The sequence below is a fragment of the Mchenga conophoros genome, linkage group LG8, assembly GCF_057382185.1.
Source record: "Mchenga conophoros isolate Kocher_MC1m ecotype Shallow Benthic linkage group LG8, M_conophoros_male_GT1.1, whole genome shotgun sequence".
In the NCBI taxonomy this organism is placed as follows: Eukaryota; Metazoa; Chordata; class Actinopteri; order Cichliformes; family Cichlidae; genus Mchenga; species Mchenga conophoros.
Genome location: NC_140533.1, coordinates 103,823 through 224,749, shown reverse-complemented (window position 1 = coordinate 224,749; position 120,927 = coordinate 103,823). Strand labels below are relative to the sequence as shown.

The window sequence follows — 120,927 nt, the reverse complement described above, 5'->3', positions numbered from 1 at the left end:
TCCACCCTACCAGCCAACCTCAGATCTCCACGCAGGCACACATGAATGCACATACATTTGCACACATCCAGAGATAAACTCACCCCAAACATCCACATTCCAAGAAATCCAGACGTGGCCTCTGATTGCACACACATGTAATTATGCCGCAGAGGTCCACCCTACCAGCCAACCTCAGATCTCCACGCAGGCACACATGAATGCACATACATTTGCACACATCCAGAGATAAACTCACCCCAAACAATCAACATTCCAAGAAATCCAGACGTGCTCTGATTGCACACACATGTAATTATGCGCAGAGGTCCACCCTACCAGCCAACCTCAGATCTCCACGCAGGCACACATGAATGCACATACATTTGCACACATCCAGAGATAAACTCACCCCAAACAATCAACATTCCAAGAAATCCAGACGTGCCTCTGATTGCACACACATGTGATTATGCGCAGAGGTCCACCCTACCAGCCAACCTCAGATCTCCACGCAGGCACACATGAATGCACATACATTTGCACACATCCAGAGATAAACTCACCCCAAACAATCCACATTCCAAGAAATCCAGACGTGCCTCTGATTGCACACACATGTGAATTATGCGCAGAGGTCCACCCTACCAGCCAACCTCAGATCTCCACGCAGGCACACATGAATGCACATACATTTGCACACATCCAGAGATAAACTCACCCCAAACAATCCACATTCCAAGAAATCCAGACGTGCCTCTGATTGCACACACATGTGATTATGCGCAGAGGTCCACCCTACCAGCCAACCTCAGATCTCCACGCAGGCACACATGAATGCACATACATTTGCACACATCCAGAGATAAACTCACCCCAAACAATCCACATTCCAAGAAATCCAGACGTGGCTCTGATTGCACACACATGTGATTATGCGCAGAGGTCCACCCTACCAGCCAACCTCAGATCTCCACGCAGGCACACATGAATGCACATACATTTGCACACATCCAGAGATAAACTCACCCCAAACAATCCACATTCCAAGAAATCCAGACGTGCTCTGATTGCACACACATGTGATTATGCGCAGAGGTCCACCCTACCAGCCAACCTCAGATCTCCACGCAGGCACACATGAATGCACATACATTTGCACACATCCAGAGATAAACTCACCCCAAACAATCCACATTCCAAGAAATCCAGACGTGCCTCTGATTGCACACACATGTGATTATGCGCAGAGGTCCACCCTACCAGCCAACCTCAGATCTCCACGCAGGCACACATGAATGCACATACATTTGCACACATCCAGAGATAAACTCACCCCAAACAATCCACATTCCAAGAAATCCAGACGTGCCTCTGATTGCACACACATGTGATTATGCGCAGAGGTCCACCCTACCAGCCAACCTCAGATCTCCACGCAGGCACACATGAATGCACATACATTTGCACACATCCAGAGATAAACTCACCCCAAACAATCCACATTCCAAGAAATCCAGACGTGGCCTCTGATTGCACACACATGTGATTATGCGCAGAGGTCCACCCTACCAGCCAACCTCAGATCTCCACGCAGGCACACATGAATGCACATACATTTGCACACATCCAGAGATAAACTCACCCCAAACAATCCACATTCCAAGAAATCCAGACGTGGCCTCTGATTGCACACACATGTGATTATGCGCAGAGGTCCACCCTACCAGCCAACCTCAGATCTCCACGCAGGCACACATGAATGCACATACATTTGCACACATCCAGAGATAAACTCACCCCAAACAATCCACATTCCAAGAAATCCAGACGTGGCTCTGATTGCACACACATGTGATTATGCGCAGAGGTCCACCCTACCAGCCAACCTCAGATCTCCACGCAGGCACACATGAATGCACATACATTTGCACACATCCAGAGATAAACTCACCCCAAACAATCCACATTCCAAGAAATCCAGACGTGCCTCTGATTGCACACACATGTGATTATGCGCAGAGGTCCACCCTACCAGCCAACCTCAGATCTCCACGCAGGCACACATGAATGCACATACATTTGCACACATCCAGAGATAAACTCACCCCAAACAATCCACATTCCAAGAAATCCAGACGTGGCTCTGATTGCACACACATGTGATTATGCGCAGAGGTCCACCCTACCAGCCAACCTCAGATCTCCACGCAGGCACACATGAATGCACATACATTTGCACACATCCAGAGATAAACTCACCCCAAACAATCAACATTCCAAGAAATCCAGACGTGCCTCTGATTGCACACACATGTGATTATGCGCAGAGGTCCACCCTACCAGCCAACCTCAGATCTCCACGCAGGCACACATGAATGCACATACATTTGCACACATCCAGAGATAAACTCACCCCAAACAATCAACATTCCAAGAAATCCAGACGTGCCTCTGATTGCACACACATGTGATTATGCGCAGAGGTCCACCCTACCAGCCAACCTCAGATCTCCACGCAGGCACACATGAATGCACATACATTTGCACACATCCAGAGATAAACTCACCCCAAACAATCAACATTCCAAGAAATCCAGACGTGCCTCTGATTGCACACACATGTGATTATGCGCAGAGGTCCACCCTACCAGCCAACCTCAGATCTCCACGCAGGCACACATGAATGCACATACATTTGCACACATCCAGAGATAAACTCACCCCAAACAATCCACATTCCAAGAAATCCAGACGTGGCTCTGATTGCACACACATGTGATTATGCGCAGAGGTCCACCCTACCAGCCAACCTCAGATCTCCACGCAGGCACACATGAATGCACATACATTTGCACACATCCAGAGATAAACTCACCCCAAACAATCCACATTCCAAGAAATCCAGACGTGGCTCTGATGCACACACATGTGATTATGCGCAGAGGTCCACCCTACCAGCCAACCTCAGATCTCCACGCAGGCACACATGAATGCACATACATTTGCACACATCCAGAGATAAACTCACCCCAAACAATCCACATTCCAAGAAATCCAGACGTGGCTCTGATTGCACACACATGTGATTATGCGCAGAGGTCCACCCTACCAGCCAACCTCAGATCTCCACGCAGGCACACATGAATGCACATACATTTGCACACATCCAGAGATAAACTCACCCCAAACAATCCACATTCCAAGAAATCCAGACGTGGCTCTGATTGCACACACATGTGATTATGCGCAGAGGTCCACCCTACCAGCCAACCTCAGATCTCCACGCAGGCACACATGAATGCACATACATTTGCACACATCCAGAGATAAACTCACCCCAAACAATCAACATTCCAAGAAATCCAGACGTGCCTCTGATTGCACACACATGTGATTATGCGCAGAGGTCCACCCTACCAGCCAACCTCAGATCTCCACGCAGGCACACATGAATGCACATACATTTGCACACATCCAGAGATAAACTCACCCCAAACAATCCACATTCCAAGAAATCCAGACGTGGCTCTGATTGCACACACGTGATTATGCGCAGAGGTCCACCCTACCAGCCAACCTCAGATCTCCACGCAGGCACACATGAATGCACATACATTTGCACACATCCAGAGATAAACTCACCCCAAACAATCCACATTCCAAGAAATCCAGACGTGGCTCTGATTGCACACACATGTGATTATGCGCAGAGGTCCACCCTACCAGCCAACCTCAGATCTCCACGCAGGCACACATGAATGCACATACATTTGCACACATCCAGAGATAAACTCACCCCAAACAATCCACATTCCAAGAAATCCAGACGTGGCTCTGATTGCACACACGTGATTATGCGCAGAGGTCCACCCTACCAGCCAACCTCAGATCTCCACGCAGGCACACATGAATGCACATACATTTGCACACATCCAGAGATAAACTCACCCCAAACAATCCACATTCCAAGAAATCCAGACGTGGCTCTGATTGCACACACATGTGATTATGCGCAGAGGTCCACCCTACCAGCCAACCTCAGATCTCCACGCAGGCACACATGAATGCACATACATTTGCACACATCCAGAGATAAACTCACCCCAAACAATCCACATTCCAAGAAATCCAGACGTGGCTCTGATTGCACACACATGTGATTATGCGCAGAGGTCCACCCTACCAGCCAACCTCAGATCTCCACGCAGGCACACATGAATGCACATACATTTGCACACATCCAGAGATAAACTAACCTCAAACAATCCACATTCCAAGAAATCCAGACGTGCCTCTGATTGCACACACATGTGATTATGCGCAGAGGTCCACCCTACCAGCCAACCTCAGATCTCCACGCAGGCACACATGAATGCACATACATTTGCACACATCCAGAGATAAACTCACCCCAAACAATCCACATTCCAAGAAATCCAGACGTGGCTCTGATTGCACACACATGTGATTATGCGCAGAGGTCCACCCTACCAGCCAACCTGAGATCTCCACGCAGGCACACATGAATGCACATACATTTGCACACATCCAGAGATAAACTCACCCCAAACAATCAACATTCCAAGAAATCCAGACGTGGCTCTGATTGCACACACATGTGATTATGCGCAGAGGTCCACCCTACCAGCCAACCTCAGATCTCCACGCAGGCACACATGAATGCACATACATTTGCACACATCCAGAGATAAACTCACCCCAAACAATCAACATTCCAAGAAATCCAGACGTGCCTCTGATTGCACACACATGTAATTATGCGCAGAGGTCCACCCTACCAGCCAACCTCAGATCTCCACGCAGGCACACATGAATGCACATATATTTGCACACATCCAGAGATAAACTCACCCCAAACAATCAACATTCCAAGAAATCCAGACGTGCCTCTGATTGCACACACATGTGATTATGCGCAGAGGTCCACCCTACCAGCCAACCTCAGATCTCCACGCAGGCACACATGAATGCACATACATTTGCACACATCCAGAGATAAACTCACCCCAAACAATCCACATTCCAAGAAATCCAGACGTGCCTCTGATTGCACACACATGTGATTATGCGCAGAGGTCCACCCTACCAGCCAACCTCAGATCTCCACGCAGGCACACATGAATGCACATACATTTGCACACATCCAGAGATAAACTCACCCCAAACAATCCACATTCCAAGAAATCCAGACGTGCCTCTGATTGCACACACATGTGATTATGCGCAGAGGTCCACCCTACCAGCCAACCTCAGATCTCCACGCAGGCACACATGAATGCACATACATTTGCACACATCCAGAGATAAACTCACCCCAAACAATCCACATTCCAAGAAATCCAGACGTGCCTCTGATTGCACACACATGTGATTATGCGCAGAGGTCCACCCTACCAGCCAACCTCAGATCTCCACGCAGGCACACATGAATGCACATACATTTGCACACATCCAGAGATAAACTCACCCCAAACAATCCACATTCCAAGAAATCCAGACGTGGCTCTGATTGCACACACATGTGATTATGCGCAGAGGTCCACCCTACCAGCCAACCTGAGATCTCCACGCAGGCACACATGAATGCACATACATTTGCACACATCCAGAGATAAACTCACCCCAAACAATCAACATTCCAAGAAATCCAGACGTGGCTCTGATTGCACACACATGTGATTATGCGCAGAGGTCCACCCTACCAGCCAACCTCAGATCTCCACGCAGGCACACATGAATGCACATACATTTGCACACATCCAGAGATAAACTCACCCCAAACAATCAACATTCCAAGAAATCCAGACGTGGCTCTGATTGCACACACATGTGATTATGCGCAGAGGTCCACCCTACCAGCCAACCTCAGATCTCCACGCAGGCACACATGAATGCACATACATTTGCACACATCCAGAGATAAACTCACCCCAAACAATCCACATTCCAAGAAATCCAGACGTGGCTCTGATTGCACACACATGTAATTATGCGAAGAGGTCCACCCTACCAGCCAACCTCAGATCTCCACGCAGGCACACATGAATGCACATACATTTGCACACATCCAGAGATAAACTCACCCCAAACAATCCACATTCCAAGAAATCCAGACGTGCCTCTGATTGCACACACATGTGATTATGCGCAGAGGTCCACCCTACCAGCCAACCTCAGATCTCCACGCAGGCACACATGAATGCACATACATTTGCACACATCCAGAGATAAACTCACCCCAAACAATCCACATTCCAAGAAATCCAGACGTGGCTCTGATTGCACACACATGTGATTATGCGCAGAGGTCCACCCTACCAGCCAACCTCAGATCTCCACGCAGGCACACATGAATGCACATACATTTGCACACATCCAGAGATAAACTAACCTCAAACAATCCACATTCCAAGAAATCCAGACGTGCCTCTGATTGCACACACATGTGATTATGCGCAGAGGTCCACCCTACCAGCCAACCTCAGATCTCCACGCAGGCACACATGAATGCACATACATTTGCACACATCCAGAGATAAACTCACCCCAAACAATCCACATTCCAAGAAATCCAGACGTGGCTCTGATTGCACACACATGTGATTATGCGCAGAGGTCCACCCTACCAGCCAACCTCAGATCTCCACGCAGGCACACATGAATGCACATACATTTGCACACATCCAGAGATAAACTAACCTCAAACAATCCACATTCCAAGAAATCCAGACGTGCCTCTGATTGCACACACATGTGATTATGCGCAGAGGTCCACCCTACCAGCCAACCTCAGATCTTCACGCAGGCACACATGAATGCACATACATTTGCACACATCCAGAGATAAACTCACCCCAAACAATCCACATTCCAAGAAATCCAGACGTGGCTCTGATTGCACACACATGTGATTATGCGCAGAGGTCCACCCTACCAGCCAACCTCAGATCTCCACGCAGGCACACATGAATGCACATACATTTGCACACATCCAGAGATAAACTCACCCCAAACAATCAACATTCCAAGAAATCCAGACGTGCCTCTGATTGCACACACATGTGATTATGCGCAGAGGTCCACCCTACCAGCCAACCTCAGATCTCCACGCAGGCACACATGAATGCACATACATTTGCACACATCCAGAGATAAACTCACCCCAAACAATCAACATTCCAAGAAATCCAGACGTGCCTCTGATTGCACACACATGTGATTATGCGCAGAGGTCCACCCTACCAGCCAACCTCAGATCTCCACGCAGGCACACATGAATGCACATACATTTGCACACATCCAGAGATAAACTCACCCCAAACAATCAACATTCCAAGAAATCCAGACGTGCCTCTGATTGCACACACATGTGATTATGCGCAGAGGTCCACCCTACCAGCCAACCTCAGATCTCCACGCAGGCACACATGAATGCACATACATTTGCACACATCCAGAGATAAACTCACCCCAAACAATCCACATTCCAAGAAATCCAGACGTGGCTCTGATTGCACACACGTGATTATGCGCAGAGGTCCACCCTACCAGCCAACCTCAGATCTCCACGCAGGCACACATGAATGCACATACATTTGCACACATCCAGAGATAAACTCACCCCAAACAATCCACATTCCAAGAAATCCAGACGTGGCTCTGATTGCACACACATGTGATTATGCGCAGAGGTCCACCCTACCAGCCAACCTCAGATCTCCACGCAGGCACACATGAATGCACATACATTTGCACACATCCAGAGATAAACTCACCCCAAACAATCCACATTCCAAGAAATCCAGACGTGGCTCTGATTGCACACACATGTGATTATGCGCAGAGGTCCACCCTACCAGCCAACCTCAGATCTCCACGCAGGCACACATGAATGCACATACATTTGCACACATCCAGAGATAAACTCACCCCAAACAATCCACATTCCAAGAAATCCAGACGTGGCTCTGATTGCACACACATGTGATTATGCGCAGAGGTCCACCCTACCAGCCAACCTCAGATCTCCACGCAGGCACACATGAATGCACATACATTTGCACACATCCAGAGATAAACTCACCCCAAACAATCAACATTCCAAGAAATCCAGACGTGCCTCTGATTGCACACACATGTGATTATGCGCAGAGGTCCACCCTACCAGCCAACCTCAGATCTCCACGCAGGCACACATGAATGCACATACATTTGCACACATCCAGAGATAAACTCACCCCAAACAATCCACATTCCAAGAAATCCAGACGTGGCTCTGATTGCACACACGTGATTATGCGCAGAGGTCCACCCTACCAGCCAACCTCAGATCTCCACGCAGGCACACATGAATGCACATACATTTGCACACATCCAGAGATAAACTCACCCCAAACAATCCACATTCCAAGAAATCCAGACGTGGCTCTGATTGCACACACATGTGATTATGCGCAGAGGTCCACCCTACCAGCCAACCTCAGATCTCCACGCAGGCACACATGAATGCACATACATTTGCACACATCCAGAGATAAACTCACCCCAAACAATCCACATTCCAAGAAATCCAGACGTGGCTCTGATTGCACACACGTGATTATGCGCAGAGGTCCACCCTACCAGCCAACCTCAGATCTCCACGCAGGCACACATGAATGCACATACATTTGCACACATCCAGAGATAAACTCACCCCAAACAATCCACATTCCAAGAAATCCAGACGTGGCTCTGATTGCACACACATGTGATTATGCGCAGAGGTCCACCCTACCAGCCAACCTCAGATCTCCACGCAGGCACACATGAATGCACATACATTTGCACACATCCAGAGATAAACTCACCCCAAACAATCCACATTCCAAGAAATCCAGACGTGGCTCTGATTGCACACACATGTGATTATGCGCAGAGGTCCACCCTACCAGCCAACCTCAGATCTCCACGCAGGCACACATGAATGCACATACATTTGCACACATCCAGAGATAAACTAACCTCAAACAATCCACATTCCAAGAAATCCAGACGTGCCTCTGATTGCACACACATGTGATTATGCGCAGAGGTCCACCCTACCAGCCAACCTCAGATCTCCACGCAGGCACACATGAATGCACATACATTTGCACACATCCAGAGATAAACTCACCCCAAACAATCCACATTCCAAGAAATCCAGACGTGGCTCTGATTGCACACACATGTGATTATGCGCAGAGGTCCACCCTACCAGCCAACCTGAGATCTCCACGCAGGCACACATGAATGCACATACATTTGCACACATCCAGAGATAAACTCACCCCAAACAATCAACATTCCAAGAAATCCAGACGTGGCTCTGATTGCACACACATGTGATTATGCGCAGAGGTCCACCCTACCAGCCAACCTCAGATCTCCACGCAGGCACACATGAATGCACATACATTTGCACACATCCAGAGATAAACTCACCCCAAACAATCAACATTCCAAGAAATCCAGACGTGCCTCTGATTGCACACACATGTGATTATGCGCAGAGGTCCACCCTACCAGCCAACCTCAGATCTCCACGCAGGCACACATGAATGCACATACATTTGCACACATCCAGAGATAAACTCACCCCAAACAATCCACATTCCAAGAAATCCAGACGTGGCTCTGATTGCACACACATGTAATTATGCGCAGAGGTCCACCCTACCAGCCAACCTCAGATCTCCACGCAGGCACACATGAATGCACATACATTTGCACACATCCAGAGATAAACTCACCCCAAACAATCAACATTCCAAGAAATCCAGACGTGGCTCTGATTGCACACACATGTGATTATGCGCAGAGGTCCACCCTACCAGCCAACCTCAGATCTCCACGCAGGCACACATGAATGCACATACATTTGCACACATCCAGAGATAAACTCACCCCAAACAATCAACATTCCAAGAAATCCAGACGTGCCTCTGATTGCACACACATGTGATTATGCGCAGAGGTCCACCCTACCAGCCAACCTCAGATCTCCACGCAGGCACACATGAATGCACATACATTTGCACACATCCAGAGATAAACTCACCCCAAACAATCCACATTCCAAGAAATCCAGACGTGGCTCTGATTGCACACACATGTAATTATGCGCAGAGGTCCACCCTACCAGCCAACCTCAGATCTCCACGCAGGCACACATGAATGCACATACATTTGCACACATCCAGAGATAAACTCACCCCAAACAATCAACATTCCAAGAAATCCAGACGTGCCTCTGATTGCACACACATGTGATTATGCGCAGAGGTCCACCCTACCAGCCAACCTCAGATCTCCACGCAGGCACACATGAATGCACATACATTTGCACACATCCAGAGATAAACTCACCCCAAACAATCAACATTCCAAGAAATCCAGACGTGCCTCTGATTGCACACACATGTGATTATGCGCAGAGGTCCACCCTACCAGCCAACCTCAGATCTCCACACAGGCACACATGAATGCACATACATTTGCACACATCCAGAGATAAACTCACCCCAAACAATCCACATTCCAAGAAATCCAGACGTGGCTCTGATTGCACACACATGTGATTATGCGCAGAGGTCCACCCTACCAGCCAACCTCAGATCTCCACGCAGGCACACATGAATGCACATACATTTGCACACATCCAGAGATAAACTCACCCCAAACAATCCACATTCCAAGAAATCCAGACGTGGCTCTGATTGCACACACATGTGATTATGCGCAGAGGTCCACCCTACCAGCCAACCTCAGATCTCCACGCAGGCACACATGAATGCACATACATTTGCACACATCCAGAGATAAACTCACCCCAAACAATCAACATTCCAAGAAATCCAGACGTGGCTCTGATTGCACACACATGTGATTATGCGCAGAGGTCCACCCTACCAGCCAACCTCAGATCTCCACGCAGGCACACATGAATGCACATACATTTGCACACATCCAGAGATAAACTCCCCAACAGAAACCAAATTCCAAGAAATCCAGATGTGACAATGCTTGCACACACATGTGGTTATGCGCAGAGGTCCACCCTGTTATGGTAAGGACTAATTCAATGGTTCATGCAGCACCCTCTGGTGGTTGTGCCGTGTGTATTTGTTTTTGCAATTTGGCAATAAACGGAGTCGCCACTTTAAGACAGAGCTGTCCCAGCGAAGAAGAACGTCACGAAAACGGAAGCTTTCTCACCGGAGAGAACTCGCCCTCCAAGTTTGCATTAACAGCCACAGTAAGAGCTAAGCTAACAAATTAGAAAACACTAACTAGCATCTCGTGACTAGCAGCATGGCAGCCGCGCCAGCAGCCTTCCAAGTATCACCGCCGCCGAAGTTCGACTTTTCAAAGCCAGAAGAGTGGCCAAAATGGATCCGACGCTTTGAGAGGTTCAGGATAGCATCCGGACTCGAGCTACAATCGGACGAAAACCAGTTTAACACTCTGATATATACAATGGTCGATGAAGCTGAAGACGTGATCACCTCGTTGAACCTGACCGAAGAGGAGGCCAGTGAGTACCACACTCTCAAAGACAAACTCGAGACACACTTTGTAGTCAGAAGAAATGTTATCTTTGAACGTGCAAAGTTCAACCAAAGGCAGCAAGAAGCAGGACAGACTGCAGACTGGTTTATTACATCCCTATATCAGAATCAGAATCAGAATACTTTATTGATCCCTGGGGGAAATTATTTTTTGTTACAGTGCTCCATTTTAAACCAACATTAAGACAAGACAGACAATACGCTAACTAAGAATAGTACAATATATACATATATATACATACATACATACATAAGTCACTTATAAATAAATATTTGGAAAAGAAACATGTGTAGTTGTAGCAGCAAACAGTGTGTTAAGTGGATGCGTTGTACAGGGAGATGGCCACAGGCAGGAATGATTTCCTGTGTCGTTCAGTGGTGCTTTTCGGTAATCTCAGTCTCTCACTGAACGAGCTCCTGTGACTGACCAACATGTCATGGAGTGGGTGGGAGGTGTTATCCAACATTGTCTTTATCTTGGACAGCATCCGCCTCTCCGACACCACCTTGAGGGAGTCCAGCTCCATCCCCACAACATTGCTGGCCTTACGGATCAGTTTATTAAGTCTGTTGGCATCTGCGACCCTCAGCCTGCTCCCCCAGCATGCAACAGCATAGAGGATCGCACTGGCCACCACAGACTCATAGAAAATCCTCAGCATATGCCTTGGCTGAGCATTGCGGCTACGGGGCGCTGCACAGTGAAATGATAAGAGACAGACTCGTTGTCGGAATAAGAGACATTAGGCTCTCGGAGCAACTGCAAATGGACGCAGAGCTCACGTTAGAAAAAGCAGTGATACGGATTCGCCAAAGTGAGCTTGTTAAGAAGCAGCAGGATCTTCTTAAAAACAACTTCAAGCAGGAAAATCTTTGTAACGTGGACATCATTAAAGGAAAAATAAAACACTTTAAACCAAGAAAGACTGTGCCACAAACCACAGAGAGGAATGTGAAAAGCCAATGCAACCGATGTGGAAAGACACCCTTTCACAGCAAGAACCTGTGCCCAGCCAAAGAGGTACTCTGCAATCAGTGTAAAAAGAAAGGTCACTATGCAAGAGTGTGCATATCTGGGGCAGTGGGAGAAATACGTGCAGCAGGTGGTGACAGTGAAGAAAGGGAGGTAGCATTTTTGGGAACAGTAGCTTCAGAGAGAACTGAGGATGCGTGGTTGACTAAAATAAAAGTTAACAATGTAGACTGCTGGCTCAAAATTGACACAGGAGCGGACGTAACCGTCTTGCCTGAAAAAGAGTACAATGCTCTAGCACAAAAACCACAGCTGCAACCCACAGATCTGAAACTGTATGGGGCGGGACTGTCTCCACTAGCAGTTAGAGGGACATTTACTGCTAACCTGAGCACTCTGAGCAAAACTACAGTACAGCCTGTGTATGTAGTAGCAGACCTGACGCAAGGGTTACTTAGCCGCTTAGCAAGTGTAGCACTTGGGCTAGTGGCCAGAGTAGAAGCAGTGTCACTCACTTCGGTAGAGGCAGTAAAGCAGCAGTTTCCAAAACTATTCAGTGGGTTAGGCTGAATGGAGGGGGAATACAAAGTCGAGCTTAAAGCAGACGCTAAACCATTCGCCCTGTCAACCCCAAGAAGGGTCCCGCTTCCCCTGTTGCCCAAAGTCAAAAGAGAGCTCGCTCGTATGGAAGAGTTAGGTGTAATCTCCAGAGTAGAGCAGCCTACTGACTGGTGTGCAGGAATGGTTCCAGTACCTAAACCAAACAGAGATGAAGTGCGTGTGTGCGTGGACTTGACCAAACTAAATACTTCTGTGAAAAGGGAAAGACACATGTTGCCATCAGTTGAGCACACCCTAGGACAGCTAGAGGGCGCAAAGTTGTTCTCAAAACTCGATGCTAACTCAGGGTTTTGGCAAATACCTTTGTCCAAGCAGTCAGCTCTTCTCACAACCTTCATCACACCATTCGGAAGGTACTGTTTCAATAGACTCTGTTTTGGCATATCCTCAGCCCCTGAGCATTTTCAAAAACGAATGTCTCAGCTTTTGGAGGGGCTGGATGGAGTTGTCTGCCAGATGGATGACATTCTGGTTTATGCTGACACACAGACCCAGCACGACAAGAGGCTGGTTGCAGTCCTCGAACGGCTCACAAATAAACTCCCCTAAAGAAACTCCCCTGACACTGGCAACAGTGACGCCAGTATGTTACGTGGCGATGAAAAGTCTAACGGTGCAGATTCACGGAGTAATCACAAAAGTTTAGCATGAATCTGGATATTAGATTCAAGATTTAAGTTTTAAGCTTATCAGATATCACTTGTTAGAAGAGATTTATTTCTAAGGATACCGTTTGAAAAAATCTCTTCTCAATCTGCTGTCCTTTTCTGCTTGCATCTTTTTTTTTTTTCATCTAACACTGACGTTATTCCATGTTAATTATTTTTTCTCCGTGAAAAACACAGCAAATCATCTTATCCCGGTACCAACTCATCTTATCCCGGTATCCACGGTACCCATCCCTAGTTGTCACATGACATTTGTGGACCCCGCTATTTTTTTAGTTGGACAATTTATCAGTAAAGTTTCAATCTCTGTTATTACCCCTAGACTAGACCGGCTGCACCACACAGACACTGCAAACCTCATCTCTGAAGAAAAACCACAAGAACAACATCCAAAAGAAAGAAAACATACCTTAGAAACATGCCGGGTTAGAGGAGACGGCAGCACTGCAGAGGTGAGGACAGGCATCTGTTTGAAATAGACAAAACAGTAAACATAGTCATACAGACTCAGAGACGCTTTCCATCCAATCTAAGTTTGAGCTGTTTTACAGTGAAGAATGGGCAAATAATTCAGTCTCTAGATGTGCAAAGCTGGTAGAGACGTACTCCAAAAGACCTGCAGGTGTAACTGGAGCAAAATGTGGCTCTATGAAGAGCAGGGGGTGAATAGAAAAGAATGACACACTTTTCCAAATTTCATTTGCTTAGAATTTTGACAACCATGTATTATTTTCATGCCACTTCACAATTATGTGCTACTTTGTGTTAATCTACCATTGAAACTGTCAATAAAAACATCTTTTGTTTGTGGTTGTAAGGTGACAAAATGTGCACAAGTTCAAGGACTATGAATGCTATTTCAAGGGACTGTAATGTTAAATCACCCCCCATGCACACATCAGTGCACATGCATGTACACATATGCAGAGTTACATTATCAAAGAAGCTAAAAAAACAAGCTCTGCTTTAACTTTTAACTAAAAAAAAGACTGCAAACTTTAGGAACAATATGGAATGAGTGATAATGTCATCATTCCATGAATTGAAAAAATTTGTTTCACCTTAAATCTTTTTTTCTTTTCTTAATTGCAAAAACTGTAAATTTGGCTCAAGGGGACCTGAAAGCCAGGAGACAATTTATTGACTTTGCCCACAATCTTATGAAGAAAAAGATTTCCATTAAATATTAATAGAGCAAAATCTCTCTCTCTTAAGTATTTGCACCTAACCACGTCCTAACCTAGCAGTCATATACAGCTATTAATTAATCCTGCATTTTTTTTGTCAAAGACATTTCTCACCATGAAATTACCCGATTCAAAACATGAACACTGTTAGCCTTTGCAGTAATTTCCATAGCTTAGTACTGCAAAATCAACAGTAAAAAACTCTAAAGGATGTTAGCAGTTTAGTACTGTAATTTGCATGTAATTGTGGGAAAATTCCATGAGATTACACTATTTTTACGGTAACTCACCGTACTCATGGAAACAGCTGTAAAATACAGCAAATGTAACAATTGGTGATGTTACTGAGATTATACTATTACACCATCCGGATTTCTGTTGTTTTCTACTGTAGATCTAAGAGTAATTACTTAAATCCTCATTCAGTTGTTTTTATTTGTTTGCTTCTTTTTTCTTGCTTTGTTTGTTGGGTTTTTTCCTTCCTGGTCTGAGGGATAGGGGTTCTAAGTGTTGTGGGTAGGGGATAAACTGCTGGAAGCAACTATAAGACATGTGAGTGTGTCATTAATCTGTATTCTGATATTTCAGTTTTAACAGTCACTGTGAAACTTGCTTGTTTGGCGTTTGACAATTCTGCGTGTATTTGCTTTTCTTTGTTGCTTCAACTCAATAAAAATATCTTTGAGAAAAAAAAATCCTCATTCAGAGTGTATTACTATAAAATGTGATTCACTGTGAAAGCAGTATAACATATAAACTACAATATACAGCATAATTTTTAACTTAAGGAGTAAGTTGCAGCCACACTAAAATTTAATTCCTTGAACTGAATGGAACCTCATATATTAATAAATGCATTTGTTTAGTCAAACAATGTGAAACATTAGTAATACTATTAATTAATAGTATACTTGTAAGGTTAGTATTGTGATAGAGTCGAGTATATTTAATTATACTCTTGTAGACATTATGACATTATGCTAGTACAATTATGGTGAACAAAAAGTACATCTAAAAGTTAATTTCAAGAATACTGTTATGTACTAAAACGGGGGCCAATATAGTCCCAAGAAGCATTATTAGTATACGTACTAGGTAAGATATACTTGGGAAATATAATTGAAGTATACTTATTTTTGTATGGCCAGCAACAAAAACTAATGGCTACATTTAGAGTAATGTTTAAAAATGACTTCATTTAGCAGGATGTTGCTTTTTTTCTCTTCTTATTCTTTCTTATACTGGACCTTCATTTGTTTTGTATAAGGTGGTACTTTTTAAGACACCTCTGCCTAACTACAGTGAACTGACCTAATAATATGCTCTGGTCGTCATTTTACACAAGGTGTCACATCCATGAAACCTACACCACTAACCAGCATCAGTCCTACAACTTCACTCTCAAAATTAATAAATTCTGGGACAAGCAGAAACTGTATTTTTAGCGGTGCATTTTGTTGCAGGCCAGACTGCTATTAAATGCTCTCCTAAAGAAATAATTCCTTTGTAGCACCACTTCGTCTTGGTTCAGAAGAGATGTCCTGATATACGTGATTGTTAGGTATTTTAGTACCATGGTAGCATTTACTGGATATTGTTTTATAGTGACATTATGCAGGAAAACTCTGTCATTCAATAAGGCCCCTTTGTTTTAGTTATTTTTCTCTTTGACCCAAGAATTGATGTGTGAGAATCACAGGCTGGTACAAGGTTGAAATACCACAGAGATCACTCCCTCAGCTACATTAGTTTCTTAATCTTTTAGGAGACGCCTGTTGAAGGCCAGATGGTTTGTTTCAGAATTCACTAATGAAAGAACTCTTTGTTTCGTGCCTTGAAAATATGTCGCTGAGATAATCACAATTGTAGCTGAACTGATACACTATACAAAGGATGCTTCTTCACCCAAGGGCAGAAAGACGCTCCCTTATCTTGGTCTGTACTGGTTTAAACTGAGAATCTGCTGACTCATGAATTTGTCCCTCTATATAAACTGTTGTACTTGTGAATAAAGTTGAGTCAATTTGGGAAGACAACCTGAAGCAGTCTCTGTTTTCTTGTTCTCCCAAGCTGCTCCCGAGCTCGTACTAACACGCTGAATGGCATGCTTGAATATTACTTGAGAATATATTTGACTGTGTTACAGACTAAGGTACATTCTCTGCTGATAGACGTCCACGCCTCGGAGGAAGCCGATCCACGGATTAGGCCCTGGAAGCCGTTTCCTTCAGTGATAATGTAACACATTATCACAGTTTAGCGCGTTGGGTTGTGTTGGATTGTTACGTTTTTAAAGCTTTGTAATGCGACAGGTGCGATAGCCGACACCACACCTTCACCTGACGTACAACGTGACGTATGACGCACACGTTGGGTATTCACTTTCAAAACAACACTGGGGATAGAAAATAGTGCTCGAGGTGGTTAATGCTCCTTTCGCTGGTTGCCAACCACCATTAAATAACAACAAGAAGAAAATATTGATCTGCTTCTCTTAGTTTTGCACGTTTAAGCCGCAATTCAGACTCAAAAAAAGCTGCAAAGCAGGAGAACGACATGGCCATCAAATATTCTGTGCCACAGATACAGTTCGCTGCAGCACAGAGTGATGATGAGACCGTTAACATGTGCAACTTAGAAGTAGTCAGAGGTAACTGGATGTTCAATCGGGTTAAATGCAAGGTTGATTGGATTATATCTGAAGATCGTATGCTATTCGTGGTAACTCTGCTAGACTCCAAATTGCTCCTCGTCCATGCGGGAGTATCTCAAAATTAAATGAAACCACTTAACACTTTTTCCCTAAAACGGACTGACATGGGACACATTAAAGTTGGATCGGAACCTGCTAATCAGTCTGAAGGTAAGTGTTTTTTTCACTTATTCGAGAGAAGTCCGAAATGCGTTCTTAGTACTGTTTGTTTTGACTTTTAAGCTACCCTACCAGGATATTTTCATTTAAAGACAAATTGTCAATATCTCTGAATGTGGAGACTCAAAAGACTAGTTAGGTAATTTGCCGATGGATTTATGAGACTTGATAGAAACTTGGACGTTTGCAACAGGTGAATCGGTGAACTACCGAGGTTGCGCCCAAATGCTTAAAGCTGTTAGCTGGTCAGTGTTTTCAGGTGTGCTTGTACTACCTGTACGGTGCGGAGTGCTGACTAAGTCATGTTAAACCCATTAAAGCGTCGAGCTCAAATATCTTTTCATTTTTGTGCACTGTTCTCTTGTTGGCACACATTTTCTGTTTATTGAAGCCTTTTGTGAATAATTTTGATCATGTAAAAACTGGGAATTGGTCCCTATTGACAATACTCTTATTTTTTGCATTGAATATGTCATTCAGGAAAGGTAATTGGTCACTGAAGTTTTTGCAACTGTGTATTTCTAAATTTTGTGGCTTCAGTGCACACAAATTTATATTGTTCAGTTTGCATGTTAAAAGCCTGCCAAGCACCCCAAGGCTGATTATGCTTGGTAAGAAGTCATTTATGACATAGAGCTGATTAGACCATATTAAAATTTCTGTTTGGCACAGGAGCTTTTCGTGGACACAGGTATCCAGTCTCTGTTTTGTTAGCTCAAATTTCTGTAATTTCCTTTATAAACCAAGGTTGTTGGACATGTGTCTCAGTGAATCCAGCAAAGTAACAATATCAAATTTCACATTACATATTACTGATCAACAGTAGTCTAGCTACACCAACAGCAGAAATACTGAAGTCAATACTGTAAAGTTTAACAGCAGCACAAACTATAAACTCCAAAATAACCATACAGTTGATTCACCTCCGGTACTTTAACTGGGCTGACTCTTTGTTAGGTGTGTTTAATGTGCAGAATAATTCCCAATTATATACAATTATAATATGTTAAAATGGACCTATGTACACAAGGCCATTAATAATTAACTGTACGTAGGTATTTGCTTTATGACTATCTAGACAGTGTGAAGAAGTGAAGTATTGAAATTATTTTATGTTGCATAATGACAACATGTTGCCCCTATACATTTAAGGACAAAGTTCAATGACCGCCACCTGCTGGATGGTGAGTGCAGAGGGGCGTGTAATTGTTGAGCTGGACAAAGAGAACACCTGTGCTGATGCAATGTCAGTCTTCTTTGGTTCATTCTATGTATTGAACCTGGAATACCAGGAGTCAGCGGGTGCAAGGTTTTTTGTAAGGATAAACCCTGAAGAGGGAACAAAATGTACCTCCAAGGTTGGGACAAGCAGGAAGACTGGGACCACTGTGAAGCGAAAGGTTGTTCACATTAACCCTCATGTCACAACTTTCCTCCAGTGGCTTACTGAATTTGAGTGGAGAACTTCAAATTAGGGAAATTAGTAAATTTCTTGTATAATTTAAGTGACCAATGTGTTGTTACCCATGTCTCCACAGATGATCCATGGCCCATGCTTTCTGGACATTTACACAAGACGAGCAACAATGAAGACAAGCTCTCTCGCCATCTTGCAAGACGCTGTCTCTGTCCAATAGGTTTTTTTGAGTGCAACAGTTTTGATTTTTTTCCCTTCTTTTACCCATCCATCCATCCATTCGCTTCCGCTTATCCTTTTTCAGGGTCGCGGGGGGCGCTGGAGCCTATCCCAGCTGTCATAGGGCGAAAGGCAGGGTACACCCTGGACAGGTCGCCAGTCTGTCGCAGGGCCAACACACAGGGACAGACAACCATTCACACTCACATTCACTCGCACATTCACACCTAGTGGCAATTTGTATTATCCAATTAACCTATCCCCACAAGTTGCATGTCTTTGGACGGTGGGAGGAAGCCGGAGTACCCGGAGAGAACCCACGCAGACACGGGGAGAACATGCAAACTCCACACAGAAAGACCTGATGGTGGAATTGAACTCAGGACCTTCTTGCTGTGTGGCAACAGTGCTAACCTTCTTTTACCCGTTTGTTAAAAATTATTTCAGCTACTTACACTTTAATTGTCACATGTATTGGCTCACCCTACAAATCAATGAACTCAGTCCACAAAGCAAGATCAGGGTTCAGTGCAGGTCAGTCAAGTTCCTTCACACCACACACGCTCATCCATGTCCTTGTGGACCCTGTTTTGTGCAATGATTTGGTCGTGTGAGCCAGTATTTTGGACAAAGTGTATATAAAGGCAGACGTGTGGGGCTTGATATTATATCCATTACAATTCAGTTTGTTTGTATGGTGCCAACAAAATGAATGCCAAGGCACTTCACATTGTAGGTTTGAGACCCTACAAAATATAAGTAAGGAAACCCAACACTTGAGCATGTGTTGTCTGCCATGATATGGATATGACATAATATTGTTATTGTTTGTACAACCATCTGAGAAAATAATGGATTACATGGTTTAGTAAAAACAAGTGCTTCCTCAATGAAAATATGTTTTCAGTTCTTTTCAGTTTTTGATTTTGGAAATGTGCATTTCAGCAGGGAAGAATCAGAATTGAAATAAAGTGGTGTAAAGCACATGAATTATATTTTGTGTGTGTGTGTGTGTGTGTGTGTGTGTGTGTGTGTGTGTGTGTGTGTGTGTATCCATCCATCCAACTTTTTTGGAACCCTCCAGTCTCTTACAGTATGTTACTGTTAACTGAAATTACGGTAAATTACGACCTTTTAAAAGAGTAAATGACCGCCTGTTAGGACACGGTGTCCTCTAGCAGAGATGAATATTTTTGGTACTGATGATGCGTACCAACGGTAAGTTACTGGTTAATATATTGCAGTTTATTACCTTGCAGCGGGCTTACAGTGACATACCGTGAATAAACGGTAGTATACCAATTTATTAATCACAGTATGATGTTACTTTGTTGACGTAATTTACGACATAACGACATAACGGTATCTCACTGACATAACTGTCGCCAGTGAGATACCGTAAAAAAGGCTACGGTGCGTTACCATAATTTGTCCAAGAGTATTATACCACACCAGCAAAAAACGGTATCATCCTGCAGAAAGGTAAGCTACCGTAACACGGCGTCACGGTATGACGCTGGCAGCAGTGACGCCAGTATGTTACCGTAAAGTGGCGATGAAAAGTCTAACGGTGCAGATACACGGAGTAATCAGAAAAGTTTAGCATGAATCTGGACATTAGATTTAAGATTTAAGTTTTAAGCTTATCAGATATCACTTGTTAGAAGCTCCTTACCGTTTGAAGAAATCTCTTCTCAATCTGCTGTCCTCTTCTGCTTGCATCTTTTTTTTTCATCTAACACTGACGTTATTTTTTCTCCGTGAAAAACACAGCAACTCATCTTATCCCGGGGTGCCAGGAAGTCGAGCTGCGGATCTCAGCAGAAAACTTTTCAAACTGATTGCAGGTTGATCCAGGTATACATTTGAAACAGGTTCTCCTCGGTGACGTGACAGTCGGAACGCATCTGCGTAACCATGGTTACAGGGGGACGCTTTGGAGCTCTGCTGCTCAGCAGCAAAATATTTCAGATCAATATGTAAATACTCCAACTCTAAAACCAAGTAAAATAAATATGCTGCATATGTGTATAGTGCGTTCATGTGTGTGTGCGCTGCGTGGTGACGTAGGCGCGTGCATGTGTGCCCCTGTCACAGCTCCTTTCAGCATGGCCGGAGGTAAGTCACTGCCACGTTGCTCTCAGCTAATTAAAGTTTGTTCAGATCCCAAGCTGCAATGTGAATACAGCCAAACCGCCGCGTTTTTGTTTGTCATTAAGAGACTCATTCGGGATAAGTTTTGTGGAGGGCGGAGTTCACTAATATACGCTTATGAGTTTTAGCCGAGAACGCAGCTAAAATGCTAGCATGCTAAGTTAGCCTGATTGCTAGCGGCTACTCGCGGCAGTCTTTTTTTAACAGCATGCACTCTTTTTTCCTTCGTCAGGAGAGGTGTACTGGCAGTCGCGTGACACACACAGATCAGACACATATTTCTGTGTTGCAGGTATGGAGATGTTCTTATGTTTTGGAGATGCTGTCTTTCATTCATTGTTTTTATAAGTACAGTGTTGTACTGCCTGTTAGATGGCGGTTATTAATATAATTGTACTGAAGTATAATGTTTGAACTATAAGTACCAGAATATTGGGTCCTGGTTATTGAATTGTATTTATCTGACTGTTTATTTGTTTTTGAATTATTTTGTTTATTGTTCTTATAAGTTGTTTTTGATGTTTTTTCAGTGACATATTATTTATTTTGTGCTTTTTGTTTTTGAGAGCTTAAGTTAATGTTTTAAAACAATTTGTTGTATTTGATTCATTATATTATTGTAGTGTTAATGAAGCTGCAGACACAGCTCCTTTCAACATGGCCGGAGGAGAGGTGTACTGGCAGTCGCGTGACACACACAGATCAGACACATGTTTCTGTGTTGCAGATGTGCAGTAAAGAGCCAAAGACCCAGTACTGTCTCCTGCCTCTTACTTTCACGCCAGAACACAACACAAGAACAACAGGCGTAACACATGAACGGGTTACACATACTGAGGTGAGTTGTTGAGGATATGTCGAGCTGTCGATAAGCACGGCTGTTTCTGTGCTCTTATATACTGTTAGCCTGTTTTGCTGGCGTTAGTGAAGCTGTTTTCAACTGGATGTAACATTGTTGAACTCTGATGATTAATGAATAAACTCTCGATGTGACGACGTGAGCATGTAATTGTAACCCTGTGTTCATTTAGTCGTTTGATACCGTTTAATATCCAGTACATCTATTGGGTGTTTTATAACATGCCCTGGAATCATTTTAAGTTTTACAATGCCGGTGATTTACGACTCTTTCGCGACAGTCAACTGTGGCGTAAACTCTGGCGGGTCTCAGAGCTAGCTTATGTGAGCAAGCAGTGACATCTATACATGCAGTAGCCTTAAAATACTGATTATTTATTCTCCTGCTAGGTAAGAATTTGTGTTTTATACGTTTATTGTCACATTGTGCGCCATGTTATTGTTTCGGTGAAATGAATTTCTACAATGGCGGACTTAGACAAAATAGTGTTACTGTTAATTTGACTCTCTGCAGTGTTTAAATGCTTACACATACACACACAGTTACTGTCCCTCCACACGTAGGACTCAGTTCTGCTTCTATGCCCCATCTTTGTTTACTCTTTCCCACCCAACAAGTGCATAAATAAGATGTTAAAAACGTCATCATCATATCAAACATGATCGATTTGGGGGGAGTTTGTTTGGCACATGCTGACTGCATCCTAATTATAACCAGAAGAGGAGGTGAGAGGAGAGAACGAGAGTGCAGCAGTTTGGTCAAAGGAACAGGTGAAGAAGAGGTGAGCATCCAAGAGACGAGCAAGAGGACGGTTTCAAAGCAGACATTATGGCACAATAAAAGCTGTAAGAGCAGAGATTCATTCATATCTTTACTATTTTTCTTTAGCTTCTACTCCCGCTGCTTACAATAAATCCGAGATAAAGAACAAACAAGAACAACTCACATGGCATTGATTGTTTAGTTCAGTGTCACTCTGTGATTGTTTGACATTTCATATAAATGTGACTCTAAAATATAGTCAATAATATTAAAAAGCTGCTGTTACTGAGTCAAACTTGAAGGATTATGATAAACTTCAATTCTTACTGAATCTGTAACATTGCTTTTTTTAAAAATTGTTAAATGACTTTTGTGTCACTGTGCACAGTGAAAAGCTCACCTGATGGTGGTGTAGTGGTGAGGCCATGTTCACCACTAGATGGAGACAACCTGGCACAGGTATTTTCTATACACTAAATTTCACACTGAAAAGCCTTGGTGGGAATTGTTGTTTCATAGAAAGTAAAGGAAAACATGTCTTGAGGTCTTTTTCCTGTGTTTTCAAAATTGTGTTTTTCACATACACATCAAAACTTCACACAGACAAACACACACAGAAAACAATAAAATATGTCAAATTGCATGCACGTCTCATTCATTTTCTGAGAATTTCAACACTTTTAGTTTTTATGGAAAATAACTTTGTCAGGTCAGTGAATAGCTGCCACATAAGTACAAATCTAAATCATACATGTGTATTATAGAAAAAAGCACAAACCGTTGTGCTGTTAGTTCATAATAAATGGGTAGGGGTGCATAGTCAGTAAAAGTCACCAAGGCTCTGCAGAGCTCCAAACCTGCTCTTCCACAGACAGAAGCATCAAAAATGTGCGCTGGGAGCTTCATGGCATGGATTTCTACAGCCAACTAAATCTATATGTGTGTGGCCAAGAACCTTAGTCCATGTAGGGCATCTTAGCACAGTTTACTTGTGTCAGCTAGTGGGAGGGCAGAGAGCGCAGCCTTTACATTGTTTTATTGTAGAGTGACAGGAACTGCCTATGAGCTTCTAATCAAGCAGAAGTGTTGACGGAAAATCTATCAAAGGAAATACATTGATGAAAATCAAAGAAGAGAAATATTTATGTGATGTTCCATCTTCCTGAGAGCTGATTGGCTGTGATGACTCCTTCAAGTACTACATGCTACTTTGTCCTGCTAGTTAAGCCTGCTGTCTGTTCTCAGGCCTCCTCCTGCTTCACTACCATATATCCATCACCAGAGGGCTCCACTGACCTGCCTGCTGACATCAGACCACACCCCTGTGTCATGTGACCTGGCAGGAGTAGCAAAGCTGGACTCAGACCTGGCCCAGGCAAGTTCAAAGGCAGCTGTGGTAGAGAGAGTATATGGGCTCAAATTGTGGTCATAAATATTTTGTACTTGTAAATCAGGATTTGTGTGTGTATGGGATCAGAACGATGCCACCTTGACATGAAACCGAAAAAAATATTGAAACTGAAAAAAATATTGAAACTGAAAAAAATGTACAACGCGGCTGCGGTCATTGGTCATTATTTTCCTGTATGAATCGCTGTTACAGTAAAAAAATGTCACTTGCATATATCATATAGGAGACACACACATTGATATACACTAAATAGTCATTTCATTTCTCTTTTTTTGTGTTGCCAATTTTTCGCGGGACACGCAATCGTGTTCTCTGATTGGATAGTTAAATTTGTGATTGACATGACATTGGCCAATCAGATGAGAGGAAGAAAAATAGGCTCAAAATTCGTACTTGTAACTTGAAAGTTTAGTGCAGACTTTCACACATATTTTTTTGGATAAGTCCACACACAAATCTTTTTTACACACACAAATCCTGATTTACAAGTACAAAACTGATTTACAAGTACAAAATATTTATGACCACAATTGAGCCCATAGTAGTAAAGCACTGGAAGGATGAGGTGGAAACAGGAAGTGTGTAGATACAGTGGACTTGGCATCCTCCATCTGCCTCCATGCTCTCTTTACTGGTCTTCTAAAAACTTCTCCTGTAGCTGTTTAAATGTTTAGGATAGCATTTAGAATTCAACGTTTGTCATTACACATGTCTAAATACAGGGTAACAAAATACAGTTTGCATCTAATCAGTAAGTGCAATAAGAGCAGATTATGTATAAGTTCAGTAGAGAGCAGATATACAGATGTACTGTTGTATACATATGTACAGATATACAGATGGTGTAGCATACAGATGTTCTGTATTGCTGTACAGATGGGCAGATATACAGGTGTACTGTGAACAAATATACAGATGTGCTACATATATGCAGATGTATCGGTGTGAGGTAAACAGATCTACAGAGTGCTATGAATATATCTACAGCAGTGGAAGCGTAGCTCTCTGAACAGACTGTAACAGTGAACAGTGTAGGCACTATAACAGAGACTGTCAGTGTCGTAAAACTATAGCAGTAACCAATGTGAGCATGTGGTGAATGTTGTTACGATCCAATGTTGTCAGTGTTTTGTGTTAGGCGTGACTGTTATGTGTTTCCTGTTTTACTTTGAAGGTCTGTCTTATCTCAGTGTGTTCAGGTTACGCTTCCTTGTCTCGTCAGTTCTGATTTTCCCCAGCTGTGTTTCCCTCCTGTTGTCCGTTCCCTGATTGCTCCCTCTATGTATTTAAGCCCTGTGTTTCAGTTTGTCATGCGTCGTGATCATTGTGGTGTTGGTATCGTAGTTTTGTATATAGCTGTAAATAGATTTGTAAAGTAGCAATTGAGTTTTTTTTTTTCCCACCTTGTATTTTTTCCACCTTTTTTCCACCACTCTCCCAAACACGTCACTATAAGACTGGACTCTCACACACGTCACCACACGCACCACCACACATTTCCTATAATTCTATAATTCCTATAATTTATAATCCTTATCTTTATAATCTCTTCTGCTATTTGCACATTCTTTACTGTAAATTCCTAAGTTAATTTGTAAATTTTTGTAGTAAATTGTAAATATTGTAAAACTTTTCTTCTGTCATTTAATGGTCGGGCATTGTACAGCTACAAGCATTTCACCCCCATGTCATACTGTGTATGGTTGTGTGTGTGTGACAAATAAAATTTGAATTTGATTTGAATTTGATTTATATATTGTTCACTGCAGCAGCCTAGTAGGCGTGAGAAGCCATTTTTGTTGATTACGTTTTCTCCTGTTTTTCATGTAGCGAGTTAGGTAAGTGAATTGTCTTTTGTTTGGTTTTTCATTTTGGGTAGGAAAGCGTAGGGACCATTAGGGAGTTTTGTTTATTTTCGGCACTGCTCACTGCTGAAGCAAATAAATGGCTGCTTAGCATTTTAAAAGATACTATTGTTTGGGTTCTTGTTTTGGGTGGAGTGTGGTGGGCCAATGTTGTGTTGCGTTCAAGACACGCCTAGACTTAGAACGTAACAATGTTGAGAATGAAATCATGGTCACTGGGAGGAGGAGTGTAGAAGGGTTCAGTGAGTGTGGATGGAAAGGTTCAGCGGGGGCTGAGTTCAGTAGGGTGACAGCTGTGGGGGAGGAGCTGTTCCTAAACCTGCTGGTTTTAGTCTGAAGGCTCCTGTAGCACCTTCTGGGGGGGAGGAGCTGGAAGAGTTTATTGGCAGGATGAGAGGAGTCCCTGAGAATGATGCGTGCTCGGCATAGACATCTCTTCTTGTGGACATCCTCAATGGCAGGAAGTGGAGTCCCTGTGGTGAAAACTGCCCAACCCGCTGCAGTGCCTTGTGGCCAGCAACAGTTCCCATACCAGAGTGTGACACAGTTGGTCAGGATGCTCTCTATCACATAGTGGTAGAAGTTAACCAGTATGTCAGTAGACAGGTGGTTCTTCTTCAGTGTCCTCAAGGAAAAAAAGGCGCTGATGGGCCTTCTTGACCAGGCTGGAGGTGTCAGTTGACCAGGACAGATTCTCAGAGATGTGGGTCCCCAAGAACTTGAAGCTGGAGACCCATTCAACAGCTGTGCCATTTATGTAGATGGGGACATGGGGGTCTCTGTTCTCCCTCCTGAAGTCCACAATGAGCTCTTTGGTTTTGCTGGTATTCAGGAGCAGGTTATTGTCAGCACCACACAGCTAGGTGCTTTACTCTTCCCTGTAGCAGACTCATCATTGTCTCTGATGAGACAGTCACCGCGGTGTCATCTGCAGACTGGATGATGGAGTTGGATCCGGACCGAGGTCTGCAGTCATAGAGGAACGGGCTCAGCACACAGCCCTGTGGAGTGCCAGTGTTGAGTGTGATGGTGGTAGAGCAGTTATAGCCTGACCTTACATGCCAGGGTCTGTTGGTCAGAAAGTCCATGATCCAGGTACAGATAATAATAATAATAATAATAATAATAATAATAATGGATTACATTTATATAGCGTCTTGTCTAAGGACACAACGACCAGGGGGATCAAACCGGCAACCTTCCAGTTATAGATGAGCTTCCCAATCCCCTGAACCATGGTCGCCTGGAGTTGCTGAGTCCAAAATCCACAAGTTTGGTGATCAGCTTGGAGGGAATGCCTGTACTGAATGCTGAGCTGAAGTCAACAAACAGCATTCTTACATAAGTATTGCATAAATATCTGAGTACACGTTGCAAGAAACTGCATTCCCAGATCACATCCACTGTGTGCTGGAAAATTTGCAACGATTCTACAAAAAAGTTCCACGTGGTGGGTTTTTTTTCTTCCTACTGGTGATGATCCAGTGGAGCTCCAGTCACTCCAGGCTCCCTTGTGGTTCCACAAAACAAACAAACTCGTGCGTCCATGACTGATACTCCTGCTTCACTTCTGTATGAATTGATCTTTTCATCACGGTTCACTTTGGACAAGCAGGGCCCTATTTCAGGAAGCCGGTTTAGAAAACTCAGAGTGAAAAACGATACTCAGGGTTGAGTAACCCCGAACTGTCCAACTCGGAATATTCGGTTTCAGAAAGGCTGATAACAATTAGTTCAATCAACGCGGAGTTGCTTTAACCCCAAGTTAAGCGCGCGCACGAGGATACATAAAGCCCTGATTAGTGGAGCACAGATTAAGCGAGTCACCATGGAGACGGAGGGAAAGAAGGCGCGGTCAATGTATCTTACAGCGCTTCAGGCCGAAATTCTGATGGCAGTATATGCCGATAACATGCAAATTTTGCGGGAAAAAAGTAACACAGCCTCAGCTGCAAAAGAAAGGGAGCATGCATGGCAAAACATAGCCGACACAGTCAATGCGTGAGTGTTAATTTAAACACTGATCTAGGGATTTCCACCCATTTAACACGTTATCTTATTATATTTTATTTTATTTTTTATTTTATACATTTTATTTTGTGATGTGATGTGAGCGCAGGTGCAACCCAACAGGCCCCCAACGTTCCTGGCAGCAAGTAAAGATGAAATATAAAAATATAGTCCAAACAGGTAAGGTGTAATTGTATTATGAGCCATAGTGCTTGATCTGTTTGTAAATCAATTGCAGTTAGAGGCTACATTAATTTTCTGTCTGTAAGCACTTATTGAAATTATCTGAGCACGTTACAAGTACATATTTGCTTACTCTGTATGCTCAAATGTGACCTGTTATAGCCAACAGAAAAAAAAGCGGAGGCCCGAAAAACAGGTGGGGGTCCTCCACCACCACCACTCACAGAGCCTGGCCACTTGGCTTCCACATTTGTGATAATGTTGGCAGCATCACATATGATCTTCACAGTGCAGAGAACACAAATTAGCATCCATTACTATAATGAAATAATTTGTTAGTTTGAAATGCTACAGGGAACTATGTACCTGTACATTAATGCTGTGGAAAGACTTCCTGTTCACATAGTCTCCTTCATTTACTGAAGGAGCAATGATTGGAATGTGAGTGCCATCTGTACAGCCAATCACGCCTGGGAACCGTGAGAATAAATGTAAAATTTAAGTAGTAGTCCAAGTATCACCACATCATGTATTAAGTTTTGTTCATCCTGCTACCTGCAATTTTGTGGCATCCCTCTTTGATAAATCTTGTGGGTCTATGACCGGGGAACACCACAGACGAGTACAGGAGACGTTTCAGTGCAACTGTAACATTCCTGACTGCCCGACAGACCGTAGCCTTGGAAACGTGCAGCGTCACCAATATTATACAGAAAGCTCCCGTTTGCAAAAAACCGAAGTGCGATACAAATAATATGTAATGAACTGAGAGAATGTCCGCGATGTGTCACATGAGCAATATTAGGCCTGAGGATGTTATTCAAATCAATTATAGATTGTGCTGAAAAATGGTAACGTTCACACAGGAAATCATCAGGAAATGATAAAATGTCCGAACGCGCTCTGATCACTCTCTCCCGGCGGAGAGCTCTGCGGAGAATTTGGGCTTCAACATCTACTGGCTCTTCAAGGACGGGGCACGCCATGTCTGACACTTCCTACAGTCAGGTTTCTGACAAAGAGGCGGAGAACGTCAGGGTTAGTTGAAGTAAACCTGCTAGGGGGCAGGTTAGCTTCACGGAGTGTGTCGTCATAGTAACTCACTCAGAATTAATCTAAACTCGCTTTGTGAAACCGAAAACCCAGAGTTTTCGTTAACTCAGGGTATACTTACTCAGAGTTTGCACTAAACCGGCTTCCTGAAACAGGGCCCAGGAAACAGAGGTGACGCTGACTTGTGGCTTTGCAGGAGGATTCCCTTTAACAACAGGAGCATGCACACAGTTTGTTTTAGGCCACCATGAATAGCTCACATTGTAAATCACAAAGAGCCAGTATATGATACTGTAGCTTCCTTTTTTTTTTTTTTTTTTTTTTTTTTTTTTTTAATGACATCAGAAACAGCAGTATGCGACATTACGTGATGGCAGAGCTTCAGTTCATCCTTTGTCATTTTTTTTTTTTTTTTTTTTTTTAATAAATAGGACAGGGGGAATGAATGAGAGAGAGAGGGGGAGAGAAAGAAAGAAAACCAAAGGGGAGAAGAGACGGTGAGAAGGGGGGGAAGAGAGAGAGAAAAAAAAAAACAAAACTCCTGGGTCACCTGTATGGAGAAAAAACAAACAAACAAACAAACAAACAAAAACAAACAGAGGAGACAGCAAACAACAAAGAGCAACATAATAATAGAGAAAACAAAGCACCATCACAATAAACTAGCTAGTCATAGATATCAGTATTTACTAAGTAATAAACGATATTGTGCAGCACGCAAGATAGACAGCGCACAGTGTGCTTTGAGGCAGCAGCCAAGAAAGCTTTAGTCCGCGTCTGTGAATACCCATGTGTACACCTGTGTGCATACCTGTGTGGATCAGCATGCTTGCATTCCAAAGGTTTCTCCATGTAATGATCTGCTAGGGAGTGTGGGGGGGCCACAGCCCCGTCCTCCAGGGTGTGAAGCGGGTATGGAGGAGATCAAAACTCCAGACATCCAGAGGCCCCCAGAACACAAGAGACCATGGAAGACCAACAGAGGGGCAGCCGCGCCACTGTCCCAGTAAGAGCTGAGGAGAGTCCCAGATGAGGGCTCGCCCAGCAGCCGCGGAGCAGAAGTCAGGGGGAGTTGCAGTGACGCGCCCGTGAGCTCCGCCGGCCCCCAGCTGCGCCTGAGTGACCGAGCCCTAGGCCGAGAGGCCGGGGGCACCCCACCTCCAAAGGGGCCCGAGCGAGCCCCAGGCCCCAGGCCCCGACAAGCGGCCGCCAAGGAGTGAGCCGGTGTGTACCCGGACGCCCACCCCCAGACACAAAGAACCACCAACACACCGACACCTGAGGGAGTCCGCCACCGGCAGGGGAAGTGGTGGTGGGTGGAGATAGGCCTCCAAACCTTGGAGGGCCTGAGGTGTCCCCAGAGAGGTGGCGTCTGATACCCAACCTGACATATAGACACAGACATACAGGCACACACAGACACAAACATCCATTCCCACCCTCATGCTCTCATATGCACTCACTCCACACTCAACCAACGTGGAGACAGACATAAAGAGACGCTGTACACACGATCACACTCCCCAAGCGTACTCTACAAACCGGGTCTAGGTACCCTTGCCCCTGGAGGGGGAACTGCACCCAGACCCAGGTGGTGTTACCCTTTTCCCTGCGGTGGGGAGAGGCAGACCACCCCGACTCCGCAGCAGCAGGGAGGCCCCACACCCCAGACCGCAGTCGGACGGCCAACTCCTCCTACTAGCCCTCCCGCTCCAGCAGGCCGCAGAGAATGGGGGTAGCTTCCACTCACTGTGACGGGATGGCTCGTAGGTGATTACACTCTGCTTCATTTGGTTCCAGTTCAGATTAAGGGACAACACATGAAAAGACAGAAACTGGAAACAAATGTTAGAAAAATATTTACTGTTAGAAAACATTCAGTGAAAACAAAATAGATTTTTCTGTTTGGCTTCAAATCTGAGTCTCCAAAAGCCAGTCAGACAGTAGAGTTGGTATAAACAGAGAGAGGAGATGAATCTTTTTTTTTAGACAGAGGAAGGAAAATATTTAGATTCACTTAAAAGGATAATTCTCTATTTTTAGCACTTTCCACTTTCACTTTCTTGCCATTGAACCATAATTAGCTTTAATTTCACTTCAAATACACGAACACAGAAAAGTAAAAGTGTGATTCTACCAAAGGTAAAACCTAAAATATAGCATTTTGAAAGAGTTCAAGGAGTTCAAATATTTGCTGGTCACTGCATTTTTGTGCGTGCAGAATTGCTAGTTTGTTGCAGAGCATGGTTCGAGGTTTTGGAGAAGTGAGGGGAGACAGCCACCGGAAGACACCTGGCGCGGAGGCGAATAAGATGCTCTTTTGAACTTTTTTTAAAATCGTTAATGAAACTTTTTTGGTTGTGAAACCTACGTATCTATTGTATCTGTTTGACGTTGAAGGGGCGTCATTAAATTTAAGCCCTAATGGTATAAAACATCTGCTCGTGCATTGTTAGTTAGAGATCGATGCTGTCTGCGTACAGCGGTCGTCTCTCCACGCGTGTCATTAAAATCATCATTTGACTTCACCCGGCCGGATCAGTGTTGTTATTTTTTTGGATTACCTCCTGTATCCCTCCTTGATATTTGAACCCTAACACTGCTGTATATGTGCTGGATTATTTGGACTACATTGCATTGTACAGTTAAACTATGATTGTATCTGTGGGGCTTAAAAACAATGACATGTGTGCACACACAGTGGATTCATTTTCACTTCTTTAGGGCTGGTCTGGAAACATTAACTGGCTCTAGATGACAGAAAGCGCTGCAAGGGCAGAAAAAACAGTATTAATCCCTTTTTGGTGCACATTATGACAGCTGGGATTCATGTATTGTGCATGTGTTGAGGTTTTCTCTTTGTGACTGAGGTCCTTACTGGCGGTGGGATTTGTATTGAGCGTGCAGTGCAGAGTGATCAGACACATATGTGCTGTTCCACAAACGGGATGTTTTTATTGTAGTCACTGTAGCAAGTGAGATCATTGAGAAATAAACCAGGAGAGATCAAACCACAGATCTTAAGTCCATGATACAATCTGAAGGAAGAGACAAGGCTCACTGTGTGGAAGGCTGAGATACTCGTCACTTCTGCAGACGAGCAGCAGAGATAGTTCAACAGGCCACAGAGTATTTTCCCTCCATCTCTGAGTGAAGTTATCTCAAACTCGTTTCTGTCTCTGTGAAATACAGCAGCTTTTAGCTGCAACACACTGTGAAACAAACTGCACAAAAACAGTTTGTGTGTTTGCTGATGTTTGTTGAGCTGTGTTAAGGGTTCAATATTTAGGAGGAGAGTAAAAACAACCATGGTCCAGAAGAGCTTGGTCAAACAATTGATTTTAATGACCACACGCAGCGTGGTGAGATGTACACGCAAAACATCAGCTGTAGATCTCCGCCCAAAAAGACACTTCAGATTGCTTTTGATTCATCAGGGTTAACGCCCCCTCATGCGTCATCAGATACAATACATGCATACGTCAAATCAAAACCACAATGACTTTTAACACAGTTTGAAAAGAACATCGCCTCGTCTCCATGCCAGGTCCATCTTCTGACTCTCGCTTCTCCAAAACCTCGGGCCATGCTCTGCAACAAACTAGCAATTCTGCACGCACAAAAATGCCGTTGCAAGAAAATATATCTGAACTCTCACCTAGAACATAAGCCTACCTACAGTGTGTGCAGGTGTGTGTGTGTGTGTGTGTGTGTGTGCGTGTGTGTGTGTGTGTGCGTGTGTGTGTGTGTGTGTGTGGCTCGACCTCACACGAACTTTGTCTTATGAGAAGAGAGGCCAATTCTCATGTGCATAATAACCTAATCAAAAGATATAAATGAATAAAAGACAATAATGAATAACCTGGTTATTCAAATAGCATCCACACAGCTCCTCAAAGTCACTTTCACTTTGACAAGCACGCTCTGCAAAAGCCTGTGCTTCCTGTCTACTTTAACACAGAGTGTACTCAGAGTTAGGCCTTTCTTTTATAATGCAACAGAATCAGCACATACACATTTAAGATTATAACAAGCATTCAAAAGCATTTAAGATTATAGATTTAACTCAACAGTTTAACGTGGTTATAACTGCACCTGTAATAAAGGCTAATTGGCTACCAATATGTTTAAACATCTGAATACAATATCAATGCTGTAGATTATGTTATTAATGTCATTACTGCAATGGTAATGATGATGACCATGAACCATAGCAGTGAAATAATTTCCCTGATCTCCACAGCTGATAGAAACGTTGCATTTGAAATTACCTGCCACGACATGTTACTCCCTTTATGCTTGATCGTCTTCTGTAGGGCTCATTAGATGCTGAAGTACCGCGGCCACAACTTATGGACACCTGCAGTCGTTCCAGAGCTGTGCCAAAAAATCAAAACCACACAGTGGCCCACTTGGACCCTTTACTATGGCACACGTCATCTCTTTTTATGTGACGTCCCCTGGTGATTATTTTAAATGAAGGCTCAGAGTGACAGAAACAATAACTCCCTGCAAATTTGTTGAACCAAAAGTAACGAGAAAATGTAAGAAGTTTCAAAATAGGGCGGCTGTGGCTCACTGTACAGGGAGTGCAGAATTATTAGGCAAGTTGTATTTTTGAGGAATAATTTTATTATTGAACAACAACCATGTTCTCAATGAACCCAAAAAACTCATTAATATCAAAGCTGAATGTTTTTGGAAGTAGTTTTTAGTTTGTTTTTAGTTTTAGCTATTTTAGGGGGATATCTGTGTGTGCAGGTGACTATTACTGTGCAGAATTATTAGGCAACTTAACAAAAAACAAATATATACCCATTTCAATGATTTATTTTTACCAGTGAAACCAATATAACATCTCCACATTCACAAATATACATTTCTGACATTCAAAAACAAAAACAAATCAGCGACCAATATAGCCACCTTTCTTTGCAAGGACACTCAAAAGCCTGCCATCCATGGATTCTGTCAGTGTTTTGATCTGTTCACCATCAACATTGCGTGCAGCAGCAACCACAGCCTCCCAGACACTGTTCAGAGAGGTGTACTGTTTTCCCTCCTTGTAAATCTCACATTTGATGATGGACCACAGGTTCTCAATGGGGTTCAGATCAGGTGAACAAGGTGGCCATGTCATTAGTTTTTCTTCTTTTATACCCTTTCTTGCAGCCACGCTGTGGAGTACTTGGACGCGTGTGATGGAGCATTGTCCTGCATGAACATCATGTTTTTCTTGAAGGATGCAGACTTCTTCCTGTACCACTGCTTGAAGAAGGTGTCTTCCAGAAACTGGCAGTAGGACTGGGAGTTGAGCTTGACTCCATCCTCAACCCGAAAAGGCCCCACAAGCTCATCTTTGATGATACCAGCCCAAACCAGTACTCCACCTCCACCTTGCTGGCGTCTGAGTGGGACTGGAGCTCTCTGCCCTTTACCAATCCAGCCACGGGCCCATCCATCTGGCCCATCAAGACTCACTCTCATTTCATCAGTCCATAAAACCTTAGAAAAACCAGTCTTGAGATATTTCTTGGCCCAGTCTTGACGTTTCAGCTTGTGTGTCTTGTTTAGTGGTGGTCGTCTTTCAGCCTTTCTTACCTTGGCCATGTCTCTGAGTATTGCACACCTTGTGCTTTTGGGCACTCCAGTGATGTTGCAGCTCTGAAATATGGCCAAACTGGTGGCAAGTGGCATCTTGGCAGCTGCACGCTTGACTTTTCTCAGTTCATGGGCAGTTATTTTGCGCCTTGGTTTTTCCACACGCTTCTTGTGACCCTGTTGACTATTTTGAATGAAACGCTTGATTGTTCGATGATCACGCTTCAGAAGCTTTGCAATTTTGAGACGGCTGCATCCCTCTGCAAGATATCTCACTATTTTTGACTTTTCTGAGCCTGTCAAGTCCTTCTTTTGACCCATTTTGCCAAAGGAAAGGACGTTGCCTAATAATTATGCACACCTGATATAGGGTGTTGATGTCATTAGACCACACCCCTTCTCATTACAGCGATGCACATCACCTAATATGCTTAATTGGTAGTAGGCTTTCGAGCCTATACAGCTTGGAGTAAGACAACATGCATGAAGAGGATGATGTGGACAAAATACTCATTTGCCTAATAATTCTGCACTCCCTGTATGCTGGACCAGTGAAATTCTCCTTTCTGTCAGTGTAAAGATGACATATTTAACTGTTTTTCTACATGATAAAGAAAAAGCTGATGTGACAAAGACAGAAATCTGTCGGCACGGCTCTTTGTACTTAAATCGTAAGAAATAAACGTGTAAGATTACAGAAAAAAGCCCTGACAGCTCATTGCCCAAACTGCACAGTTTTTCCTTTCGTTTTTTAAACTGTAGTTGTCAATAGAAAATTGATTAACCGCATAAATTAACCGTATAAAGGTTATACTGACAACAGGAGGGAATGTCAATAGAAAATTGTATTTGTTTAGTCAGTATAAGCTTTTAATGATATAAGTTTATTCGTGATAGAATGCTGCATGATGATCTCTTCATTGCTCAGAACTGATTGTTCTTTATGAAACGTTTTCTGATATTCGTATCTGAATCTTTCCACAGCGATAGTAAGAAGTTGAACAAGCAGTTCTGACATCGCGCACACACACACACACAAACACACACACACGCACACACACACACACACACACATGCACATGTCACTGAACGAATGTATTAATTCCTGTTGTATAAAGAAAGAAAGCAGACGGTGACAGAGCGCGAGTCCATGAATGTCTCCTGTGCGAGCGCTCTGTGACCGTCCTCACGAGTAAACACAACTGCAGTGTTTGTGTTTTCTAACTCAGGTGTCTCAGCTGAAGAACTGCGGGGTGATTTTTAAAAATCCCCTGTCAGTAGTCATATAAAACAGAGATTTCTGTAGTAAAAAGTGAAAAACAAACTTTTCTGTCATTTAATTGTTATTTGCTTGATGTCTTTGTGTAGCATGAATGGCAATAAAGGAGGTTTTTATCACTAGGAAAAGCTGTAAATCTTATAAAAACACGGTTAAAAGTCCAAATTTCATGCTTGTGCTTCTTTGTGGTGAGCAGCAGATCCAACAAGTTAAGAATTATTAACGACTTCAAGCGAGCGTTCAGGCCTGTGAAACTCATTTAGACACTCAGACAGTGAGCCATGGCTCTGTGGTATGTGCACACATCTCTGCCATTCAAAGACACTTTGTATAACTTGATTTTATGTTATTTTTCAAATGTACATATTCTTTTTCAACAAAGCAACATTTTATTCAGTGTTTTCATGAAAATAGTATTTTTATGCATTAAGTACTACTTGGGAGAACACACCTGAGGTCTAAGGCCTGGACAAGTTTGAAACAATGGAAAATAGCAGAAAATAAAAACAAGTCTGCACTCAGCTTTGCAGTCTTCCATTGAAATGCAGTCAGATGCTGCCCACTTTACGTTTTCACAGTTGTTTGGTGGTGGCTATGGCGGAGCTGCCACAAGAGGCCAGGTGGATGAGGGAAAGGTGAGGCAGGAGGAGCAGAGGCCCGAGGCGGCCGCCGGTCCGAGTGTCAGGTGAACTGAACTTCAGGTAAGAAGTTCTGACCTGCAGTCTATCTGGGTCAGATATAAACCAAGTTTAGGTGGAGTTTATTTTCGTTGTGCTGACTTTTTACAGTCAGTTACAATAACTCGTACTAGCTAGCCAGCATGATGGAGTTTCTACAGCTGGGTGGTGCTATGATGTTACTGATAGTGAACTTCATTTTATTCATAAGGTTAGTTAGTAGAGTTGCCAACCGTCCCCTAAAAAATGGAATTGTCCCGCATTCAGAGAAAATATTACTCGTTTCGTATTGAGGTGAAAAGGAGCACAGTTTGTCCCGGACTTCAGCTACAATGGAAAAAGACACAAAGCTGGAGTTATTCTGTGTCTTTACACTGTCAGCTGTCTCTTCTTCTCTCATTCTCTCACCCTCCCTCTCCTGTTGCTACTTCAATCATGAAACTGATCAATGATCAGCTGATCGGCTCTCTTGTTTGTTTATCGCCCACTTTGCGCCAGAAAGAGGAAGCCAGCGGTTGTCGCGCTAAAAAACAGCAGCACGTTTAAGCTTGATCAGCTGTTGTTAGAATTTATTTAATATTACTTTCTAGTATCAGCTGATGTTTGCTGGAGCCACAGCTGTAAAGCTGCTGGTCATGATGCCGGTTTGGATATGTGGTGAGAAACATCTCTCTCTCTATGACAGCTGGGATAGGCTCCAGCGCTCCCCGCGACCCTGAGAAGGATAAGTGGAAGCGAATGAATGGATGGATGGATTATTAGAGTTACAGTCATACATATTTTCAGAAGCTTGTATTTAATCTCCATAAGAAACAATCATATTTAGCAGCATGAAAATTACATATTTATTTAGAAAATTACGTATTTTTATTGGAAGATCATGAGGGAGGAAAATATATGGTTCTTCAAAACAGAAAAATAAACAAAAAATCCATATTATGGAGTTGACAAGTGGTGACACACGAGTAGAAAGCAAGATATTATTTCTTTCAAAATGACCATTAAACCTTAACAACCTTTGTAATATCACAAGACACATCATAACAATTCTGTTTTTGCACACGTCAAGTTCTACATCTTAATAGTTCACCAGCAAGTAGCTGCCTACTACTCCTTGATTCCTAAAGTACTCTGTGGTTGTGTGTTTAGACCCTGCTGGACTTTCTCTACTTTTGACTCTCTGTGCTTGTTTCCAAAACCTTCTCTTCTGCCTTTTTTCTCTTCCTTTCAGATCACTGATGTTCTTTATTTTTCCCTCTTTCACTCTATTTGTCCATCTTTCCCTTTATGAGAAACTCAGGCTGGCTGTTAATTTTTTCTCTACTTATTTTTTGATCCTCCCTGTTCCTTCTCTTTTGTTCCTCTACTGACAGCTTCCCCTTTGCTATTCTAGCCGGAAATGTACCATTTTGTAATTGCTATAATTTTTCTGAAGCATATGCATTTACACATATTAAGGATGAATATTCACAACACAAATATGTATTAAGCAACAGAAATGCTATCCGGTCTTTAAGTCTGATGTCATTAGCCGTTTCCAGGTCCAAACTCCGCTGCAGATCCCAAAGTCAAAGGAACTCTGCGGCATCACTGAGAGTTACAAACTGTCTAAATTCTTTCATCTTTAATAAAATGATCAGTGTGGCTGTTTTACCAGGTGTAACATCCAGGCATCCATGAAAACAGAATATATGAAATTTAACAGAGTTAGAAGTTAGCTCGCCGGTTTCCACCTTAACACCAGCTCTGCTATCACTTCCAACATAAATGAAGACAAAACTAAACAGCAGTGGCGTTTGTAGGGTTACTGATGTTGGACTAGCTGGTATATAATGATGTGCTACGTGATTGCTAGCGACACAGCTATGTTAGCGTAACATAAACACAGTGAAACTTTTTTCCACTTGATAAAAGTTAACGTGAGGGTTCCCGATGGTTAGGCTGACAGTGATCACTGACTGTTTTTAGGGGCTTGTTCAGATTAAATAGAACAAGATAAAAAAGAATAAAAACATGTTAAAACACAACAGCCTTAATAAACACAGAGTAGTTTGGACCCGAAAGCAGGGTTCATACATCATCACTTAAAAGACCAGCTCTCGGGGCAGAGATAGCTCAGTAGATAGAGTGTTTGCCCCATGATCGTTGGGGGTTCAAATCCACTGAACAGCGGCTATCCTGAGATACCCTTGAGCAAGGTACCGTCTCTACACACTGCTCCCCAGGTCATGGATTGGTAGCTGCCCACTGCTTCACTGAGTAAATGGGTTAAATGCAGAGGACTAAGCATTTTCCTACAGGATTAATAAAGTATACATTAACTATGAGATTCAAGATCAGGCAAATTCCATAATATTCAACACATCTGTAAAGCAGAAATATCAGTAAAATACACAGGAAGTAATATGACTGAAATAGTAATAAAAATAACTTAATATAATTAGTGAATAGGACACTTTTGTGACATTTGCCAAAATCATTAGAAAAAGGGTCAACACCGTCAGGCAGAAATCCTGATGGTGCTGACAAAATACCCTACTTTCTCTCATAGCACGTTTTTCTGACAGACGCCATCTTGTTTTTCATCAGTTGCTTATGGCCTCTACTGTGGTGTTGATGCACTATGGGTGTGACACAGAGTTTTTTTTATCAGAAAGGTATGCAATAAATGAAATAAAAATTAAAAAAACTCACCAGAGCAGTGACCTCATGGCATGTGTATCAAACAGGAAGTGGTAAAGGGGTCCTCACAGTGTAAGTTACCCACAATAATTCCTGATTTTTTTGTACTTTTTAAAAAATCTGATGGTGTTGACAGAAACTTTGGACATGTTTTGTCCCTTATCTCAAGAATCACTGATATATTCTCAAAATCTTTCATAAACTGCCTGCTTTTCAGGAATGAGGTGGTAATTCGATTTTGGAGCAGTTCTTGAGCCATAACCAATGATGAGCAGCTTTCCTCACTGTCACTGGTACGGTGCTGCACTGATGCCTTCCTGAGAGCCAATGCAAGCACAAAGAGTTAAGTCAGCAGTTTTTTGATGAGCTTTCAATATTTCCTTTAACTAACGGGGAGTGAGGTCCTTTTATCTCAGGCATGTCAGGAATACTGAAACCTGGGCTGACTGACCTGACCACAGCCTCTATGACTTCAGCATCACTGTGTCCTTTACACAAGAGGCCGACTGGCCCACAGATCTTGACACCTCTCCTTACTGTCACTTCTTGAAGCCTGTTTGCTGCTGTAGGAAACACATTTTATGGAGCTGTCAGCTGACTCGGCGATGTTCTGTTCACTCTTTGACACACCCTGCTAATTGCTTATATTAACATCTCTTGGCTGGTCTGAGAATGGGTTGGCGTTCCCCGGACAAGCTGGAGGAGGCTTCTCTGCTTGGGCTGCTGCTGTGTTACTGCTGCATTTCTGCTCATCAGACTCACCTAATGAGATGGCTGGAACTGTTTCTTTTTGGCGAGGTGTCTGATGTCAGCTGGCAGTGATGATGATGATGCCACTCGAAGCTGCTTTTTCAAGTTTGATTCAGTTAGTCTTGAGTGGAAGCGCCTCTTTGCAAGAGTCAGTTTTGAAAAGACCTGTTCAAAGTGGTACGTTGTCCCAAACAGAGATGCACATTTCAGGGCATGTCTCGCCAGGATGGGAAAAGCCTCAGCATGAAAGTACAGTTTGTGAAAGTCCAGCAGAGAGAGGCTGTTATACTTAGCTTTGAGCTCGTAGTTGTTTTGCAGCCCAATTATTTCCACTTGGAAAGTGTCTGGCACAGATGGTTGCACATTAAACGGCGTAGCAAACATCTCCAGTTCCTTTTGGATATTCTTCACATCTTGAAACCTGTCATTAAATGCCTGAATGAGTTTTGCACAACGACTGTTGTTGTGATTTGGCGCTACACAAATAAAATTTAACTGAATTTAGAATTTGTTTGTTTTCTTTTATTGTGAAAGAACTATAGAGGAAGCGACCACCTTTTCGCACATGCGTAGAAAAACATCCTAGTTTCCGGAACCGATCAGGCAGCCAAAGGCAACAACATGGCTGCTGATAGCGATGTGAGTTTGTTTTGTAACATGTCAGTGTGGTTGTTAAGCGCGCTGTAACAATACGACAGCTGATTTTACGTTTACGTTTGTGTTTTGCAGCCCGAGTCGGAGGTTTTCGAGATCACCGACTTCACCACTGCGTCCGAGTGGGAGCGGTAAGCCAGCTGGTCATTACTCTGAAAACTAGGATTAGTCCACAGCTTTACGTGTTCCGCACAGCTCGCCCTCGGGAGACACGAACCTGCATTTATTTCTTCAGGCCTAAACATAACAACATGATTGTATATTACAGCGAACCTAACCTCAAATAGTCAAGCTAAAGAGTGAGGCTGTGTATCTGTGCATATACATTTACCACCACTCTGATATCGCACACCAGCATCACTAAAACTAGTGATGGGCAGATGAAGCCCCATGAAGCACTGAAGCTTTTCATCGAATTGGTTCACCCCAACGCGAAGCTTCATGAAGCTTCCTTTGCTCTAGCAGAACACCTACTGGACGTAAAAATAATAGCTGGCATGAATTTGAAGAGTGTGGCATTTTGCACACAGCCTGTAAATGTCAACAACAAAAGGAGTGTGTAAAACACCTATAGTGTAGTGATGGCAGTATACTGTGTATATTTATGCTGGCAGTATGGAAAATGATTATTTGCGGCAAAGTTCGAACCGCTTCATGAACCAGTCACGTGGTACAGCCGGGCAGCGAGGCTTCGGACGTCATCATTTTCAGCTCCTCCCATAAATGAAGCAAGCCTCGATACGCGCTTCGCGGAAACGCCCCCTCCATTACTCGACACACGCTCCGAAGCCTCGATACAGAACGTCCCATCACTAACTAAAACTATAACACTGCACAGATATAGATGTGCTTCCGGTGTAGATGAATAGGAAGACTGATGCCATATGTGTGAGCCATTTTTAAATAATCTTCTGGATATTGATTACCAAACAAACTATAGCCAACTAAAATGTATTATTACAAAATGTGCGTTAAATAAAATGCATTTTCCAAGAACTGACCTGTAATTAGACACATTTGTCAATAAGGAACTCACCTGCTTGTTAGGGCTTGAGCCAGAAGTTTGAACTAGGAGTGGGTTTCCATAATCGATATTCCAATTAAAATCGATTTTAGCTTGAATAAAGTGATATTGATTCATTAAATCCTGAATCGATTTTAAATATAAATGTATTTTGTCAGAAACTCCAGAATCTCAGGTTAAACCTCACAAAACGATTTCAACAATCACCAAACAGCTGAAACAGTAAATGAGAGCAGCTGCACGGGTTCCACACAAAGACGTAAACACAGAGCGTGGACCGTTCACCCGACGGCACGTACACAGACGTATGAGCTGACCGCTCACAGAGTCTGAGCTGCAGGTTTTGTCACTCTGACCAAAATTGACTGAACCAGCAGCAAAAGAAGATCCAGACTAGGCTTCACGTTTGATACTCATCGTCATTAAATCTCTTATACTTTGGCTGGTTTGCTTCCACCACAATAAAATCACACTTCCTGTACAGCTCTCTCTCTCTGTGTGCTTCAAGAAAAGTTTCCCATCTCAAGTCTGTTTTCTGCATTATTCGCTGCTTATTATGCACCCGTCTACCGTTGTTTACAGTGCTGTTGGAGGCTGGGGTTTTTTGTTGTTTGTTTGTTTTTGTTTTTTAAACAAAACAGCAGTAAACCAGTAGGCTGTGGCTCCTTGTGTTTGTCAGGTGACAATAAACTAAATATAGCTAGATGGTACAGATTAGAGTCACTCTGTCAAAAGTCGGAATTTTCAACCTCAAAATCAGTAATAAAATAAATGGACTGGTTCTTATACAGCGCTTGCCTGCTCTCCTGGAGTACTCAAAGTGGTCTATACAACATGCCACACTCACTATTATCTATACGGTGAGCGCTTTCTAACTATCATACATATGCATTTATACTCTGATGGATGCATCGGAGAGCAAGTCGGGGTTAGTATCTTGCTCAAGGATATTTGGCATGCAAACTGGGGGAGCCGGGGATCGAACCACCAACCCTCTGATCAGCAGCTGACCTGCTCTACCTCCTGAGCTACAGCCAGCCCTTAAATAAATATATTAAATGACGAGAAACACGAGCGCACACTGAAAAAAAAACAAGGGACTCTGAGACACTGAGGCAGCTGATCTGGTTGGCCAATGTTAGCATCAGATTGATTCTTGTTTTAGTGGTTCCTTCCAAAATCACAATGCCACTAACCAAAGGTCACGAGGAGGGGGGGGGCTAAATGGTTGTTTGTACTGCGTTGTCATGTCCTAATATGTTGATCCATTGGTTGGTGCAGCTCGTGTGTGCAGAGGCAGTTCAAATGGCTGCAGCCTCTTTAACGAATCACAGTTAACATTTGCATTCAGTCATATTCATTGCTTACTGTAGATGTAATATTTAAAGCACAGTGTGCTTGGAGGGAAATTCATTTCTGAAGATTAGTTTCAGTGGTTATTTAGCATGAACCAGACACTGTGCATGTATGCTGGGCTAATCTGTTCATCTGCCTGAAGTTTTGTGTCCAGAGTGGAGGAAGTGCTTAATGATTGGAAGCTGACAGGGAACACTGCACGGAAGGTTTCTCCAGAGAAGGTATTTTTTACTCATCAAATCTTTACATGCGTGTGAAGTATGCAGAAAGGAAGTATCTCACCTTCATCGTATGATGCTGCATTATCTGAACACAGGGGGAATACACCAGTGGAACCTGGGCGGAGAAGTCGCAGGAAATTAATTTTGCTGACTTCAAGTTCTACATAAGCCACTACTTTCTGAAACAAGAGTGTGAAGAGGATGATGGGAAGGACAACCTCGAGGAAGGTAGAGTCACTTTGTCTGCACTATTATCAACATCAGCTTTTCATTGACTGTTTGTTGTGAATGATGTCGACAGTGTTGGACAGTCCTGCTCAGTGCACATGCAGGCTGTGGTGGAAGGACCGTCACGTTTTCAGAATTTTGTTATCAGAACGATGACAAGCTGACATCCAGACTCCACACCCTTTATTATGTAGCTTTAGTTTTTATTATCCTGCAGGTTTGCAGAAATATTTATTATTATTATTAACATCATCCCAGGGCACAGCTGTGGGCCTCCATCCTCTGGTTTTCATGCTTTGACTCTGGCTTGTACCACAGCCTGCTCCCACACCACTGTTGAAACACTGATGAAGTAAACCTTGGAAAAAGCACGAGGTTTGGATGTATCCGCTTAAAAAAAGGAATAAACACCTTTTTTCTTTGTACAAATAAAAGCAGGCAAAGCAGAAATGTTACCTGGATACTTGCTTATTTGGTTGTGAATGGCAGTGGGCGTCCACTGAGGAGGGTAGCAAGGCTCCATCTTTGAAATTGAACGCTGCACTGAGGTCTAGCAGGACAAGCACAGAGATGAGTCCACTGTCAGAGGCCATAAGAAGATCATTTGTAACCTTCACTAAAGCCGTTTCTGTGCTGTGATGAGCTCTGAAACCTGACTGAAACTCTTCAAATAAGCCTCTGCAGATGATCTGTTAGCTGTTTGACAACTACTCTTTCAAGGATGTTTGATATGAAAGGAAGGTTGGAGATTGGCCTGTAAGTCAGCTGGGTCTGTCCTGTACATCATTAGAGACACCAGTGATGTACAGGACAGTAAATTACTGCCACCTTGTGGCCGCAACAGAAATGAGCATCTGTGAAAGTCAACCCAGTACAGTTATTTTGGTAGATGTCCCACTTTAATAATCATATGCACCTCAGATGGTGTTTAAAATGAACAATGTTTTTGACACAGTTCTTCTATTGGCAGATGCTATACCGTTGGCAATGCAGGATCTTCTCTGTATGAACAATGATTTCCCTCCACGAGCCCACTGCCTGGTCAGATGGTAAGTTTAGTCTTTACTTTTTATGCTAAAAAACTGCTTCACTCAAAGTGGAGTGGAGTCATTTATCTGCACGCCTCACAGCGAGAAGGTCCCGGATCAAATCTGTGTGGAGATGCATCCTGTAACTGTGCCTGCTGCGCAGGTTTCCTCCACAGTGCAAAGATGTGCATGTTAGGTTTGTTACGGATTCAAATATTGGGGATGGATACAAGAGGAAAAACCAAAATAACAACACTGGTCCAGCCGGGTTGAGTCAAACGATGATTTTAATGATCACACGCGTGGGAGATGGACACCGTACGCAGACAGCATCAGATCTCAAAATGGTGGAGCATTGATCAAACTCTTATAGCCTCTAGTGGCCCCCACCTAATCATAAAGCCTAAACATTCACATTCTTTCCCTCACACGGCGCCTAAGCTACGACCTTGGCTCCCTGTTTATCTGCTCCTGCTGAGATGGGGCAGAAAACCTCTCCAGTATGTTCTGTTCTCTTCTAATCAGACAAATAAGGCGATGACTTTCTGCGAACACTATTTCTTATAACTCAGCAGTATAATGCATCATAAAACAATATCATTCATTCACAATAAATCAGCAGTCTAATGTAATGCAAATCAGTTTAACAAATGCAATAGTTATCAGCTTCGTCTAATTCAGGAGAATAATGCAAACTAAAACTACATAATAATTCACAATCTTTAATTAGGGGTCTAACATGGCATAAAATAATATTATAATCCCACAGGTTAAATGGATATGTGAGCTAGATACAGTGCATAGCATAAAGTGCAACATGAACATATAGTTTAAGTGTGTCTTTCATTTAAGAGAGCAAGTCCAGAAAGTGCAAGTGTTTCTGGCTTTGAGTTGCCAGAAAGACTTCGTAAATATAAGCAGAGAATCATAGATGCGTCTACAAAGAGGTAATTCAGACAATTTCTGAATATTTTATTTTTCTTCAGAGTGAAATAGTAAAATAATATCCCATTGATTAGTGATGGTCTTTATTGTTACCAAGGGATCTAACAGCATACAGAATGAAGCAAATGTTTCTTCCATCCTATGTGGATAAATGTCTGCTGTGATGCTGTATGTCTTGGTAGGTTTGGCATACGAGAGTTTGTGGTCATCAGCCCTGGAACGAACTGTGAGGCCGTCATCAGTGAGTCGAAATGCAACCTGCTTCTAAGCTCCATCTCCATCTCTCTGGCCAACAGTGGCTGGTAAGTTACGGTCATCGCACTGCGTGGAAGGTTTTGTGAGCACATTAGTGCCTCCTGACGGTGTGATGTGTGTTCATGTTTGAGTTTTAAGTGTGCAACTGAAGGAGTGATGGTTCACCCTTTGAAGGCGAACCATTTCTCTCTCACTATCGATAATGCCACAGTTTTCCCTTCTCCTCAGGTTAAGAGCTTTGGTGTCATCCTAGACAGTTCACTTTCCTATAAATCTCACATCAATAATTTCACCTATTCTGCCTGTTTCCATCTATGCAGCATTTTTTTTTTTGCCTGTCCCATTTGGTTCTTTAGCCGTCAGAATTGTTGTCTGAAGACCAACAAGGAGACCCAATGGATTTACTTTGCCAAATGGATCATCGTGGCATTGCCGTACTGGTCCATTTGATCGACCTTTGTTGTTGTTATTATTTATTTTATTTTATTTTCAGTTGTTACAGACGGGACAGACATGACTGAGGGATAGGAAAGGGAGAAAGAAAGAGGAAGGAAAAGAAAAACAGAAGGGGAGAGGGACAGTGAGAGAGGGCACTTAAAAAGAGAAAGAAGAGAAAAAAATCTTCTGGATCACCTGTTGAGAGAAAAAGAATAGAAAACAAGCAAAAAAAACAAAGCAACATACTAAACACAACACCATCGCATTAATCTAGCTAAGTGTAAACAGCAGTAAATACTAAATATTGAATGTTGTTGTGCAGCACGCAGGACAGACAGCGCACAATGTGCTTGGAAATAGCACCAATAAAGGTGTAGTTTATGTCTATGAACAGTGACCACCCGTGTGCACACCTGTGTGGGTCAGCGCGCTTGTATTCAAAAGGTTTCCCCATGTAACGGTCTGCAAGAGGATGTAGAGAGCCATAGCCCATTCTCCAGGGCATGAAGCAGGCATGGAGGAGATCCAGGCTCCAGACATCCAGAGGCCCCAGAGTGTGAGAGCCCAAGGAGGACCACCGGAGGGGCATCCGTGCCACCCTCCTGGGAAGAGCTGAGGAGAGCCCCAGACGAGGGGTCACCCCAGTAGCCACGGAGCAGAAGCCAGAGGGGGCTGCAGTGGCGTGCCCACCGGCTCTGCCGGCAGCCAGCTGTGCCAGAGTGAACCGAGCCGCAGGCCCGAGGGCCCCCTTTGCCCAGGAAGAGGCCCCGATGGCCAGCAGAGAACGGGGGTGTGTGAAGACCCCAAACCTCCCTCCTCTCGCTCATGTGTAGTGTTGCTGCGTGTTGTTCTAAGGTGCATTTAAAACATGGGAGAGCATGGTGCTGCTGCCAGAGAGCAGCAGGTGTTAGCACGGCCCCTCCCGAGAACCCTCAATGTCTACATGGATTTAAAGTTGAGAGGTGGGGTATGCAGCGTTAACAGATTACGTCCTTCTCTCTCCACCCAGTCTTCGTCCATTCTTGTCCACAGTCTCGTTACCTCCTGTATTGACTACTGCAATTCTCTTTTGCATGGTCTCCCCCATAAATCCCTCCATAAGCTTCAACTGGTTCAGAACTCTGCTGCTCGCATTATCACCAGAACCCCCTCCTACCAGCACATCACCTGTTCTTCAGGAACTTCACTGGCTCCCAGTGGAGTTCCAGATAATATACAAACTTCTGCTCACCTTCAAGGCCATTCATAACCTCGCTCCTCCTTACCTTTCTGACCTGTTCAGCACTACCTGTTCTGCCCGCTCACTTCGATCTTCTTCTTCTATCCAGCTTTCTGTGCTTCCCTTCCGCCTCAGCACCATGGGAAGCAGAGCTTATAGCTGCTCTGCTCCCAGGCTGTGGAGCTCTCTGCCCCCACATATAAGAAACACTGGTTCTCCCCCAGTTCAAATCTCAACTCAAAACCCATCTGTTCAAATCTGCATGTTCACTGTGAATCCACTGTTTGTTCATTTTATCTCTTACTTTTGTTTTTATTGCTCTTCATTGTGTCAGTGTTCTGTTATGTGTTTTTATCTATTGTACAGTGTCCTTTGGTGTCTTGAAGGGCGCTTTATAAATACAATTTATTATTATTATTGTTATTCTACTGGAAGAAGAGTTTTACATTTAGATTGGCTTTTATTTTTTATATTATTTCACTATCAATCTGAAAAATGTTAAAAAGCCTTTAAATTAACATGGTCTCATCCACCCCATGCCCCCCCTTTAGACTCACCCCTGTTTGCTGCAGGTAAAATGCGACGGTTGCAGGCTGTGACATGTAAACATGGTATCAGACTAAATGAATAGTTCATCAACATATTTGAATGTAGCCTGACTTCTGTAGCTTTCCTGCTGTGATGGAGGACGAGCTCTTTCAGAATAAAGGTTTTAATGATGATCACGAGAGCAGCGCTGCTGAAAGAAGTTTTCTTTCACTTTACCTGAGCTCACCGTCTCAGTAACGCCTCTTTGCTCCTGTCAGTGTGTAAACTTCAGCTCCACGTCAAACTGCAGCGTCATCATCACTGCTGCTGTGTTATCAGTGTTTTTGTTTAACACTGGGGATGTGTGGGCTTAATGTTGTCAGACCTTTTATTCACATGCTGCTCCTAAATAAGTTTGGTTTGCATGGCTGTTTATACTCACAAATGTGGCTGAATAATGTATATGTGTTAGTCCCCGTAGGCCGTAGCGAAATAACTCTGCATTTAACCCATTCACCCAATGCAGCGCCTGGGGAGTGTGTAGGGACCTTGCTCAGGGGTACCTCAGCTTAGCTTTTCACTTGATTCAAACCCCCAACCTTCTGATCCCGGGGCAGCCACTTTACCTACTGACCTATCCCTCACACACGTTTACATCGTTGAACAAGTCTGTGCTACAGAGCACGCAGCATCGCAGCATCGCAGCATCGCAGCAAAGAATTGGTTTGGAGGATTTTTTTTAGAAGTGATGAATTGCTGCAGCCCCAGATTACGCCAATGAACACAACATATTAAAACCAGTCTGTGTAGCACTCAGCGGTCCGTGCAGTGACAGTGCTGACATACATGCCAGTACAATGCAGTTCTGCAGCTTGTTGCTCTGTGTTTCAGTCGGACTGTTTAGTTTAGCTGGATTGTTGCTGGTTGAGAGAAACTGAAGCTGGATGTCGGGCGTGTACCAGAGATCCTGCTAGTAATGCCTTCTGCTATTTATCTTGTGTTCAGTCAGGTGCCGATGTTTGTGCAGATCCAGCAGAAGTGGAGGCGGATGTATGCCGGAGAGTGCAAAGGACCAGGCGTGCGCACCGACTTTGAGATCGTTCACCTGCGTCGAGCGCCCGTGCAGTACAACCACCTGTCCGGCCTGCTCGACATCTTCAAATCTAAGATAGTAAGTGCTCTGGAACAAACATCTTTATATGGATCATATTTCAAGGTTGTTTGTTTGTTTTTAATAAAGAAAAATTAAAATTGTGCAGCCACAGAGCGTCATGTACCCATGTTCTACAAGTATCACCTCAGCATCCTGTTCCAGACCATTTTAGGACGATGTGAATCCTGTTAAATGCAACTAATAATCATAAAAGCATCCACGAAGTGCATGTAAATGTATTTTCTAAAACATTTATTCATCTGGTTTTTCCTGCTCATGTACAGTCTCTCCTCCTCCTCCTCCTCCTGCTGTGCTCTGACAGTCACACAAAAACTGTATTCAACTTGAAAATAACACAAACATCTTATCTTATAATAGGAATATATTCTTGTAATAGTTCATCAAAGAGCAGGTTGATAACAGTACAGCACACTGCTTAGTTATGTGAACATTGGGAAAACAGAAGAGGAAGAAGAAGACGTCTAATTCTGTGTAAATTCGGTTTCTGGATTTTTGTGAAATTAATTTGTGAATAAAATAAAGACTGTTAGGAAGTGGATGTTGGTTTAATGATCAGTTTGTTTGAACTTTGTTTATTCCTATTCCTGGAAACACAATGGATTCCCAGACATCACGTTGTTTAACCCTTTCATGCACAGTGGTCTGCAGCTATTCAAAGGCTGTTTTCTTGTATTTGTGTTGATGTTGATGGTAAACTTGCACAGAAACACTACACACTGATGTCTCCATACCCTTCATAAGTCAAAACCGATGTTGTCCACCTAAGTGGACATTTAAAAAATGAAGTTCAAAAATCTTATATTCATTCCTAAAGAAGAATAAAAATCCTGATTGATGTTGTCATCATCCACACATGAGGGTTAAATGTGTTCAGTATGTTCCCAGAAACAGCCGACAATGACGAGGTGTAATCCACGCCTGTACAGAGAGATTAATGCTGCAGCTTGTTACCATAAACATGAGCTGATGTCTTCCTGTTGTCATCAGGGTTGTTCCCTGTTCCCTCTGCCTCCAGTCAACATCGCCATTCGCTTCACCTACGTGCTCCAAGACTGGCAGCAGTATTCATGGCCACAGCAGCCTCCAGGTAGGCAGTACATGTTATGGTATTAATACACAAATAAAAAAAAAAGTAATATTATTATTAAGAAATTATTAAATTTTTTTAAATACATGTCAGCAAGTGGCTGACATCCAGAAACCCTGCCAGTGGCTTTTAGGAGGCGTGTGTGTGATGCAGGTCATGTTGTCGTTTCCTGTGGAACGATTGTACCTGCTGGTTCCAGGTCGTTCTTCTGATAAGTCTTTTCACTCGTCTGTCTGAAATCGTGTGGGGAGCGCTTGGTCGTGGCTGGTTTATCGTACATAAATAAAAACCCTGCAGGGGCAACGCCAGGTTTATGGCCCCAACAGTGCTCACTGGAACCTTCAGTAACTTAGAAGTTCTTCTGTAGCCGATGCCATCAGTCTTAAGTGTGCAAAGGTCTTGAGAGAGCTTGTTGGTTTTACCCATCATGAGACGCTTCTTGTGTGAAACCTGGCTAATGAGGCCATAGTTGGGACTGAACCGGCTGATATTAATTTGCACTAAGTGGCAGGATTGCTCTGTAATTACTCATAAATGTGTCTTTTTGCACCTTTCTTTCTGTCCAATACATTTCCCCCGTGTCATTCTTCATTGTTAGATGTCATGTACGGACATCTATGGTGGCGCTGGGTGATATGAGGAAAATGTAATATCACAATATTTTTTTGCTATATCACAAAACACGAAATAAATCACGATATGTTTAAGTTATTTTCAACCATATAGGATCTAAATTTGCACTTATTCAAACCGACCATTCAGGATGGTTTTCTATTGTCAACATAAAAATGATCTGAATGAACTGAAATGTTTTCTTTTAACCATCAGCTGCACACAGAGGATTTTCACAGATTACAGTATAATCACAGTAAGTCTCTTTCTGTGGTCAACACTAGACTTTAACATCAAAAGATCACAGCAACAAAAAACGACGTCAAGAAAAGAATCATGAGTCAAAATAAAACGACTGAAATGAAAAAGCTGCTCTGTTGTTCCTATAAAAATGACAAAAATAAAAAAAATGGATGACATCAAATTACAGAAACAAGTCGAGACAGTGACTATAAAACAGTTTATTTAATGTTTGCTTGGTGTGCAGGGAGACGTTGACATGCAGGGTTCAAAACATCGTTACTTTTGCAGCGAGATTCATTCTCTCACCGTCTGAAACTCCTGATGTCGCCATATTTTTACCTGTTCAGTTCAGTTCAGTTTTATTTATACAGCACCAAATCACAACAACAGTCGCCTCAAGGTGCTTTATATTGCACAGTATTGTACAATAATAGATACAGAGAAAAACCCAACAATCATATGACCCCCGATCAGCAAGCACTTTGGGGACAGTGGGAAGGAAAAACTCCCTTTTAACAGGAAGAAACCTCCAGCAGAACCAGGCTCAGGGAGGGGCGGGGCCATCTGCTGTGATTGGTTGGGGTGAGAGAAGGAAGACAGGATAAAGACATGCTGTGGAAGAGAGACAGAGGTTAATAACAGGTATGATTCAATGCAGAGAGGTCTGTTAACACATAGTGAGTGAAGAAGAAACACCCAGTGCATCATGGGAATCCCCCGGCAGCCTACGTCTATTGCAGCATAACTAAGGGAGGATTCAGGGTCACCTGGTCCAGCCCTAACTATATGCTTTAGCAAAAAGGAAAGTTTGAAGCCTAATCTTGAAAGTAGAGATAGTGTCTGTCTCCTGAATCCAAACTGGAAGCTGGTTCCACAGAAGAGGGGCCTGAAAACTGAAGGCTCTGCCTCCCATTCTACTTTTAAATACTCTAGGAACAACAAGTAGGCCTGCAGAGCGAGAGCGAAGTGCTCTAATAGGGTGATATGGTACTACAAGGTCATTAAGATAAGATGGGGCCTGATTATTTAAGACACAGGCATCGAACTCCAGGCCTCGAGGGCCGGTGTCCTGCAGGTTTTAGATGTGTCCTTGATCCAACACAGATGATTTAAACGGCTAAATCACCTCCTCAACATGTCTTGAAGTTCTCCAGAGGCCTGGTAATGAACTAATCCTTTGATTCAGGTGTATAGACCCAGGGTGAGATCTAAAACCTGCAGGACACCAGCCCTCGAGGCCTGGAGTTGGCAAAGCCTTATTTAAGACCTTGTATGTGAGGAGCAGGATTTTGAATTTTCACCATCGTACGTAGAAAGACTCACAATACATCGAGTTTATTTGTTATATTGTTTGATTTAAAGTTGTTTCTCTGCATGTGTGGATTGGATGGGTTGTTACCAACATCTAGTGAGAATTTCATGTGAACATCACCTTTAGAAATATATGTAGACAATTGGTGATGCGTTCAATATGTTTTACGTGTGTGTGTGTGTCACAAACAGAGGTTGGTTGTGTTACTGAACTCCCTGACTGTGAGGACGCCCTGGGTGGGCTCTGGTGACAGACTGCCTGCTCTGCTGTTTGAACGATTATTCAGTTTTTTTGTGTTTTTTCTGGCAGATTTTGATGCGCTCCTTGGTGGCGAGGTGGGGGGGGTGGAGTTTGGGAAGTTTCCATTCGGTGCCTGTGAGGAGCCAATAAGGTAAAAACTGATGATACTTTCTAAAAATTACAGTCACATGTTTTCTGCACACTGAGCAGTCGGTGTGACGGCTTTGTTGCTTATCACGTGGTCTCGGAGCCTCTTCATCATCATCCTTATCTGTGGGTCTGAGGAAGACTTACTTTGTTTGCTGTTACTGTGTTTCTGTTTTTCACTTTTGTAGTGAACTTCATCTCGCAACAACCTGGCCTCATCTTACTGAAGGCATAGTTGTGGATAATGACGTGTACAGGTAAGGCTGTGTGTGCAGTGTTCTGGTGTACTGTACTAAGAGCAGCTGCAATATACCAGCTAGTTCGTTTTGTTACCTCGCAACACTCAGCCTCACTGCAACTGCGTCACCAGCTGAGCCACGAGGAAACCGATGGGCTCAAATTGTGGTCATAAATATTTTGTACTTGTGAGTTCAAACTCACACACTGCTAGGGAACCTGAGCGCAGAGTTTTACACACAGTTTGTTGCTTTGTGTCTGTAAGACGACCTTAACAAAAAAAAAAATTGTAACTCGTGTAAATATTTTTTACAAACACACAAATTCTCATCTGTAGATGCACAAACATAAAATCTTCAGATAGTCTGGCTTACAAGGTTACAAAGCTCACAACTACACATTTGATTTGCAAGTACAATTGACCACAATCTGAGCCCATAGAAACCAGCACTAATCAGCCAGTGACCACAGCTGATGCTAGCGTGGGCTAAAGTGCACCACACTGAGTGATGAGGTACCCGGGCTAGAAAGACAACTCCAGTTTGAGGCGCATGTCCTCCTGACATTTGGTGTTTGTGTTAACGATCCAATGGAAAAGCTTTGATGGGAGTGAGCTGTTCACTTGCACTATAGCACACAAAACGCTGCGCTGAGCACTGAGTGTTGCATCCGTGTACACACTGCATTGCTTCATATTTCACTCGTAAAGTAGGAAATGGGTGGAGCAGTTTATTAAAAGGGTAAACGTACATGGGTTTGATTGTAAGGCCCAAACAGAGCTGGCACAGGTCTAACAAGCATGAAGGGACAAACTGAGTGTGACATAAGGAAATGCTTACATGTGTAATTATCTTGATTACTGGTGAAGGACTACGTCACATGTAATCAAACATGACTCATTACTTATAAAAACCCTTTAACTAAAAGTGTATCAGAAACTCTCCTCTACTGTTTACTCTGGTTATCACCCAACAGTGACCTCGACCCTCTTCAAGCTCCTCACTGGTCAGTTCGAGTCAGGACGGCTGAAAATCCTCAGTGTTTACTGGGTAAGTTAAACTGATCAGTGGGACACTCAGGGACAGAGACCATGATGCTTTGGGGCAGACCACAGAGGTTTTACTAGTCAGTACAGATTTCAAACACACCGCTACATACTACATTAAGGTCAGTGCATTAAGTGCACTGACCTTAATGTTGTATTTTTCTGGTTGCTAATACACTTGGATCCATTACAAACATACACATTGTTGTGTGATGTGTGAAGACTTTTTATGGCTTTGTTTTTTGTCCAAACAGCACAGAGGAAACTATTTCTAAGCTAAAATTCATGCATCAAATGATACGCAGCAGATAAGACGGATGTAATCAAGCTACCGATAGAAAGAACATAGTGAAGGACAAATAAAGTGTCTTTTTTTCCTCATTGTTCTATGTGTGGGCCTCCTACTTCCTCCCACAGTCCAAAGTCATGCAGTTAGTGGGGACAGGTTCATTGGGGCCCTAAATTTCCCACGGTGTGAATGTCTGTCTCTGTGTTTGCCCTGCGACAGACTGGCGACCTGTCCAGGGTGTGCCCCGCCTCTCATGACAGCCCCAAGCACTTTACATGTGATGTAAAGTGGACTTTTCTTTTGTTGCCACGTCCATGATTTAGAAAATGTTACACAGATGTTGTCCTGCTTCGCTGTGCTGAAGCGTGTGCTTCATGAAAAGTTTGAATAAGAAAATATCAGGTCAGTAACTGTTTGTGTTCCCTGTAGGTGAGGCTGTGACAGAGCTCTTTAAACTCTGCTGTAGGACTGAGTCTACAGAGGAGATTCCTGGAAGAGGATACGCTGAAGATGAGGGCAAAGGTCAGGTTCCTGGCTTTACTTGTTGAGTGACCATATTGCATTCTGGAAACATGCGTAGTTTACTGGGAGATCTGGGCATCTGTGCTGACCCAGGCCTCAGCAATTGAACAGAAACTCTTGGATGTGTTTGTCGTCTGTAGAAAACAGTGATATCAGCTCTGCTTTGTCCAAGCTGACCGAGCCAGCAGCAACTGTGCCCATTTCCAAACTGTCTGTCTCCAACATGGTGCACAGTGCCCGGAAGCACATTCGCCGCCATCGACGCATCGATGAGTCGCCCCTTAACACCGAGATACTCAATTCTGTCCTTCTGGTAAGAGTTAATCATGTAACCTGTTTAAAAGGCATTAACTAGTCGGAGTTGACTGATACTTGACTGAGTTTTAATGGTTTCAGCTCATTTTATGAGGAAACTGATTCTGACAGAAGAGGTGTGGATCCCGTGTTAGGAGACGGTGAGCGTGATATTCAGAGCAGCAGAGACCTCGGAGCGTGTGGTAGTTTGACTCGTACTGATGTGGCTCCTCTGCTTCTTGTCACAAACAGTTTTTCCTTCCTGGTCACTGTTGAGCCCGTCACACTCAGCAGCTCGAGCTCGAGCTAAGACAGCCTTGAATCTTAAAACTACAGCCGTAATTGCATTTATGTCTTAGAGTGCTGGCCACAGATATTGATCCCATCTGACAGCAGCTCAGTAAAGCACAAGAGCGTCATCTTAAACAGGATATCAGGCAGCGTTCTTATTTTTATTGTCTACTTCTGGTCACATCCTGCTTTTGCCACTGAGCGATCAGCATCCTGTGTTTTATCATGAAGTGATGACTACGTGAGCTGCACTTGTTTAATTCTTCTAACATCTATAAAACAACAGAGTTTCTAAATGACAGACTTACTTATTTGTGTTTGTGTCTCAGTATCTGTTTCCAGATGCTGCTGTGGAGAAGTCTGACTGTAAGAATAACACTCAGCTGTCCAACTCCAGTGGGACATCGGAGCAAGAGAAAACCTCTGATTATGTATGTTTGCCTCTTCACCACTCGCACACTCAAGGTTACACTCAGGTCAGGTCCAATATAAGTTTCAGAGTGAAGACAGGCTCAGTGCTGTCAGTACTTTGTCAGGATTTTTATTAGAATGTATTAAATTTGGTGTCCTGCTGTTTGATTTCATGCTGGTCTTTTCCCTCGTTGTAGAACCTTTTCCACCAGCTGAAGTCAGCCCCCAGTGACAGTCTGACCTACCGTCTGGCTCTTTGTGTGTGTCTGGTCAACTATTACTACGGTGGGCTGCGGGCTGTTGGACACCTCTGGCAGGAGTTTGTCCTTGAGTTGCGTTACCGGTGGGAAAATAACCATCTTATTTGTGGGTGGGTACCTCACAGGCTCGTGCTGCTTTGATTTTAAAGATGTCACACATATTAACATTTTCATTTTATAGCAGGTAAAATAAGTAGGGATGGGTATCGAAAACCGGTTCTTGTTGAGAACCGGTTCCCACTGTTTCAATTCCTTGGAAGTGTTTGCCATTTTTGCAAACGATTCCCTTATCGATTCCAGTCGCCCCGAATGACGTCACCACGTTGCGGAGCGTCATTTACCTGGCAGGAAACACGGCGTGTAAGCAGCTCAAAAGTTTGGTTAGACTTTACGAGAACGGATGACAACAGGGCAACTTGCAATACTTGCAAAGTAGATATTTCATTTAAGGGAGGAAACACTACGAATATGCAAAAGCGTTTGCTCACAAAACACGCGATGACCTTAAATGAATGTCGTGTTTTTAATTCCGCTCCGGACTCGTGAATCTCAACCCAGCAGCAGCGGTAACGTTTGCACGTCCTCTCCCGTTAATGCGGCAGGTAAATAATCAGCTAACAGTGCATATTATGTTAGCGCGATCTGCCTTATTACAAACCTGCCATCACTGTGCATTTAGTGACCATGATGAGAGAGACAGACAGAGTCTGGCTCAGATGCTGGCAGCTCTCGCTGCAGTCTACCGGCAGCGTCTCCTTTCAGGCCAGGATAGACGAATGTCACCAAGCAGTGACTCAGTTTGTGGTCAAAGGCTTGCACCCATTTGCCACAGCAGATGATTTTCAGTAAGTGAATGTGTTTAATTGTAGGCAGGGACATTACTGGATATTCTTGTGTAATTGCTACAGAATAATTTATGTTATACTTTGTTATTGCTACAGAAGAACATTTACAATTTTTTTTCCTGGGGACCCTGGGACACCCCATTGAAGAGCCGTAGGCTGTGGATCATTAAGATCTCACTGTTGGGTTTGTAAGGCCATGTTACTCCTAAATTTCTATCTTGTTCAAAGAGAAGATATAAAACAAAGTTCTAAGCTAATCGACCTTAGTGTTCTCCTTTTTTAAAAAGAATCGATAAAGAATCGAATCGTTAAACAGAATCGAAAATGGAATCGGAATCGTGAAAATCTTATCAATACCCATCCTTAAAATATGTATTGAACACGTCAGCAGTTCTCTAAGCAAATATATTTCTAAAGGTGCTTTGATGTGAAATTATCACCAGATGTCGGTAACACAGGGACATTAAACACACAGACATTTATTTATTACTTTATACAAATGTTGGTGATGACAGTTCATGGCAGCGTCTGTATGGAGAAACCAGTCCCATCATTGCTCATGACTTTGACCCACTCACCACACAAACGGTCTCTAAATCCCGAATGCTCCGTGGATCTTTCCCACAGATTCGGCTCAGGTGATTGGCTGGGCCGTTCCAGCAGCTTTACTTGATTTCTCTGAAACCAACAGTTTCCATTGGCTGTGTTTGAGATCATGGTCTTGCTGAAACATCCATCCTTGTTTCATCTTCATCATCCTGGTAGATGGCAGCAGATTTTAATCAACAATGTCTCCATTCATCCTTCCTGGAGTTATGTTTAATGGCTCAGTCCCTTTTGCAGCTTGTTATAAAGTTTTTATGCATAACTTTTCTAAGCAATCACACATTTTTTTGGGAACATCAAAATCATAATGCTCCCACCTCCAGACTTCAGTGTTGCTGTGGTGTTTTTGGGATGAAGCCACCCAAACACGGTGTGTTTACAGCATTCAAAGAGTTTTGCTCTTAACAAAGGTGGTCGCACTTTTCTCCTCTCCTCCTCTCCCTTATCTTCCCTGCTTAGCCTCTTATGTCCTTGTCTAGTCTCGTGTTTTTTGTATTACTTTTCCCTGGAACACTCTCTCACAGTCTGTTCTCTAAAACCTAAAAGAGGAATTATGGATTTGATCAACTGGTCTCTGAATGCAATTGACACCCCTTTCTCAACGAGAAGTCTGGGCTCGGGTGAGCCTGAGTGCTGAAGATATCTACCTATTCGGAACCATGGTAACAGGGTTCTGGCTGATCGGAGCTGGCTTGGCCCTGACTTATCGAAGAATTAAGAAAGCGGAACCGGCTGTTCAAACCCCCACAAGGCTGCCCGCTGGGATTCAAACGATGGGAAGAGGCGTGAGTTTCTCAAAATGAGCTCATTGAGTGCAGCATGGATAAGATCTTGGAGAAGCTACGGCTGCTGTGAATACTCAGAATAAGACTTCTGAGTGCAAATTGGATCACATCTTGGAGAAGCTCACTGCGGTCGTTGTTAACTTGTTATTTTCTGTTATATTGCGAGAGTACTGTTGCCTGCGAAGGGTTGTTGTTGGTGTGGAGAAAAATGGCGTAACAAATAAAGCGCTTGGAGTGAGACTACGACGTCGTGTCTTTGAGTTCTCAGAATCGGCTCTCTGAGCACAAGAATGACAACATCACGGAGCGCAAGTTTGATAACATCATGGAGAAGCTCACGGCTCTCCAATGGGAGATTGAGAGACCAGTGTCGGAGTGTTAGAACAGCTTTGAAATTCATATGAGCTGTTCGCACTAAAGTAAAAACTTCCATCACTTATGCGGATACCCCTTCGGCCCCAGCTGTGGGCTCAAGGCTGGGGCCGAACAACAACTCCCTGATAACGACTGTGTTTAGACTGTTCCTCCCCCATGCAAGGCCACCTGGGTTGGCTGGAAGACTGTTTACTTAGCCTGGCAGGGAGGAGGACACTGCCTCAGCTGAACTCTGGACACGCACACGCTTACACAGACATATATATACACATGCAGATGTACACTCCTCCCCCCTCCAAACGCCTTCGACGCTTATTCCCCTCCGATGCTGACGGTGGATCAAGGAGACCAGCGCACGCAGGCCCGGATGTACTGTCTACACTGGCTGTCTCTCACCCTTTACCCATCCCTGTTGCTTGTCATGTGTTTCTTTCGTGTATTAAGAGTTTTTTCATGTGCAGAGGTGTTTTTTTCTGTTCTCAAACTGATCTCCCTGTTGGAGCTCAGTCTGGGGGGAGTTATTTTTTTCTCCTTATCTTTCCTCATGTGGTGCATTTTCCATTGTTACACCTCTCTGACCTGTCTTCCCCATGTGATGTTTGTGTCATGTATGTATGGTCAGAAGGGTAAGATGGCGCTGGCAAAGGTCGGCAGCCTTAACCCAATTTCCATCGGGGTCAGCCTTCAGGATCAATAAAGTTTTATTGAATTGAATTGAATTATGTGACCAAACTATGTTAAAGTTAAAGCGTATTGTTGTACCTATGCATTACACTGGAGCAGAGCTTACATACATTCTTACCTGCTTACACTCATCATTCATTCGTCAAACTGAATAAAATGGCAATAAAATAGGGTGGCTGCAGCTCAGGCAGTAGAGCGGGTCGTCTACTGATCGGAAGGTTGGTGGTTCAATTCCTGGCTTCCCCCAGTCTGCATGCCAAATATCCTTGGGCAAGATACTAACCCCAAATTGCTCGCCGATGCATTCATTGGAGTGTGTGTGTGTGAGAGAGAATGTTACTTAGAAAGCACCTAGAAAAATGTGCTTGTGCGAATGGGTGAATGCACAAGTTGTGTAAAGCGCTTTGAGTGCTCAGAAGAGTAGAAAAGCGCTATATAAGAACCAGTCCATTTACCATTTAACCAGGGGAGTATTGCACTGGTTGGATGGCAGCAGCCATGGAGGGAGGGTGTAATTGTCCCGTGTTATGCTGGTGTTTTGTATTAGATGTAAGCTTACATTTGGCAGCATTAGTGAACATTATACTGAATGTTACACAGGACTGTCTCAGGTAGGAGGGAGGCTCACTCGGTCCGTTCACTGAGCTTAGTGTTCAGTGATCGATGGTCCAGGGGAAAAGCTGTTTTCTTAGCCTGGCTGTCCTGTTTCTTGAACAGGTGCTGTCCAGGATGAGATGAGATTTGATTGGCTCTCCTGAGACAGCGAGTGCTGACCATGTCCTCCAGGGAAGGAAAGGGACAGGCACTATTCTTCTGTACTGTCTTAATGACCCACCGAGCAGTTAGCATACCAAGCTGTGAGCAGTTAGCATACCAAGCTGTTAGCAGTAGGTGGGGACACACTATGGTGCTGTGGTAAAAAAGCCACCAAGACTTTCTTCTCCAGATGGTTCCTCCTCCTCCTCAGCATCCTGAGGTGGAGTCTTTGACTTTGGACCATGAGAGGTCCTCAGCTACGTGAGTCCCCAGGAACGAGGACACTCGCTGAACACAGTCTGCTTGATGTGGAGAGGAACGTGTTTCCCTCTGCTGAGGTCACATCTCCTTAGTTTTGATGGCACTGAGCAGACGGTTGTGTTCATTGCAGCAGCCTGTCAGGTTTTTAACCTCCTGTCTGTTCGCCGTCTTCTCCACTGATGATTGTCGCATCATCAGCAAATGTAACGATGGTGTTAGAGGGGCAGGTAGGTGTGAACTCATGAGTGTACAGGAGAGCAGGCAAAGACGCCTGTGTATACTTTATGAATGCAGATGATAATATTCTGCCAGCGTTTCACAGACTTGTTCAGCAAACTTTAAACACACTTCACGCTTCTCTTTTTTTCTGTGGCTCTTGCACACATATTGTTTTCTTTGAAACAGTCGTACCTGCTGATTCCAGGCCTTTCTGTGGCTCTTCATAACTGGGCCTTGACTCTTCTGATAATTCTTTTCACTGGTCTGTGTGAAATCTCGTGGCCCATTTATGGTGAAATAATATTCTTTCCACTTTACCAAAAGTGCGCTGGAACCTTCAGTAGTTCTACTGTGACCACTGCCACCAGCATGTTTTGCAAAGGTCTTGAGAGAGCTCGTTGTTTTTACCCATCATGAGACGTTTGTTGTGTGAAACCTGAATAATGAGACCATCAGTTGGGACTGAACCAGCTGATATTTGATTTGATATTAATTGGCGAGGTCTGTGACGAGTTACATGACTCTTTGGTGGCAGGACTCCTGGGCTGGAGGTGCGAGTCCCACTGAGTCTGTGGATGTTGTTGGACTGTCCTGGTTTCCCACCTCGGGATAAGCAGACTACAGTAGCGGTTTCCCTTTCTAAGAAGTGGGACTAGGGGCTGTGCTTGAACTTGGGAATGATACTCCAAAGCCTCCCTGGAAGTCTGTGACTGGGTCAGTTCGTTAGTTGAACCTGAGGTTGAGGATATATTTTCAGCCCTGCAGCTCCTCTGCCTGCTGTCAGATGGTGACGGCATACAAAGTATCTGGTACCACTGTCCTCTGTGTGCTGCTGTTGGTCCATCAGCTGTGGAGAGAGTGAAGAATAAGTGATAATGAAAAGTTGTTGTTCTCGTTGAACTCTGTTATTGCTGCTTTATTCGTGGCCAACACTCAGCAGATATTGGCATCAGCCGATTTCAGTCGGGATCTCAATGGAGTTCATGGAAGAGCAGAACCTATTTGCAAACATTTGTGGAAACACATTTTGAGACCAGAGGAGATGGATTTGTCAGAGCGGGGGCCCCCAGGCTGTGGAGTGCTTTGCCTCCATCATTATGTTGCCTTGATTGCATTTACAGTGGGGCAAAAAAGTATTTAGTCAGCCACCGATTGTGCAAGTTCCCCCACCTAAAATGATGACAGAGGTCAGTAATTTGCACCAGAGGTACACTTCAACTGTGAGAGACAGAATGTGAAAAAAAAATCCATGAATCCACATGGTAGGATTTGTAAAGAATTTATTCGTAAATCAGGGTGGAAAATAAGTATTTGGTCACCTCAAACAAGGAAAATCTCTGGCTCTCACAGACCTGTAACGTCTTCTGTAAGAAGCTTTTCTGTCCCCCACTCGTTACCTGTATGAATGGCACCTGTTTGAACTCATCATCTGTATAAAAGACACCTGTCCACAGCCTCAAACAGTCAGACTCCAAACTCCGCCATGGCCAAGACCAAAGAGCTTTCGAAGGACACCAGGAAAAGTATTGTAGACCTGCACCAGACTGGGAAGAGTGAATCTACAATAGGCAAGCAGCTTGGTGTGAAAAAATCAACTGTGGGAGCAATCATCAGAAAATGGAAGACATACAAGACCACTGATAATCTCCCACGATCTGGGACTCCACGCAAGATCTCATCCCGTGGGGTCAAAATGATCATGAGAACGGTGAGCAAAGATCCCAGAACCACACGGGGGGACCTGGTGAATGACCTGCAGAGAGCTGGGACCAAAGTAACAAAGGTCACCATCAGTAACACACTACAACGGCAGGGAATCAAATCCCGCAGTGCCAGACGTGTCCCGCTGCTGAAGCCAGTGCATGTCCAGGCCCGTCTGAAGTTTGCCAGAGAGCACATGGATGATACAGCAGAGGATTGGGAGAATGTCATGTGGTCAGATGAAACCAAAGTAGAACTTTTTGGTATAAACTCAACTCGTCGTGTTTGGAGGACGAAGAATACTGAGTTGCATCCCAAGAACACCATACCTACTGTGAAGCATGGGGGTGGAAACATCATGCTATGGGGCTGTTTTTCTGCCAAGGGGACAGGACGACTGATCTGTGTTAAGGACAGAATGAATGGGGCCATGTATCGTGAGATTTTGAGCCGAAACCTCCTTCCATCAGTGAGAACTTTGAAGATGAAACGAGGCTGGGTCTTCCAACATGACAATGATCCAAAACACACCGGCCGGGCAACAAAGGAGTGGCTCCGTAAGAAGCATTTGAAAGTCCTGGAGTGGCCTAGCCAGTCTCCAGACCTCAACCCCATAGAAAATCTGTGGCGGGAGTTGAAAGTCCGTGTTGCTCGGCGACAGCCGCAAAACATCACTGCTCTCGAGAAGATCTGCATGGAGGAATGGGCCAAAATACCAGCTACTGTGTGTGCAAACCTGGTAAAGACCTATAGTAAACGTTTGACCTCTGTTATTGCCAACAAAGGTTATGTTACAAAGTATTGAGTTGTATTTTTGTTATTGACCAAATACTTATTTTCCACCCTGATTTACCAATAAATTCTTTACAAATTCATGGATTTTTTTTTTCACATTCTGTCTCTCACAGTTGAAGTGTACCTCTGGTGCAAATTACTGACCTCTGTCATCATTTTAGGTGGGGGAACTTGCACAATCGGTGGCTGACTAAACACTTCTTTGCCCCACTGTATTTTTATAAACAGCAGCTTGAGACTCATTTATTTAGCCTGGCTTTGAACTAGATTTGTGCTGTTTCATATTATTGTGAAGCACTCTGTGGTTCTTATCCTGTGCCATATAAATAAAGTCAAATGCTGGATGTCTGTACTTTGTCCAGCTTCAGCTGACCAGCTGAGCTGACACTTTAGAATCGGGCTTTGGTGTTGTTGTCAGTCATGTTGGATCTCCGTCCGTCTCTAATAACAGACAAATGACCAAAATGTAAAAATCCAACTCCAAGTACATAATACCAGGTACAAAAGCCCCTGCAGTGTTTGTGCCGTGCTCTAACTAAAACTTTGCTTGAAATTGTTTAAGCAGTATTTGTTTCTCTGTTAACACACTGGTGTTCACTCATATCCATCTCTGTGCTTCCTAATCTGCAGGCTGGCAGGTGGAGCTCCTGATCTTCGCTGTTGTCTTTTGCATCAGAAGTTCCAGGTAGCCACACAGTGCAAGGACTAATTGAACGATTTAAAAGACAAAAAACAACATCATGCACATTTGTAGACTTGCAACTTTAATTCCAGTGGTTTATCAAAAGTGTTGTGTTAACTTTGATAATTGGAACGATGTTTAGGTGATAAAGAGAAAAATGAATTCTGAGAGCTGATGCTCAGTGTGATACAGCATCTTCAAACTCCCAAACACCTGTTTATGTCGTGTTGTCTGTTGAACACAAGTAGCAGTGTTATGTTTCCATGTGTGAAAAGAGTTTTTGTTCCTGGACAGATGCTGAATTGTTGTATCGAAAGGAAGAAGGCCAGAGATGAATCTCACAAGGTACCCGAGGGGAAAGAAAAGGAACACAGGGTCTCAGGTGCCTGCCAGAAGAGCCGCCAAGGACCAGAGTGTGCAACCAGTGCTTCCAGTTCAACAAGAGAGATGTCTCAAGGAAAATCCTGGGACTCGTGGAGTGACAGCGAGGAGGAATTCTTCGAGTGCCTGAGTGACCAGGGCGAGACTGAGGCGACACAAGCTGAGGGCAGAGCTGAGGGCAGGCTGCACCCCCACAACAACATGACTCTGCTCAACTCTGCAGAGCCTCTCTATGTTCCCGTCACACAGGTCAGAGTCACTGCCTCACTGTGCAAACACATCATATGCTGTTATTTATTCCAAATACAGCATGTTGAAAATAATAGTCGGGTCACATGGGGTGGAGCCTATCCCATACCATAGGGCGAGAGGCGGGGTTCACCCTGGACAGGTCGCCAGTCGCAGGGCGAACACAGAGAGACAGACAAACATTTAACCCAGAGGTGTCCAACTCCAGGCCTCGAGGGCCGGCGTCCTGCAGATCTCACCCTGTGTCAACACACCTGAATTAGATGATTAGTTCAGCCTCTGGAGAACTTCCACGATAAGGATAAGCTTTATTTGTTGGTTGCCTGCAACTGAGATGACCTAATCGACCATAGATACAATGTACAAACTTAACATTGGGGATACAGGTCAGGCTAACTAGCAACAAAGGATAGCCCTAACCCAAGACATGTTGAGGAGGTCATTTAGCCATTGAAATCAGCTGTGTTGGATCAAGGACACATCTAAAACCTCCAGGACACCGGCCCTCGAGACCTGGAGTTGGACACCTCTGATTTATGCTCTCATTCACACCTGTGGGCAGTTTAGAGTCAGAGTTAACCCAACCCCACTCGCTCCATGTTCAAAGACGTGCAGCTAATAATTAGAACTAAAAGAAAGCGGTTGTAACAGTACAGAGGCGACCTTTGTGTGACAAAACCATGAAAGCAGATCTCTTATAAGTGGTTCACAGAAATGTCATTAAGCTCAGCTGAAGCTGACTGAGTCTGATATCTGTGCATCATGTTTCATTTTCAGGAACCTGCTCCAATGACAGAGGACCTGTTAGCAGAGCAGTCAGAGGTACTGACCAAACTGGGCACATCAGCTGAAGGTACCCACCTGCGTGCTCGGATGCAGAGTGCCTGTCTGCTATCTGACATGGAGTCCTTCAAAGTGAGTCGGACACACTCTGGGTCAGCTGTCTCCTAAGTTTCTTAGTGCTTCCTGTCTAACATCCACACTTAGACGGACACATCAGAGAGCAGCTTGGGGTTAGTATCTTGGCTAAGGATACTTGGCCTGCAGACTGGAGGAACCAGGGATTGAACCACGACCTTCTGATCAGTAGATGACCTGCTAATGAGCTACAGCCACCCGTTAGCCTTCAGCATTAGCCACATGTTGTGGAAGTTTTCCATTAAATAAAGCCTGCAGACGAGCGGCAGCTAACATTCTTTAATCAAAACAAAGAACAGAAAACCAAGCTTGGTGGAGAGCCTGCATGACCGCGGGGCAGACGGTCAGCAGAGTCTCCCTGAGCCTAGCGTGGCTCTCAGTTAAAAACCTTCTTCAGGAACAAAAGGCAGTGCACCGCTGTTTCACACCTTAAGCTTCACACTCCCTTGCTACCTCCCAGAGTCCTCGAAGAGACAAAAGATTCTTCCTGTGGAGTTGTCTGCTTCCCCCCAACTTCCTTACCAGACTCCCACCATCTGTGTAACTGCATGAGTGTGAGACATGCTAAAATCCAGTGGCACCAAGGCATTATACAATAACATAATATGAATAATACATAAATAAAATAAATTCTTATACACACATTAGCGTCAGTGTGCCCTCGAGTTGCTACATGTCTGCTAGTTTTACTGTTCAGGATGTTTTGTGTGTGTGTGTGAACTGCCTGCAGTGAACATAACTGTGCAGTCACACACACACACAGTAGTCACAGAGAGTACCGCTGTGGTAGGGTGACCATAAAGAGGACACTGGGCCCAGTCATGAAGAACTTTAATAATACTGTTAGCTTAAAGAAAACGACGTCTTCTCTGTGCAGTTAATGAATGGGATATTAATAAAAAATGTCATGTAGGCTTTTACAAGTAAACTAGTGTGGAATAAGAGGACTGTTGATCAGCCTACGCTGTGGAAAGCTGTGACTCTGTCACTGACACGTGTGGCATGATGGATGCAGTCATGCTGGGAGAAGCTACGTGAGTGCAGAAACCTCTGATCACCAGACGATCACGTGGTCGTCAGTTTTCAAACAGCTCATTGCAGTTTTATAAATCATCTTCAGAGGTTATTTGAACCTTGTCTTTGCAGAGACCTGCAGACCTGAGGCAGTAATGCAGTGATAATGACCAGCACACAGTGTAAGTCATGCTGCAGCTGCCCTGAATCTACAGTGTTGGTTATTCCCACCATGTCTCTATGTTTCTGATCCAGTGTGGACGAGCTCTTTATTCAGTCTGAACTGGTTTTAATACTAAAATACAATTGATTTGTTATTCATAGATTTTCAGATTTACTCTTACACAAAAAAGTAAAACATTTTTGTTGCCAGATCACACGTATTTACTTCCAGTCCTGAACAGAAGGAAATCGTTTTGATGCCTAAATGACATTTTATGTTCAGTGACAGCCTGGTGTGCTTGGGTCCATGAATGCAGTGGTGTTGTGAGTGGGCCCTGCTTGAGTCGTCAGTGCCAGTATGAGGTGTCAGTGAATATATTTACACATTACTTCATTTAAAGTACGAGTTTGTGTCTCTGTCCACAGGCAGCCAACCCCGGCTGTGTCCTGGAGGATTTTGTGCGCTGGTATTCACCTCGGGATTACGTAGAAGAGGAAGTGGTTGATGAGAAGGGCAACACGATGGTGACCGGGACACTCAGTCCCAGGATGAAGATCCCAGGCAACATGTGGGTGGAGGCTTGGGAGACTGCCAGGGTCACACCTGCACGACGCCAAAAAAGACTTTTTGATGACACCAAGGAGGCCGAGAAGGTCTGAAGCAGGTCGTTCGTTTTGCCGCATGCGTGTTTTTAAGCCAAACGTGTTTACTAAGTGGATCACAAAGTGTTTTCATGAATGTTTCTGCTGATTTTCAGGATCCGCTTGTGCCATGGGACCGTTTTGGCTCATGTATGTTGGAGAAGTCAGTTTAACACAGATCTGTGCTCACAGACATGTTGAAGCATTTTCACATGTTGATGAAAAAGGATCTGATGCTGTCACACACGATGTTTAACTGACACACAGCAGCTCTCTGTGGTGTGATGGTGTTAAATGAAGAACAACTTTAAACCAGCTTCTATTAATGATCCGGTCGGCTTTATGGGAAAGGGACAAACAGTAACTGGGGTTGTTTCCTCACCCAAAGAGGGTCCTGGATTTGGACCCGGGCAGGTCCCTGCCAAGCGTTTGCATGTTCTTCCTGCACATATGAAAGCAGAGCTCGGAGCTCCAGTTTGCACCATCACTGAAAATGTTGCCTGTCTTTTAAAGACATTGTTTATCCAAAAAGAGAAAGTTAAAAATAATGCTCACTGATAGTCTTATGACAGATTTAAAGATCTGGGTATGACTGGTCCCTCTGTGAATAACCATCATAGAGAAAGGTCACCGTTTATCTGGAGTCTTCTTCAGAGGCAGCCTGTTGGCTGTGCAAAAATATTCTGTTGATCTGAAAGAGCAAAAGGAAAACAGAAGCCAGGCAAACTAAACTTTTTGGGGGTTTGTCTTTAGGTTCTGCACTACATGGCGATGCAGAAACCTGCAGACCTGGCCCGTCACCTCCTGCCCTGTATACTTCATGCAACTATTCAGAAGTTGAAGGAAGAAGGTAAGTCCTCACCGTTTGGTTGAAAAACACGTTTATATGAAATAAAATCAGGGAAAATAACTCTGAGCCCACAGCAGGTAAATTACAGTAAGACCGAAATACAAAAAACTAAAGATATTAAAATAAGTACTAAAAAAATGAAATGCAACCCGAGATGTTAATGGAGAAAAAAAACCAGAAGCTGCATGAATAAAAAAGTAGAAATCTTGGACGCTGCCAGCATAATGCACAGGCTTTTGACGGGGCTCGCACACAAACACAAAGCAGAGGATGAAGCATCACCAAATATGTTTCCAAACCAAAGAAGATAAGATGAAGCATACCTGCGCAGCGGTGGGTGATGAGGAGAGGCCGCAGCGTGTCTGTCTTAAAGTGCAAGTTTGTGACAGTTTAAAGCTTAACAAGCTAAGACGCCAAACATCCAGAGCACAAAGACAAGTCAGAGGGCTTTTTCAGACACACACTTCTAAACTGTCGTGCTCAACAGTGTCTCTGCTAAAACTGCGTCTGTGCTCTGCTCCTGTAAAGTTGCCTATCGAGTGCTTAATGATAAGGTGCATGCTAGCTGCTTTCCTCTGCAGGTGGAGAAAGCCACTGATAGTGACAAAGGAATGACTTCTGCAGACAGGCTCCTGGCAGAGCCACTGCAGAGGAACTCTTTACAATCACTGACTGTGAAACGTGAGGACTGTGTGGGGATGTGCAGACGGGGGCGGGACGACTGGGAAACGAGGAGGGCTGCAAGTGGACGCACTGTATGATACACGCTGGCGTCTACACAGCTCAGTCCTGAGCTGAGTGATGTAATGACTGATTGCATCGACACAGTCATTACATCAAAATACAACCCCTTTTTTCCGGCACTGAAGCGAAACAGGCTCCGCCCACACAGCCGTTCTGTATCACAGCTGTGATGCAAAAAGATTTGGGCACCACTGGTATAGAGTGACTGGAACCCAGAACCTGGAAGTGTCCAGTGATGTGAGGGTAAAGGACGTCTCACTGTGTACTTTGGTGCACAGATGAGTTTGTGGTCGGTTCAGTGAATGCAGCCCATGAGCTGCAGAAAAAGCCCAAATCCTGAGCCTCCCAAGATTTACTGCACATGTTTCTTTTTCTTTCTTTTTCAGCTATTTATTTATGAGTGACTTATGTATGTATGTATATATATGTATATATTGTACTATTCTTAGTTAGTGTATTGTCTGTCTTGTCTTAATGTTGGTTTATAATGGAGCACTGTAACAAAAAATAATTTCCCCCAGGGATCAATAAAGTATTCTGATTCAGATTCTGATTGATTTGGGCTCAAGATGTGTTCTGCACTGCAGGCCCTTGGACTCCATCAGGGTTTGGGCCAGTTTTGAGCTCTTATAAGTATCAGAGATGGACACGTGATATTTTCAGGGCTGCGTAGGCATGATGGGTAGAACATGACCCTGGTGTTAAAATGCAGGTAAATGTGATTTAGTTTGTTTACTCTAACTAGCTACCCAACCCTCACTGTGAAAGGAGCCTGGAAAGTTTCCCCAACATGAATTTCTTTCAGTCAAGTTTTCTCCAGTAATGATCAGAAATCAGATAAAACCCACTCTTTATTTTATTCTACACACAATAAATTGATAATTATTCCAGGATACAGAAAAGTCTAGATTTCGTCTTCAGACTGTCACATCTGGAGCAGGGCATAATTTGATTTGGTTTTTAGAAGAAGCTAAAGATCTTTCAGTCGTGTTGCTGTTGTTCCCTGACACCTGCAGTGCAACCATTAATTTAGCTAATGAGAGTTCACGTATAATTATAACAGGTCTTAATTTCTGGATCGTCTCTAAGTTGACGGTATACTGCTAAGACCAGTTCTGAGTCTAGAGACAGCCAATGAGAGACACTAGTAAGGACATCACTGAGGAGAGTTTTCTAGTACTTTGGAGAAACCTCAATCAGCTAACGTCCTGCTGTGATACTCAGACCTTTTCTCTAATTAAACCAGAAAGCTAGTTTTCATTTATTCTATAATATCCCAGAATGTTTCAGCATGTCAGAAATGCTTTGGTGCATATCCAGGTTGTATGCAAATTAATTCTGATTAAGTCTGGACTACAAAATACAAAACATAGCTTGGACACAACAATAATGTCCTCGTTTCACTTCTTTAAAAAATGTATTTTGATCTTATGACACTTACTAAAAGCTTTACTTCCAGAGGTTGACAGAGACGCTCCGTGCTGATAACACGTGAATGTGTGAAGGTTTGGATCATATCTATCTAATAGACTCCAGTTTGTGCATGTAAATGGAGAGTCCTCTTCACACACTGAGGTTAATTATGGAGTTCCACAGGGTTCAGTGCTAGGACCAATTCTGTTTACATTATACATGCTTCCCTTAGGCAGCATCATTAGAAGACATAGCATACATTTACACTGCTATGCTGATGACACCCAGCTCTATCTGTCCATGAAGCCAGATAACACACACCAATGAGTTAAACTGCAGGAATGTCTTAAAGACACAAAGACCTGGATGGCCGCTAACTTTCTGCTTCTTAATTCAGATCAAACTGAGGTTATTGTACTTGGTTATTGCAGATGGCCCCGCCCCTCCCTGAGCCTGGCTCTGCTGAAGGCTTCTTCCTGTTTAAAGGGAGTTTTTCCTTGTGCCAAAGCACATGTGGGTATATTCCTGGACAAAAGGCTTAGTTTCTATTTGCAGATGTGTTCTGTGATCCTCTGAAATAGCTGGATTAATTAACTCCAATAATAATCCATCAAGACTTTGTGGATATGTTTTAATCTCTGTAAAGATTATTATAAAATGTTGTGAAGGTTTTGTTTATTTCAAAAGGATCTGTATTAGTAAGATAATAGTTTGCAGGTTTACTCGATTTTAGGCTTTTTCTCATGTTAACAGTAATTGAGGTTACAAACGTGGCAGGTCTTTCTTTTAATCACAGCTTTCTGTCACTCTGGAAACACTGTCATTTCTTCTCTTTCAGAGTCTGCTGAAGATATTCCATCAGTGCAAAAAACCATTCAGCAAGCTACAGTTCAAGCGAGCAAGCTCCTGCAGTCCCCCAACCAGGACTACAAGAAGTTAGAGGTCAGTGAAAACTCGACCGGACTTTCCACAAATGATTCAGTTTAAAAGAAAGTATCATTAGATTCACCCAAAAAAGTTTTGTTTTTAATACATTATTGATTGATTGTTAACTGTGTTTTTGTTGTAGTTGAGTATGTGCTGTACATGAGGTGTACGTAGACTGGACAGTGTGCACCATGGCTGAGAACTTGGCTGATAATTATTATGACTGTTGATGGTTGAACCATGAAAACAGGGGTGTGGTGCAGTGGGATTGTAGTGGGAGCTGGAGTAATAAACTCCAGTGCTTCCTCAGTGATGGCTAACTTTTTTCTAAACCTAAGTAATTCCTTCGGCTGTTCCCACCTGGGCTCAAAGCTTTTATACTCTGCTGATATCGGATGTGTTTATCAGTGATCGAAAACAGAGACTGAGATTGTTATTATTGAGTTTGATCACACGTTAGGTGCATTAAACACCTGCTTTAATACTGTCCTAAAGTCTGAGAACAATCATCACTTCTTCACATATAAAAATGTTCTTCTCACTAGCACTCAGTATCCATACAGCCCCTTTTCTTTGAATAACACTGTACAGCTGCACAGCTAAACCCCACCATGTTATATTTGCTTGATTGGACAGTCTTGTTGTGTAAAAGTATTCTTGGCTTTCTCAAAGTACATTTAAGTATGCCATGTATCCACTGTGACTCCAAACACGCCTTTTACACCCCGAGACTCAGCCTATAACGTTCCACGTAGGAAAAACCATGTACAGTGGGGCAAAGAAGTATTTAGTCAGCCACCGATTGTGCAAGTTCCCCCACCTAAAATGATGACAGAGGTCAGTAATTTGCACCAGAGGTACACTTCAACTGTGAGAGACAGAATGTGAAACAAAAATCCATGAATCCACATGGTAGGATTTGTAAAGAATTTATTCGTAAATCAGGGTGGAAAATAAGTATTTGGTCAATAACAAAAATACAACTCAATACTTTGTAACATATCCTTTGTTGGCAATAACAGAGGTCAAACGTTTACTATAGGTCTTTACCAGGTTTGCACACACAGTAGCTGGTATTTTGGCCCATTCCTCCATGCAGATCTTCTCGAGAGCAGTGATGTTTTGGGGCTGTCGCCGAGCAACACGGACTTTCAACTCCCGCCACAGATTTTCTATGGGGTTGAGGTCTGGAGACTGGCTAGGCCACTCCAGGACTTTCAAATGCTTCTTACGGAGCCACTCCTTTGTTGCCCGGGCGGTGTGTTTTGGATCATTGTCATGTTGGAAGACCCAGCCTGGTTTCATCTTCAAAGTTCTCACTGATGGAAGGAGGTTTCGGCTCAAAATCTCACGATACATGGCCCCATTCATTCTGTCCTTAACACGGATCAGTCGTCCTGTCCCCTTGGCAGAAAAACAGCCCCATAGCATGATGTTTCCACCCCCATGCTTCACAGTAGGTATGGTGTTCTTGGGATGCAACTCAGTATTCTTCTTCCTCCAAACACAACAAGTTGAGTTTATACCAAAAAGTTCTACTTTGGTTTCATCTGACCACATGACATTCTCCCAATCCTCTGCTGTATCATCCATGTGCTCTCTGGCAAACTTCAGACGGGCCTGGACATGCACTGGCTTCAGCAGCGGAACACGTCTGGCACTGCGGGATTTGATTCCCTGCCGTTGTAGTGTGTTACTGATGGTGACCTTTGTTACTTTGGTCCCAGCTCTCTGCAGGTCATTCACCAGGTCCCCCCGTGTGGTTCTGGGATCTTTGCTCACCGTTCTCATGATCATTTTGACCCCACGGGATGAGATCTTGCGTGGAGCCCCAGATCGAGGGAGATTATCAGTGGTCTTGTATGTCTTCCATTTTCTGATGATTGCTCCCACAGTTGATTTTTTCACACCAAGCTGCTTGCCTATTGTAGATTCACTCTTCCCAGTCTGGTGCAGGTCTACAATACTTTTCCTGGTGTCCTTCAAAAGCTCTTTGGTCTTGGCCATGGCGGAGTTTGGAGTCTGACTGTTTGAGGCTGTGGACAGGTGTCTTTTATACAGATGATGAGTTCAAACAGGTGCCATTCATACAGGTAACGAGTGGGGGACAGAAAAGCTTCTTACAGAAGACGTTACAGGTCTGTGAGAGCCAGAGATTTTCCTTGTTTGAGGTGACCAAATACTTATTTTCCACCCTGATTTACGAATAAATTCTTTACAAATCCTACCATGTGGATTCATGGATTTTTTTTCACATTCTGTCTCTCACAGTTGAAGTGTACCTCTGGTGCAAATTACTGACCTCTGTCATCATTTTAGGTGGGGGAACTTGCACAATCGGTGGCTGACTAAATACTTTTTTGCCCCCCACTGTATGTGTATAAATGTGACAGTCTTGGGGTCTCATGCTGTCAGGATTGAGCAGACAGTTGTTCTTGTCCTGTGTGCAGGATTTCATTAACCAGCTGCTGAGCATGGAGACAGTCATCACTCAAGCTCGCTCGCTCAAGGCCAAGTTCTCCATTCCTGAGGACGACAGCGGAGAGGCTGCTGATGAACTGAAGAAGTGAGTCGCAGAGTTTGAGCTGCGCTCACTGACAGCTTTGTTTGTGCTGTTGGTGACATGTAACCGTCTTCACCGTCACTATAGATAGTTTGTCAGTAACAGGTTGTCACGATGAATCTGTTAACGTTTCACAAAGACGCCGTCTGAAGGATCACAGTCAGTTCACACGTTTCACCTTTCACCTTGTCACGCCTGCAGTTAGTGCAAAACGCGGCGGCGCGATTTTTAACCGGTAGTAGGAGATTTGATCACATCACTCCGGTTCTGGCTTCCTTGCATTGGCTTCCCATTGATTTTAGGGTTCGTTTTAAGGTCCTTTTATTGGTTTTTAAATCTTTAAATGGTCTGGCTCCTGTGTACTTATCTGACTTGCTGAAGCCACATGTTCCTCCTCGCTCGCTCCGTTCAGCTGAGCAGCTGCTGCTGTCGGTCCCTAAGTCGCGGCTGAAATGCAGAGGAGACCGTGCCTTTTCAATTGCGGCTCCGATGCTCTGGAATAACCTTCCCCTCCAAATTAGACAAGCGTCATCAGTGCAGGTCTTGAAGTCCAGATTGAAAACCTATTTTTATTCCCTGGCTTTTAACTGTAGGAAACTGACACCTTCTTATTTATTTTATTGTATGTAATGATTTTATGGTATTTTTAATTTGGTTGTTGTTTTGATCTGTGTTGTTCAGCACTTTGGTCTGCCTGGTGTGTTCTTAAAGTGCTATACAAATAAGCGATGATGATGATGATGTTTCTTTCTCGCTCATGTTGGTGGTCTTATTTATAGTTTTGGTGTCTTCAGGTTTTACATGTTCTTATTTAAGTGTTTTGTTTTGTGGGAATATTGTAACATTTCCCACATTGTGTGTTGTCTCTAGGTTTGTGAGCTCCCTGCTGGAGGAACCAGAGGTGGTAGTGACAGGAGCAGGCCAGGGCCTGGCTGGCAGTATAATCCACAGACTCTTCATCAGTGCTCAGAGGGTAACTCTCACTCTGCCTCCGTGTCCTTCCCACATCTTGCTGTCAGTTTCATGTATACAGTCATGTATTTGTCATCTATAGAGACATCTTTAGAGGTACACACACACACCAGTCAACCACTTATTCAATATCAGCATCAAGAATAGGTCGGTGTCCCGGTCCTAGAACAAGACATGAAGTCAGCGCTGTTTTATTTATATATACTTCATGTAGATGAAACTGGAAGGACGTGGTCAGCACTGATGTAAAGACGCAGTGTTGTCTGTCAGTGTCAGGAGAGTCTGCTCTATTGTAACGTTGTTTCTTCCTGAAACACACAATTGCTGCTGCTGTGCTGTGAAGCACGTTCAGAGCTATAAGAACCAGTCTGTTTAACTATCAATGAAAAATGAAGAATTATCAGTTTGACTGTGTGACAATTCTGCAGGAACAAAGTTGTGCAGCTCTCTCCACAGTGGAGCAGATCTCCTTCCTGTCTTTGACGCTTCTTTTTCTCTTTCTGCTGTAACAACTATTAATGTGCATTTGTATATGTTTACAGTGTTAGCAGAAACAAAGCTTTGGTGGCCGTGACTCCAGAGATGGAGCCGAGTATCTAATCGAATCATCGGTTTGTTCTTTAAGCCTTAAAAGTGTCCATGTGCTCCACACTGGATCCCAGATTGACTCTGATGCATCAACTGGAACATGAATCCAAAATCCTGCTCCTCACATACAAGGTCTTAAATAATCAGGCCCCATCTTATCTTAATGACCTTGTAGTACCATATCACCCTATTAGAGCACTTCGCTCTCGCTCTGCAGGCCTACTTGTTGTTCCTAGAGTATTTAAAAGTAGAATGGGAGGCAGAGCCTTCAGTTTTCAGGCCCCTCTTCTGTGGAACCAGCTTCCAGTTTGGATTCAGGAGACAGACAAAACTTTCCTCTTTGATAAAGTTGGATCAGGAACCTTAATTAGTCTGCAATAGACCCTGTGCACGAGAAAATGCTAACTTCCTGTTTTAAGATCGGATGCAGGGTTGTACATTTCCGGTAGCTTTACTTTGCGGTCAATTGCTGCTGCAAAGATGGACTCCAAAATCATGTCCAAAATATGAGAACAGAAAGATCGCGTTAAGTTACAAAGAGCAGAAGGTGGGAACACTCACCACTGCTGTGTCATAAAAAAAATCAAATGATCAGTTTTGAGGTTTGAAGCGTGCAGATCGATTGGTGGTTTACATCACTCAACACAAGCAAGAACTGCATTACAGAATCAGAAGCACATCTCTGTATAGTGACAGTTCTTATGATTTAAACAGCATTCAAACTACAGGTGAACAATAGTCAAAGGTTTCCCTGCTAGTCAAGTACACACCTACACAGCATGTCAACAAACCGTGGTAAGGGTCTCTATGCATGAGTATTTACGAAGGGTATGTTGTGACGTACCTTCAAAATTACCGCGGTCCCTCGCTATAACGCGGCCTCGCTGTTTCGCAGATTTTTTTTTTGTGCAAGTTTGCATGCTTTTTTTTTTTTTTTTGCGCACAGCGCTTTGTGTTCTGCATCCTGATTGGCTGCAGACTATTGTTGATCTCCTCCGTGCCGTCTCTCCTGTACAGTACAGAATCGCTGATTCATTGATTCATTAATGATTCACTGATGTTGAATTATCTCTCAGCTGCTCTGTTCTCATGTGCTGGACCTGAAAACACGGTTTGATCTTTGGTTTCTGTAATACTGGACTTATTTGTCTACGAAGGTTTGAACTTTGAGAGCTTAAACAAGAGAGAAACGTGTGAAAATGTTCATGCCTGTCTGAGTGTATAAATCAAATCAAATCAAATCAAATCACTTTTATTGTCACATCACATGTGCAGGTACATTGGTACAGCACATGTGAGTGAAATTCTTGTGTGCGAGCCCCACAAGCAACAGAGTTGTGCAAAATACAAGAATGGCTACATCTGAAACTAATAAATATATGTACAATATATAATAGTATATGCATTTCTGGATGTGTATACTAAATATTTTTCTACGTGTGTGTGTGTGTGTGTGTGTGTGTGTGTGTGTGTGTGTGTGTGTGTGTACACATATTTTACAAATTAAATAGAGTAAACAATAAATAAAATATATAAAAAAAAATAAAATATACAGAGTGAGACATGTGCAAAACAGTGGCATTACTGTACAGTATGGAGTGCATAATGTTGAAGTTCCAGTAGTGAAGCTGAGGTGTCTATGACGTGTTCAGCAGTCTGATGGCCTGGTGGAAGAAGCTGTCTCTCAGTCTGCTGGTACGGGACCGGATGCTGCAGAACCTCCTTCCTGATGGAAGCAGTCTGAACAGTTTATGGCTGGGGTGACTGGAGTCCTTGATGATCCTCCCCGCTTTCCTCAGGCACCGCTTCCTGTAGATGTCTTGGAGGGAGGGAAGCTCACCTCCAATTATCCGTTCAGAGCACCGCACTACTCGCTGGAGAGCTTTGCGGTTGTAGGCGGTGCTGTTGCCATACCAGGTGGTGATGCATCCAGTGAGGATGCTCTCAATGGCACAGTGATAGAAGGTCCTGAGGATGCGGGGGCTCATGCCGAATCTTTTCAGTCTCCTGAGAAAGAAGAGGCGCTGCTGCGCTATAAAGTGTGTAGTGACGGGTTTTACCTTAAAACATCTATAATAATTGTAAAAAATAAAGTTGGCTACTTCGCAGATTTCACCTATCGCAGGATATTTTTAGAACGTAACTCCCGCGATAAACGAGGGAGCGCTGTTTACAGATACTGAGAAGTATAAAATTTGAATCCTTTCTCTCGTTTGCTCTGAGGCGCGGGGGGAAAATATCGACAAGTCGATCAACATCATCTACAGATACATTCGACATCTCGAGAAATGTAAATCGCCACTTGATTCGTCCATTTGGTTGAAAAAACGACCGTGAACAAGGAGCGAATATAACACCGGAAACTAAGCGCTATACGCCGGAAGTAGCATATGCTAAGGCGCACAGGTCTAAGTTATAGGTCTAAGTTTCCCATGATGCACTGGGTGTTTCTTCTTCACTCAACATGTGTTAGTACACCTCTCTGCATTCAGTCCGTCTGCCCCTCATCTATCGATGGATGTTAGAGGCTTTGGTTCCCACTGTCGCTCACAGACGGTCACCTAATGTTTCCTGTGTAACTGCAGGGTCTTTGCCTTATAACATAGAAGCAGCTTGAAGTAACTGTTGTTGTGATGCTGTGTGTGTGTAATAAAGCTCCCTTACTGACAGTGGGTCACCACAGCTTGTAGCTCCATGTATTTGATGTGGCACGTTTGCCCTCGCTGACACAACCCTAAAGAGATTTGTGTGTATGAATAAAGTTTATTGTTCATACAGTTCATACAGTACCGTATGTCTGTGAAAGGGTGAATGAGGGTTGTAGCTCCCTCAGCAGCTGTGGAGCGATGGCTCGTGGTCACCTGATTCAGCCCTGGAGATGTGGTTGGTTAGACACGCTGCTTTAGTTTACACTACAAACCACACTCACCTGTTTACACTCCTTTTGTGTTACAACCACCTTGTTACACTCAAACACCAGATGATGCATCTGAGCCAACTAAGGATTCACTGAGACTGAAGAAGCTCGAGATCATAAGAATTTGAGGCTCAGCTGATACCATAGGAGAATCCAACCATTGTATGTCAAGAGACTCTAGGCAGTGAAAGCTCCATCTGGAGGAGGAACGACGTGGTTCAGAGTGTTGCCTCCTGCAGCTGGTGACATGTTCAGATTTCAGCTCTGTCGGTTAGAAAGTCTGTTTTTGTTTTTCATCTGTGTGTTGCTCTTTCATCCTTTTGTTCTTCCTGTTTCTTGCATCAAGCTGGCTGACTTCACCACTGATGAGGTAACCATGCAGTAAGCCTCGTGTCGCTCACAGTTACATTTAACATGGTGCGATAAACACACTCAGTCACTGTAAGGTGCATCCTCTCTAAAGGTTCACATAACAGACAAACAGGATAATAAAAATAATCTGGTTCTCTGCAGCGTCCTCAGATGAACAACACACAACAATAATACACGTCTCAGTATTTGTTACACTGAACACAAATATAAACACAACACTTTTGTTTCCATGAGCTGAACCGGATCCTGACTGGTTTTGCGACATGTAAATGGTAAATGGCCTGTATTTGTATAGCGCTTTTCTAGTCCCTAAGGACCCCAAAGCGCTTTACATATCCAGTCATCCACCCATTCACACACTGGTGATGGCAGCTACAATGTAGCCACAGCCACCCTGGGGCGCACTGACAGAGGCGAGGCTGCCGGACACTGGCGCCACCGGGCCCTCTGACCACCACCAGTAGGCAACGGGTGAAGTGTCTTGCCCAAGGACACAACGACCGAGACTGTCCAAGCCGGGGCTCGAACCGGCAACCTTCCGATTACAAGGCGAACTCCCAACTCTTGAGCCACGATGTGTGTCATTGTGCTACACATGTACGGCATATTTCAGAGTGGCCTTTTATTGTGGGCAGTCTCAGACACACCTGTGCAATATTCATGCTGTCTAATCAGCACCTTGACATGCCACTCCAAAAAATAATTTCTGTCCACTATGAGATGAAGGAGAACAACAGCCTGATACCTGCAGGCCTGACAGCAGCAGATGTGTCACTGCTGTAACACCTGTAACACTCAGCAGTCGCCTCATTGTCCTGACACACACAACAAAACTATTGACTACACTACACTCTCACTACACTCTCACTACACACTAACTACATAAGATTTGCGCTAAACGTCGCAAATCTCTCACATCTCCAAGCACCGCCGTCACTCCTAAAACTTCCTCCCGTTTCTAGCCCTTGCCATATCATTTTTGATTGGTCCACATGGTACATTTTTCCACCAATAGGAAAGGCTGGGGGGTGTTGTTTTTGCTCACAGGCTTTCGAGCGTTTTCCTTATAAAACGCCGTTTTTACCGTTTCTTCCTGCAGTAAATATAAACAACGACAGTATTCAGGAAGAAAACCAAACATTGCAGATATTTTATCATAACTCTGGTTTTACGTGGCCGATCAACACAATTTAAAAACTGGTATAAAGTCCACACTTTGTCCATCAGTTGTTCCGTCTGTCCTGCTCACATCTCCAGTGGTTGTACACGTTGTCATTAACGTGGCTTCACTCCACATCAGCCGCTTTGCTAAAACACCGGTGTCGGCACATAAGGACGCTGTCATAGCCTGACAACCACGTATGCGAATGTGAATCGGATCATTGGCTGGACTGTGGGATAAGGTGGCCTCGTTCTAATCCCATACAGGAGCAGCCAGTCACTGACTCACACTGCAAAACAGGATTGTTAAAGTTTTAATTTTAATTTCAATTCAGGTGATTTTTTTTAAATTTTTTTTTTTTGTGTGCACAACGCAGATTTTCTGTGCGCAGAGACGTGCCAGCAGTGCGCAATTGTGCACGCGCGCAGCTTAGAGGGAACATTGCTTGCGAGTGTCGGGTCTTTTGTGTTTGTAGAAAATGTTTCATATCTTTGAGTTCAGCTCATGGAAAACAGGAGCAAAAACAAAAGTGTTGCGTTTATATTTTTGTTCAGTGTAAAACATCAGGTTTGACCCAGAATAGAGTTTGATCCACATGGTGGCGCTGTGAAAAGTGCGCACTGTACTGGTGTCACCAGTGTTCCCAGCCCACAGACCAGTGCTGCCACTAATCGAGTTTCATTAGCAGCATCTAAATGCTGTTTAAAGGTGGACTTCATCTGTCACACAGGAGCAGTTTGGCTTCGCTTTGCTTAAATAATGACCTGGTGTATTTCTGTATACACACCTGCTAAGGATCAGGTGACTTTTATAATAAAAGGTTAATACGTAAAAACTTAAAGATAAAAAGGGCTGTTTTTAGCAGTATTTAGGCTGCAGTCTGTGTATTATGTCCATGATATTCTACATTACAGTAAAAACAGTAATTATATAAAGAACAGATGGATCAGGATCCTGTCTGTTCTTTACTATGATCTCAGCTGATAATGAGGCTTGAAAGAGACATGTTTGAACTTTTGCATTGATCAGACAAATAAGCCTGCATGTTTGCATGAGCTTTAACTGTAAAACATGAAGCCTTTGTTATTAAAAAAACAAAACCCTTTTGGTGTCATACAGGTAAGAAAGCAGCGAAGCGTTTTTCTCTCTAACAGATGTTTCATCTGTTTTCTCTGCCGTTGCTCTGACGGGACCTGCAGGGTGTTTTTGGTGACGTGGAGGTTTGCACAGTTGTTGCCTGTGGTGTGTGTAGAAATGTTCATGTTCTAGTCCCACTGTGAAGCACATAGACGTGTCCTGACTTCCTGTCTGTCCCACACTCTGTTGTCTCTGTTTGTTGCTGCCAACAGTACAAATCATCTTTGCAGATTTTACTGAATTAACAAAAACATGTTTACTGAAAGACTTATTCAGTAAACACGTTTGTTACACTGAGACTGAAACAGAGATCCCTGTTTACGCTCATAGAAAACGAGCCTCTGTTTTACTTTATTGAAATCATTTCTAATCACAGACAGGATCAGCAGCGTGCAGCTGCAGTGAGGTGTTGGTAGAGGAGCTGTGTTTGTGAGCTGTAGTCTGGATCAGGTCTCTGTGGGAGACTCGGTTACAGTACTTCTGAATATCCACGTGTCCACCTCACACAGCACATTTCTTCAGAATCGGTTGCTGTTTGCTAACATTTGACCTTTGCCCTTTTAGGCTGCCCTTCTGGCGCCCGTCGATGAGGACTTGGGATCTGACAAGAAGCAAACTGGGGGAAGCAGCAGAGTACCAGACTTCCCTCCTCCAGCAGGCCGGGAGATCTTGTTGCGCACCTGTGTGCCGCGACCAGCAGCGTACTCCAAGGCGCTGCCTCAGCGGCTCTTCTGTGTCCTGATGAGGGAGGAGTTTAGGTTGGCCGGAGCCTTTTCCACAGACACGTCCTTCTTTTAAGTCCTGTGAACAATTCACACCTGGGATAAAGATAAGTGAAGGACACAGGATGGAGACTTTCACATGTATGAACGTGGCCATGGAGTAAGATCATAGAAATACACTTCTTCATTTGTTTGCTTTATTTGTAAGAACGGTGCAATATTTCAGCATCTACGGCTCGCCCAAGCTTAAAAGCAGGAAGCAGTATATTACTGGCATTGATTAAGAAGCATTTATGGCTTTGTCTGGAAATATGTGAAACTACATCCTTCTGTGTATAAAGCTGCAGCTTCCCACGGTGCTGAGATAAAAGTTTCACACTAAAACCTTCATTTTACCTTCAAAGCTTCTCTTGATGCCTTTTTAAGGAAATGAAATTTGTCGTTAGGATGGAGTTCCCCATCCTGCACTCACCACACGCTAACACAACCTTCTCAACTCTGATATTTAGTAGATTATATTTCAGTTGCAGGGATTGGTCCTGATGGTAAACATGAGAGTCGGTGAGGACTTCATGGGTCGTTTCAGCTGAGCTCCATCCTCCAGCATGTCCTGCTGCTGGATTAACACACAGCTGTTTGTTTGCATCCGACCAGAACCAGACCGTGCAGTTCTTATTCCTGTTCATAAGCTGATTGTTCAAACATGAAGCTCTTTGACGTTGTATAAAAACTGAAACGACACTTTACAGCTGACTGTGATGTTTTAGATCGAGCTGGTTCCTCGAGGCGCGTCCGACAGCGTGAGGGGAAAATTGGTTTTGTAATATTTTCTTTGTTTTGTTAAGGGTGTATCCATCCCATAATACAGACACTTTTAACGACAGGGCGTTTTCTGATTTGCTTTCAGTGTTCATTTGATTTGTTACTAGAGCAGCAGTCAGTGCTTTACAGTTGGTTCACTGTCGTCTTGTTTCCTCCCTCGTCCCGCTGACCACCCCACACGCCGCCTCCTGTTAAAGGCTAACGTGGGTCCTTCCACCCACAGCTGCAGTGCACACGCAGGATTTTTGATTTGGGGAATGTTCTCTGTAATATTGTAGAGCTGACTGCTGTTGTTGGCACTGTAAAACAATAAAGCTGAATTGAACTAAAGTGAATAATTTGAAAATGACTCAGTGTTTTATCAGCGACATGTTACCACAGCCTTTTAAGATCACTGAACCTGTTACTTCAAAAAACAACATGTAATGTTGAAGGGGACAAAGAGTTAGATCATGTTTGACACCTTTGTTGATCAAAACTTCTAAGATCCAGGTTGAATAAAACAGCATTAGGTGTGATTTCACTCTGCTCCACACACCTGCGTGCTCCAATCAGAGACACCAGAGGAACAGGTGATGAATGTGATGGGGAAGTATACGCAGGTGTGACATACAGAGCCGTGGGAATTACAGGACATTATTACTGTTGATATATTCTCAGCGATCAGCTGTTAGTGAAGAGCATGAAAACCTTACTGCACGTCGGTCCGCTCAACTTAGCTCGCTGGATAATTTACTCGTCAGCTTGAAAACATTTAACTTTAACAAAATGTTCACCAACATAGGGGTCAGTGCAGGTCACTGAGTCATCCTGCACACTAGCCCTGCCCCGCCCACCTGTGTTTATACACCTCTGCAGCCCCTCCTCCTTCAGCCGGGACATTTGTTCTAGCCTTCATTCATAAACTCGGCTTTCTAACATGCAGCTAAAGTTCAGTCTGCATGCTCGACCCACACTCCTGGCAGCTGAAGTGAAATACTGCTGTGCGTAAGGGTCGGGCAGGTGACCACGTCACCTGGTCATGGGGTAAATGCTGCGGCCGGGTTCAACTCTGACCTGAGGCCCTTTATTTCTCCCTCCCTGCTTTGCTGTCTGGTCTTCATTGTGCTATTAAATACAGACAAAAAAGTTTGTTCTCCTCCTCCCATCACCACCTTTGTTGCATGTAGAAAAGTGTCATATAGAACCAGTCGTTACTTTAATGGTCTGAACTAAACGGTCGGGTGGCGCCATGTCAACAGCGACTAAGAATTTTCTGGGCCAACAGGATTTGTGTTTCAGTCCCTGATAAACTGACCCATCCTCTAAAAAACAAAACCCAAAAACTGTATTTACAAGATAAATGATCAGAAATAGTAACGACAACAAAAGCACAGGAATCATAGATCCAACGGGACAGGCTCGTTACAATGAAGGAAAACACTGAGCGACTGTTGAGGCCTTTATTAGTCCTACAAAACATAACAGAAATATTACAATAAAACACAGAGGCCTTTATTGTCACGTCCATCGTACTGTGACTCCTCAGCACATTCATCTCCAATCAGCAGCTTCCTTCACTGACCCAATCACAGGTCTCAGGCCAGCTGTTGTACTCAGGTTTGGATTATTTGCTGAGGTTTTAGCTCTCTGGACCAAAGCCTTTAAAAGGAAACAGTTTCTCAGAGGTTACATCAGTAAATATGATCTCACTGGTACAGTGATCATTCACATCTCTGATTAACCTCTGAAGAGACACATTTGGTCCTTAGCGACGCCTCTGTCACAGGCGTCTGTCAGAACAACAGCGTGTGTTTGATACAGTCCATCATGAAGAAAAGCAGTTTTTCTTCTGAATTAGTGAAATAACTGGTCTGTAAATTACAGTAACACGAGTGTCATTGTTAAAACACAGTTTATGAAACACTTAATTTGTTGTTAACTTACTGACAACGTAAACATTTGCTGGTTGCCACAGTAACTGATGACTGTGTGGTCACATGACTGAAAAGTAAACAAATGTCACAAAATAAAGAAATGCCTCCAACTGGTGTTACGAGTAGTTAGTGTGCAGAAACACGGCTGCAAGGTCAGCCCTCCCTCCACAGTCGCTCATCAGGCTGGTCGCAGCGCGTTTGTCTGTCTACTGATGTCTGCATGAGCAGAAACACCAATTTAAGTGATGTTATGTAATTCAGGATTCAATGTGTCAGTGTTTGTTACTTTGTTACATTCATTTTTTAACCACGTATTTTGTTGTGGGATGAACTTCTGCAAACAACAACATGGCAACAAAAAACAAAACAAAACTTGCAGTTGGAATCGATGGAGCTGTGAGATGTTGATTGGTTCACTAACCATTACCATTTGGGATATTAGGATAACAGTAGCATGTAAACATAAGCAGTGCAAAGACTTCCTATAACGGCACATTTACAGTCTAGTTTGGGGAAAGCTGAGGAATTAGGGTGAAGAGACGGTGGATGTTTAACCCTCCCTTGGTTTGACAGCTCGCTCAGCCAGCGAGTTATGAATGATGTTCTTGATAGACTCCGCCCCCGCGCCTTCTAGGAAAGTGCGGTGATCTCCCTCGATGACGTGGACCGACACCTCGCCATCACAGACCTGAAGAAAGACGCAGTACACAGTTTGAACATTGGAAGGCTCAGACTGAGTTTATAGAAACACACGCACAGTGAAGATAAGTACTACAGACTGATGTAAATGTGCATCGGTACCTCGCTGAGCTTATAGTCAGCTCCCAGGTTTTGCTCATATTCGCTGCTGGTTTCGGCGCGCAGCAGCTTCACGCTGCCGTGGTATTTTGCAGTAGGTACATATGCATCAGCAGCCTTTAGCTTGTAGTAGAAGGCGGAGGCTGCAAAGTGCAGTGAGTCTCGGTCGATGTCCTTGTGAGCGGAGGTGATTAGGTCCACGGCCACACTGACGCGTGCATTCAGGTCTGACAGCGGGAGCAGAGTCTCCAAAAGCTGTAGGACGTAACCATGGAGACGACTGTAAGTTCATAGCAAACGTTACTGCGTGCTCGCGGAGATATTATTGTTTTCAGAAAAGTAAGTGACACATAATAATGAACATCACAGATCTTATGTATATGAAAATGCAAAATGAAGATGTTTTGATATTCAGGAGTTACAAATGTCAGCTTTCAGTGAGAAACTGTACGAAGCTTTGATTTAACCGCATGTTTTACTTTAGTCTCCATAACAGCTCCAAACATCACATCATTGTTGAGTCAAACCTGCACCACACACAGACTGTGCTGGAACAGCAGCTCCAGACTGTGTTACAGTCACCATCTTTACCTTACAGGCAAAAAGCTCAGGTTGTGTGGCCTTTAACGCTGATGCCACATAAAGGAATACTTGTGTGTGAACGTGTGGGTCAGACACAGTATACCTTGTTGTATTCAATGCCAGTGAACTGCTGGATGAAGGCACACAAGGCTTCAGTCTCAGCCTCAGACTCGTTGCCGGGTGTTAGCTTGGCTCTGTAGCTCTGCAAATGAAAAACACAGATAAACGTGTTCACATGCAGATCATGTGACCAGAGCTCATCACACACACTATACAGCAGATTAGTTAGAATAATAAACAGCCTTTATCATTGTTAGAGTGACGTGCAGTAAATTCCCACATATACTGAAAGCTTAACAAATCATATTGTGACAATCATAACCTGGACCTGTGAATTCGTCCATCACAGGTCGACACGTTCAGGTCAAATCCCAGAGCGCGACACGTGACCCTTCCTTCATTTAACGCATCTGCGGCTCACTGCCAATCATCCCTAATATTAGGGCTGCTCGATTATGGCAAAAATGATAATCACGATTATTTTCACTGAAATTGAGATCGCGATTATTTGACGATATTTATTTAACCCTTTAAGACCTACCATAGAACCAAGCTTATATTATTTTTTTACATGTTGTAGTGCCATTTGTGGGAGCATTTCAAGTTGCTATACAACTGTTATAGCCCATATTTTAATAATATGTATGCATTAAGTCCATAGTAACTACATTAATTGCAAAAAAGTGCAATAAACTACAAAAAAATTGAAAATTGTTTTTGTTTTTTACATATATTTCTACTTGGAGAAATTTAAGGGTTTATCTCTCAAAACTTTAAATACAAAAAAGTTTATTTTGAGTGTCTTCATAGTTTTATTTTGGAGATACAGCAATTTTTATATACTGCAGGGAAAACAAAAACAATCCTATGATGCAAATTTGCAAAGAAAACAGCAGGTGCATCAAAATAAACTATTTCCAGCTGTGGAATTCAAGTTCTAAGCATCCCAGCAACTATTCAGAAAAGTCAAACATGACCAGTATAGGCTTTTAAGGCCTACAAGTAAAAAAAAACTACATTTTCCGCGAAAATGACATCACTTCCGGTTTCGGGCAGGAAATGGCGGACATGTGATAGTTAGCGGTGACGTCTGTTTCAATGTGCCAAGTGTTACGAACAGCTGATCGGATCGGCAAAGCGTGTTTCTGGAATATTATGTTTTTGTTCCTGCAAGTGCTTTTTATGCAATTTTTGCAAAGCTATGTGTGGAAGGAAACTGTGACCGAGGACAAGCTGATGGCATCAGATGTAAGTACAACTCCTCCGGTTTCATATGCAAAACAAATTATTGCGCTAGCTTACACGGTTCCGGTTCTACAGGGATTTAAAAATAGTTACACAAAACGGAGCGTGCTGCTCTGACCGGCTTTAAAGGGTTAACAATAACAATGTATTGAATAATGACTTTAATAAAATACTATAAAATAGTGTGCAACACCACTGAAGTTTTTTTACCTCTCTTTTCAACCAACGGCAGTCACTCTCCTCTCCAAATAACTTCTGCTTAGCTTTCCGAGCTTTCCGAGCTTCCCTCGGGTCCTCTTAATCAGCAGTCTCCAACCTTTTTTGCGCCACGGACGGTTTATGCAATATTTTCACGGACCGGCCTTTAAGGTGTCGCGGATAAATGAGGGAGGGGCTAATAATCGGCTCAGTCATTTTTAATGATCGTTGAAAGCCCAGATCGTAATCGTGATTAAAATTCGATTAATTGAGCAGCCCTACCTAATATGTTTTGATTACATGAAATAAAGATGCGCGAGTGTTTCTCTGACCTGTGTGTACGCCGCCACATATGAATGTGAGCCATCAAAGAGAAACAGGAACTCCACAGGCTGATTCTGGGTCTGCAGCTGAGAGCACATTTCAAATGCTACACAGGCACCAAAAGAATATCCAGCGACTCTGTACGGGCCGTCCGGCTGCACCTGCCTGACGCAGCTCACGTAGTAGGCAGCCAGGGACTCAATGCTATCCAGAGGAGCAGCTGCAAAGGAAACACACGAGGGGAGTTAGTTTAGCTGCACAGTGACATAAACAGCTGATGCACAACATGTGAGTGACAAAGGTCTGAGAACAGAACCACAAACTTTTAAACTGTGAAACAAAGAAAACATGAAATCACATCAGGTCTTTGGTTTTCCTCAGGCCATTATGGAGGGAGCTGTACATGTACAAGTGTTTGCAGTTTCACCTTTGAACAGTCAGACTTTCAGCTTCAACACATTTTTCTGTTTAACAGTTACACACGTTTTGATACACATGATTGTGACACCTGGTGAGGACGCACACTCATCATTTGATGACGATGGTTCAAAGTGTTGATTTTGTACTTTAAAGTTTTTCTCTGTGACTGTAAAGTCATTTTAATATGAGCCCCATTATGCTGACAAACCCACACCGACGATGCACACAGCTCAGCAACACCAACGAGCCTGAAACTCAAACGACATGAAAAGTTATCCATGAGGCGCCAAAACACAACAACAGCTGCAGCAAAGGCTCTTTGTACTGTAAGATGAAGATCCTACAAAAGTAGGAAGCCTCACAAACCACATGTAGACTGGTTGTGCAAACTCCCACAGACCCTGCAGTCGAGAGGATAACGAGCTGCTCCAGTGATCATGACCAGGACACAAACTGCTTCCTCCTGAATCAGAGGCCTGACTGACAGACACACCCTGGCATAGAGGAAGCTGAGGAGTGTGACAGTTGGAGCACACGCTCAGGTCTAGGTCTTTAAACAGGGGAACCACCACCCCAGTGTGCCAGTCCAGAGGCAGCATCCCAGAGCTTCACGCAGCGCCGTGTCAGCCAGGACGGCCCTGCAACACCCAGATCCTTCTCATCAGCCTGTCCTAAATCCTAGCAAGAGCTACCACGACGCGTACCACAAAATGCATCGCACTGGTTCTTCCCAGTAGTTGAACTCCTTGGAACTGGTTGTCTGCTTGCCAATGAATCCTGCTTATTGGTTCCACTTGTGCTACAATCAGGACGAATTGTAGTGGCGCAGTCTAAAGCTGGATATGAATATTACTTTTATGTTTATTGCACAAAAGGACAGCATGCTAGCTCCAAGCTAGAGCTCAGAGCGATGAGGAAGCTGAGCTTCAGCAGGTAACAGAGGTGGTGATGATCAGTCGAGCGGTCGCCTCTGATCATGTTTCTACGGTACCAGCACAAACACACAGTGTGTTTGTGTGACTGCAGGTTTATATTGTGAAATGTAATTATGAGACAGCGCGCTTCACAAAGAAAGCACTGTAACAAGTAACTAATAGACAAGTAACTAATTACTTTGTCTTGGGAGTAATTAAGATAGAACACTTCTAAAAAGTAATGCAGTATGTAACAGAGTACACCCATGACCCAAACACTGATCACACCTCCAACATGCACAAACATTTGACATCATATAACTGATTCATAATGAATGTGTTTGACTGTTCTCTCACAGTGGAGCCGATAAGAATCAATAAAGGAATTAATTCCATGAGTGACGTCAATAATGGAGTCCGTTTCCATCCGCAGACACACTGCAACACTATCAGCCCAGAACCGGGACCTGGACCCGGCAGTGTGGGATCCTGCTGAGCTGTGGACGTCCTGAAGGATTCTAGATTTGATTGACTTCAATCACAAAAAGCTTCCTCAGAGTCGAGGCTGTGCTGAAGAAGGCGGACACACCAAATACTGACTGAAGTCTACAAACTGTTCCTGACTGCATCCACCTGAGTCTGCACACGTTTCATAAACGACTCTGCATATTTCCTTTCCAAATGCAAAGTGCACAGTAGCTCCTGTCTGTTGTGCAGGACTCGGTATTTTCATTGTCTTTAAAGTATAACAAACCTTTGGTGCACTGCAAGCCGTAGCAAGGCACGCTGAGCTTAGAAGCAAGCGTCTTAAAGGCTGCGATGGAGCCCTCGATGGGATGTACCAGGAACAGCGGCCCGTCCTGGCTCTTCACCTTGTTCAGTGACATCACAGTAGGGCTGCTGGGGCTGACCATCAGCTTGGTCAGATCAGACTCCAACACAGAGCGAACGCCGTCCTTCTTAGCTGTGGTGTGTGGAGATGTACTCAGTTATGTTTGTACACATGATAACACATTTCATATTAACAAGAGTCTTAACAGCTCGATTTAAACAAATACATAAGTGCTTTTTTACAACCTGAAACCTTTTCAAAGATCTTTCTGCATTTAAAAAGCAGCTCTTCATACCGCTTTGTCCTTCTGGCTTGCTATTGGCCAGCTCTCGCAACTTGTTAATGGTGAGCTGGCGGATATCCCTCATGGCCATGACGATGTCATAGTCGCGTTCCAGAGTCTGGCGAACCTCAACGCCCATCAAAGAGTCCAGACCCAAATCAGCCAATGAGGTGTCAGCATTCAGACTGCTGACATCCCGCACACCTGTGAGTGAGAAGAAGTTAAAAACAACGAAGAAATGAGTCGATGTCTGTGATACAAAGTAACCTCAAAGATCACCAAAGCGACTCAGGACGGCGGTCTTTTCTTATATAACACCTTTATGAACGCTAGTTTGGTATAACCTGACTCTTACCTAGAATGTGAGCTACAGCGTCCACCAAGTCTTTCCGGTTTCCTGCTTCACTCTTTACGACCGTCCTCTCCGCCAGCACAAAGCTGGACACCACTGGGTGCTGCTGGCACAGGAAGAAGTCCAGCACTTCCAGACAGGAGGCCATGCGCTGCGGGAGGGTGCCACCGATCACAACGTCATTCCCACCCATGGTCTCTAGAACCACCCCAACATCACCAATGGCACCCCACTGGACTGCAAGTCCAGGCAGGCCATCATAGTGGCGCTTCTCACACACGCGCTCCATCGCAGAGTTGGCGTAGCCATAATTACTTTGGCCAGCGTTGCCACGGCCACAGCTGACTGAAGAGAAGGCCACAAAGTGTCTGAGCTCTGGACACAGTTTCCTTGTTACTCTAGAGAGGGGATGGAAACATCCAGAGGTCAGCTCATGATGGTACCCAGTGACACACAGAGGGAGGAGCCACTCTTCTCACTTACCTGTCCAGGTTGATGGTGCCGTCATTTTTAGGTTTGTTAACTTCGAGATAAAGCTGAGGAGTTAAATTCTCCAACATACCGTCTTTCAACACCTGAATGCAAACAAACATCAACAAACGGTCACTTTAAACGTTAACTGGCAGTAGTTTAGCTGTTAGCATGTTAGCATCTGATAATTGAGAAACTTGAGTCGACATCGTTAGCATCGTTCTTGCTTTTGTTTTCGTTGCATGTCATGTGACACTGCAGCTATTGAAGTCCAACAAAGGGATCTGACCATCATTCTAGTATGCAGTAATAATGCAGTAATAATGCAGTAATAATGCAGTAATAATGCAGTAATAATGCAGGATCCAAACACTGACAGCAACGTCAGCATTAGACAGCGAGTGAGGCGCCTGCTGGAAGGTGGAAGACGTCGTAAATGTAAACAAACCGTCTTGACTGAGAAGTTACTTCAGAAAATAAAATGTATTGTTTCAAAATAAAAGTAAAGAAAGAAAGCTACTGTTAGGTACTAGCACTGGTACACACATGAAAGGTAGCACTCTCCCCTGCTCGCTGTAAAAAGTCACTGCTGCCTCTAACACATCCACGGCTTGTTTCTGGGAGGGGCAGTTACCCCCCCCACGGTTAGTTAGTGACACTGAAGAGCAAAAGTATGGAGGGCTCAGCTCAGTGACAGCTGCAGCAGCCAAAGTGCACGAACCAGATATATGTAGTCCAAATTTAGGAAGGCCCATAAAACCTGTGAAACATGATTTTTCCAAGGTGACACATATAAATAACTAAAGGGAATCTGACCATGGCTAGGTGAAAGACACCACCCACTGCACCCATGGCACAGGCCTCAGCAATCAGTTGCTCTGTTCCTTTCAGTGTGCCGACATCACTGGTGGACACAAACACCTCCACACCCTGATTCTGCCAGTCCTGCACCCGCTTCGCCTGGTAACCTGAAGACAGTTCAACAGTGAAGCTGTAAGATGAGTCACATCAGCACTGATGCAGGACTTGGCTGTGCACATCAGTAGGAGCACCGTGTCATCGTGCATTACCGTTTCTCACGCCTGATCTAGAAGTCAGCACCAGTTTGTGGGCTCCCCTCTCCACCAGCCACTGAGCAAGCTCCAAACCAAACCCCCCGAGCCCCCCAGTTATAATGTAGGAGTGGGACGAGTGGCAGAAGGTGCGACAGATAGCTGGCAGAGACAGAGGGGAAGCAGCCTGTACAGCTGCTCCCTGCTCCTCACAACGGACCTGTGAGAAAAGAAAAGCTGGTCAGAAGATAAGCAGCAGTCCAGCCACTCTGCAGTCACAGTAACATACCAACCACATGCATGTAGGGATGGGCAGGTCCAGTACAAACACCTCACTCACCTGAACCAGGACCTTGCCGATGTGCTTGCCCTGAGCCATGTATCTGAATGCTTGTTCCACTTGGTCCTTATCGAACACTGTGGTTCTCAGAGGCTGAACTACTCCTCCCACAATGCCCTGCTGCAAACACTGGGACACCTCCTCCCACTCTTGGTTGCCCTCTTCAAAGAGAGCATCCAGCAGGATACCATGGAAAGCCACATTCTTAAGGAATAACGCCATGCCTGAAGGAATCACAGCAACGTGACAGCGTTTGTCAAGGCTTCAAGAATCATTTATGACAACAAAACTCTGGTTAACACCTGCAGGAACCTTTAAAAAGCTAATAAAACATGTTTATATATTTATCTATCCTGTTGTCAATAAACACCAGATCTACTGACCCAGAGGAGTGTTGTTGGAAAGGTCATATTTGCCGATCTCCAGGAATCGTCCGTGTCGAGCGAGGCAGCGAACACTGGCCTGCAGCTTCTCCTCGGCCAGAGAATTCAGCACCACATCCACGCCTGAAACACATGCAGCAAACACGACGTCACATACAGTCAGTGTATAACATGGAAGAATAACTGAGTGGGGATTACTCAGTTCACACAACTGTTACTTGTTAAACTCAAAAACCTGCTAAAGTCTTGTTCCAGGACATTCTTGGGTTCCTCAACATGGAACAAAGTGTCTGCAGTACACGTGCCGTGTTCCACACCGGCTTTAAAGTCCCAGAGGAAACATCAAACATGTTAGAGGAGGCGGAGCTGACAACCACGAACAGCACCAGTGCTCACACAGAAGCACACACAGTCATCGATGCAGCACTGGGAGGAAACACACTGGCACCGGTGCATGATGCACATTTCACCAATGAGTTTACAGTGAGAGCTGCTGAGCAGCAGCACTGTGACCGGACGGGGAAAATTACTACTGAAAGAAAGACGAGAGATTCTGGACTTAATGTCCGTCTTTGGATCCAGGACCTCGACACAGGAAGTCTGGACCGGCTCTCTGTTCAAACAGTCCAGTCTCTGATCCTTTGAGTATGATCCATAAGGCGGTGCAGAGCCTGGATGGAGCCGACGGGTGGGGGCACTGCCTCTGGCCTTCACATATCTCGCCTGCCTACTCAAGCCGGGGCCCCGAGCAGCTTTGCAGGCCCAGCTTTCATCAGCCACTCACAGCAGCTACTCTGCTCTTGGAATACGACTGTGTTCAAAGGCTGGAGTAACCTGTAAGTGCCATTTATACTAATGTATATCAATACTCAGGGAATATTGTTTGGAAGAATGGTCTTCCATCCCTGCAGCAGAGCACAGGGAATGATTGCTGACTGCTAATCCAAGATATCTGATGTCATGTCAATCGTCCCCTGAAGCACTGAGCAGCTACCTTTGCCTTGTGTGTGGAGCAGAATGTGCCGTTCAAAGGAAGTATCTCTGGAGTTGGCGAAAGCCTCTGCTGATAGCTGAGGGAATCTCTTCTGCAGGTACGTCCGCTTCTCCATTGAGCCTAGACAAGAGGCCCCGCCCCCAAAGTTGGGGTAAAAAGACATGAGATATAATTACAACTTATTAGCAAGAGGCTTTAAAAGAATCTATAATAAGAGTTGTTACTGTGAGTCTGTGTGCGAGTGTTACATACTCACCGACTGTAGTGAACACTCTGCACTTCTTACTGAGCGCTATGGCGATGGCAGCCTGGCCCACGCCTCCTGACCCCGAGTGGATGAGCACGGTCTCTCCAGGGCGTAATCTGCCACGCACTACCAGTGAGTAATACGCTGTGGCATAAACCACTGGCACAGAAGCTGCTTGCTCCAGTGTCCTGAACACACACACAACACAATAAGTGTGTGGTTTATGTAGCAGGATGTAACTGTGCTGTATGCTGGAGAAACTGCACAGCAGCAGCTTCATGAATGAGACTAATGAATAAATGAATCCTGTGTCAGTGCTCCGCCTTCAGGCTTGGACACTGAAGACTGTCTCACTTAATAATCGAGCACGTACACAACGCCTGTCTGCTCATTCACACACACATTCATACAGTGATTCTTTTATCTAAAACACGGACACGCACACGTCACCATATCAGCAGGAGTCTGTGAGGGTTCAGCTAAAGAGGATCTTTGTGTTACAGATGTGTAGGACGTGCTGTTACTGTGTATCTGCAGAGTTGATACAAAGTTTCTGATCACGCGTTTAGTTTGAACTTTCAGCACAAACAGCTTCATGTGTGCAAACAGACTGAAGACCACTGCCAGTTAAACTAGTAACTACTGGCATCAGGTGAGCTTCTCTGAAGGCTGCTGATGATTAAAAAAAAGATTTCTTGTATTTTAATGTTCATGTTAAAGCTGCTGAGAACGTTCAGAGTTCTCCGCACACTGACCAGCTGTGGGGAACCTCCCAGAGGAACCTTCTGTCAGCGTCCACGACCGTTGCCAGGCCTTTGGCAGGCAACAGCCCCATCACACGACGCCCGCTGGGGTCGCGGCCAGAAAACTCCATACCCAGCATGCACTGCTTTAAAGCCTGGTCCCCTTTATAACAAATAACAAATGGAAAAGGTTTGTCATGTGACTGTGAATGTTCAACAACAGCATCACACACTACGACCCAGCAGAGTGTGGCATTACTTGGTGTGTACAGACACACTACCTGGGATGGCGTCGGGCGGCAGCTTGCCAGTAGCCAGCATGATGTCTCTGAAGTTGAGCGAGCTGTAGTAGACGTGGCACAGCTGCACAGCAGGGCTGCTGCTCACAAAGTGGCGAAGCGGGGACGCGATCCAGCGCAGAGACGACAGGTCGCCGCGTGTCAGCACGTTGACGTAAGCGGCTTCGGTCGGCGCTTCATTTACATCTGAAACAGCAAGCAGACAAGCCTCAGTGAGCGCGGGAACCAAGAGGGAAGGAGGCAGTACTGTCTAACTCACTGCTGGGTTCAAACACCTGCAGCAGGGGCGCCTTACAGAGCTTTGTGAGAGAGCACAGCTCTACAATTAAAAGTCATTCTGACGACTGTTTGTTCCATGTAAAATTACAGTTTTGCAGATTTTACGGATTCATTTTTGTAAAAGTGCAGCTGAATCTCAACTCTGTGTTGCAGCGTCTTGAAACAGAACTGTAAGAATGACGTGTAAATAACAACGTCATTCTTATTCTTTATGTTTGTGATGTCATTCATAGGAAGTGCGTCCTCCACACGTTTAGAGCGCAGGCCGAGACATGTAAAGTGACCTGGACCAAACATGAGTGGATCCTGACACGTGACCATCTGCAGCTCATTCGCCTCCTTAAATACACGTATGAGTGCGAGTCGAACCATGAGTGATGAGCTGGTGTCTGAAGGTGCCCCAGCGTCCGTCCCTGAACACGTTCATGACCAGATCCTTCTGCAGTACTGACTGGATGGACTGGTGATCCTGCTGGAGGTCTGGTGCTGCTGAAGACTCGTTTAGGTTGGACACAAACACACAGCTGGTGGCAAAGCGAGAGAAGAAACACAAACAGGCATAAAGACACGTTTGTCCTGCAGTAACACATGAATAATACAACAGTGAACCCAAAGTGTTGAACCAGGGCAGACTGAGCGTGACAGACTTTAGCTGGTCTGAAAGCAGAGGACGAGTCCTCAGAGGTTTGAGCCTCTATCTGAGGCCTGTGGGAAAAACTGACTTTACACAGAAATATAAGCAACAGAAAGGATCCACTATGTTTCCACTGTACAATGAAGTGTTAACGTCTGAGGAAGCCTCACTGATTACACTTGTGCTGAGTCTATTAGAAACCTGTGCTCTGGCACATTAGTGATCATCAGTAAGACTAAATCCTGACTGAAAGTCTTGGTGTGATCCTTTCTACATAAAAGCTGCAGTGTGAGAACAACGAGCTGTTAACGATGTCGTACCGTATCCGGTTGCCACCAGGCTCTTGCCGTAAACAGTTGACCATTCCCACAATCCCACACTCTGGCTGAGAAGCAGTCAGCCACACTGGATGGTCTGAGGACTCTGACATCACTTCCTGCTGCAGAGCAGAGTCCCCACAGTTAGACTTTTAAACAGCTCAAATCTCTCTCATATATACTTTATGATAACACAGAGAAAACAGCCAATCAGACGAGCCCGATGAGCGAGCTGTGAGTGTTCGGGGACAACGACAGACAGGGAGACGAAAGTGGGACTGACCTTGAGCGTTTCCACCCACTGATAGTCTTTGCTGTCCACAGGCAGGAAAACCGGCTGTTTACTCACAGACTGACGGCGACACAGAAAGAGGGCGGAGCTGTAGAAAGACTTCCTGACAGCCACCAGGTTAAGAGAAGCCTCTGAGAGCACTTCCTCCCACTCAGCCTTCCAACAAGATCAGAATAATCAAAACTCAGCTGACAGCACGTCACAGCAGGGTGGAAAAATGTTCTGTTTAAACACACCTGTGTGAGGAGTCCCTGCTGGCTGCTGCTCTGAGCAGTGCTGGACAGGAAGGCCACAGCCTCCCCCACAGTCTCCCCCTTCAGCAGCGTGTGGAGGAGAACAAACCCACTTTCTTTGGCTCCAGATGCCAGATTTGCTACCAGCAGCCTGGGCTCTGTCTTCACTGGACCCCATGCATGGTTACACAGCACCAGGTCCGCCCCCACAGCAACGTCTCCAGCAGCCGGGCCGGTCAGAGGATCCCACTGAGCCGCAGCGACACCGAGCTCCTCCAGGGGAGCCTGGTGGGGGGCCAGAAGCTCCAGACTGGCCGCAGTCGCAGTGTAGTCCACACGGAGCATGGGCTGGATGTTGAGCAGGGGCACGACGCGAGAGAAGAGCTGGCCGTCGTCTGAGAGAGCCTGCAGGAGTCAGAGGCGTGAAAATGATGAGTGTGTGGAAATAATCCAGCTAAATCCAGCTGTTTGAGAGTCTTACCTCCAACACTTTGATCCTGCCAGGTGTGCTGTTTTCCACCGTGATGTCGAGGCAATGTCTCAGGGCGTCGTCGACCAGCAGACCCTGGAGCAGGTCGTCTTTAAGCAGGCACAGCCGCTCCTTCTGCACCACCTGCTCCAGCTCAGAGTGGAGGTTCCCATTGAACTCGAGGCCACAGAGCAGGGTTAGCAGCCGCAGCAGGCTGGGCTCAGAAGGCTCACCGCTGGGAGGAGGTGCATCAGAGCCCCCCTGTAACCCCGGGATGGAGAGCTTGACACCATGAGGGGCCAGCTTCTGCTGCAGTGTGTGGATCAAAACTGGACACGGAGGACAGGAGAGAAGACGGACTTTAGCACGATGTTTGGTTTGATGTTCGTCATCTCCTCACAAGGAGATCAAAACAAGTCTAACAGGTAACAGCTCTTAAATACATACAGGGAGAAAGATGCGAACAACCAGACAATCCCATCATGTCCGTCTCCTCACACAGTTTACATCAGATCACACGTGCAAACATTATTTTGATCCAGTTATCACTCATATGTTTACTGCATGTGAGTGATGGAGAGATTGTCTGTACCTTTGCAAAGCCTCAGCTGCTCTGCCAGCTTCCCATTGGCTGTAAGGCAGTCCGTCTCCACATCAGGAACAAACAGGAACTCCTCCAGTGTGGGCGGGCTCTGCAGCTGCTGCCGGCGAGGGGCTACTGTGGCGTGCAGGCCACAGATCTGGACTCCACCAGCAGTGATGTTGTCAAGGTAACGGCTTACGTGGACATCAACCGCTGCAGGAATCAAACAGAGTCAAACATCGAGCTGAAGGGGACCAAACGCTGAGAGCGAACAGCAGCCGGTGTTTTACACATAAAACTGTCACATCATGTTGACATGACAGCCACAAACCGCTAAGTAACGATCAGGAGGATCACTGCTGCTGATCTGACGTGAGGGAGGCAAACACACCTTGCTTTCCTTCAGCGTGCTCGCTGACTTTTTCCAGGTGTGCAGCAGGATGGACGCACACGGAGCGGATTCTGGTCGGCAAACGCAAACCTCCGCCCGGCAGCCCCAAGACGATCATCTGCAACATGGTGTCCAGAAACGTCACCCAGTTTCCTGTCCATTCCAGCTTCCCACGGTCTCCTAGAAACAGCCAATCAGATTATTAGAAAAACAGTCCTACCAACATTTATCTGAGTGTAACTAGAATCATGTCCTTTTATGTCCCAGCAGGACAATAAGCCACAGCTCCAGCGTACCTGCTGTGTTTGACTCCAAGATGCCCTGAAAGGTTTTTCCATAGTCGTAGCCTCGCAGTCTGAGCTCCTTGTAGATCTCGTGTGCGTTAAGCTTCATCGAGGCGTCGCTCCTGTCGGCAGCTTCCCGGCTGATCTCACCGTTGAATGAATCGAGTGCCGAATCCTCCAGGATGCTCACCTTACCTGAAAACCAGCGATTCTGAATATTCACGAGTTCATACTGAAAGTCAAAAGTCTGCAGACGAGTTTTACTCTGTCGCTGGAACAACTAACAGACCTCTGAGGTTTTCTTGCTCTGGTCACAGAGCTTCACCTCAGCCTGATGGGTGCAGCTCGGTGTCATGTGACCTGAGCTACAGCCGGCCTGTGCTGAACCAATCAGCAGCCGAGCGACACGGGAAACCCGTTTAAACGACACTGCACTAAATAATAAACAATATGTTTGTGGATATAATGTTGTGTGATTTTCAGTGACAAATGTAAATGATGTGTAAACTTTGGGATCTTCATCAGCAGCTCAGCCTGTGTGCTGATGCAAAGACGTACCGCTGACAGTCAGGCTCCCGTTCTCCGAAACCTCGAACCTGCTGGTGGCGGGCATGAGACGCACCTCCAACTGGACCGCACCTGTGATAAACAGTCAACAGCTTCATCCACTGTAACAATAACAATAATAATAATAATGCACTTATCAAAATCAGAGTTTTTCACAATAAAAGTCACAAAAACCAATTAAATGTAAAAGATGTTGCTGTTGATTATTTTAGTAATGAAGTCGTCTGTCAGTGACTCCGTCGAGTCATCGAGGAAACAAAATACTTTTGTCTTATTAATGAGGAAAAATAATTATTCAGAAGAAAATCAGACTGAGCTGCTGTGTGAGCAGCGTCTAACCCTCATGTGACACAGTGAGACAACATCTGTAAAATTATCTCAAAGGTCAAATTCAACTAGAATAACATCGATATGCAGCCGAAACAAAGATGTACGTCCGTCTCCTTGAAGGTTTCTGAATTTAATACAAGGTGGAAGCAAGGAAGCAAGGAAGGATGATTTTCAAACATTAATACCAATATTTGATATTATTTCACTTTCAATCTGAAAAATGTTACAAAATCCTCGTTTGACGTGTGTTAACACGTCTGTGCACCGCAGAGCGCCGGCGTGTTAAACGAAGCATGGCAGCCAATAACGAGCATCGAGGATTTTCATCATCCAATCACGCAGTGAGTTCAGTTTAAACGTGTGAAATCGTCAGTGTGGCGTAACTAAGACGCTCGGCAGGTCTTACAAAGCTGTAACAATCTCACCGCCTCCACATCATCTCTTACTGGTTAAAGTGGGACTGACAGGATAGGCACTGGGCCGATCACATGACCTCACCTGCTCGACGAGGTCATGTGATCGTGGTTCAAGCCATTAACAAGCCACGCCTCCCATACTTACTGGCGTTTGACAGAATGGTGGCCCTGTGGATAGTCACATCCTCAAAGGTTACGGGCGTCGTTTCCATGACAACCCCTAGACTCCTCACCAAGGTGCGCCAGGCCAGCACCAGGTAACCAGTTGCCGGGTAGAGGACACGCCCATCGATGCTGTGTCCAATGAGATAGTGGTCTGCAGACTCTAGGCTGACGTCTGTTACATCAATGACGCGACGTTAAACCAAATCAGAAAAACGTTTTCACTGCGATGGAAACACTGCGAGCGCACTTCTTACCAATGTTATACACCGCCGCAGAACCAGAGCCTCCCGAGCCCGACAGGAAGTGTTCCGCTTTAGGGATATCCCACGTCTGGGCGTGGTCCCACTGCACCAAGGGCGAGATCATTGGAGTACCAACCGGCACAGGGTAGGTCACAGCGGGGCACAGGGCGTTGGCGTCCACGTTGATGCTAAAGGCAGAGAGTGGTGTGAGTGAGCAGCTGTCACAGTCAAACAGCCAATGAGGGAGGCTCTCCTCACCCGTTCATGAAGATCCTCCCGACGTTCGAGAGGAAAAACTCGAGGTTGTTGGTGTGACCTCTCTTCATCAGGGGGACGACTGAACACGTGGGCTTCAGGCTGCGCTTCAGGATGGCCTGTGTGAAGAAGTCAACGCTTCAGTCACAGTAGCGAGTGAAACGCTTTACAGCCCTGGTTTCCAACGGTAACACCACCTATTCAGGCTAGTGTCCCTGTAAAGTACATCACCCAGTAACATCTGGACAGGTGTGTGTGGAAAAAAAGCTTTGATAAATCAGTGTTTCTGAGCTTCAGACAGCAACAGCTGCTGAACGCTGTGTGTTGAGGCTGACACACACAGACACACACAGGAAGCAGCCCCACATGTGTGGACAGCACTGGTAGCAAACCTGCAGCAGAGCATGCGGAGCTATTTCCAGCACCACAGCGTTTTCGGGCACCAGGCTCAGGCCCTCCTGGAACAGCACGGGGCTCACGAGGTTGTTGACGTGGTATTCAGCCGAGCTGTGCAGAGCCAAAGCAGAGTCCCACTCAGACTGAGGGATGCTGGTGCTCACCCAGCGCGCCGAACGCTTCTTTGGCTCTTTGATCACCTGCAGTGACAGGATGGCAGCTCATTAATATTCAGCACAGCAGTCTGCACCAGGTTTCCTGTGACAGTGTTGGCGCCTGGCACGCTGATGTGTGAGCCCTGCTTCTACTGACAGGACCGAGCATGGATGGGACGTGCGGCGCTACATACCTTCTTCAGAGCTGCGAGCAGGGCTGGAGCGATGGAGGCCATGTAGTAGGAGTGAAACGCCACCCCGGCACTGCGCACTTCCTTTGCAAACACTCCTTGTTGTTTGAGCTCGGACACAAAGGCACTGACTGCTTCCTAAAAATCAAACGTGGCACATGTTCAAACATCTGGGACCACAGCTGTACAGCAGGACACAGCTTCCATAGTTTAAAACACACTGAGCTGTCACTCATCTGGACTGATGGAACAATGAGTTCACTGTGTTTGGCTATAAATAAGTGAGAGCGTCACGGCGATCACGTGTGTCATATGATACATGAAGCTCAGGTAAAACAGAGACGTGCTGTATGCAAGCACCTTGATTTGGTGCCATAACTCAAACTGAACCAACCAGCAGAAAAAGAAATTCAAGCTGCTAGAAGAACCAGGAAAGTGACCTGAGGGCCGGAGATGGTGACCGTGTCCTCAGCGTTGTGGCAGGCTGGAACCACCCCCTGAGGACACTGAGCGATGCACTCCTCCCAGGTCAGCCCTGCAACACACAGGAAGCACAAAGCTCAAACATGGCGTCCGACCCTGCAGAATCAGAGCCCTGAACACAACACTGAGTCCCATCTGTTAAAAGAAGACGCGCTCTCACCCACTGCAGCCATGCCTCCTGGAGGAAGGCTGGCCTCCTTGATGCAGCGGCCTCTCCAGTACGCAGCCAGGAGGGCCTCGCTGTGACTCAGGGAGCGGTCAGCATAGCCACAGGCTAGCTCTCCCACCGAGTGCCCCACGATGCCATCGGGCTGCAGACCCAGCTTGGTGAGCAGATCGATCTGAGCGATCTGTAAGGAGAAAAAACACAACGATTGCTCTGGCAGTCTGAGTCATCGTCCACCTGTGAACTCAGCAGCCATAGAAGGCCACTGCATGTTTATGCTCCTCCTCCTCGTGCCCACAGATCGCTGCAGGCTCTTTCTGGTGCTCTCCGGTCTAATGTGGCTCGACTGTGCAATGCATTCACAAGATTTTCACAACGCTTGACCTCTGACCCCTGATGTTGAGGTCGGGGTCACTGAGATCCAAACTCCTCTGACATTTTCAGTAGATAGATCTAAGGTATCGATTTGAAGCTCCTCTCAACCTTTTCCAGCTGAGAGGTAAAAAACACCCAATAACTCTTCCTCACTGTGAGCTCAGACTAAACACTCGTTTCCACAGAGTGAGACGTTTCCACGCAGGTGTTAGTTAAAGCAGGGGCACAGTGATTGGTCGGGTCATAAATAAATGTTTGTGCTGACGTCTTCTATAAACTGAGTGGTACACATGGATCTGTGCTCGACTCGAAGCTTTGAAAACAAACGTGTTGACATTCTTCCCTTTTCTCTCTGTGAAGCAGCATCGCTGCATCGCTGTACCTGTACTGCAGCCAGGCCAACGAAGGCGTGAACGGTGTCTTCGAACGTGTCCTCCTGAGCCTCCATGAGCAGACGAGACACCACCAGCCCCGTCTCCTTCAGCGCCGCATCGGACCGCAGAATGGAGTCTCTGAAGTCTGGCAGCTGCATGAGACTGCGGCCCATCCCGGCCCACTGCGTCCCCATACCTGCATTACAGACAGCGTGTAGCAACACGTTGGTATATGAGGTAGGTGCGTGCAGCTCTGCATCGCAGCTGTGTTCAAACCCTTTTAAATAAACTGGAAACAAACTTTCATGTTGCCCAGCTGATGGTTGCTTAGTAACAGCGTGCTCTCAGCGACTCAACGTCACTCCTGTTACGTTCTCGTTCCTCCATCGATCTCATCGTTCACCCCAAATCTGTCCAAACATCTTTGTATCATGTGAAGCGTCTCATACTTCTGACTGCGTGCAGCGACTCACCTGAACAAACGTACCACAGAGGCCTGGCGGCGCCCGGCACCTGCTGCACTTCCATGACGTCGCTCTGAGAGCCAATCAGAGCGAAACCTCTGTAGGGCATGCTGGCGGCGGGCGCTCCTGACACTTCGTTCAGCAGAGACAGGAAGGCGTCGTCCGCAGCGTGTTCCTTCCCCTTCTGCAGGACGGAGCTCACCGCCGTCTCTGTGCGCCCGCAGGCCTGAAGCATTCTGGGAAGCTTCCCGGGTGAAGCCGAGGCGGCCGTTTTCTCAGCCGGACGAAGGATGACGTGAACGTTGGAACCTCCGAATCCAAAGGAGTTGATCCCTACGATGCCTCCTCGGACGGGAACGGGCCGATCGACGACGCGAACCCGACCGTCGGTGAGGGCGGGGATGTCAGTGTTAGGATGGAGGAAGTGCAGGTTGGGGGCCCAGACTCCTCGCTCCAGAGAGAGCAGCACCTGCACGTCGCATCAAACACATGAGCAGCGGTTTAAAGCAAATAATGACTCATGATTCCAGTTTAACCCTTTAAGACCGACCATAGAACCAAGTCCGCCAGAGCTTATATTATTTTTTTTACATGCTGTAGTGCCAATTTTGGGAGCATTTCAAGTTGCTATACAACAATACAACTGTTATAGCCCAAATTGTAATAATATGTCTGCATTAAGTCCATAGTAACTACATTAATTGCAAAAAAGTGCAATAAACTACAAAAAAATTGAAAATCGTTTTTGTTTTTTACATATATTTCTACTTGGAGAAATTTAAGAGGCTTATCCCTCAAAACTCTAAATACTAAAAAGTTGCAAAAAATAGTTTACAACAACAGGAAACTTATTTTGAGTGTCTTCATAGTTTTATTTTGGAGATACAGCAATTTTTATATACTGCAGGAAAAACAAAAAACAATCCTATGATGCAAATTTGCAAAGAAAACAGCAGGTGCATCAAAATAAACTATTTCCAGCTGTGGAATTCGAGTTCTCAGCATCCCAGAAACTATTCAGGAAAGCATCAAGTCAAACATGACTTATGAAAACACCAGTATAGGTTTATAAGGCCTACAAGTAAAAAACTACATTTTCCGCGAAAATGACGTCACTTCCAATTTCGGACAGGAAATGGCGGACATGAGATCGTTCGCGCTGACGTCTGTTTCAATGTAGGAAGTGTTACAAACAGCTGACTGGATCGGCAAAGCCTGTTTCTGGAATATTATGTTTTTGTTCTTGCAAGGGCTTTTTATGCAGTTTTTGCAAAGCTATATGTGGAAGGAAACCGTGACCGAGGACAAGCTGATGGCATCAGATGTAAGTACAACTCCTCCGGTTTCATATGCAAAAAAAATTATTGTGCTAGCTTACGTGGTTGCAGTGCTACCGGGATTTAAAAATAGTTACGCAAAAAAGAGCGTGCCCGCTCCGACTGGCTTCAAAGGGTTAACACAGAGCTCATCATAAAAGAGGCCACAGCTCCAGATTTCTACTAAGCAGCACTTCAGAATATTTGGAAGCATTTTTATTTCTCTGAGACGCCACTAAAGGAAGAGTGGAGGAGGTGTGTTTGGGTGGGTGTGGCTCCACCCGGCGATGACTGCATACAGGACACAGTGTGTTCGTGATCTGTGTGTACCGTCTGTCAGCTGATTGGATGTTTCCAACATCACACGGTCTCAGTGAGAACATTAGAAGACGACTGTGGTTTCAAACCTTTGCCAGGGCAGCCAGCCCAGAGGCCGGCTCTGGATGACCCATGTTGGACTTGGTGGAGCCAATCAGCAGAGGCTCTCGCGTTGACTCGCAGAAAACGCTGACGATGCCATTCACTTCCTGTGGGTCGCCGACCTGCGTGGACAGAGCAGAGGTTAAATACGGTGGATCTGGTTAGTAAGAGCGCCTCTCTGTGCCGACACACCTGACGGCTGCACTGACCTTTGTCCCGGTGCCGTGGGCTTCGATGTACTCCACCTGCTCTGGAGACACGCTGGCCTCCTGGTAGAGTGAACGAACCAGCCTCTGCTGCATCTCACCAGACGGAAACGTCACCCCTGCGTGAGCACGTCACAGAAAACCGGTAAACGAAACCATTTCTCCGATCGGCCGTGACTTCCAGTGCTCCCCTGGACCTCCTTACCTTGCTCTTTGTATCCGTCTGTGTTGTTGCCTGCGTTGATCACTGTGGCATACACTCTTCTAGCCGCCGGTCGTTTGGTCAGCAGCACTGCCACCGCTGCCTCCGAGCGGCAGTATCCATTTCCTGACAACACAAACGTGACGCTTTAACCCTGCAGCACGCTCGCATGTATGTCACACATTGAAGACAGTTAAAGCTGAGACAAAAAACGTTCTACGTCATTGAGTTAGTCAAGAAATGTCAAAGTAAATGTAACACAGAAAGATTAAATGTGCCGGCAGCCGGTGGAGGAGCGGCTCCTCCCCATCGCTCCCAAACAGAAACTCTGTGATGTCACGTGTAGACCAGGTGATGTTTTACCTGAAGCATCAAATGACTTGCAGGTCCCCTCTGGACTGAGCATGCCCAGCTTCATGAACTGCACTGAAGTGTTCGGCTTGAGAAGCAGGTTCACTCCCCCAACTAAAGCAGCGTCACAGTGGCCCTGCCGGATGGCGTGGAAGGCGTTTTCTAGAGCCAGCAGGCTGGAGGAGCACGCCGTGTCTATGGCAGTGCTGGGGCCTGGAGAACAAAGGCAGCAGGGTTAGAGCCGGGCGCCACATACGGAGCCGCCCATCTGATCGTCCGAGCTGTGGTATGCTGAGGAAACCACTACGGCACAGAGCGAGAAACAGAGTAAAAACACACAAAATATATCAGCAACAATTCAGTGGACGAATAAAATCAGAGCCCAGATCGTTCATTCAAAGCAGTCCAGCTGCTGCAGCGTGCGTGCTCTCTGCACGTTTACGTCCTGCCTGTCGACACAAACACTACTGCACGTCACTGATCTGCAGACTCCTTTGCTACTCTAAGATCAAAGGTGATCCTGAGCTGCAGCAGAGCGTCCACCTAAACCTGAGTGTGTGTCTCACACTGGATCACGCCGACAGCACTGCAAACACACACGTGCTGAGCAGCGCTGCGTGCACGTACCGCTGAAGTCGAAGAAGTAGGACAGTCTATTGGCCAACATGCCGCGCTGGCAGCCCGTCATGCTGTAGCCCAGGAGCTCCTCTGGATCTCTGCTGAAAGCTTCGCCCGCCTCGGAGCCGCTCACACCGATGTACACGCCTGTTTTGCTGCCGCGCAGCGTGGCTGGATTCAGTCCTGCAGCACAACATTTCATTTTCACTCACATGTCGTCTTTCCCCCAACTGCAAACTAAACCTCAGCTCACCACTCGTTTGCTCTCACCTCCATCTACAATAGCCTCGTAGGCGATCTCCAGCATGAGGCGCAGCTGCGGGTCCATGCTGTTGGCCTGTTTGGGATGGACTCCAAAGAAGGCTGCGTCGAAGTGGCTGATGTCTTTGAGTTTCCCGTTCCTCTTTGGAAGACCGTACAGACCTGCAAACAGCACAATGTTACAGCAGCAGGACCCCACACACGGTCCACAGCCACTGCTCACACTGAGCACCAAACACGATGCTGTGAGACCAGACTGAGCCAAAGAGGGGAGGAAAATCCTCACGAGGACGTTTCCCTTTTCCAGCACAGAGAGCGACAGAGGACATCTGAGTGCTTATTACTGCCTGTGTGCAGCTCACAGGAAGCAGGCAAAAGCACACAGCAGGTTTATGATCACACCAGTTAGGAATCACCAGTAAAACTTGGATAACAAAAAATGAAACCATGAAGTTAAATCCATATGATGATGATTAAAAAAAACTTTACTTTTTAACAGGAAGTGGAATAAACTGAAGTGACACTGGCAGCGATCAGATGAATCAACTAAAGTAAATAAACCAAGCTGTTGGTTAAATCTGCTCCATCCTCTGTTCCTGATGACTCACATTCATTATTTTACCTTCAAATATGTCAAAGCAGCTAAACTCAGCTCAGCCTGCAGAGGCACCAACACTGCTGCACAGTGCAGGAGGTATAAAATATTAGTCTTTGACGAGAAACTCAGCTCAGTAAATATGTTACATAGAAACCGAAGGGAAGCTTTTACCTGGTGTCCATCGCCGGTTGTCCTCTGTTACCATATCCACACCATTGATGAGGTTTTCCCAGAATTCCTCCAGGTTGCTGGACTCAGGCAGGCGGCCCGATATTCCAGCTATGACGATCTCATCCATGTTTATTTACTGCAGACACAGAGGGCCAATCAGTGACAAGCATTCTGCAGTTTAACAACAATGAATGTGGTCGGTGCTGGGGCCAGACTCACTATTCATGTAACCATGGCAACAACCATCCCAACAATACAGCACTCCACGCTGCACCGGACAGTGACCTAGAAAAAAACAGGTCTGTGTGTGTGTCAGTGTGTGTGTGTCCTCTCTGATCACACTGATGTTTGCAACTTTGTGGACACAATAAAAACACTGCTGCGTGTGACTGCGACCTGCAGAGCTGCAGCTACGCTGTGTCTCCAAAACCATCCAGGTCCTGAGTAAAGCTGTGCCAGAGCCCGGCGCAGCATCACATGCAGCTCTGACATGCACACTGTGAGGTTGCACCAACAAAAACCAACAATCACACTCATGCCACTGTTTTGCTTGTGTGGCATTTCAAATGTGAAGACAACGCGACCACGTTACACAACACGACACAGTCTGAAGGGATTTGGACTCCAGGATGTCCCGCCCTGGGATTACATCTAGCCCGGCTCCTTCAGTGCACCATCTTGACCCAGATTACACCCCATTGTGAGCGTATGCAGACAATTTGCTAACTACGAGCTAGCTGCTAAACTGCAAAGTCACTGTGTGCGCACAGCTCGGCGTGACCATTTGTATTCAGGGCACATCCTCCTCGTCTTCCCCCGTTCTCCCTCACTCTGCTCCTTTGTGTCAGGGCTTCGCTCTGCAGCAGCCACAACAGGACCTGACTTGTCAGCATCTTCACAGGAAGAGCGTGAAACAGTGAACAACAATGACACATTCTCAGCTCCTTCCATGACTCCACACTGTAACTATGTGTGGATCCACGGGCGCTGCGTGAACAGGAAAAACGTGTTCCTGGATTTCATCTCCACATTAGTTTGTTGCTTCAACACTGCTGTCATTAAAAAGTTTCACGTTGCACTGCAGGGGGCTCGGCCACTGACTCGATGCTTTCTGAAATAGTTCCAGGAATGAGTTTGGTTTCTTTTGTCAACATATTCTTTAATCTCACTGTCCTACACATGCCTGTTAGCTTAGCTGGTCATTTTAAACAACTTTGAATGTGAAGCTGATGAAGTGCTGTGAACGATGGTGACTGTAGTTTAAAGCGATCTGACAGATGAGTGAGTCTAAAAAGAATCAATGAGCCCTGAAGCACCGTGGTGACCACAGGGCTGCAGTAACAACAGTGCTGCTGTTCACTGGACCCAAGCACCAGCGTGGCCACCATACTGATCAGGGCCCAGGCCTCCAACACGTGTATGTCCACGGACTCTCGAGTTCTCCCAGAATAACTGATGGCAGTGGGCTGTCACAGATGCTGATGAGCTACGTCCCTCATCCTCAGTGCTGTTCTGTCCTGGGATCTTGTATGCCAGCTCCATGCTGTCACACAGCTGAGCTTGGGGATTATTTTAACAAACCATTAACATTTTGGCTGATAACTATTTTTATTCTCCTGTAACTTTACTATATAAAGAGCTAAATCCTCTAAAGTTTCAGGAGTAATGCGTCATAATAAGAAGTGTTTGTGAACTAAAAATCAGCAATGTGGGAGACTGTTTGTCCGTGATTTACACAGAGGGAACAAATCGTGGCAGGATCAGCCTGATATGATTTGTATCCCACTATAACTTCGTTGTATGAAGAGCTAACATCTCAAGAATGTCAGGAGTAGTTAGTCATTATAACAAAAATTGTCGGGGATGCCGAGTTTGGACACCGGTCGGGACCACAATAAGCAGCAGCCGCGGACGAGCTTACCTGTCTGAGCCGAACCGACGGATGTTCCGGTAAAACGTGAGGCTGAGCCGCTCAGCACGCTCGGTCATGTGTCGAGTCTTCAGCCGCCGTGGGTGTGAGAGCCTCCGTTAGCCTCCGCGCTTCATTCACGCTTTTTTCTCTGATGAACTTAAATGTGTCACACTCTGCCTGCCCACGCCACATGGGCTGACAACCGCTTGGCTCAGCAGTCCAATGAGAGGAGAGGCAGGGCTCTGCGATCCAGCCAGTGATGGAGCAACTGTGTGGATGCGCGCAGAAAAAAGAGCCGGGGTTACTAACGGTCAACCGGCAGCGGCGCGACGAGAGCAGCCGGCAGATGGGACGCGATAAACTCTAGTCATCCTCCTACGACGGTCACGGAGGGAGGTGGGGGGGTACTGATAGCGTGCACGGGGCGAGGGAGCGTCTGTGTCTGCGGGACGTGCACGCGCAGAGCTGCTCAACGTTACACCGCAGCTGACGATGCGAAGGTGCAGCCGGCAACTTCTGGATGACAGGCGAAGCTGGCCAATCACGGAGCGAGGATGTGAGGCTTCGTCCAATCGCTGCAGACCTGCAGCCACTGTTGAGATAGGGTGATTAAAGGGCGGGACCCAACTGTGACGTAGCCAGGAGAGCTCGCGTGACTTGTCAGGGTTACTGGAGTTCACGGTTCAGTCGCATGATGGTGTAAGGAGCTGCTGACCTCCAGCTCCACCTATGGTCAGTACTCATCAGCTCCATCCAGCTCATCGGGACTTTGGCTCCTCAGCTGAGGTGAAGTGTCCTGTAATGGACCACAACAATCACACTCATCTACACAAAGCACACAGCTCACCAAAGCAGCCACACCGTGACCTGTGTGTCCCACCTGGAGCCTCAGAAGCCAGGGCAGGTCTCACACTGGAGCGTGTGCTTCGGTCCCTGCTGATCCAGTCTGCTTGCCAAATATCCTCAGGCAAGATTTACTCACACATCCATCGGAGTGTGTGAATGTGAGAAAAAACAGAAGAAAGTGCTTGTGTGAGTGTGTGACTGCTATATAAAAATAGGTGCATTCACCACGATGTAGGTCTGTGGATGGATGATAGCTCAGGTACAGCTCGTGTTGTCTGAAATAACTTCATGTCATACCCCACAGTAAAGCCTGTCTGTGGATCCTCAGGGCTGCATGACAAAGTGCCCTTGGGCAAAACGCTCAAGCTGAATCTGCATCCATGTGAGTGCTGCAGGCAGTGAGCGTGATACAAAGCACTCAGAGTACAGGTGTGTCTCGCTGTCACCCAGCATTCACCTGTGTGTCCCTATACCAGTGCTGCCACACATGATGTCCTGATGATGGTTCACTTTGTGTCGAAACACTTTGTGCACGCCCACACTTGTATTTCACAGATCAGCGTTTCCCAGGTTTTCCACAGATACTACGATAATATAATGAAAGTGAAGGGGACAGTCCCAAACAACACACAGTGGGTCAGTGTACAAAATTAGCAGTGTGTATCACCTGTTTGGTATCTGGGAATATCAGGAATAAAAGGACGGACTGACAAAGGTTTACTGAGAGGTGAGAGGAAATGTGGCAGGGTGACAGCTGATATCATATGGAGCATATGAAATATGGTCTCCAGCACTTATAAAATCTCTATTCCAGGGGAGAAATGCACTTCCTGTTTCTCCACAACAACATGTAACAGGAGTGGGTTTCTGAACCTGAGGAGAAACAGCAGCAGCTGCTCGTGTTTCAGAAAGAAGCTGCCTGTAGATTTGATCATGTGTCTGTTAAACCATGACGACAGTGTTTAGAGTTCACCAAAGCAAGTTGCTTTATTTACATGCAAACCTGTCAGTGATTGTTTCTGTCGCAGACACACCACTGTCTGCTCTGATTCACACCCACAGTGTACGCTGATGACCCAGCTGATCTCTGTGGTAAAGCAGATACTTTCTCGGGGATGAAGCATGTTTTGAAGCTGCTCGCGTGGAAGCCACCGTGGTCTGCTGCAACAGTGTTTGTGTGCGACTGTCCTCGTGTGCACAGAGACGGATGAACACCAGAGAGAATTACACACGACAGGACAAAACCTGAAACCTCCCACTAGAAGGACATGAAGATGTACTGAAGGACAACAAGACTGGAACAATGATGGGGACACATTTTAACTTTATAAAGGATTTATTCACGAGTACGTGATTTATGTTGGAGTTCTAACCCACTGATCAGTGTTACTTCCTCATGCTCCTCAGGTTGGTTCTTCGTCTTTCTGTGGATTCTGTTAGTTCACTTTTGTGACTCTAGTTTAGCTTCAGGTTTATTAGTTTCCTCCACGTGTCTCCATGTGTCTTTACCTTTTTGTCCATGGTTCGTCCGTCTTTGTGTCTGTGTCAGTGTTACGTTTCCTGTTTTATTTTGACAGTCCCTTACTGTGACTCTGTCCAGCTGTGTCCCCTGTGGTGTCCACTCTGCCTCGTCCCCTCGTGTGTGTTTAAGGCCTCGTGCTGTATGCTCCTGTGTGTTCTGTGTCTCTGTAGTTTCTTCAGTTATTGGATCTGACAGAGTGTGTGAGAGCGCAGCAATAAAGGTGTAACGCTCCTTAAAATCATGAATATTCCTCCCTGAAACTCTCACGTGGGTTCAACACGTTTGATTTCTGTTCAGGTTTTTGCTGGTCAGGGTTTGTTTTCTCCTTCTGCTGCGGTGCATATGTGCATGAAAACAATCACATCTTATTCAGTAACCTGTTTGTTGTATAGCTTCATTGTCGGTCAGTCATAGTTGTCCTGTTGTGTTATTCGAGTTCTGCTTCCTGCTCAGTTTGATGGACTGTGTGGTTCAGCTCCAGTTTCAGGTTTTTGGTCCCTTGAGTGTTTCTTATCCGTCCTGTCTCTGTCTCGATTGTCTCTGTCCTGCAGTGTTTTTGTCTTTGTGTTCATGTTTACTGTGAGTGTTCTTGTGTATGTGGCCTGTGTCCTCCTTTGCTGGTGTGTGTTTGCTGTTGTTTTCTGTCTGATTGTCTTCATTACATCCATCAGAGTCTCGTTCCCTTCCTTGTCCCACTCTTCTCTCTTTTTTGTGTTGTCCGTGATGCTCGTGTGTTACTCCCAGTGTGCCAGCTGCTGGGAGCTCTGGTCTGGGCTTGTCCTCAACATCCATCTCAGTCTTTAACATTGTAGTTTCTGATCTTGCTGATCCTGGCAGGGACTGCAGGTCTGTTGGTCTTGGTAGTGCTTGGCAGTGTTTTAGACTGGCTCCTGCTTTGCTGGACCTCAGTCTGGGGCTGGCTGGGAATCACACCACTACCATGCACCATCATCTGGACTCCAGAGCCACCAGACTGTCTGCTCCTGAGCCCACGTTCACCTTTTGGAGAGACAAAAGAAGTTGACTTACAACTGTTTCATTTGTTGAATTCAGATCCAAAAACACACTAACAGCAGCACAGGTCACTGCGATTCGCTGCAGTGACGTGTCGGTGCAGGTTGGTCCAGTGCAGCCTATTAATGCGTGCCATGTCTATGATCTATAAACTGTTCAAAGACATCATAACTCCCACGAGTTTCAACCAGCTGTTCATTACCTGGTTTGGTTACAGATGCTACAAGTGTATTTATGACATGTGTGCTCAGCTCAGCTAAAGTGATGCTTCCCATATATATATGTACCACATAATGCCTAAAATGAATAAAAGGATTCTGTTGCTGATTTTTATGCAGTTCTGTTGACAAACAACAACAACAGTACAAAGTTCAACCTCTCCCTGACTCGTGCTGCCATTCCCACCAGTCTGACGCCCTCCACCATCATTCCCATCCCCAAAACGACGTGAGACCTCACGTCTGTACTCACGAAGCACATCCCCATGACAGTGACACCAAAGGCAGACATTCATCATCATCACTGAAATGAGCTGTCAGGGCTGAACAGAAGGAAATAAACGGTAAGTGGACGCGTTCTTATTTAGCACTGTTCTGCTGTAACTGAGCACTCAGTGCTTTCTGCAATCTCATCCATCCACACAAGCACTTTAAGCACTTTCTATCTAACATTCACGGAGTAACTTGGGCCCAGCCTGTTGCCCAATGATATTTCACATGAAGACTGGAGACGACCTGCTGGATGGACAAGAAGATTTGTGGCTGTGGTCCGAGTTAGAGATGGTCTGTAGCTCGATGTGTCTGTACCTTCCTGTTCATCATGACCTCCTCTACCTGCTGAACCACCCAGAAACATTGGCTCAAATAAGTTTATTATGTCTATTTTTTTATGTTTAAGGACAACAGATGGAAATTAGCCTTTGGCTATAATCTGGCATGTTTACATTCATGTAATTGTTTTGTTTTTTTACATTTATGTTCATTAACATGCACTGTCCTAAATAAATAAATAATTAAATAAGTCATCAGTCTCAGAGTTCACTGTTGGATGTCGGTAAAGACAGAAGATAGACTCACGTTTCTCCCACAGTGGAACTGTACACAAGAAAGCAGCACTGTTGCTTTAACAGCTATCACAGACATCTCTAACTCATCCTTTATCAACACATCATTCAAACTTTGTGCTTTGTTTTTCTGGTTTCACAATTATTGACTGCTATGATGCCAATCACTGCAAGTCAGCTTTATCTGGTTGGGAAATTGTTCCCTGGAGCGCTGACAGAGACCAGGCCACACGTTGAGCAACAGCTGATCTGTCGCTGACTCACACTGGGAGCAGAGTTTGTTTTATTCCAGTAACATAGAGTAACTGTACTTATGATCACAAACGAGATACAAAATGAGATGAAATGAATGTTTGTGATGCTGGCTGTGAACTTGTTTTGTCTTCTGCTACAAACTGACACTCAGTGCTCTGACTACACTACAGTGATGTGCAAAGACTGCGAGTACAGCGCATCGTGGGGAGGATGTGGATACCTTCTGAGTCCGTAAGTCCACGATCCAGAGTGTCCCACAGCATCGTTAATGAGCACAGCGATTCATGCGACACAGTCCTGGACAAGTGCAGCTGTGAGCGTGTCTAAAGAAGAAGAAGAGTTATTTTACACTACGGCTGTGCGAATCACAGATTTACTCTTCTGATGTTTACTACTTCATTAATATATACACACAAATGTGTACTTGCATTTACAGTATGCAGCATTTTTCTAGTGTTACTGAACCCACACATTTAACCACAGGCCATTTAGGAACACCACTCAACATAACAAGCATGTTGGAGGAGAACACAGCCATCCAGGCAGGGAGTGAACAGGCCAGCTGGGCTTGGCAGTGCATTAATGCATTCTTCAAGGCTCTCACCTCAGACGTGTCTCTGGGTTTGAGCCCATGGCAAGTGTTTGCAGTCCCTTTGAAGAAAGCCTGGCTCTTTGTTGGTGGGATGTGCTGTTCAGCAGCAGCAGAAGCTCTCTGCATCAGTGCATATTGCAGCTCCTGATGGCACAAACACACCAACACTGTATCCGGTGCAGCACAGACACGGACGTGTTCTTATTAAAGTAAAGCACATACTTTCCCCTCAAGTAAAAACGTCAGATTTTTAATTTGAACACATTTGCACAAAGTGCCGCCTGCACTCATGTGTCAGTGTGATACTGAGGGATGGAGACCACGGCATTTGTATCCATTTCAAATGACATCTACAACAAAGTAACACATTCAAACCTCTGTAAACCTGCTGGAGAAGAGGACGAGGACGAGCAGATACCTGAGTGGTGAGCTGGTACTGCAGCTGTTCCACAGCAGAAAGGCGGCCATGGTGGTCTCCTAGTTTCTCTGTGGGGGTGTCCTTCTCCAGCCCCCCCGGTGCTGTTGGACACAGAGATATTTAAGGACCTCAGACTGCTTCATTTTTCATGAGTCTGTCTGTAAACACCACAGAATATATCATCCACCTGTGGAAACAAACACCACACATGCATGCTAATAATAGTCCATACGCGTAGAGTCTGAATCACTTTTCTTGTAACTTTTCCCACTGCAGCCCCACACAGTACTGCTGTGTCTGAATCCATCCAGTAATAAAACGTTCTCATGCAGTCGCTGCAGAACATTTGATATACGTGTGACTCCACAATCCTGGAACTCTAAATGCTTTTGCTGTCGTTTGCTGTCTCCTCAAAAAGGCCCTGAGTCGCTGTTTTACATTCCTAAAAGGAGGAAACAGCAGGAAAGCCCACGTCAGTGCCAACAGGAACTGAATAAAAGAAGGCTAACTGGTCAGGTGGAGTGATGTCAGACTGATCTGAGATGATGACGATCAGGTACGTGCTGTTCCTAACTGTGTGATTTCACCTGCAGTATCTGAACTCACAGGTGCTGGAATCACATTCCTTCTCTAAAGGAAACTTCATTATGTCCTTTATTACCTCCTTTAGCATACAATTAACCGGAGCATTCTTTACAACAGGAGAGTAAATAATCCCCACAATTCATAGCGGCACACCATCCGACTATTCTTAAGAGGAAAAGTGTGACTGTGCAGGTCCAGTTTGATTTTGTACTGCCAGCGTCTCAGTTTGTCCTTAAATTCATTTATGCTTCCAGTAAACTGGGCTGGGCTGCAGCCTCCCAGCACAGCCACCCTGCTGTGCTGTACCGGGGTGTGCAGTGACGGGTGTGTAACTCTACCCTGCCGTCCGTCGGCGGCGATCTGGGCACGGAGGCGGTTGCCCAGCGCTATCAGCTGCTGTTTCTCTCTGCTCAAACGGGCGATGCAGGACGCTGCCTGCTTCAGCCTGACGCGAAGGAGCTGGGGGTCATTTTTAGCAGGATGGACGCTCTTAAACACGCCACACATCAGAGCTGGTTTCACATACTTGCTGTCTCCTTGGAGCTGCTGCACCAGTGTCCTCTGAAAAGATGATGATGAAACCATTTTGTGCTTTCTAACAGTGATAGGTAGGGTTAAGCAGATCAGTGGCTCCACCTCCACTGACAGATCAATAAACCTCCTGTAGTACCTGCTGTGTGATGTCATTGGAAGCTGACTCCACACGTGTCACAGCGGGGCACCTGCCACGTTCATCCAGACACGAACCACCTGAGGACCCACGGCACAAATATGATGCAGTGATATGAGGGAGACAATGTGACCAACAAACGTCAAAGATACAGGTTTCAGTGACTGTGGAAGATGAACATGTTCAACAGCCACAAACACCTCTGCTGCTTAACGCCTTATGTTCCTCTCTATCATCTACTTACAGTGTTTGTGTTAGCTAACGTAATGTTTTGGGGTTATATGGAGGAAATTAACAGTATGAATAATACCAGCTTGATTTTCAGGCTGTGATCTGCCTGGATTGATGTGTTGTGGGTCCTCCATGGCTGAAGCCAGGCCTGACAGTCCTGTGACACCTCCTCGCTGCTCCTCGAGGTGCTTACCTGACAGGTGCACCTCCTGCTCCAGAGGCTGACGGGAGTCTGAGTCCAGTTTTACAGAGAAGGAGAAGGAGTGTTAAAGTTTAGCTTAACACTCAGATTATCCAAAGCTATTATTTTATACATTAAAATGAAAAACAGAAAACAAGTTCATGATAATTCTAAGCTTTTCTTTCTTACATGCGATGAGCAGAGTGTCTGTGGCTGTAAGTTCAACAAAAGCATGTTTAACAGAAGAATCAGCAGCAGTGATGTGGGTCACTGGGTCAAATCTATCTTAGCATGTGGAGCCCACTGAAAGGGTTTGCGTGTATAGTTTGTCACAGTGATGCAGAAACTCATCAAGGTTTGTATACAGAGCCAGACAGCACCTGCTGTGTTGCCTTTGGAGGCTGAAGATTCCTGATACGGAGGTTGCACTGGTGCCTCAGCATTAGGTAAGACTAGGAGATGGCCGAGACCTTCCATGTCCTTTCTCATCTGGGTAACCACAGCACGCAGGGCGCTGTTCTGCTCCTGTAGACGCCGGATCTCCACCGATGCCAGAGAATCCACCTTTGGAGTGAGACCCTGTGGATTTAGATGGTTTTATGTCGTGTAAGTGATGTTTCACAGGAAGAAGAACAGGAATTGGAAATTTGCATTATTGTGTGTTGAATGTTCAGATCAAAAATACACAAAACGATGAGACTGCAGGGACACCAACAACACAACAATAACTATAAATCTGCTTCCATCAGTACTGAACAGGACTATGCAGAGCTCTGTGCCGCTCTCAGACATGTGCATCACTGTACAGCTTTTTAACCATAATTATGCAAATTTATGGGTAACAAAATTACAAATGTTTTGAGCAAAGTGTATATTTATCCTAAATGTACCTGTAATACCTACAGCATGTTCTAATCACTCTAATAGGATATTATGGTCGACAGTATCGAACGCTGCACTGAGGTCTAGCAGGACAAGCACAGAGATGAGTCCACTGTCAGAGGCCATAAGAAGATCATTTGTAACCTTCACTAAAGCTGTTTCTGTGCTGTGATGAGCTCTGAAACCTGACTGAAACTCTTCAAATAAACCTCTGCAGATGATCTGTTAGCTGTTTGACAACTACTCTTTCAAGGATGTTTGATATGAAAGGAAGGTTGGAGATTGGCCTATAATTAGCTAAGACTGCTGGGTCTAGAAGATCCTCAGTCATCAGTGATGTACAGGACAGTAAATTACTGCCACCTTGTGGCCACAACAGAAATGAGCATCTGTGAAAGTCAACCCAGTACAGTGATTCTGACAGATGTCCCACTTTAATAATCACATGCACCCTCAGACGGTGTATTCAAACCCAGGACCTTCTTGCTGTGAGGTTAATCACTGCACCACCGTGCAGCCCTTCTATTAGCTTCTTGTATTCATCTGAAAGTCCCATCATCATAATGAGCCAGCATGTTGTAGGCAATGAGAGCACGGCAGAAATCAATAGCAAAACTACCGCTATCCAAGCCGAGCCACCGGTGTGGCTGAAACCCAGGGATCCAGCTCACCGGAGGCGGTCTCAGCGCTCCTGAAAGAGGTGTTTTGGCTTGACAGGGAAGTCCGCGTGGAAAGATTTCATCGTAGTCTGACTCAACGGAGACACGGGGATACCCCACAAGTTATCATTGCTAAATCAAACAGCAAAGGAGATGCCGTGGACATCCTCAGGAGTGTGCGCAGAGGTAAACTACTCTTCAACGGAAACCCAATCGCCATATTCCCCGACTACACGGCAGGGTGGCGAAAGTCAGGGCAGCTTTCACTGCGTGAGGAAGATACTCCACGATAGACTGGGAGTCCACATCCTGTACCCTGCCAGATTTCCTGTCTCTTACAACAACGTTGAAAAAGAGTTTGTGGATGCTGCCAAAGCCATGGATTATGTCAAGGAAAACATACTTTCTCCAGCAGGTGGTGAACTATGATGGTCTTATCTCCTGGACCAAGGTGGAAGGTAACTCGGAGTTCTTTACTTCAGTAAGCTACATCACAGAGCTTAGTTGCAAGTTGTGCAGGCCTGAGTTCCACTATTGTTCTAGCAGACAGCACTGAGACCTGTTGGTTGCACTGAGACTGCTCGCAGCAATTCTCCCCGAACTTCAGTTCATCATTTCATATGAAGTCATAAGTTATAATGTCAAAGGCCTCCACAGCCCCGTTAAAAGAGGTAACACTAGGTCAGCTACAAAGTTTCAATTGTCACATATGTCTGTGAAGGTTCTCAGTCATCCAGGTCATCGTAGGGGTGTATCTGGGATGATCAGGAAGAGGAGTACAGAAGTCTGGTGAGGAACTTTGTCGCATGGAGTCACACAAACCACCTGCAACTCAACACCTCAAAGACTAAGGAACTGGTTGTGGACTTCGGGAGGTCCAGAGAAGGTCCACTGCCGGTTCAGATAGAGGGGGAGGAGGTGGAGGTGGTCAACAAGTACAAGTACCTCGGGCTGTGGGTGGACAATAAACTGGACTGGTCATGCAACACAGAGCACCTGTATAAAAAAGCCCAAAGCCGACTGTACTTCCTCAGGAGGCTGAGGTCTTTTAACATCTGCAGGAAGCTCCTGAGGATGTTTTACCAGTCGGTGGTTGCTGGAGTACTTTTCTATGCTGTGGTGTGCTGGGGGAGCAGCACAGCAAAGAAGGACTCATCCAGGCTGGAGAAACTGATCAGGAGGGCTAGCTCTGTGGTCGGCATGAAGCTGGACACTCTGGTGACAGTGGCAGAGAAAAGGACATTAAAGAAACTGATGGGCATTATGGACAATGCTGGGCATCCTCTGCACACGGCCATAAACAACCAGAAGAGTCTGTTCAGTGACAGGTTGCTTCTCCCCAAGACAAGAACTAACAGACTTAAAAACTCCTTTGTCCCACACGCCATCAGACTGTTTAACTCCTCTCTGGAGGGGAGAGGGAGGGGAGACAGGAGGACAAAGGAGGGGGGAACAACTAAGCTGTAGTGCCTCTTCACCTCACTGTACAATACCTTGTGCAATACTTTTTGTAAATAGTCAACAGTGCAATAGACTCAATACTTGAAATGTGCAATTCACTTGTATTTTTATTTTTTATTCCTATTTATTCTATTTATCCCCTTTGTATATTTTATTTATATTTGTCTCTGTATTTATATATGTGTGTGTGTGTGTGTGTGTGTGTGTGTGTGTGTGTGTATATATATATATAACAGTTCTGTAACTGTAACTTCGGTCGTTGCTGTGCTTTTTTTGGAAGTCGAATTTCCCAGAGGAACCCACCCGAGGGATTAATAAAGTTCTATCTTATCTTATCTTATCTTATCTTAGTCAAAGGAGCTTGCAAAGAAAAGCGTCTGGACTTCTTTAAGTTACTTGAAGACGTTTCACCTCTCATCCGAGAAGCTTCTTCAGTTCTAAGGTCAAATGGTGGAGAGTCCCAGATATAAACCTAGTGGGAGTTTCCCCCCACAGAGGGACAAAAGGACCCCTGATGATCCTCTAATCGCCTGAGCCAAGGTGTGAAACTGGGTGTGGGTCCCAATCAGCCAGAGTTTCGGGTGTGTTCATTGTGAAACCTGGCCCCACCTTATCATGCGAATTCCTGCGGTCAGATGGCCCAGGATGTGAGTGGGCGTTAAGGCGTCTGGGAAGGATCTCAAAACTGGATTATAGATGGCAGAGAGTTGGTGTCGTAAACCCCGCCTCTGTTCAAAGATGGTCGCTCACAGTGGACGTAGATGCTTCTTTCACTCCTCTTTCAAACCATCTGTCCTCTCTGTCCAAAATGTGAACAC

At 44.8% G+C, this 120,927-nt stretch overlaps 3 protein-coding genes across 12 annotated transcripts; 1 reads left to right on the top strand and 2 right to left on the bottom strand.

Annotated features, from left to right (window-relative positions):
* The first annotated feature begins 21,657 nt into the window (after positions 1–21,657).
* rab3gap1 (RAB3 GTPase activating protein subunit 1) lies at positions 21,658–83,499 on the top strand. Of its 10 annotated transcripts, XM_085283508.1 has the most exons (28): positions 21,661–22,543; positions 23,715–23,785; positions 24,572–24,701; positions 41,567–41,622; positions 44,014–44,092; positions 44,188–44,320; positions 45,291–45,369; positions 46,476–46,595; positions 49,739–49,904; positions 50,895–50,994; positions 53,471–53,552; positions 53,737–53,805; positions 54,761–54,834; positions 55,549–55,641; positions 55,782–55,954; positions 56,556–56,657; positions 56,835–57,007; positions 64,555–64,609; positions 64,901–65,236; positions 66,014–66,151; positions 67,757–67,984; positions 68,726–68,822; positions 71,818–71,921; positions 74,357–74,472; positions 75,340–75,442; positions 79,293–79,316; positions 81,680–81,700; positions 82,182–83,499. In XM_085283508.1, the coding sequence occupies exons 2-28, from the start codon at positions 23,766–23,768 to the stop codon at positions 82,413–82,415; spliced, it is 3,105 nt and encodes a 1,034-aa protein (XP_085139634.1). In that variant the 5' UTR covers positions 21,661–22,543; positions 23,715–23,765; the 3' UTR covers positions 82,416–83,499. The 10 variants fall into 10 exon arrangements, with proteins under 10 accessions (XP_085139638.1, XP_085139643.1, XP_085139642.1 ...); XM_085283507.1 differs by having other exon boundaries at positions 21,661–23,785; XM_085283512.1 differs by lacking the exon at positions 66,014–66,151 and having other exon boundaries at positions 21,658–23,785.
* A 1,090-nt stretch (positions 83,500–84,589) lies between these two features.
* Positions 84,590–110,214, bottom strand: fasn (fatty acid synthase). Its single transcript, XM_085283506.1, has 42 exons — positions 109,740–110,214; positions 107,819–107,954; positions 107,059–107,211; positions 106,798–106,971; positions 106,183–106,383; positions 105,823–105,945; positions 105,621–105,736; positions 105,399–105,533; positions 103,685–104,144; positions 103,220–103,407; positions 102,457–102,646; positions 102,254–102,348; positions 101,817–101,951; positions 101,464–101,667; positions 101,075–101,190; positions 100,829–101,004; positions 100,555–100,746; positions 99,655–99,735; positions 99,109–99,291; positions 98,813–98,992; positions 98,431–98,634; positions 97,851–98,167; positions 97,373–97,774; positions 97,128–97,292; positions 96,848–96,966; positions 96,263–96,417; positions 95,597–95,800; positions 95,328–95,478; positions 94,582–94,760; positions 94,326–94,445; positions 93,332–93,454; positions 92,949–93,172; positions 92,627–92,828; positions 92,373–92,524; positions 91,569–91,660; positions 91,089–91,483; positions 90,746–90,937; positions 90,373–90,582; positions 88,293–88,504; positions 86,561–86,659; positions 85,879–86,130; positions 84,590–85,765 (listed from the first exon to the last, which is right to left on the bottom strand). The coding sequence occupies exons 2-42, from the start codon at positions 107,943–107,945 to the stop codon at positions 85,628–85,630; spliced, it is 7,536 nt and encodes a 2,511-aa protein (XP_085139632.1). The 5' UTR covers positions 107,946–107,954; positions 109,740–110,214; the 3' UTR covers positions 84,590–85,627.
* A 1,227-nt stretch (positions 110,215–111,441) lies between these two features.
* Positions 111,442–118,868, bottom strand: LOC146567855 (uncharacterized). The gene is made up of 10 exons (XM_085283475.1): positions 118,844–118,868; positions 118,661–118,737; positions 117,488–117,686; positions 117,006–117,158; positions 116,696–116,775; positions 116,364–116,586; positions 115,441–115,541; positions 115,035–115,166; positions 114,651–114,753; positions 111,442–113,097 (listed from the first exon to the last, which is right to left on the bottom strand). The coding sequence occupies exons 1-10, from the start codon at positions 118,866–118,868 to the stop codon at positions 112,892–112,894; spliced, it is 1,299 nt and encodes a 432-aa protein (XP_085139601.1). The 3' UTR covers positions 111,442–112,891.
* Between the last annotated feature and the right edge of the window lie 2,059 nt (positions 118,869–120,927).

Excerpts from the sequence above, each read along its gene's own strand:
- LOC146567855 (XM_085283475.1), bottom strand. The coding sequence starts at position 118,868 with ATGGCGATTGGGTTTCCGTTGAAGA. Across the intron at positions 117,687-118,660 it reads GAGCGCTGAGACCGCCTCCG|GGTCTCACTCCAAAGGTGGA; the intron begins GTGAGCTGGATC and ends CTAAATCCACAG. Across the intron at positions 115,542-116,363 it reads CGCCGCCGACGGACGGCAGG|CACCGGGGGGGCTGGAGAAG; the intron begins GTAGAGTTACAC and ends TGTGTCCAACAG.
- fasn (XM_085283506.1), bottom strand. The coding sequence starts at position 107,945 with ATGGATGAGATCGTCATAGCTGGAATATCGGGCCGCCTGCCTGAGTCC. Across the intron at positions 101,952-102,253 it reads TCACCATCTCCGGCCCTCAG|GAAGCAGTCAGTGCCTTTGT; the intron begins GTCACTTTCCTG and ends TTTGATTTTTAG. Across the intron at positions 90,938-91,088 it reads CGCTGTAGCTCACATTCTAG|GTGTGCGGGATGTCAGCAGT; the intron begins GTAAGAGTCAGG and ends TCTCACTCACAG.
- rab3gap1 (XM_085283508.1), top strand. The coding sequence starts at position 23,766 with ATGGAGACAACCTGGCACAG. Across the intron at positions 71,922-74,356 it reads AGGACTACAAGAAGTTAGAG|GATTTCATTAACCAGCTGCT; the intron begins GTCAGTGAAAAC and ends TCCTGTGTGCAG. Across the intron at positions 81,701-82,181 it reads GTGTTTTTGGTGACGTGGAG|GCTGCCCTTCTGGCGCCCGT; the intron begins GTTTGCACAGTT and ends TTGCCCTTTTAG.